Source organism: Dromiciops gliroides, chromosome 5 (assembly GCF_019393635.1).
Source record: "Dromiciops gliroides isolate mDroGli1 chromosome 5, mDroGli1.pri, whole genome shotgun sequence".
NCBI lineage: Eukaryota > Metazoa > Chordata > Mammalia > Microbiotheria > Microbiotheriidae > Dromiciops > Dromiciops gliroides.
Window position 1 is genome coordinate 60,398,203 of NC_057865.1, and position 144,179 is coordinate 60,542,381.

At 39.1% G+C, this 144,179-nt stretch overlaps 3 protein-coding genes across 3 annotated transcripts; all 3 read left to right on the forward strand.

The window, feature by feature from the left end:
* Positions 1-3,950: 3,950 nt before the first annotated feature.
* Positions 3,951-7,890, forward strand: COMMD3 (COMM domain containing 3). The gene is given in 9 exon segments (XM_043966662.1): positions 3,951-3,989; positions 3,991-4,105; positions 5,505-5,616; positions 5,708-5,771; positions 5,865-5,899; positions 6,203-6,263; positions 6,352-6,408; positions 6,504-6,563; positions 7,502-7,890. Coding segments are annotated over 9 exon segments (588 nt in total). The 5' UTR covers positions 3,951-3,965; the 3' UTR covers positions 7,562-7,890.
* A 1,659-nt stretch (positions 7,891-9,549) lies between these two features.
* BMI1 (BMI1 proto-oncogene, polycomb ring finger) lies at positions 9,550-18,337 on the forward strand. The gene is made up of 10 exons (XM_043966661.1): positions 9,550-9,777; positions 14,793-14,926; positions 15,293-15,389; positions 16,017-16,072; positions 16,303-16,353; positions 16,571-16,679; positions 16,777-16,822; positions 17,271-17,369; positions 17,808-17,888; positions 17,975-18,337. The coding sequence occupies exons 2-10, from the start codon at positions 14,815-14,817 to the stop codon at positions 18,302-18,304; spliced, it is 981 nt and encodes a 326-aa protein (XP_043822596.1). The 5' UTR covers positions 9,550-9,777; positions 14,793-14,814; the 3' UTR covers positions 18,305-18,337.
* A 20,101-nt stretch (positions 18,338-38,438) lies between these two features.
* Positions 38,439-119,643, forward strand: SPAG6 (sperm associated antigen 6). The gene is made up of 11 exons (XM_043967914.1): positions 38,439-38,572; positions 39,213-39,308; positions 70,025-70,191; positions 72,774-72,957; positions 92,443-92,648; positions 93,732-93,905; positions 95,014-95,166; positions 97,763-97,954; positions 104,144-104,260; positions 107,737-107,880; positions 119,098-119,643. The coding sequence occupies exons 1-10, from the start codon at positions 38,548-38,550 to the stop codon at positions 107,851-107,853; spliced, it is 1,431 nt and encodes a 476-aa protein (XP_043823849.1). The 5' UTR covers positions 38,439-38,547; the 3' UTR covers positions 107,854-107,880; positions 119,098-119,643.
* The last annotated feature ends 24,536 nt before the right edge of the window (positions 119,644-144,179 follow it).

The following is a 144,179-nucleotide window of genomic DNA, read 5'->3' on the forward strand; positions in this document are numbered from 1 at the left end:
TTTAACATTTCAAGGCTAAAGAGTTTTAAAATACATGATTTTACTTACTGTTTTCCTTGTTTGTTATGTTTAAGATTTTCATGTTTAAATTTGCCATGATAATTTGATTCTATGAAGGCTATGGTTTTAAAAATTACTACTAGAGAAATAATTCCTTGAGAGTATATTTTATTATGCAATCTCAATGGTTTAAGAAAAGGAATATTAACTTAAATGCCTTAAATATATTGCATTATAAATGAATTTTTTTGCATTTCAATAATTTTGAGTTCTATAGAAAAATCAATATACAGAAGTAATATGGCTCTGTGACAGTAAACAGAGTGTACATTTTAATCCTTTACTTGTACTAGTTTTAAAGCAATGACAATTAGAAAATTATTAGTACTTAGATTATATATATGAACTGTTCTTTAATATGTATCTATATCTTTTTAAACATGTACCTGGATACATATTTAGTTTCATTCAGATGTGTTTACTTCTCCTTTTTCATTTTTCCCTTGTTTTTTTTTTACAATATATGTTGACATTTCCAAATAAGGCACATTAAACATATAGTTAAAACTTTGCAAGGTCCTATTTTTTAAATGGTTATATCCCATCACAATAGATTTCATAAGAAAAAATGTTTTCCACTTCCAGTGTATGACCCACTTATTTTAAGAGTCTATGATCCAATAAAAGAAATGTATTATTGTCTTAGGTAGTTTTTCAATAGGATTTGATCTATTTTATCAAAAGTCAATGAATAAAGCAACTAACTATTCAACAAACTTCTCTCTTGGGGGTGGGGTGGAGGATTAAAATTAGTTTTACAACAGTGAATTGTGCTTATATACACAATAATATAGACTTCCAAATCCTTAAAAGCAGTGGAGGAAAAAGTAGAGAAAAGCAAATAGCATGGGAGGATGTTTCTTGGATTTAGACATATGCCAATTAGATCACTGATTTTAATGTAAAGAACAAAAAGCATTTTAAATTTCATTGAAAAAGATGTATGTAAATTTTTGAAGGTAGTTTGCTAACAGGTAATACATGTCCTTCTTTCTTATTTCATTCTAACTAGAAAAATAGGCCCAATGCTCATGAATAAGGATGAATTTATAAATTAATGCTAAACGGTATTAGTCATACTCACAAATGATTATTCACATAAGCAAAGGGTCACTTAAAAAGTTAACCTCTCACAAAATTTACAACTTCTATAGGTGCCATTGGGGACTTCGAAACAAGGCATATTTTTAATCAGAATTGTGAGAATGAAGCAAGAGATGAATTTAGAAAGACTAAACTAAAGCTTTAAAAAAGAGGGTTTTTTTCATGTTCATATACCAAAATAAGAAATGTAACAATGAGGCCTTTGGGAACACCTTTCCAAATAGATTACATTAAAGCATTGGCCAATTTCTTAGGCACATCAGCAGAAAGTAATGGGTTATTTTCTCAGAAATTCAAAAGTAACAGCTCAGAAGATACATTTAATGTTGTCATGTTTTAGAACATTGTTTAGAACATAGGAATCTTAAATACCTTGCAGATCTTTCAATAAGAAAACCAAATATTTATCAGCCTTGTCTACCTTAATGTTTTCTTTGCAAGTTCATGCATGTTATGATAAAAAGATAGCAACACTAATTCTTTTAGTAAGAAGGTATTTTTAAATCAGTAGGGCTATTTTAAGTCATTGAAGTAAAAAGTGGGCCTTTAGGCCAAAACTATTATTTTCACCATCAGCCTCAAAGCAATTTAAAAAAAATAAAATTCCCATTGCTATGATTTTCATTGAGAGCAAGTAAGAAAAAGCATTCCTTCCACCACCACCCCTTGAGAACTGCTTCATAGGTAGTTTTTCTTGAGAGTATATGAATAATGGGGATCCTGATGTAATGATACAGAAGAGTACTACCTATATCTGGTTAACTGCCCATTTTAATGAACCTATTTCTGCAGTGGTTGTTTGCCCCCCCAAAAAAACTTCCCTTATGTTTACATAATGTGTTATCTTCTCATGCTTCAAAGGAACATTGAACAAGAAGTCCCATATAGTAGAGAGAGGATGAGAAAACAACATTGTTAAAATTTGTGTGAGCCAATTCTGGAAATTCTAGTAGCACTTGGGCCTAAAACATGAATACACTTCTGTAGAAAAGGAAACATACCCAGTTGCAGAAAGTATTTACAAATGTGAAAGAGGTTAGCTATTATATAAGCTATCATTCTTGACTTTCATGCCTACAAACCCTCATTCATTTGATTTTTATTTATCTTTCACTCTTTATAAATATAACAATATATGACATAGATAAATGAACCTTTTATAAGACAACAAATTGAGAAATGTTTAAACCACCAGTTCAGATTCTAATAACAGTGCTGATAGGCAATGCTTCTGTTGGGAAAGAAAGTATGTTTCTCTAATATAAATAACCTGAGTTCTGTATTATTTTACATGTACATAGTCCTTGCCTCCAAAATATTTCTGATTTATTATGAGTTAATATTTAAGATCCTAACTTTTTCATTTTGAAATTCCATGTTAAAGTTTGTGATCTCTTATACATCATTTTTTCCTCACTGTGTTTGTACATGTAAGGTATAGGCAGATAGAAAGACAGGAAAAGATACAGAGAAACAGAAGCAGAAAGGAACCTAGAAAAATACAAGAGATAGAAACAGAGAAGCAGAGACTGAGACAGAGCCACATAGACTGAGAACTACAGACAAAGAAAGAGGAGACCGAGGAGAGTAGTGAGGCAGAATAAATTTGGGGTCAAGGTACCAATAATGGGGGGGGAGGAGGGAATGGAGAAGGTGACAATGGATATTTCCTAAAGAACTTGGGAAGAAATCTCCTAAATGCCTCACCAATGCTGGAGTCTTCTTGAGGTCAATGTCTACTTTTTTTTTATCAGATCCTGAATTATCCCTTTGAGTGTGGTTTATTACTTATTCAATTTGCAAGTCTGTCGTTGAAGTTCAACTGTACACTTTAGGGTTTTGTTTTGGTTTCTTTTAGTGTTTGATTCACTTTTTTTTAAATGTAATAGGCAAATGAAAAAAAAATACACGTAGCCAAGTATAACTTACTAGCAAGTCTATTTAAAATATTAATCATCTTTTCCCCCGCACCCACAATGTTACCTGAGATTCCTTTATTTAAATTCTTATTCAATAACCCTGATTGCCCGCCAAAACAAAACAAAACAAAATTATTATTCAAAATTCTTTAAACCGGATTACTTGACATTCTGATTTAAAAAATTACTTTTGGGTTCTGGGCCAAATAGAGAAAGCTTGACATGGAAAGCAGCTTTGCTTTGTAGAAGTTTGTCTAAAAGCAGCCGTGAGGCTCAGTCTGGTTCCCTGACGTTCCTCTCCTGACAGCCGTCCATATGACCCTGCCCGCGGGGCTGCCGGGGAGCAGCCTCAGAGTCGGGACAAGAGCGCAGAAGCTGGAAATCCGAGAGCCTGCTTTTCAGAGCTGCGTCCCGAGCCCAGGAAGACGCTCAGAGTCCCGGCGAGCGGTCATGAATAATGCATCCAGGCCGACCCTAAAGCGCTGCGTGAGCGCAGAAAGTCACAGACGCAGGAATCATCGGCTGCTTTGTTCGCACCGGGGCGGACCGGCGCGGGCCGAGCCCCTGGCCCGCGACTGCCCCAGGCCGGGCTGGCGTGGAGCGGCTCGGCGGCTGAGCCCGCGGGGGAGCTCGGGACCAGGGCCCTCGTGAAGGTTCGGGAGCCGTCAGCCCGCGCGGGGCGCCCCCACCCCGGCTCCCAAGGCCGGCACAGCCTCGGCGGCAGCAGCGAGAGTCACCCTCGCCGCCTCTGGGGCCGAGCGGCCGCCTCCTCCTCCCTCGGCCGCCGCCGCCGCCGCCGCTCGAGCGGCTCGTGGGCGGGATCAGCTGAGCCGCCGGCGCGTGTCACGTGGTGCGCGTGTCGAAGGTCACTCGGCGCTCACAATGGAGCTCTCCGAGTATGTGCAGGAGAGGCTGCCAGATGCTGGCCGATCCCGGCTGCTTCGACCTCGCTGCCTTCGCGCTCCTCCTGCGGGCGGCCTTCCGGAGCCTGCTGGAAGCCCGGGCCGATGAGGCCGTGCTAGGTAAGCCGCCGGCCTCCAAGCCGGCCCGGCCCGACGCCGGGGGGGCCGGAAAGGAGAGAGGGGAGAGCGAGAGCGCGGCGGCCAGGCAACGGGCGCCTGAGCCGGAGGCGCCGGCGCCGGGCGCTGCCATCCGCCCTCCCCGGGCCGACCCCGGCCCGGGCCCTCAAGCCCGAGCCGGCCCGAGCCCAGTTGGCACCTGCCCTCAACCAATGACTTTTGCGCCTGGCGCGGCTTCCCCTCCCGGACTCTTTGTTCCGGTGCAAAAAAAGACCCACCCCAAAACAAAAACAACCAAAACCCTCTGGGTCCAAGGGTCGTTTGTGGCCTAAAAGACCAGGATTTCAGCGCTGCTGGGGCTGTTTTGACAGTTGGGCTTCATCCGTTGCAGCCCCTGCTATTCACGGCCCCGGGGATGAGCTGGGCAAAGAAAGAGTTTGAAGAGGCGACCGGGGGAGGGAGAGTTTGTTTGCTACGCAGATAGACACACATTGGACCAGTTAGGATTGACCTGCCCGGGTGCAGTGCATCCTGCAGGCTTCTGCAAACAAGCCTGCACTGCTTCATTTCAGCATATTGCACATAATCTCAGCGCCGAGGAGCAACACGTATTTTACAGTGCTTTTTACAGCAATGGGGGCTCAGAAGGTGAACATTCTTCAGCAGCTCTATCAGTGCTCGCGGGAGTGTAGTACCTACCTGTACTGATTGGGGCTGGCGTGGAACAGGTGATTTTAGGCGATAGCATAAATGCAAAGGATGCTGGGGGAGGGAGACGCAGAAGGCTGTCTATTTTTGTACTCTTTCCCTGAACTTTTGAATTCATCGTCTAATTTTTGTTTTAAGTACGAAAGCTGAAGTTGAAAAAATAAATACGTTATCTATCTATGAGTTGTAAGTCTACAAATACACAGGCACCAAGACCTAACTATATTAATATGCGGGGGGGGGGGATTATTTTAAACTAAAGGCTTTTCTTATTCTCGTTTTTCAACTGATCATAAAATACAGCAGTAAATATTTTTAAAGGGAAAGCTCGGATTTTCTGATCACTTAACACATCTTAGTGTTTTCCTTTTTCCAGTGGCCACTGTAGAAACGAACTTTTCTCTATGTAACTTTTTTTGGTTCAATAAGGCGATTAAAACAAAAGAAAGCAAAAGATTATTTAATTGAAACTAATCGATAGCAATAATCATTAAGTTGTTTTTACTGCTTTGCAGTTGACCTTGTCTCCTCTCATTTCTCTGAATTTACCTCCCTAATTGTTGCATTATTTAAAATAAACCTATTGATGACAAAAGGTTATTTTTCTACCAAAATTGCTGCCTCTTAGAATATACCATTAGAGATTTCATATATATTATCATTATCCTATGTATCATTAATTAATTTATTTTAGATCATCCAGACTTGAAACATATTGATCCTATGGTATTAAAACACAGTCATGCAGCAGTTGCAACTTGCATACTGGAAGCAGGAAAGCAGAAAGCTGACAAGTCAACTCTGAGGTATAGTTTATTTTAGTTGCCATTTTCCTTTCAAGAAGTAGGTTGTGTCCATTTAAATTTCAGAACTAAACTGTGCTTTTTCTTTTCCCAGCACATGTCTAGAAGACTGTAAATTTGACAGAGAAAGAATAGAACTCTTTTGCACAGAATATCAGGTTATAGTAACATTCAACTTATTTTCATTACCAATTAATATTGTTTCTTCTTGTTAAGTTTGCAAAGATGTGTTTTCTTTTTTGTTTTAATAGAAAAACAAGAATTCTCTGGAAATCCTATTGGGAAGGTAGGTACTGAATATAATATCAAGCTGAGTTACTCTTCATTTGCTGGTGGGTGAAACAAACACAGGACCAAAGCAAAGCTAAGGGACAAGTGAAACAACTGAATTTAAGTTAATGTTTATTAAGATAAAGTTCATTAAACATTTTTGCCACAAGTTGCTCTATTCCTCAATTTTGTAACTTAATGGTGGAGTTTAAGTATTTGAAACATATTAAAATTGGAACAATGGATGAATATAATCCTTGTGTAAAGGAAAGGCAAGTTTTTCTGAAAATGTTATAAACAGTATCATTTTACTTTGCAGTATTGGCAGATGTCCTCTCCTTATAACTGATGTTTCTTGGAGTTTGGAATATCAGATTAAGGTAATGTTTGGCATATTTTAGGGAAATGGTTTTGTGGGAAGTTTCCCTAATTTTAATTGAGGGCTGATAAATGTGTTTCTTGTTTTAGACCAATCAGCTTCACAAACTGTATCGACCATCATATTTGGTGACCTTAAATGTTGAGGTATTGTTTGTAGTTATTACTTTTCCTATTTATGTAGACCAACGAAACTGAGAGGGTTTTTTTTTGTTTTAATCGCTATTTTTTCCCTTCCCCAGAATGAGAATTCTGGATCCCATCCAGATATTAGCTTTAATTGTACTATGGAGCAATTACAGGTATGGTATTTAAACTTATTGAGATAGTAGATTTGTAAAAAAAAAAAACACCCAACTATTTTTCAGCTATCAAAAATCAAATAAGAATTTGGTGAACAGGTGGGAGACCTTTTAAAAATATAATTTAAAAACTGACTTCCCTTTAATTGTAGGCCTGGAAACTGCCAGTTTGTTTTTTTTTTAAACTTTGCTACAAAAATGGTCTGTCTCTATATTGCTTACTCTACTGCCCTTTCCCCCCCCATTTGCTTTCTATTCATAACTGAGATTTGGGTGACAAAGGAAAGCAAAATAAAGTTGGATGCCTTATGCATTACTTCCAAAAATTCTTTTGCATCTGCATAAACTTATTTAAAACTTTTTGTTTGCTGAAGGGAAAAGGAATGACAATGTTTTCTTAAAAACCAAGTGAAAACTGGGAAATGCAAGAGACACATTTCCCTGGTAGATGTATTCAAAGTCATGACAGCTTTTTTTTTCCCTGTTACTACTTAAGAAAATAAGGTTCATTAGTTGAAAATTTGATGCAATTGACAGTTTTTCAAAGACTTCTCATACTGAATTGCTCTTCCTGTAGCCATTCATTAGACCTTTATCTTTGTGGAAGATGTATGCATGACCATTTGTTTAAAAAAAAAGATCCTTGAGAAATCTCAGCTCGATGTGCCCTACCATTCTATTAACTGTAAAAGATTCTTACTAAAAACTTGTATTTCACTCCAAAAGCAGATAACCAATTTGAAGATGAACTCTTAGGGTAAAATGAAGCTGCCTTTAAAATTATTTAACGGGTGGTAATTTGTTAAATGTTAAGAGTACCATGAATTTCGGACTTCATTAGAAAGTGCTTTTCCCAGTTGATTTTTCCACCCTCCCATCTCCAATCATAAGTCTTTATGTTTATATTCTAAAACTATCACATTATATACACGTTTTAGGACTTAGTGGGAAAACTTAAAGATGCCGCTAAAAGCCTGGAAAGAGCAACTCAAATGTGATGGAAGGACGTTCACAATCTGCTAGGGTCAAGAGGAAGACCAGCGTTCCCCGGTCCTTCGGGCAAGCCATCCATCCCCCTCTGCAAGTCGAATCCCTTCCCTTTTAGTAGAATTTGTGTTCATTCCACCTTTTGAACATGTGAACCGTATTAAACCTGACTTTTTTACACCATGACAATAGAAGCGAAGGCTTACATACGCTGTATGTTTTTGAAGTGTTCTATTAATTATCCTGTCTTCATGCCCCTCTCCCTTCCTCGTTCTGATCTCCTTACTTTCGTCAAGTTATGTGTTCTAATAAATCGAGATATTCATGTTCACAAACCGAAGGCGAAGTTGGGGTTTAGCTTTTTCTTGTTTAGGATGCCTCCCCTCCCTTTCCGATGAGGACACAGACGTTAATTAGTCCCTTTCTGCGGGGTTCAATGTTAAATAAAAGGGGAAGGACGGAAGCCCCAGCAGAGACTGTACGCCCGGCTGTGCCTACCCCCCCACCCCGAGGAGGACTGGGGCACCTCAGTGCGGCTGCCCCCGATACCCGGGGTCTCTCTCCTCACCTACGACCCTCAGGGAGGGTAAAAGCACTGCAGAAGTCCTCGGGGTGGGGGCTAGCTCCAGAGGACCCTTCTCTCCCCGGGCTCTGTCTGCCAGAAGCCGCCCCACCCCGAGGTGCCCCTAGAGGCTTGGGGGGAGCGGCACTTGGCATCCCCCCTCAGCTTCCAATGGACGGGATCCAGAGCGGGAGATTTGACCGCGCGCCTCGGACCCCGCCCCCTCTCCGACCCCCGCCCGCGCAAGGGCCCCCCGCGAGGGAGCCCAGGTCTCGAGGGGAACGGTCGTCCTGCGCGTGCGCATCGGGCCAGGGGAAAATCAAAGGACGCCCCCACCCCCAGTCCCCTCCCGGGTTCGGGAGTCTGATACCGGAGAGAAGGTGCTCTCGGGGCCGCTGGGTCCCCACGGGCCGGGCCGGGCCGCAGCCCGCGCCCCGGGAGGCGTGGCGGGGACCGGGCACTTTCCTTGGCGGGAGACAGTGTCTGCGGGCGCGCGGGGCCAAGACTACAGAGCAGCCCGCTAGTCGGGAAAGGACGCCCCGCGGCTCTCGGGGGAGGGGGGAGAAGGGGCCCGAGCGGGCTGCGCACCCCGCGCGGGTGGCGTGTGTGGCGCTGTGGAGAAATGTCTCCCGGCAGCAGCAGCCAGCGCCAGCCAGCGCCGCCGCCGCCGCGCACTGTGAGAGGGAGGGAGGGAGGAAGGGGGAGGAGGAGGGCGAGAGGTGCTGGAGAGGGGAAGGCGGGGGGAGGGGGAGGGGAGGAGGAGCGGGAGGGGGCGGCCGGGGGGGAGGCCGGCGGCGGCGGCGGCGGCGGCGGCCGCGGGGCCCCGACTACACCGACACTAATTCCCAGGCCGCCCTTAAGGAATGAGGGGAGCACGTGACCCGAGGGGGAGGGGGGGCCGCGGGGGAGGGGACGGGCGGACTCTGAGCCATTTTGGGGCCGGTGTCAGTTTCCACTCTCCCTTCAACGGTGCATTTTTTTTCCACCCTCCTCCCCTTGCCCCCTCCCCCCCAGTCTTCATCCTTCCTCCTCCCGCCCCCCCCCCCCGCCTGCTCGGCTCTACACACATACACACACACGCACACACACACGCACACACACACACACACACACACACACACCGCCCCCCAGCCCGCCCGCTCCTCGCTGCACACCTCCCTCCCCAACAACTATGAAATAATAATCATAATAATAAAGGGAGAGAAGGGGAGAGACAATGGGGATGTTGGAGCGGGAGCCCCGATCGGGATTAGAAACACCTCCCCACCCCGCAGAATAATCTAATCGTCCCCACTCCCATCCCTCCCTCCCTCCCCCGCTCCCCCCTCGGAGAGGAGCCGGAGCCCGAGCAGGAGCAGGAGGAGCAGAAGGAGGAGGAGGAGGAGGAGGAGGAGGAGGAGGAGGAGGAGGAGGAGGGAGGAGGAGGAGGAGGATCAGGGGGTTTGGGAACTAGCATGAGCTGAGCGAGCAGCGGCGGCGGCGGCGGCAGCAGCAGCAGCGGCAGCAGCAGCTCCTCTCTCCTCCGCTCGTTGCCCATTGACAGCAGCGTCTGCAGCTCGCTTCAAGATGGCCGCTTGGCTCACATTCATTTTCTGCTGAACGACTTTTAACTTTCATTGTCTTTTTCGGCCGCTCTGATCGTCCCTCGCCGGATCCTTTTCCCGGGTATGTATCCAGGGAGGCGCCTAGTGGACCGTGGGCGGGTGGCGGAGGGGGCTGCTCTGGGGTTTGGGGCCGGTTTGGGTGCCTGGAAGGGGAGCCGAGGTGCCCCCCCTTCTCTCTTTCTCGCTCTCGCTCCCTCTCGCTCCCTCTCTCGCTCCCTCTCTCCCTCTCCCTCTCCCTTCCCCAGCTCCGTATGGAGAAAGCTCTGACAGTCTGGGCTTCGACCACACATACACACACACGCACACCGAGACCCACACACATATACACACACATGCAGAAGCACACACCGCCCGACACACAGACTCACAACCCTCAACCACCACCAGCACCAGCCTCTCTACCTCAGTCGCCTCCACCTACTTCAGTTCAGAGACGCACGAAGATCCTCACATTTTAGTTCCTTTCTCCCCAGAGCTCCCCTCTAAAACCTCCCGATGCACATGGCCCCCGAGGAGAATATTTCTATTTCCAGCCTTTCCAGCTTCCCTGGACGCAGCGCCCTTTGTTGAGAGACAGATTTTGATTAAACGGGGACCGGTTCCTGAAATCGGGAGCTGCCTGGGTCAAGTGGTTTCCCTCCTCTCCCAAAGAAATGTATTTTGAGGTGTTTAAACATCCACAGAATGTCCCCATATTATAGGGATGAAGTATGTGGGGGGCAGCGATCCCGCCAAGGTGGGTGTTAAGCTGGAAAGAGTTCAAACAAAAATGTTATTAACTTAAGTTGGACAAACACTTGTATGAAATTGGATGGCTTGTTAAGATGGCGGTTCCCAGTTGTTTCCAATGTCTCTTGCATTTGTGCTTTAAAATGGGAAAGTTTTTGCAGTGGTACTACCTGGGGGTCAGTTTTCAAAGAAGTTCTCTTTAAAAATCAGTTGGATTGTAATCACCGAAAAATGGACAGTTTCAGATTTGGAGCTATTTTGGAGCGAAGATGGTGACTGGATGTTAGCATGTGTAGGGTTGGTGTTTTTTCCCCTCCCTCGAACTCCCCCCCAGCTACTTTTTCTTTCTAAACCTCAAAGTGGGGGTACATTTAGAACCACGTCTTGCTGAAGTCTAGTAGTGTTACAGTGTTTACTTGATACTTGTATAGGTCATAGGGTTATGTAGGATAGGAGCACTAGAAAGTTGATGGCAAATGTGTATGTAATCATTTGGCCTTGACAGCCTTATACTGAGATGCTTTCCCCAGCAATTTATGGTTAATAATTGGAAGAAAACCAGTTAAGAGAACCTGATCATTCTAATAGTCATAGAGAATTTTAGTGAGTTTAATGGTCATGGCTCAGCATTTGGAAACTAAGCACCTAACTCCACAAAGTTTGGAAAACTCTAAGGATATTTACACATCCAAGTGTGAACAGATCTTTTATAGGCTTTCAAGAGTGATTGTCTATATTGTAAATAGAGAACCCTTAAGACCAAAGAAGTTCTGCAAAGGTATGGCATTGTACTCTTCTTTACCAAGGTAGACTGTAGTTTTAATCACTTAAGGATCCCAGTATTTCCCCTATACTAGGTCATATAACGATGCACTAACAGTTGAGTTTATTTCAGATACAGTGACTGATTACTTTACCCAAGCACTTCATTTTATGAACATAATTATAAACTTTTGTATATTTGACTTCATTTTTCTCTTCTATTTTTACTGCAGTGTGATCATGCCGGGTCAGATTCTGCACTTATTAAAAGTTTACTTAAAGCTGAATAAAACATTCCATTGTCGAATGGAATTTACAAATTCAGTTGTACATGTTCAACTAATTATTGCATCCAGCTTCTTGGTTGTATGTTAAACAACCAACCTGACAAAACTGTCCTAGGACTTCAGTTAACCCCTACTTTACACATACGTATTTAGAGCTACAAACTCCAGTGATGGAGTTCATTTGCATCTCTTAGGCTGCAAATAGCCAAGCTGATTGTTAACATAAGAACTTGCTTCTGTTTTCCTTCATTTTGACATAACTGGTGTCAGGCCTCTAACAAAACTGACAGCCCTAGCTGAGTGTGTTATAATGGCAAGTTTTTACCATTGTGTATTTTTACCATTGTAATTGTGGTGCACTTTTACTTGCTTAATTGACAGTTTCTGTGTTAGAACTGAGTTATTCACATGTTATCAACTTCTCTAGGACAGAGAAGCTATTCCTCAAGTCATGTTTAAGTTGTAAAAGGACCATACTCAAAGTCTTCATTAGTTTTCCTGCATTTTCAAAGGGGAGAGTAGGAAAAAGGAACTGCATTTTTAGATGACTTACAATGTAATGTTTAGCAGTATGACAACTATTATCTGATTTGAACCCAATCTCTTGGCAGATCTAGAGAGATTGTATGAATTTAAAGCCTGATTTAGTATTTTTCCAAAGATTTTGGTCTAGAACTTTACACTTGTGATACTATTTAAGCCAATCAGCAGAAGATGTCCCTCCACAGCTGTTTGATTGTTCAGTTTATGAATATTTGGGATTTAAGAGGAGTTGGTTATTTGTGAGCTATCTGAGAACTGTAGCCAGCTTTTCCCATTGGAATTACTTCATAAACTTAATGATTGATGGAAGAATCACTGTGATATATACTTTTACAAGGTGAAGTGTAGCCTCCTGGGCTTTAACTTTCTGGAGAAGAACAAGGCAAATGTATAAAGGGAATTTCGATTTGGAGGTCACTAAGGTGATCTTTGTATTCAAAAGATAGTGAAATGTATACCTTGCTTTACCACATAATTCTTTGAGATATAACCTAAATGTATATTCAGTGTGTTCAGTATGTTAAAGGTTTTCCTTTATATGTCTCGGAAGGGTAGTTGTGTAGTGGTAAATGAAGCTTTCTTATTTGCCACTCATTGGAAATTGTGATCACTTGAACAAAAGCCGCTTTGGCCCTTTATTATTAGTAGGTTGGCCATTAGTCATTGACATTACTTCGAGGTGTGTTGCATTGTGTTTCTCTGTTATGTATCCAAATCTAAAAAAAAAAAAATACTGTTACATCATGTCGTGGGTTTCACAAATGCACAAGTTCCTATTCAAGGAAACTTTCAAAATATGTGTCAGAAAGGTCAGGATACTGAGCCTATGTGCTCCATTTGGGATCTGAAACAAAAAGGGGAATGGGGGGATAAGAAAGGTATTTTTGGAGGACATGCAGCAATCTGATTTACTGGATTGCCAGTTGGTGTTTCGTATCTAACAGCCCTTCTCTGTGATTTATCTATAATATATCTGTTGATAATGCCATTTCATCTTATAGAACTGGCTATGAACTGCAGGCTGAGAAAATGACATTTGTTTTTCCACTCCTGTCGCTACTCTATGTTGACAAGGTGTTGATTTAACGTTGGGAATGGGCTGGTCACATGGTCCTTTGCATATTGTCACAATCCTACTGTTTAAAGTCGTTTCTCTTGCTTTCATACTCGGTTTGTTCAAATAACCAAGCGGATTTCCCACCTCCACCCCCTCCCTCCCCCAAGCCGATTTCAGTTTTCAGTCTTTCCCAACTTTTTTACCGTTCATCCAAATCTTCAGGAGAATTTTTTAATTTTAGAGGAGGGAGCTTTAAGGAGATTCAGCTCAATAAACATCTCTGCAATTTGAGCTCAGAAGGTTTGGGGCTAAGTGCACAGTTGGCAATTCTTGGGGAAAAAAATCCCTTCGTGAAAATTTTGCCCTGGCGAATTGCTAACAGGAGAGACTGAGAGAGTGTAGATCTGAAACAAGCTTCTTGCATCTAGTCGACGTGGAAAGAGGCCCCCGAGAGTGTCCGAAATGGCCGGGAGTGGCAATGGCTTGCTTTTCCCTTGCCCGGACTCTGCCGCTCGCTCAGACGCTCCCCGAAGCTCCAGATAAACCCTCGTCAGCCTCCACCCCGAGCCCCAAACCCGGCACTGCCTCCCAGCACTAACTCGGAACCTTCCTCCCCCGCCCGCACTAGACTCCGCGCTCCGCACCCCCTCCCAACTCCCGTTGGGGCCCCTCCCCCCGGTCTTCGCGTCTCGCTCCCCTCCCCCCGCAGCCCAGCCCGGGCTTCCCCGCACACCCGGCTCTTCTCTGGGGCTTGGGCTGTGTGTTGCAGCGGTGGCCGGATGCCAAGTGTAAGTGTAAGTTGCTATGGAAACCCCGATAGAGGCTAGTTCCGAATCCGGAGCGAGACAGAGACAGAGGCGCCGGGATCCGCCTCTTCCACATCCCCTACCCCCTGTGTCTGCCTCGGGAGTAAAGGAGGACTTGGGGAAGGCTCCGCTCCCGGGCCCGCCCGAACTCAGGCCCCAGCCCAGGAGCTGGGCTCGAGGTGCGTCTCGAAGCCGGAGCAGCTAGGGAGGCGACCAGGCTCCGGAAATGCCAGTGATGCGGAGAGAGAGCCGGATTTGTTTTCCCTTTTGTGTGGATAGAAATGTGCAAGTTGTGGCTCTTCGAACTGACTAAATCAACAACCTTGGAGGAGTGGAGGAGGTGAAGGGAGCGGAACCGACGCCTCCGCCCCCCTCTTCACCCCACCCTACCCCACCCCATCCCCCCATCCCCCCGGAGGCAGACAGTTGACTTTGGGACCTGCTTCTCGCTCGGAAGTACCTACAATCAATTAGGGAATATCTTTCCCGCGTTTGGCCGGAAGGGTTGAAACAAAACCTTGAAGTAGAAAAACAGTGCGGGACCAATGCGGATCCAATGCGGGGTCTGCTAGTGGCCTTCCGCTGCAGATGGAAGAAAGCCCCTCCGCCCTGTTCAGTCTCTTCTTCGGACTCCCGGCATGACCTCGAAAGGCTAGAAGAAACTTTAGTTGGGTCTGGATTCATCACTGTAGTGGAACGGATTCGGGTTGTTGAGCAAAGTCCTTCTTTAGACAGTTATTACAGTTCACCTGATATGTTTTCAGATTTCTTTAACTGAAATGTTTGTCAGTGTTTGTGTGTGCGTGCGAGCGCTCTCGAAGCATTTTCATAGTGTAAGAATTTTGGAGACGACCCCTCTGTGAATTGTAGTCAATATTTTTGTATTTTTCAGGACCTCCTCTTATTAAGGAAAAATGCATCGAACAACTAGAATCAAAATCACAGAGCTAAATCCTCATTTAATGTGTGTGCTTTGTGGAGGATACTTCATTGATGCCACAACTATAATAGAATGTCTACATTCCTGTAAGTACACAGATTGAACCTATTGTTCCTTATGTTGTCTGTATTTCCCTTCTAAACCCCCCCTCCCGCAGCTGATTGTGTTAGAGGTAAAAGAAAGAATAATCCTTTCAAAGTTTGGTAAAAGGTGATCTGGTGTCTTTGGGGGTATCAAGAGCATTAATAGCTCTTTCTTACTACATTGAAATAAATAAGCAATATGCAAGTCTTCTGAAAATGTTAATTGATGCTAATTTAGGTCAATTAAATATTAACTTTGGCATTTAAGTTTATTTTAACCTATATCTGTGCTGTAGTTTTCATCTGGTTAGACTGTTTAATTTTCAAACTTATAAAACTAACCAAAAATCTTATGTTTCCTATTTCTAGTCTGTAAAACATGTATTGTACGTTACCTGGAGACCAGCAAGTATTGTCCTATTTGTGATGTCCAAGTTCACAAAACCAGGCCACTTCTGAATATAAGGTATGAGAAAGTTAAAATTCCTTGTAAATGTGCTTTATAGCAATTCACAATTGTTTGATCATCATATTTATATTTTCTCTTAATAGAAAACTTACTATTAAATAGTGAATAAAATGTCATTAATATTATTTGGTAGCTTCAGAATTAAGACAAACATATTCCTCTTTAAAGCAAAATATTAAAAAGACTAACTTTTCATAGTTTCTTTTTAACACTTAATTTTGATATATTGCAGTTTTGTTACAGCAAAAATGTAACATTGGAAGACAATATTAAATTGTAAAAATATGGTTGGTTCCACATTTTCTCTTTGTACTCTGTTCATTTACAGAATTATTCATAAGTTTTAGAGAATCTATTTTTTGTGTGCAAAATGCAGTAGAAACTAGAGGTCTTTTAGAAATATTTAGTCATATTATAAAGTAAAAGGTATCATACTCGTTTTAGAGTTCTATTATAGTGTCTTATGCATTTTTTCTGAGAATTATATTTTTCATATATTAACCTTGCTCTAAACAATAGCACAATACAGTAAAAACTTTAAATTGAAGGGAGAAGAAAATCATAATTTACCCTTATTACTAGATCTAATTAGTGGTTTACTTTTTACTTTTTTATTTTTTTCAGGTCAGATAAAACTCTTCAAGATATTGTATACAAATTAGTTCCAGGCCTTTTCAAAAGTGAGTAACAATAATTGCACATGTATAACCTATATGTGATTGTTGACCACCTCAGGGAATGGGGGGGAGGGGAGGAAGGAAGGAGGAATAGAATTTGGAACTCAAAACTTTAAATAAAAATGTTTGTTATTTTTAAAAGTGAGTAACAAAATGTAAAGATGAATTTAATAATCTTGTAATTTTTATGTACTATACCAGGTAAAATATAATATTTATGCTTTTCCTTTCAGATGAAATGAAAAGAAGAAGGGATTTTTATGCTGCTCATCCTTCTGCTGATGGCAAGTACTTCTAGCTTTTATATTTTTACAAACTGAGTTATGTGATTTTTAAAAAAACCTATTTCTAAGTATGTTTGCCTTTACTTACTAGATGTTAAAGACTTAAAAGCAAAACAAAAACAAAACCCACCCCAAATTGAAACCACATGACAACTTCCATTCTTTTTGTTGTATTTTGTGTATAATTTGTATTAAACTTATAAAAATTTTCATCTAGCTGCCAATGGCTCTAATGAAGACAGGGGAGAAGTTGCAGATGAAGATAAGAGAATTATCACTGATGATGAGATAATAAGCTTATCCATTGAATTCTTTGACCAGAACAGGTAAGTTTCTCTGGGGGGGAAAAAATCTATTTTTTTGCTAGTGTGTTTCTTATTAGCTATCTTATTTTAATTATCTTCATCTATTTCCTTTCCTTAGATTGGATCGTAAAGTAAACAAAGACAAAGAAAAATCTAGGGAGGAGGTATGATCTATATTAAATAAAAACTTGTACAGAAGAGAAATTGTGGATTTTTTTAGACTTCATATGATAGAGTCTGATCATTTTATCCTTTGGATGTTTTCAGTAGTATATAGTATCAAATAGACAGCAATTTTTTACTAATTGCTATTAATTAGTTGGGATTGATCATCAAGAATTATAATTGGTTTTATAGATAGTTTATGGCCTTACAAAATACTGTAACTCAATTGATATGTACATGATCAAATAACTGTAATTTGAGTTTCATGAACATTCTAAGTATTGAAAGTATTTCACACACGGTTACCAAAGAATTCTTAAAAGTTTTAATTATATAATACTAATTATTACTACCCTTTTCTGTCTATACACTCCAAATTAAACATTTTTGAACGTTTATAGTCTTGGAATTGAAAAAAAAAAGTAACTTTTCTAAATATGCTCTCAGGTGAATGATAAAAGATATTTACGCTGCCCAGCAGCAATGACAGTGATGCATCTAAGAAAGTTTCTCAGAAGTAAAATGGACATACCTAATACTTTCCAGGTACTGATTTTCTTTACAACCTTCATGTACTTCATTTTCTGGTAACTTAAGGTCTATTGCTGACTTTTTTTTTTTTTTGGCTTCTTGAATTCTGAACCAAGAGTAGAAACAGCTAACAATTCATAGTGCTTTGAATTTTTTTATCTTTGAGGTACTTTGTAATACAGAATCAAAGATGCCAACACTAGGTTTGTGACAAGCATGAAATCCTTAAGTTTGCATTTCTGTTTTATCTCATGAAAATGCTTAATGCTCCTTTTTAAAGAAGCATTTTCCCATGATATAAAGTTGGAAAAAAAATTCATGGTCCATTTTCAAAATAAATGTTCTTTGAACTGCCAGTATTACTTTGAGAATTTTTCTTGTGTGAAGAAAAAACTGTGTATTTTAATTTTGTTATTAGTTATTATAGAATTAACTGAATAATTTATATCTTAGATTGATGTAATGTATGAAGAGGAGCCTTTAAAGGATTATTATACACTAATGGATATTGCCTACATTTACACCTGGAGAAGGGTAAGTATCTAATCCAATAATAAGAGGTTGTGGTTGGCAATAATATTTAAAGGGTTTATGACTGACTTAATCTATTTACTTTGTAGAATGGACCTCTTCCTTTGAAATACAGAGTTCGCCCTACTTGTAAAAGAATGAAAATCAGCCACCAGAGAGATGGTTTAAATAATAGTGGAGAACTGGAAAGTGACTCTGGGAGTGATAAGGCCAACAGCCCAGCAGGAGGTATTCCCTCCACTTCTTCGTGTTTGCCTAGCCCCAGTACTCCAGTACAGTCTCCTCATCCTCAGTTTCCACATATCTCCAGTACTATGAACGGAACCAGCAGCAGTCCCAGCAGTAACCACCAATCTTCCTTTGCTAACAGACCTCGGAAAACATCAGTAAACGGCTCTTCAGCAACTTCATCTGGTTGAACCCTCAGACTGTCCAAAAAAAAAAAAATTAAACCTTGATTTATATAGATATCTTCATGCCATTACAGCTTTATAGATGCTAATACATGTGACTATCGTCCAATTTGCTTTCTTTTGTAGTGACATCGAATTTGGCTATAAAAGACGGACTAGATGTGACACTCATATGGACGTTAATTGCAATGAAAGATTGTTCCTGTAAAGAATTGATTTCTGAGGAGGCAGGCAAGATTTTTTTTTTATCTGTGTTAGGAAAGATGTAAAATGGTTTTTTTGCAGCCATTGTTGGCACTTGGGAATCTTCTGCATTGGATGTAAGGATTGAGACTTAGTTTGTTAATCTTAACTAACGCCTAAATCACATTTTCTTCCATTGTTCTTGTTATGCTGTTTTGTGAATCTGTAGAAAACAAGTGCTTTTCATCTTGAAAATCAACAAAACGGAAAGAATATGCATAGAATGACTCATTCTATGTAACCATGTCACTGTGAATAACAATTTCTTACATATTAGCCATTTTGATTCTTCTGTTTCATTTTTACTTCTCCATTGCTTTGCAGAACTGATCAAAGGAAAGTAAACTTCAGTTTTACAATCTGTATGCCTAAAGCGGGTACTGCCGTTTATTTTACTGACTTGTTTAAATGATTCGCTTTTGTAAGAATCAGGTGGCATTATGCTTGTTGTACAATGCCATATTGGTATAAGACATAACAGGAAACAGTATTGTATGATATATTTATAAATACTATAAAGAAAATATTGTGTTTCATGCACTCAAATATGGTTGTGAAATTCTCCAAACTGGTTCGACCCTTGCAGATATCCTATGTTTGAGCCTTATCAGCAAAAAACATTTTTAGTATGGATATCAAATTCCAAATTCAGCTATTTTGAAAGCAACTGGCAAACTATTATGATGTTTGTCTTTTTTCCAATAATATATCTTTTTATTTTTCAAATTGTGTTGCAGTGAAGGAAGAAGAACTCTGTAACCAAGGAATATGGAAGTGATTTGTTTGTTTTATTATTGGGTGTGATGGGAATTATCGTGTTTTTAAAGGCACCGTGAATCACTATAGATATAAAAGGTGGTAGAAATTTTAAGAAACTGACCAATTGATGGATGAAGGCATTATACCTAAATTCATTTTTAATATATGGTACAGTAGTAATTGCAAATTTAACAGGTACGTCATTTTTTCCAAACAAAGACAAATGCCTTCTCGTTAAATGTCTGTAAAGAGGAGCAACTTTTAAGCTCCTAAAGGTATTAATTTTAAGTAGAAAGAGCATGTTAAATTTAAAATATGAACTGCCCCAATTGTTTTCAGTTTGTGCTTTGCTTTGGTCGAACTTTGTGTGTGTTCTTCACCCATCAGTTATCCATTTGTGAGGGTGTTTATTCTATATGAATATTGTTTCATGTTTGTATGGGGAAAATTGTAGCTAAACATTTCATTGTCTCAAGTCTGCAAAAGAAGCACAATTCTATTGCTTTGTCTTGCTTATAGTCATTAAATCATTACTTTTGCATATAAGTATTTTTGCTGCCTTCTTTAAAGTTTCAGTGACTAAAGAACTTCCATGAAGTCACTAAATATATTGACTTTATTTTGACTTTACATTTCTGGTTGTAGAAATAGAAATAGCTTTCATTTATAACTAATTGGCAAAAAGAAGCCAATAAACAGATTATTCATTGAGAAACTAACAAAGTATTTTTGTAAATAATATGATATATAAAAAGAATAAACTGGTTGCCTTTCAGGAAACTTTGCAAGAGATGAGAAGTGATAGGAAACAAAATAGAATACATTTCTCTCTTGAAAAGTGATACATGCAAGTATGTATGTGTGTATATATAATTTGCATATATATTTAAAAATCAGTTTTTCTTTTTTACCTACTTCACACAAGGTATATGTCTATTCCACACATAATTCTTGAGTCAAAATTAACATTTTTCTCCGATTCTGAAAAGAGCAACTTTTTTTTCCTCCTCTCCCTCCGCTGTCCAAACTTTCGATGTTAACTATAACAGCTAAGGAAAGGAGACCAATTAATGTAGGTTTCAGTGATTTTTATGTTTGGGGTATTAATATTGTCAAAGAAACAAAAACAATCTTTCCCCCCCAAGAATCCAAATAGTACCAGTAAATTGCAGTCTTGGTATGACTTCATTTAGTATAGACAAATCTGAATTAATGTAAATGACACAGTGGAAACTAAAACTACAAATTACATATCAATGTATTAATTAAGATAGTTTAAGTAAGTCTGAAGTTAGTCTATAATTTCAAATCTAACTTTACCAATATTAATATTTACACCATATATGTGGATAAAAAGAATGATTGGGGGGGTCAACTTTTATTCCTCCCCCTCCAAAATACATGTTTAGTTGCCATATAATTGTGAAATTTGCAGACATTTCAAAGGGCTGTTTCAGCTAAACCCTCCACATTCTCAAAGTTACTTAATAAAATGAGGATAATATCCTGATGACTTGCCCTCCCCTAGAACCACTGGATTCTGGTTATGACTATTGTGATGTAAAACTTTTGATAAACTAGTTCAAACAAAACAAAAAAGCCCCGTGGAGATCCACATCAAAGATGATGCTAATTTCACATGGTGATCATAGCAGACATAATAGAAGGTCCCTGAAAAGTGAGCTGAAAGGCTTTGAGAGTTTTTCTTCTGAAAATATTCCAGTAATTCCATGCCATGAAACAAAATGTTGATTAAAATATTGAGTAGAAGAAGCCTGTTTATGTTTACAACACAGAAAAGGATTAAATGAAAGAAAGAAGTTGTTTTGTAAACAACCAGAGATCTAATCAGTTATACACTGCTGCAACACTTTATAACTATTATTATTTTTTAATATTGACTATCCTTTTACATACATTGAATTGTGTGGGGAAAAAAATCCGTCAATTTATCAGACCTCCCATTCTAATCTTTGGGTCCAAGTGGGTGCTCGAGATTTAAAAAAGAAACAAACAAAACCAAACCCAGAGCAAGAGGCAAATCTAGGTTCAATGAAGCATTGAACTTTACCAATGCTTGGAGTTTTGGTAAATCCACTACAACTTTCAATACACATCAATGTTTCCCATTTTTTGGTACAGGCCAAGAAAAGGCTTTTGATGTCTTCTAACCTTTCCTATATAAAAGTGTCCATGGAAGATGTCATTGGCATCCTGGGGATCTGAAAAAGCTTGATCTTTAAATTGGATTACCGTAACCATTTGAGAGAATGTGTTTTTTATTTTTAGAATCTGTCTCAATACCGTAGCCAGCCTTTGTATTATTGAAATTTTAAGATGGAGAAAAAATATTGGAGTTTATTAGAGGGCAAATTTCTTCATACATTTAAAGAATGAACTATCAAATAGTATATCTCTTTCCTTCCACTGAATCTGAAATGAGAGGTGAGGAGTTTTACTTTGGCTCATTAATTACAAGAAACTACGCTACATTGCTCCCTGGTTTTGGTCACCAAGGGTTGTTTGAGGGAAGGAAATATTATTAAAAGAGAATTTTCCTGTCAAAGACTTTGAAATTTCCTGAAACAACTGTTTTCTTAGGATCGTGATTTTCCAGCATAGGAGATGAATCGAGGTAAAGTAGAAAGAACATCTGCACTAAGAGCCTTGAGCCTGGATTCTAATTCAGACTTTCCCACTCAAACAAGACTTTTAAACCTCTCTCTGCCTCAGTTTCTCACCTGAGGAGCTTGGACGAGATGATCTCTACAATCCATACCAGTTCTAAAACTTATTTGAATTTTTCTGATAAAAATAAACTATTGCAGTTCCGAACTTTACCACTAAAAGTACCACTAAAATCCTGAGGTAGTTAGAAAGACGGGGTTCTTTACAAAGAATGTAAATCATCTCCATTTTCTCAGGGTGAATGACATCCTGGGAAGATGCAAAGGCACATTTTAAGCGGACAATGACTCGTGCTCCAAATAATAACATCGCACACTTTTGACGATGAAATTCTCAGAAAAGGTTCTCTCAGTTGAGTGTTTCCTGTTTCCGTTGCTAATATTTTAACGTTTTTTCTTCTACATTTGGTTCTTGAAACGGATTTCCTTTTATTTTACTTGTACCAAATTTCCTTTCTTTCGTGTGCATTTTCAAGAGTTTCCATACGAGCGACTTCCCTGTCATCTTCTGTCTTCCTCGTGTCTTCATCAGTCGCTGCAAGTCAAGTAAACCCAACAACCTCTGAATGGGGGGCAAAGAAGGACTTTGGAACTTTGATGCAGAAGTTGAAATACAATTGGAGAATTACCCCCCTCCCCGCTCCCTTCTCCAAGTACTCCCATCCGCCCTTCCCCTTTTTCTTAATTCCTCTTCTGGTTGCTTTATCCTCTGCTCCAGAGAAGAATGTATCAGCAATGAATACCCAAGCCTCAAGTGTCGTCTTGATTATATTGACTCCAGGATCTTTTGATAAAAGTTATTGCAAAGACAATCCAAACTCAGCTCTGGAAGGGAAAACGGTTCTGATATACTTTTCTTCCTTGTAAAGTTGGGCACCAGTTTGCCCGAAGAAGCTTTGAACCCCCAGCTTCGTGAAGAGCTTCAGAGAGATAGGAAATACCTGCTGAGGATCGAGCCTATGGTGCTTAGGGAACCAAACGCAAATTGAAACCAGGGTCTCTTTCTAAGGGATCTCCAAAGAAACAAGCCCGGGAGCGTAATTCAGACATGCAACCGCTTTCAAAGGTTGGAAAACACGTCAGCCCGACTCTGCAGGACAGAGATGGATTTAAGCAGTGTGGAGAAGGGAACTTCGCTACGCGAACGTGGAGAAGATGGCCAGTGTCTGCGTATAAGTGTCCAGATCCTGGGGGATGGGAAAAGCCCGGGGTACGGAGGAAAGGTTCCTATCTCCTGGGGGGTGGGGGCTGGGGGGGAAGTGGAGTGAGTGAGCGAGACAGGCAGGCGTGCACGTGGACAGAAGAAATCAGAAAAGCGGACGGAGTCCGGGCTCCTTGGCTAGTGAGGACCCTTTGGAGCGAAAGCAGTACCCTTTGCCCTTATCTCTCCTGCCTTCCCTTCCTTTTCTTTCCTTTTCAAACCAGAGATTATCTGCAGAAGTGGAGATGGAGACTCGCTCGGACTATGCGGGCGGCCGCCTTGGGTTTCCATTCGGGCTTCGCGGGGCTCTCCCTGCCCAGCGTTCAAGGCTGGGGGGGCTGAGCCTGCACAGAGCCGCGGAGGCGCAGGAGGAGAGGCCATTTTGCGCGTGCGCTGCTCTACTCCCTGTTAGCCTTCGGAACTTCCGATTCGGGTCCCGCCAAATTTGAAAGGGAATTTACAAGGCTGCATCTGCAGCTAGAAGGTGGGAAATCGAAGCCGCCTCGAAGAAGCGGGCCCTTGGGCCTGCCAGAGACGCGGGGGAAGGGGTTCTCTAAGCAGGAGGGCTTCGACGGGAAGCTCACCTCCACCCGGCCCGGGAGCGTCGGCGGAGTCGAGGGGGTTGACAAAGAAGAAAGAGACAAGAGCGCCCAGTACAAAACTCCTTTCCTTTGTCTGGTGCTGCTCCAGGCTTTGGGGTTTCCTTGCTGAAATTTGTTCACCGTGATGCCAAAAAAAAAAAAGAAGAAGAAGAAGCCCGGCACAGTGAGCCCAATGGGGCTAGCGGACCTCCGGAGGTTGGGGGCAGCTAGGGGACGGAAGGAAAAGAAAGATCTAGAGTTATCGATCTTGAAGAGTCCAAAATCCTGAGGGAAGGGAGGTTTGGACTGACCCCTGCGGTTCCTGTCCCCTACGCAGTTATCCACTGCCCAAATACATCAGGTCGGAGTTCTTCAGGAAAAGAATCTTGCCCCTTCTCTAAAAAGGAGGCTTTTCCTAGGTAAGAATTGAGAGGTTGGCGATTTTCTGGAGACGTGAAGCAATGTAGTTGATTAATCTGGATAATTGCCACAATTAATCCCCTCCCTGCCCCCTTCTAGCAGTTTTCCCAATTCCCATCACGCCAAGAACTAGCGCCAGTCCTGCGCTCGCTCGCTCTCTCTCTCTCTCTCTCTCTCTCTCTCTCTCTCTCTCTCTCTCTCTCTCTCTCTCTCTCTCTCTCTCTCTCTTCCCCTCAGTAGCTGGGCATTTGGACTCTAGGTTACTTTCCTGCATGTTGGTAGTATAAATGTGGGATAGTGTGTGTGTGTGTGTGTGTGTGTGTGTGTGTGTGTGTGTGTGTGTGTTTAATGCAACTACTTCACTTGCCCTTTTGCGGGACAGTCATCAGGGATGTTTGAAGAAACAACCTGCCTGCGGGCAGTTTTTATTTAGCTTGAGACTACCTCCCTGGAAACTAGCTCACTAGAAGGAAAACAAGAGGGGGATACAGAAGACGGATTCCCGTGGTGATGATGGATGCGGAGGGGGTGGGAGAGGGTGTATTTAAACAATCAGAATTTTAAATCTAGGGAAGACGTATCTTGGATCTGTGTAATGGGCAAATGCAAATCAGAATAGGACGATACTGGAATAGGATCTCTTTGCATGTCTCTACCTCCTATATTTTCCTTTTAATCTTCTATTTACCAGGGTAGGAATTCCACTGCACTACGAGTACCAGAAGCGCTGAATTTCCCTACGTCCCGGGATAGAGACGGAAATAGGGGACGAGCGAAGAGAGAAGGAGGGAGAGCCATCTCCAAAATTAACATCGTCAAGTTCACGTCCAGACTAGACGGACTAGACTAGATAACCAGATTCCCAAGAGCAGCAAGTCATCAACCCCACACTTGAAAGCACGAGAAGAAAGCCTGGAGAGACAGAGGACAAAGGGAGAGGGGAAGCAGCCCAGAGTCGGCAAATGCTCAGAGGCTGCATGTTTCTTTTCCTGTGGCGCAGGCTGCAGAAGCCGCCATTTGGTGGCTGATCGTTCGTCAATTCTGTATAGCTCTGCTGAATATAACACCTCACACACCGACACAGTTGTCTAGTTTTAAAAATACTGTTTGTTTTAAAATCAGACTTTTCTTTAAGTTCCCTTTTCTGCAAGCTCTGCTTCGTCATAATTAATATTCAGTCACCTGGGCGCTCCCTTTCCTTCCAGCCTTTCCTGTCCACCTTTGCCCACCTACTGACTCCGGGGTCGAAGGCAGTATTTCTCCTCTGCACTCTCAATAACCCTGAGAGTGAAACTAACGAACCAAACTGGAGTTCATCGGGTTGGTTTGGGGGGGGGGGGGGAGAGACGATCCCGCTCCTATCCCCCATTCACCAGGAGTAGATGGAAGTGTCAACTTTGGAACATAATTGGGATCACGTGCCACTAGGGAGCTGTGTTTTCTTTTTCTTTTCCTTTGCTGGGGGAGGGGGGGGCACCAGAACTTCCCTCTTTCCTGGTAGCTTCGACCACTTCGTTTCCTTAGGAGAGTCTATTGCTGCCTGTTATCTTTCCAAGAAATAGTTCCTTTTCTTTCTCTACTCACTACTCCCACTTTGACCCTCCCTTCTACCCTCCACCCCGCTCCAGTCACCCTTAAGCCTCCGCAACACAATTCTATCCCAGATTTGTGAAAAGAGCACTAGAGCCAATGAATCTCCAACGGCTGGGGGGTGGGGGGTGTGAAGAAGCAGATGGGGCGGGAGCTTGCTGATTTAAGGGCTTTCATTTCGGTCTTAGTGCAACCAAGATACGGGAGACCCGGATGGACCCCTTTCTGCACAGTCTTCTGCAGGGAGGTGATGGGGGGGGGGGGTGAGACGTGTCTATTCTCGGCTTCCTTGCCTTCCTTCTCTGAGAGCCCCCTTGGAGGTTTCCATCAAAATCCCTAAATGGCGAGAGTGGTGTGGGAGGCGGTGCAGAGCCCAGAGGCCAGGTCGGGATATAAGTGGGAAGAGCAAGTGTTTCAAAAAGGTCCCAAGCGTGGAGGGTGAGCGTGGTAAAGGCACAACACAGGGCTTGGAACAGCAAAACCGGGAGGACCCACCAGGTTGGTTGTTCTTTGGGCGGAGCAGTGGGAGTGAGGCCTGAGAATCAGGAGGCATCAAACCCCTCCCGCGGTGCACAGAGCGGCCATGTTGCAGAGGCCGCCAACACCCATTATTTGACGCCCGAGGGGCATCCCACACCCCAAAGCTTGGCCACCTTCTTGTCTTCGCAGCCCGAGGACCCTGTGGAAGACTTAGCCTGGGCTGGGGGAAGCGGCGGCCCCTTCCGGAGCCTGCAAAGTGGCGGAGGAGGCGGCAGTCGCCGAGGTGCAGATCGCTCGTGCTTCCTCTCCAGCTCTCGGCGCGGCCACCTTAGCGCTAGGTGCTGCAGGGTTGCAGGCTCTTCTGCCGATTTGTTGCCAATAGCAACCATGCGACGGCGATTTGTAGCCTGGGCGGCAGCCACTGCCGCCTCCTCTTGCAAAACCTCTAGGTCGAAGGCTCTGACCCTTTTGGTGATGGACATCTCCTCCTCTTCCTCTTCTGCCTCCAATCCATCCCCTTGCACCCTCAGCTCTGCGCAAACCCCAGCCCCACTGGCTTACGCAAAGCAAAAAGGCAGACAAAGGAGCCGGCGAGGAGCTGTTATAGCTGCGGAGCTGTATGCGCCAGGCGAAGGGGCTGCGAGGTCCGGGAGACCGCGCTAACTTAGTCCTCGTCACTCCCAGGGGTCTTTACCCTTGCTGCTCTACCAACCTAGTTTCCTTTTTAATTACCTACTATAGAGAGTGTTTGTTGCTCTGGATATTTGACATAAGGAGGATGGCGAGGAAATGAGTCAAGTCAAGACGCCAACTCCCTTTTCATGAAGCACAGACACAAAGGCATAGCGATATGACTTCGACTGCTCTGGGGACCTGGGGCTTTCTCTTGGTTTGGTGACACGGGGACTGCACTCACGTACTCTCTTTCTCACTAATGTGGCTTCTTCCTCCCTCCCTTTCTTCCTTCCCTCCCTCCCTCCTTCCCTCTCTCCCTTCCTTCCTTCCTTCCTTCCTTCCTTCCTTCCTTCCTTCCTTCCTTCCTTCCTTCCTACCTTCCTTCCTTCCTTCCTTCTTTCCTCCCTCCCTCGCTTCCTTCCTTCCTTCTTTCCTTCCTTCCTTCCTTCCTTCCTTCCTTCCTTCCTTCCTTCCTTCCTTCCTTCCTTCCTTCCTTCCTTCCTTCCTTCCTTCCTTCTTTCCTCCCTCCCTCGCTTCCTTCCTTCCTTCCTTCCTTCCTTCCTTCCTTCCTTCCCTTCTTTCCCCTTCCCTTCCTTTCCCTTCCCCCCTTTTTCTTTTTTCCTGTCTAAACCACACATTTTACCTAAAATCGAGAAGGGGAGCCGATTGTCAGCGTTATCAGCAAGTCCTTGTTTTTGTCCAGGGCAAGCTGATTTTGACTAATCTCATCCTTACTGAGTCCCATGAACCGAGTGATCGTGCCTTGAGTACAATAATTGACATTAACACTTGGGAGCCTTTTCTTATACCGTGTGATAGCTTGAGTCATTTAAAGGACAAAGGCTCCATCACGGTCCTTTTGTCAGATGGTCCTGGTGGTATTACCATTAATTTTAGAAAAAACTGGTTTAAGCTACAGTTATACCCCAATTCTGGGGGTTTTAGAAATTATTGATTACGACATTCATGACACCTGGAAATCAATGAAATTGATTGTTATCGGGGTGTCAGAGAAAGAACAACTGCATTGTTAGGTGACCTTCACTCTTAATGATTCCCATAGGGTTTAACAATCATTGTGAATGTGCTTCTTAAGAAATAATAGGGTATTCCATGAATGACACATACGCATGACTAATGCTTCTTATGGAACGTTTTCTACTCATTTCAAAGGAATGACCAATAATAATAGACATTCATGTAGAGATTGGAGACTTCTAAAGCAATTTACATGCATTATCTCATTTGTCCCTCAATCACTCAGAGGTAGGTAGAGGCTTATTATTATCCCCATTTTACAGAATGAAAATTTGAGGCTGACACAAGGCCCCATGGTAAATGCCAGTGGTAAGATTAGAACTCAGTTTGCCCCTCACTCCAAGCCCATCCTCCTTTTTAGGATGTCTGCAGATTCTACAAAATCAATTACTGCTATCTGATAAAATGATTTTAAATATCAAGCAATATGGTGCTTGGAGATCTACAAAGTTGGGTGTAACCTGTGCTAAATCAATTCTCCCTCGGTACCACCCCATCACAAGTATCTTCCTCCATACATAATTTCCATAAGTTTACATTTAAACTCAGTGTCTACATTCGGTGTAACTGAAGCATGTCTGACAGATGACAGATGCTTTCAGAATCTTAAGTAGAGAAATAAATGTTACAGAAAACCCAGAAACTTAGCAGAGTTACCCTGCCTTTCCACAAAATAAGTTAAAGAATTAATTTACCCTGGGCAGTGATTTGACATTCTAAGGTTATTTTTAGATTTCTATGAAACATAACTATGAAGCAAACTGACTTGAAGTTTAATTAATGGGGGGAGTGTAGTCCTTAGTGCAGGACATAGCAAATCCATCACATAGGAGTCTCATGATACACCTTAAACATATTTTTAAAAATGTAACGGATCTTTAAAACAGGTTGAGAATGACCACCATAACTCTATCCTTGGTGGTGATACCCCCAAATCAACAATGACTCTTTAAATGGTCCATTAGTATAAAGTCAAGTTCATGAAATAAGGCACAATTTACTTCAAAGAAGAAAGTTATTATTATTGGCTTTATGTTGGAGAGATATTAACACCTTTTTAATTGTATCTCCCATGGACACATATTACAAGCAAAGCTAAAGCAAAAAGTTTTTCCCCCTCTTTTTGGGAAAGAAAAAAGGGGGGAGAAAGAGACTAAGAAAGAGAAAAAAGTCTTCAACTATTTGCTTGTGATTGAATTTAAAGGATCATCTTTCAATGAATTGAGGAATAAGATCAAAATAAACTCACATTCATCTGAATTATTACCATTGACTTGAATAATGGTTGATTTCATTGTTTTATTTTAAACTCTACAGTTTTTGAATCTACAGCCCTTAAGGTTGTAGATTTCCTATTCTATTTTGAGGACTCAAAAGCAAAGGGACTAGGTCTGACAACTACTTCGTATCCATAGGCAAATTTTTATTCCCTCAATTTTTATAAGAATCAGTTACATTTCACTAGGTTCATACCATGATTTAAAAAAAATCTTCCCACCAAACCCCATCCCATCACACCCCCTCCCCCAAATAAAACCTACCCTAGATTTAGACAACAGACTTTCAAAATATACACAAATGAATTTTTCTAGTCAGGTTTGGTGACGTTGAGAAAGCATTTTGGCCATTAATGAGCCAGGCTAACTTATGTTTTGAGTAATTAGCTGATGAGGCATGTTTTTCTTTTAGCATGATTCATCACAGTGTGTTTTCCAAGGTAACTGAAGAACTTAGAGTAAGCTTGGGAAAATGTGTTTACCAGCTGTTACTAGGTGGTAACTAGCATCTTGACAATTTTCCCAAAATATTTTTCTTTAACAAAGATTCCCCTTCTCAATCTGGTTTGATTATTCCCATGGTTTTCTAAAGAGATGTCACCATCTTAAACATCTCCCCTCCCTGGTTTAGCATTCATTTAACTTTAAATAATTGACTTTTAGAGATGCTTAGCCTTTAATGGGATCTGTTTTAATACTGAGAGTATTACTGTAAGCACAAGTTAAACTGATGAAGAATAATTCAATTTAGGCAAACTTTGAAAATGACGAATGAAGAAATGCATTTAAATGAACTTTGAAGTTAGGTTAAGCTACTGACATTACATATTCACTGAAGTCTGAACTTTAATGGTATTCTATTCTAAATTGGATTTGTAGAATTATCCTCTAATAAGACCAAAGAACTTACTCTTACTTGCAATAGACTGGTGCTATCTTTCCTGAGCTGCCTTGCCATACATTCATATTATGCTTAGTAATTATTAAATCAAATGAATATGAGGTTCCTTGAACTGAAAAAGGGTCCATTTTGCATACTGCCATTATGTATCTTTAGTATCTGTGTTATACTCCTTAAGCACAAGAATGTATTTACTAGTCAATTTGTTTAGGGTTAATAGCAAAAAGAAATAGTTCTTGCTGTTAAGAAAATGCATTTCAGGGACTTCAATATTAAAAACATATCTTAAGATCTTTAACCTTGGTTTCTCATTTTAAGCTGCTATCTAACCAGAGCAACGCATTTCTTTGGTAAATAACAATTTCTAGACCTATAGTTCTTTCCTTCCACAAAATCAAGCCAAAATCTGTGAAGTCAGTCATCCCATTGACCTCTGAAAACTCTTGTGCCATATAGTTACCAATCTTTTCTTATATATATCATCCCCAAAGAGAGAATATACGTCTTCACTCTTTAATGCCAGTGTGAGTTGGCTTTGGAATGAAGTAACATTTTAAAAACTGAATTCTAGTTCTAGGGCTGGAGAGGTGGGGGAGCAGTAATCAATCCAAACATCATTTCTTCAACCATTTTGCCTATAGTAGCTGGAAATGAGAATAGTGGAGGAAGGAGTTAATGTTTTGGAGATATTACAGTTAACCCAACACTTAGGTAGAAGCATTAATTCTACAAATAAAATAAAATAAAATTAGGAAGAGACACAGGTTTTCTAGTAGACCTTGGTTTACCTTTAGAAACACTTGAACCCTGACTATTTCGCTGAAGAAGGAGTGAGGAAGCGGCTGGCGGGGATGTGGGGAGAGGGGAAGAGTCATTGGTACCTGATGTTCTTTTGACATTTTTGAGGATAGAGTTAAGTAGAAAGCCCAGAAGCTTTCCCTTTGCACATTGGACATAAGTTCACCAGGAGGCAGAGGAGGTAATCAATTATTCTTCAAAGAGTAATAAATCAGCCACAGAACGTTTTCACTTGGGGCTCAACGTAGCAACACACGTCCAAAAAAAAAATTAAATATTTAAGATCCGCACATGCGCACTGAAAAGCATTAGAATGCTCTTCTCTTTCTTTTTCTTTACAAGCTGGATCCTGAGCTCACCTCCCTCCCTCCCTCTCTCGGCCGCAAGCTCGAAGCTGTGGGCTATGTCCCTTGGAAAGGGACTATGTGACTCCTCTAAAAGAACGGGCTGTAAACAAGTGCACCTCTTGGTTCCCGAAGAGCAAGCGATTCCGCAGCAACCCCTTCTCCACCCCCCTTCCCCCGCCCCCGGGCCCCAAAACACGGTTTCTCCAGCTTTTGGGACAAGGTGCTTGGGGGAGACGGAAGGGGAGGGGTAGGAGTTGGGTGAAGGCGGACGGGGCAGCAGGAGGGGCCGCTCCCGCTGGCAACTCGGCCAGCCTCAGGGGCAGCAACAAGCGGCGGCTTCTCCTGGGCCGGCTCCCCGGGACCTAGGCTTCCGCTCGGCCAAACGCTTCGGGAACACCCATCGGTGTCTGACTCGGAGTTTCCCGAGCCCGCGGAGGCACCTGCCCCTGGGGAGCCTCCACCCCCTCCCCTTTCCCCCCCGAGCGGCCTGGGGCTTTCCGGCGGCCGCCTTCGGAAGTGCCACGCTTAAGGTCTTTCTCCGCCCCAGGAGGGCGGCCTGAGCCCGAGCCGGAGGCCCGGGGTCGGGGAGCCGGGCCCTGGGCAGAGCTGTTTTCTCGGCCCCAATTCCCGTCCCTGTCCCCCAGGTTCGAAATAAAAGAAAGCACATCCGGAGGGAAGGGGACCCCAAAGACCCTCATCTCCCTGGACGGATGCCCCGTAGCTCTTGTGCGTCTCTTTCGTCCTCGGCCCGGTCCCCTTCCCAGCCACCACCAACCCCAGTTCCGTGGGCCCCGCTAGACCTGCAGAGTTGGGAGGAAGGAGGAAAGCGCATTTCCTCCCCAGCACGAACCCCCAAACCTGGGGAAGCTGCTGCTGCCGCTCGGAGCCCGGAGGCCGCCCAGATGACAGCGGCCGGGGCGAACCAAGCGGGAGCTGGCACCCACTGCCTGGCTGCCTGGCCGCCCCGGCAGGGGCCCCAGCCAGGTTGGCTTTTCCCCACGCCATCTAATCCACGCGCTTTTCCCCTAGTTTGACCGCAAGCTTCAGGGAGAGAAATCCCAGAGCTGGGGAGCGGAGCCCCACCCCCTACCTGGGCCGCACTTTGCTGCCCTTCCAGAAGGAGCCAAAGTCGGTTTCCAACAACGTAATCCTGGTCCTTCCTGCCCTCGTCCCCCTCCCTCCGCTCTGTCTTCTCTCTTCCTAGTCCCCGAAAAAACTTTCGACTTAAGGGGAAAGTTAAGGTGCAGAGCGAAAATAAGGTGTCCCTCCGCTTCCCCCGTTAATCCAAGAGACCAAGGACCCCGGAATGTAGTGTGAGGGAAAAGCCGGGCTGGGAAGCTGCCCCTGACAAAGGCAATAGGAGCTGCCCCAGCTAGCTGCCCCTGATTACGCTGCGCCGCCATCGTGCAAGGCTCCCCGCCTACCCACTTCTGCCCAGACGCGCACGCATTCCCTTAGGTGCCCCCCCCCCTTCTCTGCTGCGGGAAGTCCCCACCCCCAGTTGCCAATGCACCCGCCCCAGGACACAACTGGTTCAGCAGTGACCGGTCCTGGCTTCCAGCTAGGCATACAGCTAACTGAAGCCTGGAGCCTGGGGGCTGGAAAGAGGCCGGGGTGTGGAGTGGGAAATTCTTGTATAACTCTAGGCATAGACCGAGGCGCTCAGGGCCGGACTTGGAGAAGGGGAAAGAGGCCCGCACAGTGATTTTCACTACTTGTAGGGAACTTGTTAGGGACTTGAGAACAATGGGAACTTGATGGGATAGAGTTATCTCAATTGCCCCGAGATATTTTCTGATCTGATAATCTCCCGCCTGGTACTGATAAACAGGTGGAAAAGGAAAGTGCCTACCAGGGAAGAGATATTGTAACTTTTTGGAAACTTTTCCAACGGTCCCTAGGGTTTAAAGATAGTCTCTCCTCTCCTCTCCTCTCCTCTCCTCTCCTCTCCTCTCCTCTCCTCTCCTCTCCTCTCCTCTCCTCTCCTCTCCTCTCCTCTCCTCTCCTCTCCTCTCCTCTCCTCTCCTCTCCTCTCCTCTCCTCTCCTCTCCTCTCCTCTCCTCTCCTCTCCTCTCCTCTCCTCTCCTCTCCTCTCCTCTCCTCTCCTCTCCTCTCCTCTCCTCTCCTCTCCTCTCCTCTCCTCTCCTCTCCTCTCCTCTCCTCTCCTCTCCTCTCCTCTCCTCTCCTCTCCTCTCCTCTCCTCTCCTCTCCTCTCCTCTCCTCTCCTCTCCTCTCCTCTCCTCTCCTCTCCTCTCCTCTCCTCTCCTCTCCTCTCCTCTCCTCTCCTCTCCTCTCCTCCACACACCCTATCTCTGCCTGTTTGTGGTGTGTATCTTCTTCGAGGAAAAACACTGGAGTCCTAGCAGTACTGAGTTGGGGCGGGATGGAGTGGTGGACAAGTGACCTCTTTTGGAAGACGTTTCAGATGACTTCCATGTTTTCCAACCTGGTGATGCAAGGTTTGGGTTTAAGCTTTAACAGGACGTTAAAACACTTTCTTTTTTAAAAACAAACAAACAAACAAACAAACAAAAGAACGACATTCACATAAAAACCCATTCGCATTTCGAGACTGACTTTGGAAAAAATGAAACACGTGTGCGTTTTAGCAGTGTTTGCCTTTGAAAAGGGCAGAGCAATAGTTTCTGTTCCCCTTAGGTATCCTCACGTTTCATGTCGTCATCTATGAATACATACTACACTTCAAGTACATTTCCACCAGTGCTTAGTGCAAGAGGATGGCTTTTGGAAGTGAAATTATTCAGATTGGAGATCAACATCAACAAAGAACTTTTGGAGGTTGAAAAGAATGACTTGAATCCCGAGTGCCTGGAAAGAAAAACCTGTACAGGTACATTCCTCTATCTGTTCATCCTTAGCCACATTTGTCCCCATCTAATACACTGTTAACTGGGATTATTACACCTAACAAAACAAAATAAGCTTTACATTTTAAGTTTCTGCTTCTTTGTAAGGACTTTTGAACGTCAAAGGAAGGGACAGCTTTAAAAAAAAAAGTCTTCAGCAAACCCACAGTTGGGTGCTTGGAATCTTCTTAGATGAAATGTCTGAGCACCTTGATGTATTAACGTGCTGCCAAAGTTCTGTTACATCCAGTTTGGGTACTGTTTAAATCACGTTTCATTCATCACTCATTGTGTCTTCACCAGAGATATATTTTGGGACCACTAATTTGGCTGGTAAATATGTCTATTCTCAATTTATGTTGATAAACTCTTCTATTACTTACATGGGTCTTTTCCAGAATTTTTTGCCCTTTTGGGGGGGGGCGCAAATTAAATATTTTACTACCATGACTTTAAATATTTGCACAGAACTATCAATTGCATATCATTCTAAAGGCTAATATATTGTTTTATTTAGCTTTACTTATTTAAAAATTTAACCTGTGGATGAGAATTTTCACAGGCTCGATTTCAATTCAGTTGATTTTTCCTATTTGGATAAATCTTTTGATCTGCTTTTGAGAAATGTCACTCAAACAATATACACTATTTAAAATGCAATTTAAGATATGCACAGAGCAATATCCAAAAGTTGAAACTTTCAGTGTATCAAGGTCCTAGGCAATAATCTTTCCTGTTAATTCTGAAAAAAAACAAATCCTCTTAATGCAAAAGCTACTACAATTTGGACTGGGTATATGCATAAGGCAATAGACTTTTTTTTTAACTCATGATCCTTTTGTTTGAGAGTAAGAGAGAAATGATTTATAATACTTTCTTGCTAATTAGGTGAATATGATTCAATGCTTTTATTTCCATTCTCTTCTTCTTTTGTAAATAAAGGCAAATTAATTAAATGGAATTAAAAAAAAACACACATGGCTAACATTTTACAAAAAGACCAGAATCCTCCAAATTCAGGTTTTCATGAAAATACTCCTTTTGGGAGGAAATTGGTTATTTAGTGTATGTCATTCAGTACTTATTCAATTTACATTGTACATATGTAAAACCAGTTGAATTTTACTCCACATGTGGTACATACCTATGAAACTCCACATGTAGAATAAAACTCCACTGACATAACAAGAATCGACTAATCAACATACAATTTATTCAGCACCAATTCTGTACTAGGGACAGTCTTAGGTGCTCTGCAGCAGTTTTCCCTAAATATCTTGCACGTGATAAAATTTTATTGCCAAAACTTTTTTCTTTTGGTATTAAACTATTCCTCTTTCCCTTCATTATTGACTAAACTGTCAGGTGACATGTGTATATAAGGATATGCACGATATGTTTTTTACACACTTAAGTGTAGTGGAAAGTAGTCAATTGAAAAGAAAAGAGGGTATATAACTTTTAGCAGTTAACTGGCTGTTGAATGTACAGTGTTTCCAGACCATAGACATTCTATATGTAAAATGTATTTGTTTTACATTTGCATTTGCCAACATTTTAATTTCAAACACATGGAGACCAATACATATAGTAAAGTTCTTGTATTTAATTTCATATTCTTTTTTAAGGGTCGGAATAAACACAAAAATGTGTTTCTGTATTTCAAAGTACATAGCCCATTAACACTATAATGCAATTTCTCTAGGGAAATAGTTTAATATACTGATATTTTTCAGTGTCATGCTTATAGTTTATAGTAGAAATTTTAAAATACTAACAAGCTTTACTCTCTTGAACTCGAAGTTTCACCTTTATAGAACTTTTCTACTTAATGAAGCCTATTTATTTTAGGTATGATTGAGAAAGGATGCATTTTCATACTTCGAGTTTTAAATAATCTCAGGGTTTTTGTTTTTTTTAAGTAGAAGGTGGATGTTTTCCCAAACAAGTATTCAAAGCAAAATGATGGACTGATCTAGCATAGCATTTGTTAAAGTCTGAAACCAAATATGGAAAGTTTTACCTTGAAAGAGGATTTTTTTCTCTCTTTCAGAATTAAAAATGGAACTGAAAATAGAATTAAAATGATGGTTGTTTTTGCAACCTCAATTGTTATATTCATTGCTGTGTTTATTCCCTACCTACATCTCTATATGGAACAGGGAGTAATTTGATTTTTTTAGGGGCCTGTTCCTTTAGGGATGTTAAGAGGTTCATTGTGAAACATAAGCCTAGGAGCTGTATAAACTAGTTATGCAGTGTACTACTACTCTATTCTGAACTGGGGAAGCTAAAGAGGAGAGGAGTGCACCTGCTCTGAGGGTGGCAGGTGCACAGCTGAACACATTTACCCCCTTCCCTGTTTTCTATTGCCAGTCCACTTACTATACTCCCTTGAGGGCTGCATGCAATCTCAGTGTTTCTCCAGGTCAGAGAAGAGATATCAAAGATCTTCAAGATAGACTTAACCCAAATATAAAGGATGAAAAGAAAAAGGGAGGGAGGGAGAGAGAGAGGGAGAGGGGGGCGGGGGTGGGGTGGGGTGGGGGAGGAAACTCCTTTTCTATAGCAGGAGAAATATCAAGAGACTTCCTATACCCTATTACTTAAAGACAGCTGAGGCTACAGACAGACTTAACAGCAAGTAGAATTATCATTGGAGAGAATATAGTAACTACAAAGACTATTTGCTTTAATAATTCACTTTTTTCTGCATTAGTCATATTGTGAAAGAAGAATCAGAACAAAAGGGGAAAACCTCAAAAAAGAAAAAAAAAAGTAGAAACACTATTATTCCATCTGCATCCAGATTCCACAGTTCTTTTTTCTGGATGTGGAGAGCATTTTCCATCATGAGTCCTTTGGAATTATCTTGGATCATTGTATTGCTGAGAAGATTTAAGTCTATCACAGTTGATCATCACACAGTGTAATAATTTACCTTTTCAATAACATAACTGCTATATTGTTTTGGGGGTCAAGGAAATTTACAAGTGGTTGGATCAAGACCTTTTACTTGTTTAAATAAAATTGGAGTTAAGAGTTGAGGTTATTTGAACTAAAGAAGTCTTACACAAGAATAACTTGGCAAAAAAAATTATTGAAGACTTAATCTAAAAAAAAAAAGGATTTAGACCTTTTTCTTCCTTCCCATCCTCTTGTATTTTTTCTTTTACAAAAAGGCAGGATTTAAAAGAAATAGTAAAAATGAGTAAATAGTAAATTTAAAGGTTAGGAGCAAGTAATGGAAGTCCAGATATTTATTGAACTCCAACATTTAAAAAAATACCTTTCACAGTTTATTTAAGAATATAGACTGATTACTTTGACCTTCAAGGAATCCTGTAACAGGGCTTATAAAAGTTGCTATTTTGAAATGCATCCTGAACATTAAATTAGCAATACTAAGTCGTTAGGAGAGAGAGCTTGGCTTAAGAATTTGACCTCGGAATCTTGATGCCCTGGTTTCAAGTCCTAACTGACATATTGACTGTATGATCTGGGGCAAGTCACTTAAATTCTCAGCGCCCCCAGCCAACTCTCTAGGAGTATAAATCGCAGAATGGATGCCAACCTGCATTGGTAGATGGAATTCCAAATTCTTAAAAGGAAATTGTCAAAGAGCTTAGTGGCACATGTGAGAATCCCCTTGGTTTATACTGGAAGGACTATCGTTCTTGCTCTAACTCTCCCATTGAGCATAGTTGCAGTAGTTCACTCGTCACCTGCCTTCATGTGTGTTTTCGAAGGCACGAGGGGGCTTTCCCCCACAGGTTGATTTAACTTGGATGCAACAGTCAGGAAATCACCGCTAAGTTTGCTTCTATTTTGCAGGAAGCCCTCAGTTCGCAAACGTCGGTGTATCCACGCCCTTTTCTCAGTGCAGGAAGGGACACCTCTCAGTGACTGATTTCCTTCGGTCCCTCTTTTGCCTAACTCATTCTAGACGATTTGGGGGAAATCCTTGTCCTTTCAGTAGTGACTTCCTATGTAAAGGGTAGTGAGTGGACTTCCCCCTTGAATGAAGTTGATTTTCTTCCTAGCTCCCAGGGCGGGGTGAGCGTAAGCTTCTAAGATACTCAAATGGGCGGAAGCTTCACTCCGAAAGTGGGTGAGCGAGCTCCCCACCTGTGACTTACGAAGGGCGTGGGGGGGGGGAACCAAGTAAGTTCTCCTCTACTCTATGACGTCAGTGACCACGCTGGCCTCGAATTGCCCTAAGACCCAACTCGTTCCGTTTCCGGCCGGTTGCCCCGGAGACTGGGGTACACAAACTTGCCCACACAGTCCGGAGCCGAGTGGGCAAAGCCTGAAGTCCCTGAGAAAGGGAGCCGAGCAGTCATTGAGTCCGAGGTTCCAGTCGACGAAGAGAAGCAAGAGGCACCATGAGCCAGAGGCAGGTCCTCCAAGGTATGCCTCATCCTGGGAGGCTGCTATCTGAGGGAGAGGACAGAAGTGGGGAGCAACAAGAGCAGGATCGGGCACTGAGCATCTAGGGGTGTTTCTTTATATTGATGGCCTGTGCAACGCGTGCAGGGAAGTAGGGTTAAAGGAGGAATGAGAGAATCAGGGTGAAGAGGGGTACGGGAGGAGGGTAGGAAAAAGTCTGTGGTTTGGTTTTTGTTGTTGTTTGTTTGTTTGTTTGTTTTTCTTTCTGGGGAGAGACAGCGAGAAGAAAAAAAGTGAAAGGAGGGACCCTACGGGAGTAGACATGGCAATAGGAAAAAGATGAAGGGGAGTGGGTGGAATTGGGACAGGGATAGTAAAAATCGAGGGGACGGGCTGGAGATAGGGAAAAAGTTGGGGAGGGGTTGGGACATCAATAGGAAAAAGTTGGGGGGAAGAGTCCATGAGCGATTGAAGAAAAAAAAAAACCTGAAAGGGCCTAGAGAGGGATGGAGGAAAGTAGCGGAGGGGGCGGGGGAGAGGGCATCGGGCAAGAAAAAGTTGGCAAAGAGGGAAAAGAGAGGGAAAGGCATTCCCGTATTCTGGTACCCGCGTGCCCTTACCTCTCCAGCACCTCAGTCTCTCTTCTCTTGCTCTCTTGCAGTGTTCGAACAGTACCAGAAAGCTCGGACTCAGTTCGTGCAGATGGTGGCAGAGTTGGCGACCAGACCTCAAAACATCGAGACGCTGCAAAATGCGGGTAAATTGACAGCTACTACATCATCGCAGTCCTCAATCCTTCTCCCCTGATTACTATCTTGAGACTGGATCGGGGCCCATCTACCTGCCTTTCTTGCTATCTCCATTTAGTAACACGGAATTTACTTTCTCTCTCTCTCCTCCCCCCCCCCCCCCCCGCCCCTCTCCTCGTCCCCTTCTCTTCTGAACTGTGAGGGTGGGAAGTACCTTCTAAAATTCCCAAATTCTTCTGCCTTACTAGGCTTAGGGAACCCCTAGTTCAAAAATTTGCACACACAGAGAGACATTTGAGATTTTTAAAATCGCTATGTTGGGTAAAGGTGGGGAGGTGGAATTCTCAGTCAGACTTGAAAAGATGCTTATTTTCGTCCTCGGCGAGGTAGGGAACTCTGCAGGTTGAGTCAAGTTCATAAGAACTGGCTGCAAGTCAATTTCAAGGAATCACTGCTATTCAGACTACATGCATAGAGAGTATTTGGACTTTGACCATCTTTGGCTTTTCACATAAAAGATATTTCAACGTTTTTGACCTCTTATTGATTTTACTATTTTATAGAAAAGGGTCACAGGCAAGGACATTCACTCCAAAAGATTCCAAATATATATATTTTTCAAAAGAGTAAATCTAGTGAGATTCTGACATGTTTCCATCTCCCTTTCCCTTTCTCATATCCCCATTTTGTAACCCAAGTGCCCTCAATACTATAGACTATACTACAGAACCTACAGACTTCTTTTAAAATGTTTGGTTATTGGGTGTTGAAATTATGTGAGAATATAGTGACAAAGAAACTTTCATCTCATTGCCATCACCAAGTTTTTCCAAAGTGATGAGTCTTCTGGTGTAAAAAAAGATGTGTATTTCTTTTAGGGATGTTTCTAGTTAAAACTCTTTCTGAAAAAAAGTTGAAGCAAAAAAAATGATAGTGTGGAAAATGTTGGAAGTTTAATGTTCATTGTGTGTTTTTTTAGGGGGGTGGTGGTGGTGGTGTAAATTACCATCCCTTCTATTCCCACTTAGATAACTTCCTTCTATTCTTCGGACTTTTTCTTTTGTACTTAACTGAGATACCTGAAGGCAAGACTTGGAGAGTCCTGCATTAAAATCTTTTGTTCTCTGTCTAGTGTGTTAGCTTTGTTTCTTCATCCTGACGGTAAGCTTCGGTGGGGGCCGAGGGTTGGGGGTTGAGGTCTTGGGGAGGGGGAGGGAGAAACTTCTATTGCTTTTGTATCCCTCACTGTGCCAGGCTGAAGAAGGTCTGCACAATAAATGCTTGTTGACCCGATGGATTTAAATTTTTACAGGCATTTATTGGCTTATTCGAATGTAATTTAGTTTTCCAGTCATTTTATTCAGTGTTACCCCCAAAGCCTTTGGTTATGACCACTTACTAATGTAAACTAATTTAGGAAGATGTAATATTCACTTACCTTAGTATAATCTTATTTTGTAAACAACAAGGTGGTATTTGGTGGTTGAAGAAGGAAGTGATTGAACATTATGATTTTAAATAAGATTGGTAGTAATAAACACATAAACACCACTTAAGGTATGTTATAACTGCCTTTAAATGCCTCTTCTGTAGGAGAGGTAGATTGCCTTTGGCTATTATAGGCTCAGAAACCTGTAGGGTAGGCTGTCTAATAGGTTATTACAGAGTTTAATGATTCCAAATGGTCAGGCCAAAGAATTTATAGTGTATATGTGACAAATATGACACCAGATAATTAAGTCAGTTATTACTTATTGAGGATATTTACTCATTGAGGATTTACTTATATTGGTAAAGAAAAGGAAAAATTAATTTTAAAATTATTGTTTAGAAATGAAATGCCATTGACTTGTGTTTCTTGTATTCTTGGAATGTACTCAGGTTTTTCTGAAGTGCTTGTCCATAGATGGTCCTCAAGTGCTAAATTTAATATATTGAATTAAAAGTTAGTGAAGAAAGTATTCCATTTTTATTTGTTTAATTGGTCTTTAAAAAAAATCTAAGCCCTTGTTATGGAAACTTTTATCATGATTAGATGGCAACATTACTGAATTTATTACAATCTTTTTATATAAATTGTATGGATTTAAACAGTTTTTAAGTGTCACTTGAGTCTTGGATTTGGTACCCACAGTTATGGTGCCTCACCAATATAATTTTTTTTTAAGATACTAATACAATTCATTTAAAACTAATTGAATGCTTTTAATTTCCTTGACGAAATAGATCCACAAATTTGTTGAGGTTTTGAAATAAAAACAACCCAATTTATAGCTAAAATCTAAACAATTCTTTACAGATTTCTACTTAGGTGTTATGACAGGACATTCCCCCTCTCCTTTTGAAATTTTTCAATGTTACAGCTCTGATTGGAAATGCACAAAGAACATTGAACTTTCTGTAAGAGGTAATAGGTTGTAAAAGAGTGTCTGTTATTAGGCCAACTCTAAAAATGACTAAATTATGACCCTGGGGAACTTATTTCTCTTCTTTAAGAAGGGGATAATGTTTTCATGATCTCCCTCATTGGGCTGCTGTGTTAAATTATTTATTATAGCTCAAATTACTATATAAGTATAAGTTGCTATATATTTAATTGAGAAGCACAGTGGCATATAAGAAAGAGTGGGTATAAGGATGGATATAAGGATGACCTAGGTTCAGAGTTCTACTGCTTGTGCTCATTGGCTGTTTGACCCTGGAAAAGTCACTTGAGCTGTCATAGTTGCAGAGAAGGTACTGATCTACATTAAGTAGAGGAAATTTCCTCATCTGGGCATTCCCTCTATCAGTGAAATCACAGCTGCAGTCCCTATCCCTATAATTTAATTGAAATTCTTCATTTGATGACAATTAAATTAGAATTGTGTGTATGTGGCTTGGCTTTGTGGATGTAATTAATCTCCCAATAAGTCTGGAAGCCCTGACAATATGTATTCAATAATATTTGAACAAAAATAACTCCAGTGTCACTACTTAAAAGAGTTTCTAAAGCTTTATTCCCTTATCATGTGAACATAAACCTACTTTCTTAATTTTACATGTCTGTGAAGTATGAGTCCCTATTGTTTCTTTCACTAACTTTCTTTGAATTTTTTTTCATTTTCACGTATTCCCAATATGACTCCTCTCTAAATAATTAGTAACAGATGGCCACTACAGGAGAGATAACTGTATTGTGATGTGCACTAGTTGTGAAAGTTCTAAAACTGGGAGTAGCTAGCTGTTACAAAAAATGAGACAAGGCACATGTTTTCAGCATGTTGGCATACAAAGCAATGGTCATGAATGGTTTTTTTTTTGGTGGTCCTAAATTTAAACTAATAAAAACTCCAGGAGAATTCTTTTAAAACCACTTATTAATATCGAGTAAATTTTTGTGCACTTATTATGGTCTTGTTAGAGGGAAAGCAGGAATACCTTTAAAAAGGAGACTATACATTTTATGCATCAAACTTAACATAATAAAATAATAAAAATGCATTGAAAACCAGATATATATATATACACATTTTGTATAGGAGGATGGGAATAAGGAAATATCATTATGACTTTTAAAGCCTGTGTCTACCTAAAGGTAACATGGAACATTGATGTAATTACTTGGGTAATTCTGCAAAATAAATAAAGGAAAATAAAGCTTGCTTTTAGGACAAAGTAACCTCACACCCCACCCCCAACACCTAATTTATATGGATTGACTGTCTAGACTGTCCAAATAAATAAAACCAAATTAACAAATATTTATTCAAAGTCTATTTTGTATTTTAAGTAGTGTGGGGTAGCAATAAAGAAATATCACAACTATTCGTTGCTCTTAGCATAATAATTGCTAAACAGCTGACATTTATAGAGTGCTTTTTCTCATAATAGTCTGGTGATGTGGAGTATACAAGGGCTAATACCCTCATTTTATAGATGAAAAAAAACCTGAATCTTAGAGAGGACAAGGGGATCGTCTGGTTACAAAGATAATAAGCAACACCACAGTCAGGATCTGAACCCCAAATTCTGACTCCAAATAACTCAAGAGCTAAAGAATTATATTAGGATGTTAAAACCAAGTACTTTATTTGAAGTTACTTTATTTAAAGTAATGATCATTGGGAATTAGACATCATTCCTGTCTGTCCCTTGACTTTAAAGTGATTACTTTTGATTAAAAATGATTAAAAAATAATGTGATTGAGAATATTTTGGTAAAAGAACCTTTTCCCAACCATCTTCTTTCACATTTGTCCCCCTTCCCCACTTCATTCAATAAGCATTTGTAGAGCGTTTTTCAGATATATTGGCATCTGTCTTAATGGTAATAGCTGCCCCCAAAGACACTGAAACTTTAAAAAAATTAATAAAGCAAATCCAATAAAATCTAACCAATGTCATTTAATTTTGATATTTATACTGATGAGTTCTGCAACTTGAAAATAAATGAAACACTTTTTATACTAAGTAGTAGAGTTTTCAAACCTGTAGTATCTTGGAAAAAAGCCAAAGGGAAGATACTCACATTTTGTGAAAATATGAAATATAATACATTCCAGGTTGGATTGTGCAACTTTTATCTTACTTTTCTGGGCCAAATTCACTTAACTTGGAGGGATTTCACTTTGTTTGTCTCTAAAGTATTTATTGGTTCCAGGAAGATGTTGTTTGCTTTGTCAAAGATAATGCAGTTTGATAGTCATCCAGATTTCCCATGGACTCTACAAAGCTATACAAATGCAGAGACTTATTTTTCTTTATCTAAATCAGGATTATTCATGGCAACAACCAGCACTTTAATTTTTGAAGTTCATGTCTCCAGTTTAGCATTCTATTCTTAGTGATGTTAGAAACATCACAAAAGCTTCTGACTTTTACTCTCACATTTATTTGATCTTCTCTGTTTCACAAGTTTTTAAAGGTTTGTTTTAATCAGACTTGTCTTGCCTTGGGTTTAAGTTAAACTTGACATACACCTAGAGTTCATTTGATTTTGTAACTTCAAACATTGAAATGGTTCTTGAAAAAAATATTCTCTCTCTCTTTCTCACACACACAGACACACAGCATTGTCCAAGACTGTTTATTTAACAACCTATCATTCTCTTACCCAGCAGGTTTATTATTTTTGTACAATAATTTTTCCTATTTTGGAGGAAGTTTTAAAAATATTTTAAATCTTTTACACAAGTAATGGAAATAATCTTGTTTAATCAAGTTATAGTCTATAAAACCACAGAATAGAGGGAAAAAAACCCAACTAGACAGAGTTATAAGTTGATAAAATTTTGTAAGTAGATTAGGAAAGACAGAAATTTGTAAATTGTAGTTTCAAGGTTCAACCTTAATGCTTTTGGTTTTACTAAATAATTTCAAGGAAATTGCATGACATATTGGATTGAATTTAATTGTATAAAGAATAAAGGTTTATAACAATGTATTAAATACCTCAAACATTAAATATTTCATATTAAAAATCTTAAAAATCTGGAGATGGGATAAAAAAAAGATGATTGATATTTATCTGTGTGATGAGGCTATACAACAGGGATTCATTGAAAAGTGTTCCAATATATGTAGACTTTAGATTTCAATGTAATTTTGTTGAGTATATATCATCTATTTTTAATATACACAATGTAAAACCAAAGGGTTTTATGGTTTTGAATTCCAAACTTAGGTTAGAGAGAGAAAAGATCTTTAAAGATTTCTAGCACAAATTTTTGTCCTTTAATACTGGTAGGACTACCACATTTAGATTCTAGTACCATAGGCCACTTATGAAATTTCATGAAGGAAAACAAAGATGGGAAGAACAGCTGCACTTAATCAATTATACATGGAGGCAACACAATTTTGAAGGTGTTGAGGCCCAGTTTTCATAATACCTGACAGTGGAGAAAATATCAAAGGTTTTGGGGGAAAAAATCACAGACCTCATAATTATGGAGAAAAGATTACTGAAAAATGCCAGTAACTACAAACCCATATGCTTACTTTCCCATCTCTAGAATTTTTTTTTTTACAAGAACTTGGTGAAAATATGAGAAGGGAACAAGTAGGCTTTCAAAAATGGTATTTTATAGCAGACCAAACAATCCATAGGGGCTGCTAGGTGGTGAAGTGGATAGAGAGATGGGCCTAGACTTAGGAAGACTTGTCTTCCTGAGTTCAAATCTGACCTCAGACATTTACTAGCTGTGTGACTCTGAGCAAGTGACCTAACCCTGTTTGCCTCAGTTTCCTTATTTGTAAAATGAGCTCAAGAAGGAAATGGCAAACCACTCCAGTATCTCTGCGAAGAAAATCTCAAATGAGGTCAGGAAAAGTCAGACACAACTGAACAATAACAATGAATAAATCCACATGCATTTATTAAGAGATTGTTATATGCTCAGGCTGGACATGCAAAGACAAAATGAAACAGTCCTTTCCCTCAAGGAACTCAAAGTCTATCATAGGAGATATGTATGGATATAGAATAAATATAAAAGTACATGTAAATACAAAATATTTGCACATTAAATACCAGATAGTTTTTTTTTTTAGTTGACTATCAAAAAGCAGTTGCTTCAGTAGAGCAAAATTGCACCTTGCATGCTCTTCTCAAATCTGGGATCTTCCTTAATCTGTCAAAATCATACAGTATTGGGACAACTAAGTGGCACAGTGGATAGAGCCCTGGAGTCAGGAGTACCTGAGTTCAAATCTGGCCTCAGACACTTAACACTTACTAGCTGTATGACCCTGGGCAAGTCACTTAACCCCCATTGCCTCACTAAAAAAAAATATCATGCAGTATTCCTTGAAAGATATGACAGAGGTAAGATTTTCACTGGCTCTATTATTTGTAATATCAAGTGAAGCACAAAACAGGAAAATATATGGGTCACCAAAGTTACCTGGAGGGAGCCCTGTGTAAGTGGAAAACAGAAGAGGGAATCCCAATACATAGGAAGGTCTTCCAAATGCTCTTGTTTTGGGATGATGGTGTGCTGATATCATGTGGGGTCCAAGATGTTCCTGTTTGTAGATCATAACAGATTATTTGCATCAAATCCAAAGATACTGCAGAATTTCCTAAAAAAGATCCATAATTACTCAAAAGAGTTTAGCCTAACCACATGGGAGAACCTTCCCCCCCCCTCCCCCCATCAAAAATAAATCCAAGCAAATAAAAAAGGCCCATTGTCTAGATTGAGATTCATAGTTGAATGGACAACTTATAGAGCTGGCCTTGTAAGTACATACATTCTCAGCATACATTGCAAATAGACCCTATCCTGGGGACCAGGATCATATAGGAGGAAAGAGTGGGGAGGATTGCTTTTGAGAAATTGTATAGGACTTTTAATGATCCGGAGCTCCTCCTCGAAAAACAAAGGACTATATTTTAAATAAAAATATTATATATTGATGTTATTATATATGGTTATCTACTGTGTGTATAATATTATATAGTGATGATCATTAATATAGTGGCTTACTATATATGATATTATATAGTGATTTACATGCACTATATATTATATAGTGATGGCTGTGAATAACTGAATGCTAATATCTCTGGAAGAATTAAAGTCGGACATCAACCAGGTCAATGGAGAGGCATAATACAGGCATGAACAAAGTAAATGACATTATCAATATAGAATTTCAAAGTAAGAGGACTGTAAAGTATTGCCACTATATAACAGCTATGAGATGTGAGTCTGTAGATTCAGAGATTGCAAGCTTGTGTGACTTGGGAAATAATTAGGTCATCTACAAAAATAGGGTAGTTAAGGGGAAGATCCAGTTTGTGGGGCAGAATGATGTTTAGTTTTAGATGTGTTAGATTGGAAGCAAAAGTTCCTGGCCAAACTACCTTAAAACCATCCCAGAGAGTTGTCTTTTTGATGAAAGATTTCCCTAACAGATCCTCCCTTGATGTGAACATTAGGGTGACTTGTCAATAAAAACATGCAGGAAGGATGATTTCATTGGTGTGCTTATCCTGGAGTACCTGAGGACCATTTCTGGAGTTTGGATCAGAACCACCTTGGTGGGATGGGAAGAAGTATTTTTAGTTTAGCTTCAGAAAACTAAACAGTCAGAACCTTTCTCCATGCATGTCTATATTCCTGACATTTGACTCATGGCATGGATCTAGACCTAACTGGGAATCCTCTAAAACTTATTCTGTATATTGGTATACCTGGGAAGATCTTGAAATATTCCTGTATTTCCAGGAATTTCTTGGATCTAAGGGCTGTCCAGTCCTAAAGAGTTCCCTGAAGGTATGATTGTCAGTTTTAGAAGGAAATCTGGCAGACTATTATGCAGCTCTGGGGCTGGAGGCCCCACAGCTGGCCTGCAGAGCCAAGACCTTGAGGCCTCTTTTGCTGATCTGTGCTGTGGCTAAGAGCCTCCTGCTGGCTTGCCTGCACACTGGCTGCACTGGGCTATGCCCCTCTTTTACCCAAGTGAGACAGACCTTTCCCTGAAGTCCTTCTAAGTTATCTCGGGCTAGAAAATTATCTCACCTTGTCTTTTTGTGTGTTCTGTGGCGCCAAAATGTATTTAGAGGCTTGACTTAAAGTTCTTTCGAGGGAAATTGGGGAGAGCTCAAGCGATTTCCTGGCTTTTCTCCATCATCTTGGCCCTTAGAGTCATTTTTTAGAGTCACAGTGTCAAGTTCCTCTTTTCTATAAGGAGAATTGTGAACCCCTGGAGGGTAGGGTCTGTTATTGTTTTGTTTTGTTATCTCTAGAGCCTGGCACACTGCCTCCCTTTCACATTTGCTAAGTTTAATAAATGTGACTTGAGTTGAAGTTATTGGGTCAGTGAGATGTTAGGAGCTCTCTGGCACATGATTTATTGACTTTTCTTAATTTAGTTACAGAATATCTTGCATATAGAATCTGTTTGATGAATATTTCTAGGTTGATTCGATATGAACACATTTATGTGTCCCCTTTCTGTTTATTCCTTTTTGTGTTATTTAACCACATTTTAAAGAGCTTTTTTTTGAGCAGCCAGACTGTCAAAATATTTTTAGGCTATTCATGTGCTAGCATATTACTTGTAGAAATTCTCAAAATTCTTTAACCTCTTATTGTTTGCCCTATTATTATGAGCCACCCTAGTTCTAGCAAAAATTTCTACTTCCCCCTAAGCAATCCCATTCCACTGAGTGTGTTTGTTGCAAGCAAGTGTGTGTATATTAGCTTGTGTATGATCAGGGGATCTATAGATCAACTGAATTTTTGTACACTTCTTTGAACATTTGATGAAATTACAGGATGTAAGGGATCAAGTAATGAAGGTGCTAAGTTCTTAAAGGAAATGGGAAGCAGGGCTCATACTTCTTCAGGAAAAGTGACTTCAGTTCTTCAGCCAACTTCTTGATGTCATTATAGGATGGAATGCTTAGCTGAGGGATCAACCAAGGCCATGGGGACCTTTAAAAAGCAAGATGCTCTCTTAGGGAGTTAGTTAAAACAGGAAAAGCTCTGTCAGTGAAGAGAAAGAAGAGAGAAGAAAAGAGAGGGAGGGAGGGAGGGGAGAAAGAGAGAGAGAGAGAGAGAGAGCGAGAGCGAGAGCGAGCGAGCTCTGAGTTGACAGTAGTCTATGGAAGAAGCATTCAACTCCTGAGAAAGAATTGCTTTTCTACTTTTCCATTGCACCAACTCCAAGGCAAGAAGATGATTTCCTTCCCTTCAACTGCAATGGTGCCTTGTAATGGAGTAAATTGTTTATGGTGGGCCTGTCAGAATGCAGGACCAGAGAATCCATCTGAGACTTGAGCTGGGCTTGAGAGTTAGCTCCGGCAGTTCAAGGTTGTGCTGTGATGAGTAGTAGGCCCAGGGAGCCCATCAGAGAAATTTGTCCAGTGGAGATGATGCACTCAGGAGGAACTTCGAATGAGGATGTCATGAGAAGAGAAAGAACATCAGGGCCCAGAAGCACTGAAGGTATGATTTGGCTACCTCTGGTCCCCCAGGTGTCTACCTCACTGCTATACTAGGCACTCTATGTTATCCACTTTTTTCACTGATGTATGTTTTGGGGAGAAAAAGCCCTTAGTTTATGGGGAGAATATTTTGTTACTGCGGTTCATGCTATGCCCCCCCCTTTTTTAAACAATCTTTACTTTGAGTCAATTGTGTCAGCTAATTGACCATTGAAGGTAAATCCATTGGTAGGGACTTATGGGCCACAGTTTTTGGGTGTGGACCTACAGAGTATTGTAAACCTTAGGATAGTCATCCCCTATGGGACCTAACCCATGGGCTCCAATTATAGTCATAGGGCTCCTACATCAATACTAATGTTATTAATAATAACTAATATTTATATAATTCTTTCAAGTTTGCTAAGCAATTTACAAATATTTTCCCAGTTTATGCAATATTTAACTGAGCCTAAGCTGTTTCATAGCAGCTCTACAACATAGGGGCTATTATGACAATAATATCAAGAATAATAATGATAGCTATCATTTATATAGTTTTTTAAAGTTTGTAAAGTATTTTACATATGATAACTCATTTTGATCCCTACAACCCTGAGAGATAGGTGATATTATTATCTCTATCTTGCAGATGAGGAAATTAGGAAATATAAATTGAGTGACTTGTTCAGAGAGACACAGCTGCCTGAGGCAGGATTCAAATTCAGGTCTTCATGACTACAAGGCTCTGTATTTTGAATTTTTTTCTTTCTTTCTTTCTTTTTTTTTTTTTAGTGAGGCAATTGGGGTTAAGTGACTTGCCCAGGGTCACACAGCCAGTAATTATTAAGTGTCTGAGGTCGGATTTGAACTCAGGTCCTCCTGAGTCCAGGGCCGGTGCTCTAAGCACTTGCGCCACCTGGCTGCCCCTGTATTTTGAAGTTTTACATCCGACTGCCTCTTAGAGTGAGGAAAATGAGGTTTAGTAGGATTTTACCCCTTACCTCTAGTCCTATGGTAAGTATTTGAGTCAGGATTTGAAAAAAACCCAGGTCTTTTCAGACTCAAAGCCCCATCCTCTAACATACCATGTTGCCTCCTGAACTAGAGATGTGTGGGAGTTGTAGACAGCACCAGGGATTTGTAGAGAGAAAAAAAATAAGAAGTCAGTTGGGGCTAGGCATTGTCTCAAAAGCTTTAAAAATAAAATAGAGTATCACTTATTTGTGCCATTCAGTTGTGTTCTTGCCTATAGACAAAGAAAAGAACTAGATAATCTCTCTAACTTAATGATTCTAAGAAAATAACAAGAGGGCTATTATATGTCTTCTATCTCAGAAGAAAATCACTACAGGGGCAGAGAGGTGGTGCAGTGGATAGAGCACCAGCCCTGTAGTCAGGAGGACCTGAGTTCAAATCTGCCTTCAGACACTTAGCAGCTAGCTGTATGACCCTAGGCAAGTTGGTTAACCCCATTGCCTCCCAAAACAAACAAACAAACAACCCTCCAAAAAATCAAAACCCCCAAAGAAGAAAAAAACCCATTATCTATAGACATTCATCTTATCAACTAAAAACAGATTAAAAGGGAAAGGGCAAATTATTTACACGTTAATCTTTTAAATTTTGCTTTATTCAACTTAAAGAAACAAGACCATATGGAAATTATTTCCATTAAAACCTATTTTTATATTTTCCCATATAATAATTACAAATATAATTTGCAGCCAGTTCTGGAGTAAAGCATAACTTGAATGTCAAAGTATGTAACTACTTAGCAATGAAGTCTTATAACTACTGAAATATTTTATGCAGTTATGAAAGTTTGCCAGTCATAACGACCATGTGGTTGGACTGACCTGTTTAAGAGATGAAGATAGGAGTCAATTAAAAAAAATTTAATCCACCACAAAGAGAATTTAAAATAATGATATTGAATAACTATATTAATAGGTACAGTAATGTGTAACACAGTAGACTATAATAAATGCCAGAAACTTTTGGCACCAATGCTAAATATGTTGAAGCTAATTTTCATTGGCAAGCAGGCAGTTGGCTACCCTCATGCCTCTCTCTCTCCTGCTTGTTAGAACATTTGACCACTCTCTGCAAGAGTCAACATCACAATCCTGACCCATTCCCCAAGAAGAGTGAGTGAGTGGTTAGTGTATGCCAAATCTCTGCCTACCACCTGACACATTATAAAGATATCTACTAATAAATGACATTTGGAAAGCACCTCATCTACATTATTTCATTTGCTTCTCTAAGCAACTCTCTGAGGCAAGAAGTGGGAGTATGATCATTGCAATTTTATAGATGAGGAAATAGAGATGCTTAGAAATGAAGTGACTTTTCCAAGGTCATACGTCCAGGGGCAGAGTCAGGACCCAAGCTAGCCATCTAGCAGAACATCGAGGGCTGCTCCTACTCTTCCACACTTGCTTTTTGGACCCATTGGAAGGCAGGAAGATCAGACAATTGGTGCATCCATTTTGAAAGACTGCTGAGTTCTGGTCTATAGTACTATATCTCCTTGTCCTAAAACTAGTACAATACTCTATTGTCATTAATATGCATAATAGTACAGAGATTACTCACATTTATATAAAATCCTATATTTTACAAAGCTTAATTCTCTGATTATATTCAATAATACCTAACTTGCTGCTTCCTAGGGAAGTCCAGAACATGACCTGTATCCATAATAATTTTATAGACTGTTGTCATTGGGTTGGTCTTTGGCTGTCATGTTCATTGCTTTGTTATGATTCACTTTAAGGCATCTCCCAATTTGATCAGAATCCTGGGTGATCCTAGGAAGAACATAAACTTCTGGGGCCCTCTGAAATAGAGTCCTTATTAGGTTGGACTCTTGGAACACTGGAGAATTATAGGTCCATCGTTATCCCTATCCATGCTTATTCCATCCTTACTGTAATCCTAGGTGCCCTTAAACTGAGTTCTGGGGGGATGGGAACATCTTACAGTGTGGAGTGTTCCTGATTGGCTTGTATATTTGATATAGAAATGCACCCAGTTTCCTGGCAATACTGTTAGCTGACTGGATGAATATTTAGTGATAGTTTGATTGAATGATACATGACAGTGAAAATCACTGAACTGAACAGATGCCAAAGTAAGTGAAAATATACATTATTAAGGAATCTACTTTTTTAATTTAATTTTTTTTTTTGGTGAGGCAGTTGGGGTTAAGTGACTTGCCCAGGGTCACACAGCTAGTAAGTGTTAAGTGTCTGAGACTGGATTTGAACTCAGGTACTCCTGACTCCAGGGCCGGTGCTCTATCCACTGCGCCACCTAGCTGCCCCAGGAATCTACTTTTTAGGACAGGATTAAGTAAATAACAAAAATAATAGTGTTGTCCATACATGCTTGCAGTATCAACAACGAAATATTTTTCATATGCTATATGTAAAATGCCTTTCCTAAGTATTTATTAAAATGGTTAGCATGCTATCCCCAAATAGATCCTAACAGCCTACTTATCATTTTAAAAAAACCTTTTTTTTTTTTTTTTTTTGGGTGAGGCAATTGGGGTTAAGTGACTTGCCCAGGGTCACACAGCTAGTAAGTGTCAAGTGTCTGAGGCCAGATTTGAACTCAGGTCCTCCTGAATCCAGGGCTGGTACTCTATCCACTGTGCCACCTAGCTGCTCCCTTATCATTTTTACCAGAAATTTATTAATTCCCATTTATCAGCATCTTAATACTTAGAATTCTTTCTTTAGAGTCATGCTATGAGCTTGGGTACTGTTAAGTGATATTATATATCCATTTTACAGATGAGGTTAACTATTTTGTGTGTGTGTGTGTGTGTGTGTGTGTGTGTGTATGAGGCAATTGGGGTCAAGTGACTTGCCCAGGGTCACACAGCTAGTAAGTGTCAAGTGTCTGAGGCTGCATTTGAACTCAGGTCCTCCTGAATCCAGGGCTGGTGCTTTATCTACTACGCCACCTAGCTGCCCCTAAGGTTATCTATTATAAATTGTGACAAAAAAATGAAGTAATTCTCACCTAAACAAAACTCAAGAATACATATTACATCAAATCAAGAAGAACAAAACTAATGGTTTACTAAATTGGACTCAGATGGAACTCTTGTGTAGGAAGCAAGTGACCTGAAATTCTTTTCAGCTTTGATTTCAGATAAAGTATAAGAAGACTCTCATAAATATACATGGATGATATGTAGTATTCTCCTATATAGAAACCATATGCAGCACTCTTAACAACATGTGAGCGATTCATGTTGTAATTAGCACGTCTGTGAGGAGAAATGGTTCCCTTTGAAAAAGGGAAAAAATAACCAAAATGCAATGCTGGAAATTCTGATAGGGTGAGCAAATGCAGCAGTTGTGGTCAAATAATATCATTCCTGGGGGCTGAAGAAGGTCTACCTGTGTACTAGAAGCTTTCCACATCTGATCTGGAAAAAAAAATCAAGAGAAGATATACAGTTTTGTAAAATGTGTCATCTTTTCCCTTTTAAAAGAGCAAAAATGGCTTATAAGGACACAAAGCTAAAGTCTATCACTGTTTTTTGTTTTGTTTTGTTTTTTGCGGGGCATTGGGGGTTAAGTGACTTGCCCAGGGTCACACAGCTAGTAAGTGTCAAGTGTCTGAGGTCGGATTTGAACTCAGGTCCTCCTAAATCTAGGGCCGGTGCTTTATCCACTACACCACCTAGCCACCCCCTCTATCACTGTTAAAAACCAGTTTCCATGCAATATACTACATATGCCATACAAACACAGACACAATGTATTAGCTTTGTCAGTATCTTCTCAAATGAATGGCTTGGCTTGGAATGGTGGGTTGTTTTGTGACTGTAATGCACCCACACATCTATAATGCTGAGTTATGTTAATTAAATTTGAGGTAGAATATATTTCCTTAGAGCATTTACATAAGTGCCTAGTGTGTGTGTTCAACATTGGGCTAAGTTCTGTGGAGGACAGAAAGAGCATGGAATGTGATTAAAGGTCTTTAGGACAATATAATCATATATGATGGCTTCCTACTAACTTTTATTTTCTTTTACTCAGCCCCTTAGGAGGAGTAGGGAAGTGGAGGGAGACCATCCTTCTAGCATGAGAATTTTTCAGTCTTCAAGACTATTTCAAGAATCCATCACTGTCATTTCATCTGTGTGGTCCTTCCCTCTCCCTTTGCAGACTACAATTGTCTAAAGTTAGTTGATGAACAATCATAGACTTTAATCTCAGTATTTTTGTTAAGTTGTTTCAGTTGTTTTTGTGACCCCATTTTGGGGTTTTATTGGTGGAGATTCTGGGGTGCTTTGCCATTTCCTTCTCCAGCTTATTTTTATTTTTATTTATTTTTAATGTTTTTTTTTGTTGGGCAATGAAGGTTAAGTGACTTGCCCAGGGTCACACAGCTAGTAAGTGTCAAGTGTCTGAGGCCAGATTTGAACTCAGGTCCTCCTGACTCCAGGGCTGGTACTCTATCCACTGCACCACCTAGCTGCCCCTCCAGCTTATTTTTACAGATGAGAAAAATTGAGGCAAACAGGGTAAATGACTTGCTGGGGGTCACACAGCTAGAAAGTGTCTGAGGCCAAATTCAAACTCAGGGAAGATGAGTCCTCTTCATTCCAAGCCCAGTGCTCTATCCACTGTGTCACCTAGCTGCCCCTCAGTATTTTATGGGACTTCATCTAGAGGTCCTGTAGATCAACTCCTACCTGAATAGGAATTCTCTTAAGAAAAAAACTAGCAAGTGGTTATTCAGCCTCTGTTGGAAGACTTGCAGTCACAGGAAATTTACTATCTCCCAAGGTAGTATATTCCACTTTGGGACAGTTCTATAAGGAAGTTTTTCCTTACACTTCGCTAACAGCTGCCTCCCTACTCCTTGCACCCAGTATTCCTGGTTCTTCTCTTTGGGACAACATAGGTGATGTCTAATCCCTCTTTAAGGACCAGTCCTTCAAATCCTTGAAGACAGCTGTGGTGTCTTTTACCTAAGACTTCTATTCTCATGTATATTCTTTGTTTGTTTGTTTTTTTGTGAGGCAATTGGGGTTAAATGACTTGCCCAGGGTCACACAGCTAGTAAGTGTTAAGTGTCTAAGGTAGGATTTGAACTCAGGTCCTCCTGAATCCAAGGCCAGTGCTTTATCCACTGCGCCACCTAGCTGCCCCAGACTTCTATTCTCAAAATTAAACACCCCAGGTTCCTTCAGTGAAATAAAAAGCGTTTATTAAACAGCTTTGATGTACCAGACTCTGTGCTAGATGCTGGGGCACAAAGATGCTAAAAACAAACAGTTTCTGCTCTTAAGGACCTTGTTTATATTCTTTCATGTTCATATAGCATACTTTCTAGCCTTCCATTATCCTAGTGGGTCAGAGTGGGGAAAATGCAGTATTCGAAGTCAGCAGATTTCTGTGTCTATTTTGTCACTACCATTCTTTACTTTCCGTGAGACCATGGGTCAGCCAATCAAGCACTCTGGGTTTTGGTTTCCTCAGCTTTCTGATGGATACAATAACACTTGCAGTGCCCGCTTCAATGGGTGATAGTGGGAGAAGTCCTTGATGAGCCCCAAAGTACCATACCCCTTCTTTGTACTTCATCAGTTTGTCAATGTCCTGAAAACAAGGTGCCTGTAACTAATGTGCTGATGCCCCTAAGGTGGATGGTATTTAGTCACTGAGGCAGAGTTCTGCAGATTTAATGATATGTAATAATCAGAAAATAAATAAACCTTGAAAATTAAAAAAAAATTAAAAAACAAAACATCTCAGGAACAAAACCCTGGAAAGAATAGCTGAAGGAAGCCCTTATCAGCTAACACATTATTAGTAAACAACACCTTGGCAGTCCTTATCAGCAAACATGCTATTAGCAAACAACACCTTGGAGGAGATTAATAGATAGCCTGCTGAGAGAAAGAAAACAGAGGCTAGCAGATGCCTGGGGAGTGGGGTAAGGAGAACCTGCAAGGGGAATGGGGGAGGTATTATGAGGAAGGAAAAAAAGAGCAGGGTGTTGATCAGGGAGGGGGGAAAAGTATGAAAGACAAATTTTCCCCTATTTTATAATTTTGTATGAAGCGGTGAACCTTACATATCAAAGATCGATGGACCCATAGCACATCGAAATGGAGTGACACAGATTAGAAATACTGTAGGAATTCAAAGAAGGAAATGGGTTTAAGCAGATAAGAGAATGGAGGAGGTTTCCACCAGCTGGATCTTGAAGGCTAGGGTTGGAATTCAGATATAAGAGCGGATAAAGACAGAGATTCCAGTCTGAGGAAATAGGCATACAAATACTAACACCGAGGTGTCTAGGAATTCTTTGTAACGAGAAAGAAATAAGGAGTCAAGCTTTCAAGATTGAGTGAATAGGGGGCAGCTAGGTGGCACAGTGGATAAAGCACTGGCCCTGGATTCAGGAGGACCTGAGTTCAAATCCGACCTCAGACACTTGACACTAGCTGTGTGACCCTGGGCAAGTCACTTAACCCCCATTGCCCTGCCCCCCCCCCCAAAAAAAAGATTGAGTGAATAGGAAAATTGTGATGCCATTGAAATGAACAGAAAGAAGAAGAATGACTTGGGGGTGGTGTCCAGGACTTGGAGTCAGGAAGGCCTGGCTTCAAATGTCACTTCAAACACTATTTGACTCCCTTCCCTCCCACGAGTCAATGTTTCTATACGTCTGTTTCTTTATCTGTAAAATGAAGGGATTGAACTCAGGGGTCTCCACTTTCCTCTAAAGTCAGTTTTAGAAACATTGAACAGAACACAATGTCTCACAATAGAATGACTAAGTAGAGAATTAGAGTTTAGATAAATCCTCAGTCATAAAAAAAATAGAAAATCGTCTGTACAAAAGTAATTAATTAAGTGGATGAGCTCATTTGGGATAAGGCTGTTTATAGAGGGAAAACTACAGGTTTAAAGACAAGCCCCAAATTAAGGGGTCAAGAGAGGAACTATAAAAGGAAAGGGAAGGGAGATTAAGAGTTTCAAGGAAGTGATATGGGGGAGAAACCGATAGGAGAAAGCACGTGGGTCCTTAGGATTCCTCTGTAAAGAATTACACTCTTGCACAAGACCTAATTAGGAATAAGAGAACAGGTTCATTGGGGTACAAGAGAAACCGGCCGGGAGGAAGGTTTTGCCAGAACAAAACGCTTTTCTCCCCGGCTAACTTGTGGGGTGCCATTTTATAGGGTTTAGATGGGGTGGGTAAGAGTCTCTTATTGGGTGAGGGGCTGGTGGTCTTCCCGAGTTGCGCTGGGGTAGGAAGAATCCCTCGTGAGAGATCTGGTGGTGGGTGTCAACTTTGTCCTGATGGGTCTAAGCAGTCTGCTGATGGGCGGTTCCAGGTGGTCTTCTCCTGGATTACCTCATCCAGATGCTTAAGATGACTGGAATGTAGGGTGATGGTCCTGGAGCATGCTCAGTTTGATCTGTGACAATTATATCCGTTAGGGGTGTGTGTGTGTGTGTGTGTGTGTGTGTGTGTGTGTGTGTGTGTGTGTGTGTGTGTGTCCGACCTTGATTGTGTTCAAGGAAAGGCCTACTTGATTTCAAGGGAAAACCCCTGAGGTTTCAAGGAAAAAGTTCCTTGAACCCCCCAGAGAATTGTTGGGGTGACCGGGGCCCATAATCCTCCCATGACAGAAGAGAGTAACCAGTAGTATAAAATGTCAAAGAAAAGTAAATAACAAGAGGACTAATAGGCTCTGGGAGTACTTGAGTCATTAGTGACCTTAAACAGGTGGTTTTACGGTAGTACTGGAGGCAAAAGCATAATATTTTGCATTAGGTTAAGAAGAATATAGAGAGAAGAGGGAGAAGGAGCAGGAAGAAGATATTATGGAAGTGTCATGGTTAAGGAGTTTGAGATTGAAAACTGGGAGGTAAGTAGGAAGGTAGCTAAATAGAAATAGAGCATTGTGCTAGGAATCAGAATGACTCATCTTTCTGAGTTCAAATCCAGCTTCAGAGACTTACTAGCTGTATGATTCTGGGCAAGTCACTTAACCCTATTTGCCTCAGTTTTCCCATCTTTAAAATGAGCTGGGGGCAGCTAGGTGGCGCAGTGGATAGAGCACCGGCCCTGGAGTCAGGAGTACCTGGGTTCAAATCCGGCCTCAGACACTTAACACTTACTAGCTGTGTGGCTCTGGGCAAGTCACTTAACCGAAATTGCCTCACTAAAAAAAAAAAAAAAAAAGAATTAAAAAAAAAAAACGAGCTGGACAATGAAATGGCAAACCACTCCAGTATTTTTGCCAAAAAAAAAAAAACCATCAAAAAAACCAAAACACCCCAACCCAAAATGGGATCATGGAATGTTGGCAACAAATAGGACAATAAGGTTAATGAAAGGCTTATTATTTTTGAAGGGCGATAATCATATTTAAAAGCAATGGGGGGGGCAGGTAGGTGGTGCAGTGGATAGAGCACCAGCCCTGGATTCAGGAGGACCTGAGTTCAAATCTGACCTCAGACACTTGGCACTAGCTGTGTGACCCTAGGCATGTCACTTAACCCTCATTACCCCAACAAAAAAAAACACAAAAGCAAAACAAACAAACAAAAAATAAAAGCAATAGGGAAAGAGAAATTGAAGACATTAAAGAGGGGGATAATGGTGAAGGGGGTGGTATTTTTGGATGTAATGGGGTGTGGTAGTAGTTTCAAAACAAAGGAGACAAACATCTAAATTACCTTGGTGTGGTCATTGCATTTCCCTGTAATGAGAATTTAGGAATAAAAAAAGAAAACCTTTCATTTTTGAAGTAGATTTATGTCTAACTTAAGAGTAATGGATGCAACTATGGGAAGCAGTGTAAGATAGTGGAAGGAATATTATATCTGGATCTCACCTCTAATACTTAATATCTGTTTGATTATATGCAGTCTACTTAATCTCTTTAACCTTCAGTTTCCTGATCTGTCTGATGGGTGTAACCTGAAGTTACCTACCTCATAGATTTGTTATGACAACCATGTAAGAGCATATATATAAATCCCAAAGTGCTTCGTAAAGGTCAGCTATTATTATTTATTACCAAGGCTCTTTGTTATTATTCTTCTGAAATGTGATCAATTATTCTTCTTGTGATAATATGATCAATATGCATAAATAGGGGCATTTTCTTTCTTTCTTTCTTTTTTTTTAAAAATAGGGGCAGCTAGGTGGCACAGTGGATAGAGAACCGGCCCTGGATTCAGGAGTACCTGAGTTCAAATCCAGCCTCAGACACTTAACACTTACTAGCTGTGTGACCCTGGGCAAGTCACTTAATCCCAATTGCCTCACTAAAAAAAATATAGGGGCATTTTCAATAATATTTGACTATGATCAAATCTATTCATCGCCAGTAAAACATTTATTATCATTTGTTGAGTACAGGATAAATGTTCACATAATTATTTTTGCCTGATAGAATTATTTTTATTCTTATATCTTCATTAAGATATCAAAAGAGTAGACGGAATTCTTGCCCTTAGGCAGGTTACAATATTTTCCAATGAAAAAAGAATGAGAAAAAGTAGCTAATTGATCAAAAGGGAAATAAATGGAAGGAATTTTCTATTGTTGAATTGTCCTTGTGTCTTCAACTTTTCCTTTTTGTTCTCTTCTCTAGTGTACCACATTCTTATTCACTGTGGGAAGCAGGCAGCTGTGAAATGGTAGGAGAGCTAAAACCTCAGGCTGCTTGTGTTGATTAATCAGAGAAAAGACGAATACTGTCTTCCTCCTGTATAGTACTTTCAGTTTACAACGCACTTTCACATGCGTCATTTCATTTGATCTTCACAATGACACCATGGGCTAGGCAATGCCGGGATTATTATTATGGTTTTATGATAATAGTGTCTGGAGTGGGAAGCCTCCAAAAGAGGTGAAGCTGGAAAGGAAAGCTAAGGATGACAGTTTTCTTGAACTGTTGCAGAAAAAAGGAGAATCAAAAAAAAAATGGATAGGATCACTACCTGGTGAATAGGAAAATTATAATTGCCATCACAAGATTGAGATGCTCAGGGGGCTACAGCAATACAATTTACATAGATTTTAACTGAGCATTTGATAAAGTCTCTCCTCTTCTTGTCAAAAGGATGGTTAGAGGTAGACAAAATGAGAGTCAAGATAGCTAGATTTAGAGTTAGTTGAGCCATTGGATTCAATGAGTCCATTAATTGTTAATTGTTCATCATTAATTGTTCATGGCCAACTTGGAAGAAAGTCTACAGGGGCAGCTAGGTGGTGCAGTGGATAAGCACCAGCCCTGGAGTCAGGAGGACCTGAGTTCAAATCTGCCCTCAGACACTTGGCACTTACTACCTGTCTGACCCTGGGCAGGTCATTTAACCCTCATTGCCCTGCAAAAAAAAAAAATCCAATCCCTCCCCAAAAAAGAGCAATAGGAAGAAAGTCTACAATGAAATACCCCAAGAATTTGTGCTTGACCCTGCTGGTGAGGCAGCATGGTGGGAGGCAGCAGTGGAAAAAGGACTGAATTTGGCATCAAAATCTCTGAATCTGAATCCTTTTTCTGTTATTTTACCTGTGTAACCTTTGGCAAGTTATTTAATGTCTTCAGGACTCAATTACTCATCCGTAAAATGAGAGCATTGGACTAGATGACCTCTGAGGTTCCTTCCAACACTAGAGCTATGATATGATCCCATAGAATCAAGATCCAAAAAAGACCTTGGCAATTCATATCCAACATTGGGCTAAGCTGAATAAGATGAAACTCAGATGGGAAAAACATTAAAAATCTTCCATGAAAAAACCCAACAAACCCTAACTTTGTGAATTTAAAATGAGGAAGGCGTGGCTAGATGCCATAAGTTCATCTAAAAAAAAAAGAAAAGCTCTGAGGTTTTTATTTTTTATTTTTAAAGGTATATTGCCAACTCAATATGAGTCAACAGTGTAACATGGCAGAAAATAATTATTCCTTCCACATTGCAACTTTCAGCATAAGAGAGCATAAGAAATTAAGTGGTAATTTAGGGGGAGTTTTGAAGAACAGCAGGCAGATGACACATGAAGGTCGGCAAATGACAGAAAAAGTTTAGAAATTCAGAAATGCATAATATAGGTATAGAATTGTATAATACCAACACAGTATATTTTACCTTTTAATATAATAATTCAGACTTCTCTGTTACAAAGGGAGGGCCAAAACATTTTACGTGGATTTTCCACAGTTTTTTTGGGGGGCACCATGCCCTTAACCCTGTCCCCCCAAGTAGAAGAGATACCTGTAATTCTACCCCAGGCTAAATGTTAAAAGGCATAGCAACCAGGAACAAGAAGATGAGCATCCTGTTGTCCTCTGCCCTTGTCAGACCGTCTCTGGAGTATTGTATTCAGTTTGAAGCACCACCTTTTAGGAAGGAAATCAAGTCAGAGCATGCCCAGAAAATGGTAACCGGGATGGGCAAAGGCCTCCTGTTACATGAGGATCACTTGAAGGAACTAGAGATTTTGAGCCTGGAGAATAGCTATTTGATAATGGTGATAGTGGTAGGGGTGGGGATAATTGCTTTCTTCTAGTATTTGAAGGGCTATTGCCTAGAAGAAAAATTAGAGTTCTTTTTGGACCCAGAGAGCAGAACTAGGAGCAATGAGTGGAAATTTCATTGACACAAGCTTAGCCTTTCTGTATGGAAACATCTCCTAACAATTAGGGTTCTCCCAAAGTGGAATGGACTCTCTCATGAGGTAACAGATTTCCCTTTATTAGAGGTCTTTGAGAAAAGTCTAGATGACCATTTGTTAGATGTGTTGGAGAGGGAATTAATTTTGTGAGAATAGATGTCCATTGAGATCCATAGTAACTCTGAAATGCTATAAATCTAGTCCCCATTTAAGAGATAAGGAAACTGAGGCTTTTAAAAAATGACTTCCCAGGGACAGCTAGGTGGTGCAGTGGATAGAGTACCGACCCTGGAATCAGGAGGACCTGAGTTCAAATCCAGCCTCAGACACTTAACACTTACTAGCTGTGTGACCCTGGGCAAGTCACTTAACCCCAATTGCCTCACCAAAAGAAATAAAATTAAATTAAATTAAAATTAAAAAGTGACTTCCCTATGTTACATAAGTAGTGAGTGGCCAACCAGGATTAGAATTGAGGTCTACTGACTCCTCATTTCATGACCTTTCTAGGGTTTTGGAATAGTAGAGGCTACATTGTTGGATTGGAAAAGGTAAGATATTGTAACTTTGTGGGATGGCTTATGGAAAGGCCCAGAGATGAGATCTATGAACAGAGTCTGCCGCTGATGCAAAGGATTTCTTGGCTATAGAAATACACAAAGAAATATGTAATAACAAAATTTACTTCTCATTTTAAGATCTTTAAATTTCTTTTGTTAAAAGTCATTTTATTGATGCTTCCCCCCCAAATAATTGTCATTCACCCCCATTACCCCCATACCCATTGAACCCTCCTCTATGACAAGGAAAAACAATTAAACAAAAATACGTAGTACAAAAATGTTTCTGACAACATACACAGTATTCTGTCCCAGTGGTCCCCCACTTCTCCACTGTGAGGAAAGAAGTATGTCTCTTTATCTCTTCTCCAGGACTTTATTGGTTTTTCCATTATTTGGAATTCAGCTTTTTTAAGGTGGTATTCCAATTCAGATAAATTTTTTATCCTTCATTTGATTATTATAAAGTATTAGATGGAAAAGTCTGGAAGTTATGCTTATTGAAATAGAGACTAGTCTTCTAGTTATTAAAAGAAGAGATCTGATCCTCTGCATAAGAAGTTATTAAATGTCATATGATTCCAAATGATTTTTTAAAGTATCTTTGGAATAAAAAATAGGAAAAAAAGGACATATTCAGTTGACATTCAGAGACTTTATATATAGATATTTCTATAATTCTTATTCCCTCCAGTGTCCACTTCTGATTTTCTGGACTATGCCTCAGGTGCAATCCTGTTTTGTTTTTCTTTTTGTGGGGCAATGAGGGTTAAGTGACTTGCCCAGGGTCACACAAGTAGTAAGTGTCAAGTGTCTGAGGCCAGATTTGAACTTAGGTCCTCCTGACTCCAGGGCTGGTGCTTTATCCACTGTGCCACCTAGCTGCCCCCTCAGATACAGTCAACTTTGATTTTCCCTTAACACCTGGGGCTTCTTCACCCTGGAACTCCACTATGACAACCCCTTATCCTATTGGTGAGTTCTTCCTGGAGTCTCCATTTTGTAGAGGGGCCCAGAGCAGATAACTTAATTCCCTTCATGGGTCTGCTTCTGACTTTTTTGGGCCGTGGCATCATGTTTCCACAGGTGGACCTTCTCTCCTACCTCCCATTTTTCTGCTCTCTTTTGTATGTTATCTTTTACCATTAGAATGTAAGCTCCTTGAGGGCAGGTACAGTCTTTTTGTTTGTATTTGTATCCCCAGTGCTTAGCACTAGCAGTGCCTGCAGTGCCTGTCACTATTAAGTGCTTAATAGTTTGCTTGTTTGGTTGGTTTTTGGGTGGGGGGGGTGCCGAAGCAATGAGGGTTAAGTTACTTGCTCAGGGTCACACAGCTAGTAAGTGTCAAGTGTCTCAAGCTGGATTTGAACTCAGGTCCTCCTGAATCCAGGGCCAGTGCTTTATCTACTGTGCTACCCAGCTGCCCCATTAAGTGCTTAATAAATACTATTGCCTTGCAAATACTTGTTTCCTTGCCTTTATTCCTCATTTTAATTTACATCCAGTGCAATAGTATTCTACTATATTCATGAATTGAAGTTGGTCCAGCCATTTATGAATTGAGGAGCATCCACTTTGTTTACATTTTTTTTGCTACCACAAAATGTCCCACTGTTCTTTATTTAATCATACAAAAACTCATCAAATGTAAATGCATACTTTGTATAAGGATCTGGGCTAGGTTTGGGGGATAAAAAGACTAAGAAATGCATTTTTCCTTCAAAGAGCTTGCAATCTAATAGGAGGGTTCAGATATACAGAAATAACCATACAAAGCAGAATGTGGCAAATGTAAGGGAGAAGGAGAGGTAAAATATTATGAGAATAATAACAATAAGGATATTATGAGGGAAAGATCATTTTCAGCAGAGGGAATAAGAGGAGGAAGGTTTCATGGGGAAGATGACTCTGAAGAAAGAAAAGAGAAAGGGTTCTGAAAGACAAAATAGTATAAAAATATAGACAGAAAGAGGCATGTAAAATGGGACATCAGAGAAGAGTCAAATCTCAGTGTATTTTGGGAAGTAGTGTAAAATAAAGCTGTACAAATTGGAGCTTTTGCTTTGGCAGTACATAATTTAAAATTGAAACAATGAAGAGAAGTTAGCATGGTTTCTAAGCAAAGGTGTCACAAGTTTTTAAAGCATTTCACATTTTTCTCTACAGAAATATAGAAGGAAATAGTCAGTAATTATGGTTGGGCTCTGCCAATATAAAAGAGATGATAGTACCTTTTGAATTAATTTACATATTCAGTGCTATACCAATCAAACTATCAAGGAGTTTTCTATATGGAATTAGACAAAAAATAAGAAAACTGATTTTAAGGTAAAAAGGTCTATAATATCTAAGGAAATAATGAAAAATAAGGTGAGGGATATAAAATTAGCATTTTCAGACCTCAAATTATAAAACAGTCATCATTGAATCTATTTAACTAAAAAAAAGGAAAAGGAAAAGTAGACCAGTGAACAGAATAGATAAGATATAATTTAAATCAGTAACAGCAGTGTTCAATAAATCCAAAATAGTCAACTATTGGCAAAAAGCATTCCTTATTTTATAATAATTGGAGCTTTTTTTTTTTTTTGCAAAAAAACAAAATAAAACAAACCAAAAAAACCAAGGTTAGACCAGCATATTATACCATTTACCACAATAAGTTACAAGTGGAAGAACAATGTAAATAAGAAAGATCATATTATAAAAACAATTAGAGGAGCTTAAGGAGAATGGTTCATGTATTCTTAGCCAAATAATAGATAGAGGTGACAATAAAAGAGAAAATAGAAAGTACAAAATTAAGAAGTCTTTGCATGAACAAAGTTAATGCAGCAAGTATAAAAGGGGAAATTTTCTATTGAGAAAAATATTTCATTGAATAGTTCTGATAAAAGTCTAGTATCCAAAATGTATAGTGCATTAGCACAAATATAGAGTGTTCCAAATGTCTTACTGCATTTTAAAGATTATTTTGGGGAATATTTGCATTTGTAAGGGTAGAGATGAAAGCCCTTATGATTCAGAGGGACAAGACTTCTTGATTGATTCAATCGATTAAAGGTTTAAATAAAATAGGAGTTTGTGCTTGATCATTGAACAAAATCAGATGATGTAACGCAAAAGATGTGGGACTTCCTTGAGAAAAAACCGAGATGCACCTCTGGGCCGTTGTGTATTCCCGTATTCCTCCAGGACTTGAATTGAGTGGTAGTGAAGAGAACTGCTCTAGAAAAAAAGATGATTGTGTTCTCTTTCTCCTTGGCCCCCTTCCTCCCAAAGGACAATCTCATGCATTTAGAAGGAAGGTCAGAAGATTTGAACTTCATATTGACCATCGGAGACCAGTAGAGAGCTACATATAAGAAAAAAAAATGAGGGTTCCACAAGGGGAGAAAAGGATTTCTAATAGGAGCTGAGAGTTGCTTGTTAGTCATTTTGTTGTTGGTCAGTCCCATTTGGGACTTTTTGGGTAAAACTACTGGAGCCCCTTTTATGGATGAGGAAATAAGGCAAACAGGGTTAAGTGACTTGCCCTAGCATAACTTGGCAAATAAGTGTCTTGGACCAGATTTGAACTGACGATGATCTCCTGACTCCTGTCCTAGCATTCTATCCACTGCACCATCTAGCTGCCCCATTTGGGCATAGGTGCTCTCTAAGCTTCAGTCCACTTCTTTGCCTGTATGTAATTGTTAGAGTGCCCCAGATCTTTGAGGAGATTGTTTTGTGCCAACTTTTTTTTATTACACCACTTTAATAAACCAGTTTCTAGAAGCTAATTAACTCTGATTGGCTAATTGATAATGATTGAGGAGCATACCAGATGGAAATGAATGGTAGTATTAAAAATTTTATCAGGGTTACCCCATAGAACTCTAAGGGGAAAAATAGTTGACCTTTCCCAACCTTAGTAGGAGTTCCCTGTATCAATTAGGACAAAGGTTCTGTCAGTCTTATATCCCTCTCTATCCCTCTTTCTCTCCCTCTCCTTTCCCTTTCCTTCTCTTCACCCTCCCATTCTTCAGTGGAGAAATCATTAAAGATAGTCTCCCTGAGGGCATAAACTGCTTTACTATGCATGCCTGAATCTCTGATGCTTGGTCCAGGTGCTTTATAAATATTTGTTGAGATTAAATTGGGAGGATGGTGGTGTTATCCATGGAAATAGAGAAAGTAAGGGGAAAGTCAAGTTTCAGGAAGAAAACGGCATTTGAACACGTTGAGCAAGATGATGGCAGCATTCTTAATAACCATGAGGATAATAATAGAATCACAGAACTTTTAGACCTGGAAGGCAATTTATTAGTAGTCTGGTCATGTTACTAGTGAGGAGATTGAAACTCACAGAGGTAAAGTGATTTGTTTGAGTCCTATAGCTACAGGAACTGGAACTCATGCTGACTCCAAAGGACCGTGCTTTCCCACAATGCTCTGTTGTCTCCTTCCATACTCTAATAGCTTATCAATTTTTGTAGTAAAGCCACTTGCTTCTATCAGAACTCCTTAGTGTCTACCACAAGTCTTTTTTGAACTGTATAGCTAACTGAACTTTAGTCAAAAGTGAATGTTGATTCTGTTTGTTTGTTTGTTTGTTTGTTTTTTGTGAGGCAATTGGCAATTGCCCCAAAAGTGAATGTTGATTCTAAAGTACATATATGTCTTTTAGATTTTCAGATCCTCTATCTATTCCAACATATACTTACATAGAGAGATGTATACTTTTGGACTATATGCATGTATATTTATTTATAGAAATAAATCTTGGGAACAGTTAGGTGGTGCAGTGAATAAAGCACCAGCCCTGGATTCAGGAGTACCTGAGTTCAAATCCAACCTCAGACACTTGACACTTACTAGCTGTGTGACCCTGACCAAGTCACTTAACCTCCATTGCCCCGCAAAAAAACCAAAACAAAACCAAAACAAAAAAAAACAAAACAAAGAAAAAAAATAAATAAATCTTAATTGCTATTGGTTTCCAATTGTAGTGTTAGTACACTCAGGGAACTATCATAAGAATTAGGATTTATTTCATTACTTTTTCTCATAAGAGCTCTCTAGTTTTCTTAGTCTGATGGGCAATAACTAGTTGTTATTTGTGGTGTGTTAAAAATCAAATGTCCTAAAAAGCTGATGTTATTTTAATTTTTTGGGTTAGATTTCATGAACTTTGGAATCCTGTGTTGAAACTTTTATGGGCTGCTAGGTAATACAGTGGATAGTAGGACAATCCAAGTTCAAATTAGGCCTCAGATACTTTTTGACTGTGTGACCCTGAGCAAGTCACTTAACCTCAGTTTCCTCATTTGTAAAATGGGGATATTAATAGCATCTACCTCCTAATGATGTTCTGAATGTAAAATGAAATAGGTATTTGGCACAATATATAACATATATAAGTGGTATATAAATGTTAGCTACTTTTGTTAACTAGTTGCCATTTATGATGTATTTTTAAAAAATCAAATAGCCTACACAGTTAGTATAATTTGTATTTTTTGGATTAGATTTCATGGACTTTGGAATCCCATATTGAGGTTTTTATGATTATGTAAATTTGTATTTTTATTAACATGTAATCTAATTATAATTGTCTATGTGCTATATGACAATAAATGTAATGCTCTTTTGGTAGTCTTAACTTCACATTTCTCAAATTTAGTAAGTTTAAATTTATAAGTTGGAATAAGGCAGCTATATGATGGTGGAGGTGGCCTTGAACTTATAATCGGTTTTGCATTTCAACTCTGCTATTAGCTTTTCATCATAGGCATGTCATTTCCTTTCTCTGGGCCTTAGTTTCCCAATTTGTAAAATGAGGGAGATTGGCTTCTAAAGTTTATTCTTATGCTGCTATGACAACTTCATATAATATGCAGACCCAGAGATCTAAAGTTATTTTTAATTTTGTAATAAATGTGCAATCCCTCATAGATAAAAATGAAACCGTATGTGTTTTGAGCTGATATTCTAGAAGTGGTGATAGATTTACTTCAAACCATTGACATCCTTTTCCTTTGATCTCCTTGCGACTGTGGAGACAGTCTGTGACATCAGAACAGCCTGTGAGGGGTCATTCTGAAAATGGTGGCCACATTCATTCCAGGATCTAAGTAACTGAGAGAACAAGATATAAAAATCACATGTTGAGGATTAATTTCATGAAGTAGTGAAATAAATAGAAATCGTGAGAATAGTAGGCATGTATTCATCACGTACAAACAAGAATGTGAAACATAGCTTTCTTTTCTGCTTGGATGGTCCCACATATGTAGAATAGTCCCCTCTTGTTAAAACTTCTCCCTCCCTTAAGACCCAACTGAAGAGTCATTTTCTCCACAAAACTTTTTCTGATCTCTTTAGGTGGCAGTGACCTCTTTTCAAATTTTTCATAGCCTTTTGATTGGACATTGTCTTGAACTTCTCACATATGCACTATGATTATTCTGAATGTGCTTAATCCTTATCTCATACCTAAATATGCTATAAACTTCTTGAGGGAAGAATTTATGTCATATTTCATTTTTATATCTTAGGACCTAGGATAGGGCTTTGCATACAGTAGGCTTCACATATAATAGTTGAATAAGAGCGGAATGAATTTGTTAAGTTGAGAGGATGATGGTATAATCAATGGAAATAGAATTCTTTATGAACAGAGATAATAGCAACCTACTTTGAAAACAGGTTGAGAAGATAAGCTAATCTATGTAGCTGAAAAATGCTGTAATGATAAAATGTTAATTAATAATTTCCCAGGTTCCTTTCCTTCCCCAAAGCAACATAGATTGTTTTACATCAATCAATTAAATATTTATTAAATACTTAGTATGTGCCCAGCATTATCCTAGGTGCTATGTGGAATATAAAATAAGTTAAGACCTGTTTCCCCCCCCCCCAGAAGAATATTAAAATCTGTTAGACAAAAAACAACACTAACATACAAGACAATTAGTGTACAATATGAGTAAACATGTAATTAGGATCTAATTGTGTAGTACAGACCATAAATGTTATAAAAAAAAATTGAAGAAGATACTGAGCAGTGTGGACCAGAGTATTGACTTCCATTTCTATAGTTACTTAATGTTTACAAAGCATTTCTCTCATAAGCAGCACATGAAGTAAGTTGAACAAATCCAGTTTCACTATTTTACAGTTAAGGAAACTGAGACTCAGGGAGAAAGTGATTTGCCCATGATCATACAGGTAGGATTAGTTCTAGTATAGTGGATAAAGTTTGTTCTGGAGTGGGGAGGAGCAGTGAGGTTGAATTAGACCTGGGCTTTTTTGAAAGACAGATGGGACTTGGAAAGGGTGGGCTGGCCAGAAGGCGGTTTGGTCAGTTTCTAATTCTAAGAGGATATAATTTTACTAAGACATAGCCAGTTAGAAGTTTGAAATTAGCCATTAGTTTTCTGTGGATACTTGTGAATTCCCACAGATTTTTTTCCTTTAAACACAAGGTGTCTCTTCATATTCTGGGATTACATATAAAGATTACCTTTTGCTGATGTTGTGAACTTTCATTCCCTCCTTTCCCATTGTAACTCAGGTGTAATGTCTTTGCTGAGGCCGCTTCTCTTGGATGTTGTCCCAACTATTCAGCAGACCGCTGCCCTGGCTCTCGGGAGACTGGCTAATTATAACGATGACCTGGCAGAGGCTGTCGTAAAGGGAGACATTCTTCCACAGCTCGTTTATTCATTGGCCGAACAGAACGTAAGGACTGTTCCTTTTGAAATAAGCAATGTATACCTATGTTAAGGCCACCAGGTATTTTGATTATTCAGGTCCTGTTTACAGAGGGTCCAAGTGCATATGGAAAATGAGTTGATGGAAGTTGGAGGGTATTCGAATCATTAGGTCACCACCACTTAGCCTTCTCTTCTCTGGACTGTTAGTAATTGTCTTTAAGTATATGAAGGGTCATCATCTGGAGGATGGGGTGTCATTTTTCTCTATTACTATTGAGTGTTGTTAGGAAATGGTTTTAAATTGCTGTAGGAAGTTAGTGAAGTAGAACTTCCTGAGAGTGAGCAGTGAAAAAATGACTGACTCTTTTGAGGGTATTGGAAGGCTTGGAGCAATCACGTGATATGCCCCGGGGAACATATAGTCTGGTTAAAGTGGCCATCAGGGTCATTGAGGTAGGGGAAACAGGCAACCAGCAGGGAGAAGATATCAAAGAATGGCAGCGGCCATGTAGAAGGGGTGAAGGGGCAACCTCCTTCCCGTCTATCCCTCCTTAGTAACAATGGCAGGTTTACTTGCTGATGGTGTAGAAGAGAATCCCAGTCCTACAATAGAGAATTAGATAATAGTACCCCATCTTTATCCTATCTTCCCCCATGTGTCTCTGGATCACTGTGAGTCTCCTGGTCTCTATAACAGTGGAGGGCTTTCCCAAGCACAAGGCTCTGATTTGTTGTAGTCTTAAGCATGATTTATGGAGGCTAAGGAATCGTTTTCTCCAGATACCTTTAAGAGTAGATTCCCCCTTTAAAATGGATTTGATGAAACATGCCTTCTAAATACTGATGAAAAGTCTCTGAAGGGAGTTTTACCTCTCTTAATTTCCCCATGGTTGAGAGAAGAAGGGATAAAGAGGTTTTATTTACTATGCTCATTCTCATTGTATCCCCCAAATTTGCCAAGCTAAAAGTAAGGGGAGAAAGAACAGAAAGAATTAAAAATCAGAAAAACAATATCATCTATCACCTTCTTCTATTTTGTACAAACCCTGTGACATTTGTTAAGTGGCAGAGGACTGTATTTCTGAGGTCCCGTGTCTCTCAGTTCTATTTCAGAGGGAAATTCTGTGTAAAAAAAGGCCAAAAAGAAAATTGGAAAAGGAAAGGAAATGAAGAGGGGGGATCATGTAGAATAGTCATGTGGGTATTTTGGTGTAATTGTGTGCTTCTCTGTTCTGAAAACTGTCAACTGCAGGATATAAACACTGAAACCAAATGAACCAGTTCTCATGCTATGAATTGTATCTTCAAACCTCACTTTCCAAGTTGTTAGAAACTAAATAATAATCTTCTATTTAAAGCTTCCTTTAAAATGTCTTAAATATCGATTCTACTAAGGAATCAGTAAGAATTCTTCACTTAGAGAAAGAACTGATGGCACCAGAATAGAGATGGAAGTATATTTTGTTGTTTTTGTTGTTAGTTCCCTTTTCTAAAGTTTTTTTGTCTGCTATGTTTTGCATGACTGCACATGTATAACTTATATTGAATTGCTTGAGTTCTTAAGGGGCGGAATAGGGAGGAAGGATGAGAATTTGGAGCACAAAGTTTTAAAAATCAATGGGTTAAGAGACTTGCCAAGGGTCACACAGCTAGTAAATGTCAAGTGTCTTAGGCCAGATTTGAACTCAGGTCCTCCTGAATCCAGGGCTAGTGCTTTATCCACTGCACCACCTAGCTACCCTAAAGCAGAACTATTTTAAACAAGTATTGTTTTAAGCCATTTGGATATCTTTTTCTTTCTTTGTAAAAACCCATTATTAGCAAAGGAAAATAATAGTTTTATCTTGTTCTTTAAGCAACTTAATAGTAGAAGGTATAAAATGGGATTGAATGGATTAAAATAGGGTTGTAAATTTCAGAGGATTATTGATTTAAAGCTGTGAGGGAACTTAGAGGTCATGGAGCCAAACCCCCTTATTTTACAGATGAGGAAACTAAGACTCAAAGAACTTAAGTGACTTGCCCAAGGTCACACAGGTAGTAAATAACAGAGCCAAGATTGATCTTAGGTTCTCTGACTCCAAGTCCAATGTTGTTTCACTGTACTGCACTATGTTTTGTCATGTTTATTTGGTTGTATGTGTTGACAGTTCACCTGAAAGATGATGGTTTTTTTTTCAGATCATGTGGGAACACCAGAAAGATTAGTGTGGTACCAATAAAAGGCTTATCATACTTTGAGAGACTGAGGGCAAGCAAAGTGAACTTAATAACATCAGTTAACATAGTTTATCTGCGCATGCAAGCCAGTCTGTTAGTTTCTTGTTATATCTTCAGATAAATATAATCTTGTTATCTCATTGAAATGTTGGAAATACATTTTATGTTACAACCCATTTGCAAAGAGTAAAACACAAACTTAAAAGGTAATAAGAAAAACATTTTTTCTTAGTTTAGTATTGGCTGAGGCTAGCTTTAGTTGGAAAAACTATAGCATTGAAATTATTTTGCATACTACTATTGCAGAATTGAAAAGTAAATTCACTGTCTTATTTTTATGTGTGCTAAAAGGAAATTCTAAAAAAAAATTTATTTATATTCCCTTAGCGTTTCTACAAGAAAGCAGCTGCCTTTGTGTTAAGAGCAGTTGGCAAACATTCTCCTCAGTTAGCTCAAGCAATAGTTGATTGTGGAGCACTGGATACATTGGTCATATGCTTGGAAGATTTTGACCCCGGAGTAAAGGAAGCAGCAGCATGGGCACTTGGGTACATTGCAAGACATAATGGAGGTAATGAAAATACTTAAAAAAAAAAAAGGTTTGTTGTGTAACTAGAATTGGTTTGTCTATTGTTGAGTCAACCAGTGGTAAGAGTAATGCTATTTTATTATTTATTCATACATAATAAGGGTAATCACGTGGGGGGCAGTAAAGTGGCACAATAGATAGAATGCCAGGACTGGAATCAGAAAGACTCATCGTCTTGAATTCAAATCTGGTCAGATACTTAGTAGCTATGTGAATCTGGGTTATTCGCTTAACCCCATTTGCCTCAGTTTCCTCATCTGTAAAAAACCAGGAAAAGGAAATGACAAACCTCTCCAGTATCTTTGCCAAGAAAACCCCAAAGATGGGATGTCACTGAAAATACTGAACAACAGTAAGGTATCATACCACTCCAGTCTTTAATGTCAGCAAGGTGAATTTTGGGAAAAGGGTACATGCAGAGAATGTGGAAGAAATAGGGGGTGATATTCAAAAGTTATTGATTCGTAGGATGACTTACAATGAGTATTTTATCTGTTTGTCACGTCACAAGGGGCACCGAATTCTCAGTCACACTTATCATTTGTCTGGCAGCTGTAGAGAAGCATTCATTAGTCTTGATTGGTGGTTCTGAAAAAATCTAGAGGTTTAGGTTATAGATATGGTGATTCCTATAGTATGTCTAGCATACAGTAGGAAAAGTGGCCCACTGTGAGCCAGAATGGTTTGTGGTGGTGTGTTTTTACAAACAATTCATGCCAGTATCAACTTCATTTCTTTATTTCTTTGACAAGGTTATTATTAGGAAAATGCTGTGGGAATAATATATTTGGATTTTATCTCTATAGTTGAAAATTGAGTCTAAATTATGACCATGATTAGAGAGATGTAGATTTAGAAATGGATGACTAATGCCAGCTACTTGGATCAAGGGATCTAATGGTATACAACAATGGTTTGTTCTTTAGACCTGTTATATTCAGTATTTTTGATGTGGGTGCCTGTCACATTTTCTTTTTCTTTTTTTATAAATTTTTTATTCTTTTTTTTTTTTTGGCGAGGCAATGGGGGTTATTGACTTGCCCAGGGTCACCAGCTAGTGCCAGTATCTGAGGTTGGATTGAACTCAGGTCCTCCTGAATCCAGGACTGGGTGCTCTTCCGCTGTGTCTGCCTGTCACATTTCCAAGGGCAATTAAATTAATTTACTTAAACTACAATTATTAGGTGACTGTGTCAGTCACCATGTTAAGTTATGGAGATATAAAAACAAAAATGAAATGGCCTGCCCTCAAGGAGTTCACATTGTGTTTGGGAACAATACAATATTTGCACTAGAAAGCAAATACAAAGTATGTGAAAGATCATTTTTGTGGGGAGACAGTGCTAATACCTGGCAGTGGGGGTGGGATGATTCAGGAAGCCTCTTCATGGGGGTAGTGCCTGAACTGAAACTCCAGATTCTAAGGAATGAAAGTGAAGAGGGAATGCATTCTAAACACAAGGATCACTTCTACATGGAGGCTAAATATGGAATTTTGCAAAATGGGAAATACTTATCAGGCTAGTTTTGACTTTATGTAAGGAAATAATGTTAAAGAATACTGGAAAAGTAGGGGGGCAAATGGTGAAAGCTTTAAATGTCAGGTAAAGTCATTCTATTTTATTCTATAGGCAAATGAGAATCTTTGGAGATTTTTTTAGTAGAAGGTGGGGTCACTTGGTTAGTTTTAAGAATTTCACTTTGGGAGCAATGTGGAAGTTAGGTTGCAGAGTGATGAGCCTGGAAGCCAGGGGAACAATTAGGAAGCTATCAAAGAAGTCCAGGTAAGGATGTGTGAATGGAGAACATTTCTCGAATTAGAGACTTAGAGACACTGTGGAGGTAGAATTGATTTGAATGTAAGGGGGGAAGGATAGAAGAGAATCAAGTATGACAGTAAGTTGCAAACCTGAGTGAATGAAAGATGGTGGAACCATCAATAGAAGTAGAAATCTTCTGATCAGGGATTATGCCTTTAGGGAAAAATATGAGTTCTGCTTTGGTATGTTTGGAGTAAGTGGGAGCAGTGTTGGAGATAGACTGTTTTCTCACTGTCAACCTAAAGCATGATCTGGGCTAGGGAATGAAGGTCATTCATTCCCTATACATTTGACTATCCTACCATTTAAGGGGTGAAGAGGTATCTCCTCCCTCATCTCCCCATAGAGGACAGCCATTGTCCACTCTTCCCCATAATACCCAATCCCTTACCTATCTTGCTATTGGAATTGGAGGGAGAAAGTTGTGGGGCTAGAACTTGACAAATGTTGGGTAGAGGGTAAGGAGATGGGAAGGATATACTGAAAGATATAATATACTGAATGACAATCTGGAATGACAATCAGAAGGATTTTGATGGCCAGAACAATAGGGCTATATCCAATTGGGGAAGTGTAAAGTCCTGTATTTGTATATAGTAAACCAAATGTGCAAGTACAAGATGAGGGAGATGTGGCTAAATTTGTGTGAAAAAAATCTAGGAGTCTTAGTGGACTAAAAGCTCAAACTGAACCAGCAATTGGATATGGCAGCCCAAAGAGCAATGATGATCTTAAACTGTTTTAGTCAATAGTCAATAATCACTTATTAAGAACTCACTTTGTGCCAGGCACAGTGCTCAGCCCTGGGCATACAAAAAGAATCAAAACACGGTCCTTGGCCTTAAAGAACCCACAGTCTAATGTATTAGTAGAATCATAGATCCAGAAAGAGGGGTTGAGGTCAGAATACAGTCTAGGAGTCTTAGTGGGCTGTAAGCTCAAAATGAGCCAGGAATTTGATATGGTAGCTAGCCTCACCTCCCCCACCAAAAAGGGGGCAAATTTGGGTATAGGCAGGATTAGCAGAAGAATGGGTGCAGAAAGGAGGTAACAGTCCCATTGTACTCTGACATGGTCATATTCTACCCAGGATATTTTATCTAGTTCTTGGTGCCACATTTAGAAGGAAATTGGCGAGGTTCAGAAGAAGGTGACGGAGAAAAATGGGATGAAAAAGTGGCCACATGAAGATTGTTTTAAGGAACTGGAGATAATTTAGTTAGAGAAAAGATTTGGGGGGTGGGGTGGGGGAATAAAAGATGTTTCAAAAATAGGTTTTGCCCTTGACAAGTACTTTGGCTTGTTCACTTTGACCCCAGAAGGCAGACCTAAGGCTGATGGGTGGAAGGTATTAAGGAGATTAATTTTTGCCCAATACACAGTGAAGCACCCTAACAACTAGGCTTTCCAAAAAATGGAATGTTGCCTCTGTAGAGAGTGAATTTCTCATCACTGAATGGTTTCAAGCAGAGTTTACATGACCACTTGTTGCTTATTTAGAACAAATAAATTGAGCGATCACAACAGGGGTTGTGCGATGTCAGTTTGGAAAACATGGAAGATTCTATGGTTGTTTTTGTATTTGTATGTCTGGATTTTTATCTCAAGCAGAGAGTAGCATTAAGTGTTTTAAAGTGTGTCCAGAGAGCTTTGAGGGAAGTCAATCTCCCTAGTGCATAGTCCAAACACACAGATGCACCTGCAGGCAGGCACCCAATGGATAGAACCCTTCCATTTCTCCCTCTGTTTGAGGGTCTGGGGCTAAATGATTACAGCTTATAAATAGGCCTCTGTCTTAGAGATCCATTCCAATTTCCTGCTATAATCTGGCGCCCACATGGAATTCCCACTGTAATTTCAATATTTCACAGTAGTTTAGGGGTCTGGGACCCAGAAGCTCCCAGAAGAGATTACTGCATAGATTTTTCAGAAGGAAAGGAAATTGTTATTCAGTAAGATAAAAAAGAGAACATCATTCACATTCACCCCGGCATGGATAGAGGATTTGCCTCCAAATAATCTGATTTCCTCTTAATGGCTTCTCAAAAAGCAGGGTATGTGTGTGTAATGTTGGTCTATGATGGGATGGTTTATATAGCCCTTTCCACTTACTCATTAATAATGGCAAGATGATGTTTAGATCCACAGCTGTAAATACCACAGATATGGAAGGAGAGTGCTGACCAAATAAAGCTCGTACCTACAGAAAATAAAGAATTAATGTTTATTGAATTGAATTGAGTGAAAAGGCATAGGAAATAATAACAGAATAGGCAGACACTAAGCAGGGAAATGGAATAAGTATTATCTAAAGGCCTTTCCTTGATGTTTGAAAAATAAATATTTTTACAGTGACTTCTTTTTGTAGGTTTCAAAGCACTTTGCAAATAATGAAAGGTAACCAGAAATTCCACATTTGATTTTTAGCATTGTATGATGTGTGCAAGTCATTAAATTTCTAGGATTGAGTCATCAACTGTGGATGACATAATAATATAGGCTTTGAGGGGGCAGCCAGGTGGCGCAGTTGGATAAAGCACTGGCCTTGGATTCAGGAGGACCCGAGTTCAAAGCCGGCCTCAGACACTTAACACTTACTGGTTGTGTGACCCTGGCAAGTCACTTAATCCTAATTGCCTCTCAACCCCCCCCCCAAAAAAAAAACAAAAAAAATAACATAGGCTTTGTAAAAAGTATTCTGAAGATTAACAAGCCATTCTTTTTAAGCTTACATCAACTTCCTGGGGAGAAGATACAAAGGGGTAATAAGTATCTCCACAGAGTGGGTGCTTCTGTTGCCCATGTGCTACTATCTCTCATGATCCAATAGTTTTTCCACTCTCCTTTTAATCTCCAATCAATGTCCAAACTCCTTCTGATTTCTTATCAGTTCTCCTGCTTTGGGGGGAAAATGGCAGACCGTTGGTCAGAAATGGACATGGGATAAAGGGAACTGGAAGAAATAAACTCTAGCTTTATAATTCTGGTTATGCTGCTCCAGCCATTTGGGGGATGGAGCCCCAGAGGGACCATGTTATGAAACTCCTTGGGCTTCTCTGGTGCTTCTGTCTTGGCAACATCTCCAATATCTGGGTACTATTTATAGGCACAGCAGATTTGGAGGGAGGGAAATTACAGGGACACTTCATATGTTCCTCTGTAGACTCTGGCAGTGGCTAGAGATGGAATTAGAAACAGGGGTAGAAGACTAGCTTGGTCAGAAGTGGTGGTGTGTGAAAAGATGTAGGAGAACCAAAAGAGATGTCCATATAAATGTTTTCCCACCTTTTGCCTTGAAAGATGCCTTGAATATTTATATCAAAGGGTTGTCTGAAAACTCTTGAGGCCAAAGACTAAGGATCTACAGATCCTGATCCACAGGAGGAAGGCTGGAGTTGTGGTGGTTGTCCCATGGGTTATATTTATATAACATGTATATATTCTGGGGCTGATTTTGCTAATGGATGTCACTGTCATATTATAGAGGACAAAACTGAAAGAAATTGATGTGTTCTGGGTCACACGACAACTTAGAAGGAAACTCTTTGGCAGGTTTTCAAGCCAAGAGACTCTGTTTCCTTTCTAGTGTGAAAAGGAATGTCTGTAGTATATGCTATTCTCTCTGTCTCTCTCTCTCTCTCTGTCTCTCTCTGTCTCTCTGTCTCTCTCCATTCTAAGTATCTATAAATCCTGCTGAGGCAATGCTGTTTTTAATTCCTGATGGTTGGTTTCCACATGTGGAGAACACTCCTTACCCTACAGACAGATTTCAAAACATGCTAAATCCCATGAGTTATTAGAGATTAAATAGAAAATTACCATGTCAGCCAAATAGGAGTTAATAAAATTGGAAGATAACATTGGTATTTTCTGAGCATGGAGAGGAATGTTTTGAATATTTCTCGTTGAATATATTCTGTGCTCTTGGAATGGGGAAAGAAAAGGGAGAAACTACTTCTGTCTCATGGCTACATGGAAGAAACCAACATGGTGTAATTGAATGTATTGACTTTGGCATCATGGGACATAGGTTTAAATACTAGCTCTGTTACTTGCTACCTAAGTGACCTTGGGCAATTCACATTGCCCTTTCTGAACATTGTGCTCTTTGTCTGTGAAATGTTGGGTTAGATTATCTATAAGGATTTTTATAGCTCTGAAAATCCTATAACCCAGAAGATCAAGTACAGCATAATAGCTTTATAAAGGAAGAAGTCACTTGAATCTTTCACTATCTCCTAGAATTATACACATAGAATGGTAGTACTCAAGTGACTTGCCCAGTGTCACACAGCTAGTAAGTGTCAAGTGTCTGAGGCTGGATTTGAATTCAGGTCCTCCTGAATCCAGGGCCAGTGCTTTATCCACTGCAACCATTCTAGCTGCCCCATCTCCTTCGTTTCAAAGAGGAACAATGGCATCACAGGGTGCCCTTGACTCATGCGTGAATCGGATTTAAGTGAGGCAGGGTTGTACAAAGTTATTAGTCTCTCTCTTCCAGAGTCACCGAAGTCCAGTGTTAAGACCAAAATCACAGGATGAGGTGGAATGTTCTTGGCATTCTCAATGTCTGACCAAGCTCTAAGTGCTCCCCGGCGCCTGCTTCAGTAGCTTTCATGACATCTACCCATCCCACCAGGAGAAGTCTTCACATGTTTGGGCCCCTCCTCAAGGGGGTTTGAGGCCTATTGGTTCCTCTAACTGATAGAATTGGAACAGTTTCAGGTGATGGTGGGGTCTAAGATATGACCGTGGGGTCATGGTGTTTGAGGCCAGATCTGAGCCCTGGTCTTTCTGATTCCAGACCCAGTGTTCTATCCACTGAATCTGGAAATGATGATCTTAATTGATACAAGGAAGTATATTGTGGCTTTCCTTTACCTTTAAGTACATAAAATATGATTTTTCTTTTTCTTCCATCTTCGGGCACATATAAATGTAAATGGCCATGTGCATGTATATATATATATGTACATATACATATGTATATATGATTATACATAGCACTATATTAAAATTTTTTAAACCAACCAAACCTAACCCTTGACATCGTTCATCTCTTTATTGCTTTAATTTAGTTAAGCTATTTTTCTTCCTTCTAGTCTAGGTATTGATGATGAAGGATAAGTAAAATGGGAAGAAATTTTTCCTCCTATCCACCTTTTGGCACTAAGAATTTACTGAGCTGAGGTTTAAATTTGATAGTAATTGTAGCTTTTGATGATACACAATGACATTGCCTTAGGTGATTTTCAGCCTTGTAATGTCCATATAATGGGTTGTTGTGAATTTTTGGCATTTGCTGGAGACAGAGACACAAACAGAGAAAGACAGAGGCAGAGAGAGACAGAGACAGAGAGAGACAGAGAAAGTGCACTGGCTAGAATTCAATTTTCTAGTCCCCTTAAATATTATTAATCTAGGGCAGGGCTTCTTAAACTTTTTCCACTCACAACCCCTTTTTGCCCAAGAAATTTTTATACGACCCCAGGTATATAGGTATATAAAATAGGGATACATAACCCTTTACTGTTGCCAAATTTTTGACAACCCCCATATTCAGTTATGTGACCCCATATGGGGTCACGACCCACAGTTAAGAAGCTAGGATCTGGGGCAGCTAGATGGCGCAGTGGATAGAGCACTGGCCTTGGAGTCAGGAGTACCTGAGTTCAAATCCGGCCTCAGACACTTAACACTTACTAGCTGTGTGAACCTGGGCAAAGTCACTTAACCCCAACTGCCTCACTAAAAAAAAAAAGAAAAAAGAAGCTAGGATCTAAGGAATGTATTTTTCAGATTCAAGTGAAACTTCTGATTACTGTTTATTTATTGAGGAAAGGGAGGGACCTTTAGCTTTACCAAGACTTTACTCCCTTTCTACAAAATATTAGTTCCACAATGAACACATATAGGTAATTAGCAGAGAAATCCATTTATTCAAGTTGATAGTAAAACAGAAATCAGAGGAAACATACAGAGGAAAAATACACCAGTTAATACAGAATGAAGGAGCTCTCTCATTTGGAGCCAGGTAACTCAGATCAACCAAGAGGCAGTCCTCTCCTGCAATGTAGGGCCCTGATCTCCACTAATGAGGAAAGAGTCCTATACCAATGCTTTTTGTTACATTACATATTCATATCAATAAGGAATCAGAGTAATGCAGTGATCTCCAAGATTCCTTCCATCTCTGGGAAACCTATCACTCTATGAAAACCATTAGGGTACTATTATTCATTATAGCACATAAATATAGTTATAATAATTATAATACCATCTTTGGTAGAAATAGAAAATTTAACATGAGAATTCAGAGTAATACTCAATAACAGAGAAGTAAACTTTTATAATTAACACTTGATTAAATATTGTGGAGAAATCTTTTTGTTTTGTTTTGTTGAGAAATATTTTTTAAAATAGGTTAAGCTTTCAATTTCAGGGCTCTATCTGATCACCAAACTTGGTGATAGCATTTACTCCTTCCAAAATGAAAGAGGTTTCATGATGATAGTGGAAAGACTATTGGATTTAGAGTTTGAAACTTGGCCCTGCTACAGGCTTATCTTTGTGACTTGGATTTAACATCTATGTTGCTTAATTTTCCACTTCTGTAAGATCAAGAGTTGGACTTGAAGACCTATAAGGTCCTTTCTAAGCTCAATTATGTCCAAAAGAGAATCCATTTATTATCCTTCAAACCCAACCCCTCTCTAACCTTCCCTATTTTATTGAGGTCATCACCATTTTTTTTTGGTGAGGCAATTGGGGTTAAGTGACTTGCCCAGGATCAAACAGCTAGTAAGTGTCAAGGGTCTGAGGCTGGATCTGAACTCAGATCCTCCTGAATCTAGGGCCAGTGCTCTATCCACTGTGCCACCTAGCTGTCCCCATCACCATTCTTTTAGGTTTAAAAACCCGGAACTATCTTCTTTCACTCATGCCCCAATGAACTATTATCTCCCACATATTTTTGATCCTACATCTTCTCAATAGCTCATACCCATCCTCCTTTCTCCACTCATGTGATTACTACTGTAGTTTCAGAATCTCCACCTCTAACCACCCTCCTGATGAGGTTGCCAGCTTCCAGTCTCTCCCTTCTCTAATTTTCTACATGGCTGCCAAAATGATCTTCCTAAAGCACAAGTCTGATCATATCTTTGCCCTCTACAAGAATGTAAAGTGGCCCCCTGTGGCTTCCAGAATGAAGTACAAACTGCTTAGCTTCTGAAGCCTCAGCCTTTTGCAGTCTCACTCCAGCTCTTCTCTTTTGTATACCATATTTTAGCCAAATTGACCTAACACCTTGCTATTCCTTAAACTTGTCATTCTAGCTCCTGCTTTCATGCCTTAGCACAAGATGTCCCTCTTTCCTGGAATACATCCCCTCCCTTCCTTGACTCTTTGGATTCCTAGTCTCATTCAAATCTTCCAATCACATGCCACCTACTATGGGAAGCCCTGTCATGATTCCCCTGGTTGTTGATACTCTCTTGGATGAACTGGTGTGTTGCTTTTTAGGATTTACTTGTTTGCCTATTGTATTCTTCCAGTGGAATGTAAGCTTCCTGAGGGCAGGGGTTGTTATTTGTCTTTAATTAGTAGCTACTTGACACAAGGCTTCTTGAATTTTTTACTCAGTCATTTCCTTTTCAGTGTTAATTCCATTCTGTTCTAGTCATTAATAAATAGTAAAAGATTAACGAGCATGCATATGATACATGAGTTTTCTAGACAGCAGCATTACTGTTACATTGCCTTTTAAGAATTTGGGGAACAGTATGTACAGTGTTTATGAAAGAAACTGAAATATAAAATGTAAGGGAGATAAAAGGCACATGATGGCAAATTGATCTTTCTAATTCATGGGCCTGACCTTGCTAACCTCCTATCATTAATACCAGTGTTTCCCAATTACCTCCAGGATCAAATATAAAATTCTTTGTCTGGTATTCAATCTACTCCTACCTTTCTGTCCCCCATCCATTGTTATGGTGTGAAAATGGGGTATGGTTGGGGTAGGGGATGGGGTTTCTTAGGAATTCCTCTTTAAAAGAAATTACAACCCTCTGGCACACAAAACGTAGTTAGAATAAAGTGATAGTTTATTTAGGAGCAAGGGAAGGGAAGGGTGGGGGGAAAGGAAACATGAAAAGAAATCCTTGGACTTTTCATGGGGATATTTGGCACAAAGCACATGGCTCAGAGGTACCAAGAGACTGGAAGTACTTTTCTAGAGGACTGATGGGGGTGGCCATCTGCCCGTGAAAAGTTCCTTTAGTGAGAGAGGACCGTCCCCCCGGGTGGTAGCTGGGGGAATTGGGTGAGGGGTGGCTACTGTATCCCCCTTCAGAACACAATGGCCGAAAGCCACACCCCAAATTTATCTCCCCAGGGTAAGGGAGACCAGAATGAAGGGTAGGAATCCGAAGCTAGCTCAGTCCGGTTTGGTTCAGCTTATCTCTCTAGGCGTTATCTTCCTCTGGTTAGTTTCTCAAGAGAAGATTCCTTGGTGTGCCCCAGAGAACTTCTGGGGTGCTCTGCACCCATGACACCATGTAGTTTGCAATCCAGTGTCACTGGTGCTAACACTAGAATAAGACACTCCATCTCCTGACATTTTGCATTTCACTGGCTAAACCCCATGCTTGGAATTTTCTTCTTTCTTATCTCTGTTTCCAGGTCTCCTTCCCTTTAAGTACCAGCTAAAATTCCACCTTCTGTAAGAAGATTTCCTTTGTTTTCCCTTATTAATAACCTAGTGCCTTCCCTCTACTGATTATACATCAGTGTTAGACTGTGAACTTCTTGAAGGCAGGAACTGTTTTTGCCTTTTTTTTTTTTGGTAAGCCCCTGCTTAGCACAATACCTGGCAGATAGTAGGCACTTAATAAATCTTTTGACTTGAGAATAGTGCTTTGCTAAACCTGGAATTACCTGATCGACCATATCAAGTGATTGGTCTAATAAGCCAAATTTTCAGTAAGGTGATCACTTTCAACCTCTATCTGATGGTGAACCTCAGCAGATGAAGTGCATTGTTCACAGATGACAGACTATGAAATAAGCAGATTTTTGGTTCGTGCTTGCTTTCAGTTATCACTTTTTCCTTTGGGCAGCCCCCTGCACAGCTTTGGGAAACTCCCGTGTTTTCTGTTTTACACTCTATTTCATTCTCAACTACCCAGAATTATCTGATAGTTATGGAACCATATTCTTCACAGTTATTGAAAAGGCACATTTAGCAATGAATAGAATTAAATCAAATACAGATCTTGAGTAGGTGTTTAGTCTAGGATAAGAAATCCTTCACTCCATAGGAAATATATAATACTTGAATTGATTATTTCCATACATACAGAGGCTATGTGAAGACTATTCTCAATTTTTTTGTTTGTTTCAGGTTGAGCACATTTGGCCAATGCCCAACTATCTTTATCTACTCAGGATGAACAGGAAAAAAAAAGATCCAGTGGCCCAAGAAGTTCCACTATGGGCCCCAGTTGGGACAATTCCATAGAGAATTATACCTAGAGGAAAATGCTTTTTTGGGTCAAGTAAAGATTTTCTATCTAATTAAAATAAAACTGTAATGAGACACCTTTTTACATCATTTATACAGGCAGATTAGGTATGTCTGTGGCATTCCTGATTACAATAGTAAGTATTCACTTTCTATTTCTTACATAAATTATCTTTGCTTTGATCAGCACCAGAGGGTTGAGGTTTAGGGGCATTTAATTTGTGTCAGTTTATTTGGAGCTGTGTTAAAGTGGAGTCTAATGCTAAATACCAAATTAGCATTTCTTGTTATTTGCTTTTAAATTCTCCTACCCTAGGAACCGGATTAGGCATGAGTTCTCCCATCTCTGCGCTCTTTAAGCAATTCCAGGCTGATTTTATGAAGGCGAAGAGGGGTTGGGGGTGGGGGTGGCAGGGAAGAAATGAATGGTTTTGTAATGTTGTTGCATTTGCCCCAAGTGATCCTAATTTCTCACTCGGCCGTCATTTATCCAAGTGAATGTGATAGCATTTACCAATCATTTTTAAAGGAACTGGGGCATTTTGCCATCAAACCAAGCTTCTTAAACAAAGGTAAATCCCTGAAAAAAGGTTAAACAAATACAAAGCAAATTTCTTCATAATCTCAACTGTGGTCTAAATTAACAAACAAGGGGCTGGTAGTTTCAAGCTACAGAGAATTAGGTAAATTTTGAGTTAGTTATCACTCTGCATTATTAAATTGCAATATGATTTCTTTGATTGGAAGCGATGGAAAACAATTAGATTAGGTTTTTTTTTTTTAAGAATTAGTCATTTCTGGGGTGGCTAGGGGTGGCGCAGTGGATAAAGCACCGGCCATGATTCAGGAGTACCTGAGTTCAAATCCGCCTCTGACACTTGACACTTACTAGTTGTGTGACCCTGGGCAAGTCACTTAACCCCCATTGCCTCGCAAAAAAAAAATATATAATTTCTGGACTATACCTTTTTTAAAAAAATTAAATACATTTTGCCCATCACAGAAGCAGCAGCAGAAAAACACTGACTTAAATTTCCTGTTCTATGTGGTGACCAGATTTTTAGATGTCTATACATGTTAAGGCCCATATGCAAAAACTGGCCCATCTTTTAATTGGCAGATGGAAGCTAACTAAGTACAAAGAAAAGCTTGACTCATAAATGGAAAAACACCAAAATTAAACATAACTTTGGTAGGATTTAGAAACAGGGAGGTTTTGTTTTTTTAAGGGAGTTTTTTTTTTTAAGCAAACCAATTACATTTTGAGCTAACAATAAAAAGTAATGAAAACAATAAAAGTTAAAAAAAATCTGTCAGTAACCATTATTTTAAAACTACATGCAGTTATTATTGTGATACAATACATAATTTTCTCATTTTTATGTAAGCTTATAGATTCCTAAATTAGAACTTTTATCTTGAGAATGAATCCTTTCCATGAATCCTTGCGTTGGATCACTTATCTTTCCCTAGCTCTTTTCTTATCGTTCCATAGGTACAAGATTTAAGCAAATTAAGACTTTTCCTCCTTTCTCAGGCCAATTTTTAGGTTTCCATCTTTTACTTGCTATCCTCCCATTCACACATCTTGCTCTTGTTTGCTGGGGGACTTTATGCTGTAGAAACATCACTCCAAGCACTAGAGGGGAAGCAGAGGACTCCAGACCAAATCACAGCAACCAGGATTGAAGTGGAAGGTTAAGGACATTATGAGGAGAGTTAAGGCAAAACAACCTCTTTTTATTTTTTTGGCCAGAATTGCCTTGTTCCCTCAATTATACCCAATGGAGGCATTCCTTCTTCCTTTTCATTCAACATAGGGTCAATCCCTTTCCTATGACCCTACCATGCAATTTGTTAGAATATATGGTTGCTGGTTAGTGTTCTTACCTCCAATCATTACAAAAGTCATTTTTCCATCTCTAGTTGGTGTGTCATCCTCAATCTTCCCTTCCCTTTAACTATCTAGCTGCACTCATTTTTATCCTGAGGATACTGGGAATCAATTTTCTGCTAGTAAAGACATATTTGGAACCCGAACCTGAGCCAAAACAGTTTCTCTTTACCTCTTTAATTTATATTTTAAATCACGGCCAACTAAATAATAATTTCAACACATTCTACTGGATTCTGGAGGAGGATGGTGGATACAAAAGACAAAAATGAATTGAATTGTCCTTAATAAGTCTATATTCTATTGAGCTTTTGAACGTAAAAAAAAGTTAATACATGGAGTGCCAACAAGCTCCCCCCAAATTATAGGAGATCAATAAAGCATTTATTGTGTTAAGGAAAACAATTCTAAACAGCAGCTATATTAGAGCCCAGGGAGAAGGAAATACTCAAGACATAACTTTTCTCCTATTATACCTGTTCCAAAAGCCATATCTGTGTAAGTTTCATTTTCTGGAGGAATTATAGATGTTATCAGAGGGCTTAAAAAAAAGGTGAGGGAAACAAAAGAGGAGTGTGATTAGCTGATCTTTGTTTCTGATGTCACAGTCCCACAGAAGAGACTGGCTCAGTTTCACTGCTCAACAATGAGCCATTCATGGGGCAGAAAGGCACCAGTTATTTCTTTACTGACATGGTCTAGTATCAAATCTAAACACTGTACATTTACTTGATTGCAAGCGTGCAATGAGCAGCTTTCATATTTCCTATCCTTTCTGGGTAAATGAGATGCCATTCAAAGAACTTGCTTTTATTACTGATAATGTACAATTATTAAAATAACCAATTAAATTTTTTCTGTTTTGCTTGTTTTGGTTTTGTTTTGGTTTTGCAGGGCAATGAGGGTTAAGTAGCCTGCCCAGGATTACACAGCTAGTAAGCAAGTGTCTGAGGTCAGATTTGAACTCAGGTCCTCCTGAATCCAGGGCTGGTGCTTTATCCACTGTGCCACCTAGCTGCCCTCTAATTTTTTATTTTTTAGGATAATGACCTCAAAGGTAGCTTTTTAAAAATCACGGTAATACAGTAAGGACATTATTTAAGGGAATGAGGGAAAGGATGAAAAATTAAAGAGAAAGACTACTTCTGCTTTATCAAGTAATAGATTAGTTGAAAATAACTAATTATGCCTTCTCTATGCTTTGTTCACACAGGAGATGTTGTTTAAAAAAACCCCAAATGTCAATGATCTCCTAGCCTATAAAAATGTTTCTTTTTCTTGATATAATAAATCTTTACATTTTACTCCTTTTCTTGTTTATTGCTGGAATTATCTTCAGGGCTATCACAACACCACCTTACATTTATGGAATTCTTGGTGATTTACTAAGTGCTTCATGTATATTACCTTATTTGAACCTTGAAGCAACCACTTAAATGAAGGATGAATATTCTTATAGCTCCTTCAAATAAAAAGTAACTAAAGTTTAAAGTTTAAGTTGGTTCCCTAAATTAATTGAACCCCTAAGTGCCTAAAGTGACAGGACAGAGGTGATTCCTGGTGCTCTGCTGACAAGTCCAGGACTCTTTCCACTTCATCTTTCTGCTACTCATTTTTTTTTTTTTTTGCGGGGCAATGGGGGTTAAGTGACTTGCCCAGAGTCACAGAGCTAGTATGTGTCAAGTGTCTGAGGCTGGATTTGAACTCAGGTACTCCTAAATCCAGGGCCAGTGCTTTATCCACTGTGCCACCTAACTGCCCCTCTGCTACTCATTTTGAAGAACAAAAGCTATATTTTGAAAGGAAATAATTTGGTGGTTTGTTGATAAGTTAAAATAACAAATGTCTAATATCTTTACCAATATTATTCATGAGTTCACCATTCACCACTTTTTTGCCCAAGGCATCCAAGCTAGAACATGCTTGAACGCCAAGGATTACTATTTTCTCTTAAAAGTCTGAGTCAGATAAGGAAGCTGATGAAATATTATGTGGCTGTCTAGCCTCCACTTGATCACCTACCATAAGGAGACCTTCTTACCTCACAAGGCAACCACTTTTGGACTACTCTAAGTGTTAGCAATAATGACCATCACGTTTATATAACATTTTGTTTACAAAGTAATTTCCTTATAGCCATATGAAATAGATCAAGAATTATTATCAACACTTTAAAAGTAGGGAAACTGAGGCTTGAGCGGTAAATTAATCGACTTGTCCGTGGATGTGTAACCATGTAAGTGTCAGAGCTCAGACTTGAAATCAGATGATCTTGACTCAGGATTCAACACTCTTCCTGCTAGGATCCAGTGATATGTAATACAATACAGAAGAATACGTGCTTTTTTGATTCAAATCTATGATTTTACCATTTTAAGGAATTCCTAATTGGAAAAATCTTTCCTGTTATATGTGGACAGGCAACTTCTCTATAACCTACAGTTTTAGAGAGTTGCCTGGGGAACTAATTTGCTTGTGGTCAACCAATTAACAAACATTTAATAAGCAACTACTAGGTGCCAGGCATTGTGCTAGAGATACAAAAGTTAAATAGTCCCTGCCCTTGAAGCTAGCTGGCAGAGATGCCATGTGTGTATATATACATGTATATGTGTGTGACATATATAGTATGTATGTATGTATATGTGTGTATATGTATACACATACACAATAGAGATAATTTTGGGAAGAATGCACTGGCAGCTCAAGAGCAGGAAAGATTTCATGTAGAAAGTAATTTTTCAGCTGTCTTACTGGAGTCTAAGGATGATGATGTGAGAGCCATGGAGATAGTAATGACAAGATTTGGCAACTGATTGGACACTGGAGGTGAATGAAAGTGAGGCTGGCTCAGAAAGTCAAGACACTGGTAATTGTCTACTATGTAACACGGCCAACGATTTGGACCTGGGCCTTCCTGAGTCCAAGGCTAGCCTTCTTTCTATGACTTCACACTGCCTCTGCCATGAAATGATACACACACACACTCTTACACACACAAACAAGGAATAGAATGATACAGTGCAGAGATTTTCAAAGTGTGGTCCAGGAACCCCTAGGGATCTCTGAGACTCTATCAGGGTGTCAATAAGGTCAAAACTATTTACATGATAATATAATATGTTTTAATATTGATAGAGATAAACCACATAAACAAAAGCTCTTTTTGGGGGTGGGAACCTTAATAATTTTTAAAAGTATAAAAGGATCCTGAGATCAAAAAGTCTGAGAACTGCTAGAGGAGTGGATAGGGGATTAGCCAGCCTCAAGGGTCAAGAAGACTTGTGTAACGATTGGAATAACGCCACCTGCTGGATACTTACTGTAGAAGAGTTCTGCCCATGAAGGGAAGGTCTTTGAGGGCAAGACCAGGAGTCTTTTCTTCAGGAGTCAGGAAGTGACGCGGACTAGTGGGAGGAGGAAGGAAGAGACTGGCGCTCAGTCTCGCGCTCTTTCCTTTGGACTCTGGTGGAGAGCGGAGCTAGAAATGTGCTCTCCCTTTAATAGATAGGAATCTAGGCCTTTCTCTCTCTCTTTACCAAATTCTTCTTTTCCTTAATAAATTCCTAAAAGTCTAACTCTTGCTAAAGCTTATAATTTATTGGCGACCACTCATTAGATATTTTAGACAGACTAGCTAGAATTTTAGCCCTTAACACTTGGTATCCATTTCCACCTCTGACTCCCATTGGCTTTGTGACCAGACAAATCACTGAACCTTATAAGGTGTTTGGCATCTTCATCAGTGGAAGGATTTTTCCATGCCAAGAATTTTCCAATCAGTGAAATTCCCAACAATAAATAAGAAATCAATTGATAAAGGTTTGTTTAGATAAGTGCAATACCTTCTAATTCACACTATGTCCTTCTTGATAATAAATTAGAATTTTCTTCCTCCTGTCTACCTACCATTCCTAGTCTTGTCCTCTGTATTTCTACAGACTAAGGCTAATCCCTCTACTATAGGACAGCTCTTCAAATATTTAAAGACAACTCGAAGACTCTACCTCCCACATTTAGCCTCATTCTGTATTACTTATGCATGTCAAGTGTGCTCCAGAGAGTGACAGAGTGAATTGAGTGGTTAAAAACAACCAGAGGAATTCAAATTGATAACATTTATTAGTTACTTAATGTGCATTGGGAAGATAGGAAGGTAATACAAGACATGATCCCTGCCTTCATTGAACTTATAGTGATGTAACAGAGTTTGATTTGAGCTTTGTGGTATTTGGGGAGGCAATAGATATAAGCCTAATGATTTCACAACGGAAGAAAAAGTACATATGGGTATTGTGAAAATGGTCCATAAAGCTTAAATATAATCTAAAAGAAGAAATATGAGCTGATTAAAATAATTTGGCAACTCCTTTAAAGTAAATGGGTCCAGTTCATTGTACATGTATTTTGTTCAGTTTTAATATGATCTAGCTAAAAATAAAACCATATATGATAAATGATGATCGGACTCTAGAACAGCCTATATCATTTGAATTGTATATATAGTGGAAACATCAAATAACTCAGTTGATAGAGGATTAGAGACATAGTTCAGCTTATTATGTAGTTCCATTGCTCTCATTCTTTACAAAAGATATATATTGGGAAAAGATACAATGAGCTATCTTTCTTCCCCAGTGATAGTATTGCCTGTCCACCAGTCTTCACACACTTGTTGTAGCAGCTTTGAAGCTGTCTCAGAGGGATCTGTTTTATTGTTAAAGTTGTTATTCCAGTAGTCAGTTTTTGCCTTTGTCTTCTATCTTTATCTTTCCTTTACTTGCTTTTAATTTTGGAGAAAGTTACATGCTAACATCCCTTCATGTTCAGCAACCAGATGCATTTCTAAGTGAGGCAATTAAAAAACACACACACACTGTTGAGTTCTTCATTTGTTATGTAGGTAATGTATAATCCATAACTTAGTTCTTACAACCTATCTAAATTGTAAATATCACATGATCAGGTCTAAGTGTTTCTGTGCTTTTACAATAATTTAAAGAAAAACACAAAGTTGGGGCAAACAGTAGCTGCCTTTCCTAGCAGTGTTTTCAGTAATCCCTACATTTTTGAGAAAGTAAGATTTTACTAGAAGCCCATCCCTTTTTTTCAAATAAAAGAATTAAGCACATCTTAAATGAAAGACATTGATTGAAGATGGGGAATGAAAATCCAAGTCACCAAGATAGAATAGGTTTAAGTTGAAGAGGTACTATAAAATGAAGGAAATGTGAAAAGGTACTTTGGAAGGAAGGCTGTAACACGTTTTTTAAAGGACATTTAATTATTTTTTATTAAAGGACATTTAAAAATTTAGTTATGTATCAATGTAAACATGAACAATATCCTAATGACACTTTAACTCTGTGGTACTTTTCAAAGTCTTTTCACATGGATTATGTGGATCTTTCTCCAATTATTCAATATTTTAAAACATGATTTCTATAACTGGTGTTACTGAATACGTACATTAATTGGCATCTAATATGAATGTGAAAACATTCAAATTACTTAAAATATTGCCCTGATTCCTGATCTTCTATGTGGCAAAGATGAACTGATTAAACATTAACATTAATTAAATGTTTAACATCTAGATACATCATAGAACATGGTTTTTAACAGTAAATCATGTTTTAAAAGTTCCTAAGTACATAGTGTAACTAGACATTTGTATTGCATTATAAAGTAAAAATAATTTTTAATAAATGATCCAAAAGGAATGGAATTTAAAAAAAATCCTTTCTTACTGCATTGACACATGATCCATGTTAATGTTTGCTTACATAAGTAGGACAAATACTACCTAATTAGGATGGTTGGTCAAATTTTGGTACTTTAATTTTCTCTGTTATTGTAAACCATGCATAAAATGCTTGCCTATTGATAAACGCAAAATAGTCAGGGCTTAAACAGCTGACATCTGCTTACTCTCTCTCTCTCTCTCTCTCTCTTTTTTTAAAAAGCAGAATAACAAGCCATTTCAGCCTAATCTACCTCAAATGTGTGCATGTAAATGGAGGTCCATCGATTGACCTGTATTCTTTTCAGCTCAGGATTGGTCCACATGGTTTATGAAAACCAGGAGGGCTGATTTGAAATGCAGATGTCGAGACAGTGCAGTTCACCCTCCCCTTTTTTTCTTTGCTGTATCTGTCAGGGTGAAAAATGGCTTGCACAAGGGTCAGTCACCCATACTCACTTAATTACTTTTCTTGGACCCACAGAACTGTCGCAAGCTGTGGTGGATGCGGGAGCAGTTCCCCTTTTAGTACTCTGTATCCAGGAGCCAGAAATTGCTTTGAAAAGGATTGCTGCCTCAGCTCTCAGTGATATTTCAAAGCATTCTCCAGAGTTAGCCCAGACAGTAGTGGATGCAGGAGCTATTGCTCACTTAGCACAGATGATCCTGAACCTTGATGCTAAACTGAAGGTACTTTAAAAATGTTTGTTTTTTTTTTTAAAAACCCCAAAAGTATATGTTATTATTAGAAAACAAAAATGCCTATGAATTGAATTGTTAAAATAAAATTTCCAAAGATAGTCACTCAATTTTTATTGAGAACAGATGTTACTTTGCATAGGTCTTCTGATATTTAAAAATAATCTATTAAAATAATCCATTAAATACATTTTTAGAAATAGAATCACAATTAGGAAAATCACTTTGTGATATAATGAAATATTACAAGGAGCACAAATGCACTCATGTTTGTTAGTATTATTAATAAAAACTCTCACTAATACAAATTCCTGTTTTGTGTAGAACACTATAATGCCATATTAAAAGGGTTGCTTTTTGTTCTTAAATGTGATTTTTTGTTAATGTAGATATTATACTTTATGTGGTATCTCAAAACAACTTATTGCTAAAATCACACAAAGACCTTTGGAACATCTTGTATATATTATGCTTTTTGAATAATATTTTATTTTTCTCAATTACATGTAAAAACAATTTCAACAACCATTTCAAAAAATTTTGAGTTCCAAATTCTCTCCTTCCCTTCCTCCCCTCCCCCTTCCTGAGAGGATAAGCAGTTTTATATAGGTTATGTATGTGCAAGGAATGTTTAAAAATCCTAATATTTACATTAAAAGTAAAAGCAGAATTCTTTGAGATGGTATCAAAATGTTATAACAAAAGTAAAATCTTGGGCCTGTAAGGTCAGTTTTAGCAACAGTAACTTAAATATGGCATAAATTTCTATTTTGGATGCTGCATAACTATGGAATTTTGTTAAGGCGAAGGCAATTTTATTCGATCATTTGTTGTTGTATGAGACGAGTAGAGTAAATGGAAAAGAAACCTTTGCCTTTATAGACTAGTGAACATTCTTAGTTAAAACATGTAGATATGAAGTCATAAGGGCAACATGAATATATGCTTATGTTTTCCTTTATGCCCCAAACTGTGAGAATCTGCGTAGAAAAGTCTATAAGAGAGTCAAAGTCTGAAAAAAAATGTTTACAAATCCTTTCTAATAGAGTCTAAATAATTCTTCTCATTCAATAGCGTCAAGTGCTTTCTGCTCTTAGTCAGATAGCAAAACATTCGGTGGACCTGGCGGAAATGGTTGTTGAAGCAGAAATTTTTCCCGTGGTGCTTACGTGCCTAAAGGACAAAGATGAATACGTCAAGAAAAATGCTTCAACTCTAATTAGAGAAATAGCAAAACATACGCCTGAGGTAAAAAGTAAACCAAAAAAAACCCCAAAAACTCCACAAATCTCTTGTAAACAAAACCGCGCATTAGCTTCATTTTCGATATTTATAAGGCACAAGGATTATGGCATCCGTTGCATGCTTGGTTGATTAGATTGATGGACTTGGAGTCAGAAGTTCCAACTTCTTCCCTTCACCAATTCTCTAGTAAAATGAGTCTGGGCAAGTCATTGGAATTCTCTTGTCCTCAGTTTCTCCATTTCCAGAGTGAGAAGAATACTACTCATTACCACACTTTTGATCTTTTCTCAGGCAGGTATGCATTGTTTTTCAGAATCACTTGAGATCCTTGCATAATAGACACTGCATTCGTATAAAGGTTACACAGAGCAACACTATTTCCTGCCTGATGCCTTCTACATGAATAGAAAATAGGAAATAATAAGATGCAGACACTGAACAGACTGAAGTAGTTTCTAGTTTTCTTTATGTTTATTTTTAGCAATAGCCACACTGATTAATCACTCTTCATTCCTTTAAGGTTTATCTTTTCCATCTCACCAAACATCTTAACTTGACCTAGAGTCTTCATGATCAAAATAAAATCACTTAGAAATCGGTACTAGCAAAGGAAAGATAATTAGATTAGAATGTTTCCGATGTGACATTGTATTTTCCCCTCAATGATTAATCATCCTTATACCCACACATTATGATTGTTAGTTTCAATAGCTAGCTAGTTATGAGCTAGCCCTAGGCTCAGAATCTAGGTGAGGAATTTTGACACCCATTATAATAGGGATAAAAGTTGTGCCATCTATGCATGAAAAATTAAAACACAGAATAAGCCACCCAGTGTGTATATATTGATGCACCGAAGCGGCAGAAATACTGCGCTTAGGTATTTTTTTCAGTAAATGCATAGGAATTTTATGAAATGTTTTTCCATATATTGAATTTTTCTTTTTCCCCCAAAGTAAGCCATGATTATAAACTTTCATTTTGCTAAAGAACCCTACCCTTTTCGGTCCTAATTTTAAAAAAAATTGATTGGAGGTGCCATAAAAATGTATCTGGCAAAACTGACCATGCTGCTTTGTCTGAAGTTTCTAAATTGGTCCTTTTCTTGCAGCTTTCACAACTAATAGTTAATGCAGGAGGAGTTGCCGCTGTGATCGATTGTATTGGTTCCTGCAAAGGAAATATAAGGCTTCCTGGCATCATGATGCTTGGCTATGTAGCTGCACATTCTGAGAATCTAGCCATGGCAGTCATCATCTCCAAGGTTAGTTCTTCCTATTTTCCCTATGATCATTACACTGAGATTCCAAGAAGGATGTATAGACTAATATCGTTCCTCATAGCATAAAATATGTAAAATGATTTACTGGGTAAGTGGGTAACCAGAGTAAAAGAATGCTTGAACATACATCTTTTATTAGCTTTATATTGAGATAACTTTCTTAATGCAGTGGGCCAGCAAAAGGCTTCCATTTCAATGAGCTTAAATAAAGTGTTTCCTCAGCACTTAGTTAAAATAAAAATGTCCATTTGTTTGAACAATTTTTATTAATGGTAAATATCAAATATATTTGAAGCCCTTTCTTTTTGGCATTGTGTCTTATGTGCATTCACTATTAAGCTGCTGGCATGACCAGTGAGCTTTTTAGATGAGCTTTTAAAAATGAAATTAGTACATGTTTCTACATTAACAACTTATATGATCATATTCAAAACTAATGTCATTATTATCCTTCAAGCTTTGGAAATTCCTACCTTGGTCGGGAGTTGGGAAAAGGGATGGCAAAGAATTTCATTCAGGTAGCCTTCATTTGTCATCTCCTTCATCTTCCTCCAAAAATAAACTGACTTGCTAGAAGGAAGGCAGTAGGGAAAGTAAAGCATATAGACCTCTTTTTGTTCCTTCAGCTTTAGGTTTTTTGTGTTGTCTGGATTCACTATAGTCACTATTGACCTTCTAAAGGAAGAAAATGTTAGTCAAACAGTCATGGCGGCTATGAGGACCCCTAAGGTGTGGGCTTCTTATCAGTGTAGAAAACCTGCTTCTCTGCTTGAACAGAAATGTGGGTTTTTCAATCCCTTGCTAATCCTCAGAACATTCTATCCACCATCTATCCTCATCTGCTATCTAGTTCACAATTCCTTTTTGCTCCATTTCCCATTTTTTGCCCATTTCTTTCCTGTCTTTTTACTACTCATATTAATTACATTTAAACCCCCCCACATTTTGTCTTCCCATTGCATTTCCCAGAGATGGAACTTAAAGATGTCATGTGAAGTTGGGAAAGTTAGTTTAAGCCTCTAGTCATAGTGATGTCTCTGCTGATGGTGGTAGTGATGGTGGTGGGGATTATGTCTGGGCCAATAGGATTAATGTTTCATGGCTTTGCCAGTTTCCTAGGCAACCAGAAGGAATAAACCTAGGAAGAGTGGGAAAGGGGAGGATTGCCTTTGACCTGTATTTTTTCCTTCTCAGACTTACAAGGTGACCTTACCCTTTTCTAGTCTATGTCTAGGTTGGTCTTAGAGCAAGCCAACCACAGCCACAAAGACAATGCTATAGTTAGCACTGTGTCTCTCCTACAACCTCATCAGTACTATGAACTGATACCAGCAACACCTCACATTTTGGTCTTGTTCTTACAGTTTCCAAAGCACTTTTCAATTATATGATCTTGTTCAAAATTCACTACAATCCTGTAAGGTAGTCAGGGCAACAGAACCTACAAGATTTGGACTGGATTTCAAGAATTGCTGTCTTTCTTCCCCCTTCCTTCCTTATTCTAACACTCTCAACTAACCCCTGAAATGTGGACACCCTGGGAAGAGATCTCGCTCTGAGGACTAGTGTGACCTTTTATGGTGCCAGTCATATCCTTAATTTTTAGAAAAGAAACCAATTAAGTAGTTTGGCAGGTCTTTTTTCCCTCTTCGTAAATTCATCCCAGTGGGCGAGCTAAAGGGCTGGGGCCAAAAGGAATGGAAAATGATTTAACTTCCACTCCAGTAGCATGAGTGTACAGGAATGGGTTCCTGTGGTAATAAATTGAAGATAAGAATAATTACAGCTATGAAATGGCTTGAAAATAAGGTTCAAACAAATCTTGGCAGGACCATTTGTGTCTTCTTTAGGAATGTAAAATAATGAATATATTGAATCTTCCAGCTTTCTGCTATGAATATAAAGATTAATTGGAGGTTCAAAGTAAAACATTTAACCACACATCAGATGTATAGTAATTATTTATATTTTTAAAAGGTAACATGCCAGTTAAAATAGTGCAAGATTATATCGAAAAATGTATCCTATTCATGGAATAATTTGTGTTCATTGGAAAAAACCCAAACTTGTTGTGAACAACTTAGACTATTACCTTACAGGAGTCCAGCTAACATGGTTAGCTACATAATCAATCCAGAGTATAGCCACTGTCGAATTTATTTGATGAAAAAATGACAACCCATTGAAATTAAAGATAGTAAAGTGGTTATTTAAAAGAAAGGAAAGATAGATGTCTTGAAATCCTAAATATTTTCAGGCTTTGTCACCCTGAAAGCTTTTCATTTCATCCCCAGTCTGGTCTGTGGTGCCTGTTGTTTGATTAAATGAATGCTGATTTGAAGAATCTAGCAGAGTTATTCTCCATTTAGTTGGATTGTTACAGATAATTAAAGTAAATTAGTTCTAGTCATTTTATTGACTCCAAAAATGACAGCCCCTGTGATATGCTCATCTACTGAGCCGTTTAGTGGGAAAGGGATCAAGACTAAAATGATTTCTTCTAATGTTTCGGAGCCAAAGAAGGCTCTTTAATCCTGCTCGAGATTCATAACACTTGCTCTTTTGATCCACACGGCAGGGAGTGCCCCAGTTGGCAGTCTGCTTGTCAGAAGAATCAGAAGATCATATTAAGGCGGCTGCTGCTTGGGCCTTAGGACAGATTGGAAGACACACTCCTGAGCATGCACGTGCTGTGGCTATGACAAATGCCTTGCCGATTCTACTTACTCTCTACATGTCACAAGACAGTTCCGAGGATCTTCAAATAAAAGTAAGTATGGTCAATTCATCTAGTGGTTGCTAAACTATTTGTGATTGTGGTGGGGGGAGGATTTGTTACATTCAGTAGCTTAGAAATATGTGATTTAAAAATGTTGATATTTTTTACATGAATACCATGTATAGTTAATAATACCATCTGGTTTGCATAATTGGGTATTTCTAGTTTAAAATTAAAACTAAATTGATATGATTTTAGAAATATTATTAACTGATGAGGTAAAGACATTCTGAAGCTTGTCCAAGGAAGGAAAGGGACTGGCTATTTGTGCGCATTGCCAGGAAAGCAAAAATGATCCATGATGTTATATCAGCCTTTAAAATGATATGTAGTCTGGTCTTAGCCTACATTATTCCATGATTTTATATTTCAAAAAATACCAATGGGTGGAAAAAATCTAGTAAATTCATTAGAAATATAAAATATCAATAATGTTGTTAAAAACTGGGAATTCATTTCCTTGATACTGCTTGGTTTGCATTAAATTTTCTAATATAAACTAAGACCTTTTTCATCCTGTATTTATATGAAAGGTCTTTGACAGTACCTCCTCTTTGAAATTCAATAAACATGGTAAATATATGAACAATCATTACTCTTTCAACATTTCCTCACCTCCCAGATCACCACGCTAGACCTAATGTCTTAAAAAAATTTTTTTTTCTATCATTGTGGAACTAAAATATAAAGGAACCTTATGAATATACTATATAAAGATTGACAAAAAGAATAAAACTTCAGTCTATTCTACAGGCCAAAAGATTTGTGCTCTGTTGGACTAGTCAAAGAAGGTAAGCTTAGGGTTCCTTTACTGAAAATCCATTGCTTTCAGTATCTAAAAGTAAAAATAAGAAAAAAAAAGTGGGGGGAAAAAAGAAAAAAAAATGGGAAAATCCAATGCATGTAGAAATCAGTTTCCATGTTAGATACATTCCTGAAAAATCACCTGCAAAGTTTTATACTAAATATGTTCACACTAACTCGCATCATAAAATAAATGTATTCACCCAGAAAGTTTTTTCTACAAAATGTAATAAATCACAGTTAAAAATCCACTAAATATTGTACGTGTATAACCTATATCAGATTGCTTACCATCTCAGGGAGGGGGAAGGAAAAAAGGAAGGCAGAGGAAGGAGAGATAGAATTTGGAACTCAAGACTTAAAAAACCAAAAGTTACTAATTGTTTTTACATGTAATTGGTGGGGGGCAGGGAGGGGAATAAAATATTATTTTCAGAAAATACAGTAAACATGTAGATTATTTTAAAAGCAAATTGTAATATTCTACTAAAAAAAAAATCTGTCATCATGAGAATGAAAACCAGTAATGGTTGTTTTTGTATTTGCTTTAGCAGTTTAAAAGGTTGCTACTGAATAGACCATTTGCTCAATGTTCAATAAATATTTATTAAAAGTCTAATGTGTGTAAGCACCATTCTTAGCAATGAGACATTTTAAAAAATGACATGGGGTGTGGGGGGGGCAGCTAGGTGGTGCAGTGGATAGAGCACCAGCCTTGGATTCAGGAGACCTGAGTTCAAATCTGGCCTCAGACACTTGACACTTACTAGCAGTTATGACCCTGGGCAAGTCACTTAACCCTCATTGCCCCATGCCCCCCCCCCAAATAAAAAAATAAAATAAAAATGACATGGTTCAAGGGGCAGCTAGGTGGCGCAGTGGATGGAGCAGCGGCCCTGGATTCAGGAGGACCTGAGTTCAAATCTGGCCTCGAACACTTAACACTTACTAGCTGCTGTGACCCTAGGCAAGTCACTAACTCCAATTGCCTCACCAAAAAAAAAAAAATGACATGGTTCCTCCCTTTCAGGAACCCTAGATTCCATTAATAGGCATTGAATGATCTTGACCAGCTGTTGACTGAGTCTACCAGAATGGAATTTAATAGGGAAAAATGTAAAATCTTAGTATGGTTTCAAAAAATGAAAATTTTAAAGTATAAGACATGAATAGAAAGTCATTCTGAATAAATCTCTTGGTTTTAGTGGACTGCAAGTCCATGTCTAACAGTGAGGCATGGCAGCAAAATAAAACAAAAAATTAAAAACCTAATGTGGCCGAATGACATATTAAGAGAGAAAACGTTTAGGACTGGGGGAGCAACCACTCTACAGTTCTCTGCCTGCTCAGACCACACCTGGAATATTATATTTCTTTTGGGGCAATTCCATTTTTGTAAGGAGGTTGATAAGCTAGAGAACATTCAGAAGAAAGCAACGATAATGGAGAACGTTCTGAAACCATGATAGATGAATGATTATCCAGGAGAGGAGAAGCCAGAGGAGAAATTATAGTTACCTTTTGGGTACACTGAAGGATTGTTATATGCCTCATTTCTGCTTGGCCTCAGAGGGCAAAACTAGAGAGGTTGAGTGAAAGTCACCGAGTGGAAGATCTTGGTTTGATGGAGAGACAGACTTCATAACCATAAGTCCTACCCATAAGTGGCATGGTTCCCACTGGAAAGGGGAGACCCCTCATGGAAGTTTTCACATAAAAACCTCTGAAGTTTCCAACTCTGAGATTTTGTGAATCGACAAGATATTCTGATCCCTCTTATTCTACAGATGAGAGAATCAAGGCCTAGGGATGTTAAATGACTAGCCCATTTTCATACATCTAGTTAGCTCAAATTAGATTATCTCAAATTAGATTACATTAATTTACCTACATATGTATTGTAGGCTCCCAGCAGAATGTAAGCTCTTCGAGGGCAAAAGCTCTTTGCCAGACAGAGCACTCTGCTTTTGCTTTGTATTTCTAGCACCAAGCACAGCTCCTGGTACATACCGATCCTTAATTTTTTTTTTTTTTTTAGTGAGGCAATTGGGGTTAAGTGACTTGCCAGGGTCACACAGCTAGTAAGTGTCAGATGTCTGAAGCCTGATTTGAACTCAGGTCCTCCTGACTCCAGGGCCACTGTTCTATCCACTGCACCACCTAGCCTGCCCCACATACCAATCCTTAATAAATTGACTTAATCAACTAATCAATCGATAATCAACTGAGCAAACCAATTAATTAATTACTTGGCTTTCAGCAGTTTTTCCACTTATTCTGTTTCAGAAATCAAATTAGGACAAGTATGGGGAAGGGAAGGAAGGAGGATTAAGATAAAAATCATCTTTAGGAGATGACAGTAACTTTAGTTTATATATTTAAAAACCCTTGTATACAACTCACCCTATAGTGCTACACTGCACATTAAATTCCATCTAAAAGGGGCATCTTCATTAGTCATTCAACCTGTCAATAGTCTTCCTAAGGCAACAAACCCAGTCAAATAATTTTATTATATCGCTGACTTGATTTTTGTTTCTTTTTAATGGCCCTTGGGCTCTATCAGGAGTTGTTTTAAAGACCTCAAAATGCCCACTCAAGTCTGTTTGATTTGACATCAACTCAGCCTGGAAAATTGTTATCTAGGAGAGTTGTGAACTATCTAACCATGCTCCTCATTTGCTAATCTTTGGCAGGTATCAAATTAGAAAGGGCAAGCTGAGGTTTATTCTGTCCCCAAGGCATGTCAACTTCTGGAACCATTTCTAATTAATTCTGATCCTAGAAGAGTTATTAGACAGCATCTTAGAATTTGTGTATTTTCGAGCAGTCTTACTCTTGGCCTTGTGTCTATTTTATACCAAATAACTTAGATGCAAACTAAAGAATACTGTCTTTTAGCCATCAATTTCTTTTTTGTGACATAAGACATCTACATTGTTGGAATATACAGGTAGGTATGATTTTCTTTTGTTTCTAAATTTGGATTTTGAGCATCACAGTCATCCTGTTTGGCAGCATCAATTCTTTCAGGCTACCATTTCAGTTAATTCACTTCTGAGACAGTTTTGGCCTGTTATTACACTGTTGGCTTTAGGGATTTCCCCCCTCATTTTGGGGGGGCCAGAGTATTCTTTGCTTAGACTAGGTTGACCTCCGAGCAAATAGACACTTTCTGACTGCAACATTCCCCCCCACCACACACCCATACTTCAAGTATCTTATGGGGAAATTAATGAGAATGGCAATTAATAACTTTGTTATCCCCACCCTCCCCTGCGATGAAAAACAAAAATCTCACCACAGCCAAAAACATTTGAAGTGGTAACAAGTGCTAATTAAATTGTTGATAATTTAATGTTGATCATTCTCCTTGCTGAAGTTGTTAATTGGTGCTCTTATCAGGTAGGTGGTTATAAGTAAAAACAGGGCTTTCTAAATATATAGCTTCTGCTTATTCTAAGTTTTAACAGAAAAAGCCCAGTGTTCTTTTCACTACAGCAATTTGTGATTGCAACATAAGGTATCCCTCCATACATGTGTCAGAAGAAGTTTGTATAAAGGCTGAATCCATAACTCTGCTATGAACTTTCAAGCATTTTCTTTTACTTAGTGCTACTCATTGCCTCAAACAATGGAAAATACCTTATGTAAGTTCCATAAGTAATTCAATTTTATAATAGAATGGATTAAAATAATGAATTGATCATTTGATTTTTCTTTCTGATGCCCCACATTAAATAGGAGTCTTTTGGTAATGGTTGTTTTTGTGGAGATTTCTGTAAATATCTCTAGAGATATATGCCTAATATATTATCTTCCAAAAAGAAAGACAAAGAATTCTTTCCAAATGCCACCTGGATGTCTCACATCTTATAGATAAAATTTCTCTGTAATAGAACAGCATTTCCACAATGTCATCAATGTTCTTGTTGAGAGACCTTCTGTGTATTGGCATAGGCACTGAGGATGGATGGGGACACTGCTTGCATTTGGTCATGGACAGCAGCAAACTGAGCCACTGGCAGCATAGAGCCCCTGTGCAGATTATTCCTGCTGTGTATGGCTTTGGTTCCTTTAGTCTTGATTTCTTGGCTCTAGTTTTCCTTATTCTTATTCTTTGGATTCCCATATGTAGGGCATTCTGACTTAGCCCTTTACTTTTCCTTTGAATGTACTTCCAGGACTTCAGAAAGATATCATCCTAGCATTGATTGGCTTCTAGCTACCCAGATACTCAGGTCCATGGTTCTGCTCACACTAGTCCACAACACCTGGGCTGATTCCTTACAATACCACTAGCCTTACACTGTGAGAATTACAGCAAAGGATATAGGTCATGCTATAAGTGTGATCTTTGATTTAATATCAATAGATATAGTCGCAATTAGGTGGTGCAGTGGATCGAGCAGTGAGCCTGGAGTCAGGAAAAAATCTGAGTGGCAAATCTGGCCTCAGACACTTACTAGCTGTGTGCTTATGGACAAACCATTTAACATCTGCTCATCTCAGTTTTCTCATCTGTAAAATGGATGATCTAGGTGAATCTTGTGTTGGACTTGAGAGATCATCGAGGCCAACCCATATATTTTATAGATGTGCAAATTTTCACTTGCCTAAAGCTGTCAATCACTCAGTAGCGGGAGTGAGGAATACTATCTTCTGACTCCTCACCTTTTCTATCTCCTTGTCTATATACGCTGCTCCTCACTGCTCAGCATGGTTTCTTGTATGTTCAATAAATATTTGTTGAATTATTGAATTAAATTGGGCAGGTTCCTACATTTGATTCATAATACAAATGTATCTGCAAATTTACACTGTACGTCTATACAGTGGACTTCTGCCTAGTGTGTACAAGTAGGATCTTTAAATCCTTAAGCCTTCTAGAGAGAAAATGGCATGACTGCTAATATTCTTATTACTATGGAATTCCAAGTGGACTATTTTCTCATATCTCTTGCCTTGTCAGGATAGGGTTGATTACTTCCTATTGTATTTTTTTACGTAAAAAGACTGTCAATTTAGAAATATTTGCAGGGGAATGATAATTTGGGCAAACCACTTGAAATTCACAGGTTTCTTTCCTTGTTGATATCTTGAGCTCACTGTTCTACAGAGTTTTAAAATTTAACAAGAAAGAAATTCGTCAGATCATTTCATGTTACATTAATCCAATATAACTCGTCTTTCTCCCTGACAATCTGTTTTTAAAAAATGAAACACACACACACACACACACACACACAATGAAACATACTCCAGATTAGACCAGGAAATTGATCTCATTTTCAAATTCCAGGAATATAAGACATGAATTCTTGTCGAGATTTCATTGATTGTTTACTGTCTGTGTTTTGCTTTCTACCTCAACAGAGTAAAAAGGCTATTAAAAATATTCTCCAAAAATGCACGTATCTACCAGCTCTTGAACCATTCCTGTATGATGCTCCTCCAAACATTTTGAAACATGTGGTTGGACAGTTCAGTAAGGTAAGCAAAGTCTCTTCTTGCTTGCAGCTGAAAGTAGAAAAGGATTTAGTGTGTTCACTTGTTTCCTCACCTGGATTAATATTTACTTTCATAAACTGAGGGAGTTTAAAAATTAGTAACCTGTCAAATATATGTAACATGGATAAAAAAGTGAAACTGATATGTGTGTGTATATATATTAAATTAATTCTTATCCATCACTATACTTTTCACCAGAGTTGTAACATTTTTTAGGTCTCCCAGGGAATAGAGTACACATACAAATAATAAATCTACCTTCCATGTCCAGGCATTCTGCTCAGTGTTGGGATGCAGAGCCACAAATAAAAAACATTCCTGCCCTCGATGCCTTATATTCCTTTGGGGGCGGGGCAGGAGACAAGATGTACCTATTGAGACATATAAGAAGTAAGTAGTTTCATACAATACACACACACCTATAAATACAAGATATTTTAGCATCTCATGCCATTGGAACTGAGCTTTGAAAGAAAAGAGCAAACAGAGGGCAGCTAGGTGGCGCAGTAGATAAAGCACTCGCCCTGGATTCAGGAGGACCTGAGTTCAAATACGGCCTAAGACACTTGACACTTACTAGCTGTGTGACTGGGCAAGTCACTTAACCCCACTTGTCTCAAATAAATAAAAGAAAATGACTCTGAGACTTTGAACTTGTACAATATTGTATTGACAGAAAGAGAGAAATTTAAAAGAGGGGTGAATTTTGAGAACAAAAGAATAATGAGTTGTTTTTTTTTTTTTAAAGACATATTGAGTTGAAGCTGTCTAAAGGACATCTGGTTTGAAATAAGGAGTCCAATAAGGATTTGGTGATGCGGTGATGGTGCTGTCAGTATCATAGACATACTGAATTTCAGAACAGAAGCCAAGTTAATATGTGGATTGCTTATATGTGTGTGTGTGTGTGTGTGTGTGTGTGTGTGTGTGTGTGTGTGTGTGTGTGTGTAAACAGGATCATTTAATGACTTGGGGGAGAGAGACACACACAGATTAACAGAGACAAAGAGTTTTCAGAAGGCCCAGAATAGAGTCTTAGGGTCTATTTATAGCTGGGAGAGAAGGGACTTAGCTGATTATTCATCAAAAGAGACTGGAGGGGCAGCTAGGTGGCAGAGTGGATAGAGCACCGGCCCTGGATTCAGGAGGACCTGAGTTCAAATCCGGCCTCAGACACTTGACACTTACTAGCTGTGTGACCCTGGGCAAGTCACTTAACCCCATTGCCTCACCAAAAAAATAAAGAGACTGGAAAAGAACAATAAGACAGATAGCATGAGAACCAAGAGGTCACAAAAGATCCAGAATAGTCATGTATCCTGTTCTTGAAGACCTTCAGTGGTTAGGAACTCAGTTCCTCTCAAAGCAGCAAACTTGATTGGGTTTCCTCTCATTCCTACCCACTGCTTTCATTTCTGCCTTTTGAGATCAACCAGAATGAGTCCAATTGATCGTTTATTGTCCAATGATGGTTCTTCAAATATTCAGGGACAGTCAGTCCTAAGGTTTCTCTTTTTTCCTCAGGCTGAACATGCCAATTCCTTCTTTCTTTTTTTATATCATGTTATCTTGAGTTTCCCAATGATCTTGGTTAAGTAACTCTAGTATTCTTAAAATGTGGGTTCCCAGACCTGAATACAGTGCTCCAGATGTGATCTAACTGGGGCAGTGTAGTGCAACTGTTGTCTCCCTTGTTTTGGACACACTCCTTTCCTCATTTAGCCTTGATCTTGTTGGCTTCCACATGACAGCTGATGCTCATTGTTCCTGTGATTGTGATTCAGTCAAATCCACCCAATCCTTTGGACTTGACATACTTAAAATATATAGCTGATTTGTAAACGGGAAGTTGGGTCATCTCACTTAGGGAAAGTAAGACAAGAGAAAAGATAGAATAATGGATATTGATAGGGAAGCTGCTTGCAGTAGAAATCAAAGCAGTTCCCTAACCACTGTGGGTGGTGATATGGCCTATAGCTGTCTATCCAACTAGTTTTAAAGACTTTAAGCAATGTAAATTTAAAAAGCAGCCAAATGTATCAGTGGCATATACATGTACATGTAAAGGGCAGATCTGAGTCAAAAATTGACTTTGTGGTTTTTTGCTTGGTAGGGTTGTGGAAGGAAGATGGGTAGTGTTGCATGTTGAGTCCCTGATGAAGCATTCTGTTCGAGAGAACCCAGGGGAGAATGTGCGGGAGTGGATAAGATGTGGAAAATATTTAATGAAATAATATAATTTTTAAAAAAAGAAAAATTTTATTAGCAAGGCTAGTCTCATGCCCTGCCAGCACACCCATAGGAAGAGACATCATCCAGGACTAGATTTTTATTCAGTGAAAAGCAGATAACCAAGAATAGGTGGATTTATAAGAAACCTAGAAATAGACCAAAAATACTGTGTTTGATTCTTCCTACATAACTGGAGTTAAATGACTTGGTTTTTTTGTGGGCAGCAATTTTATTATACCTTTAGCAATATAATATTGGCTTGAAAAAGGCAGTGTTCCCCTCCTCCTTTTTTTTTAAAGGAGCAACTTCTTAATCTTTATTAGCAAGGCATGCCCATCATTGTATATGTTTTTGATTGGAATACTATTGTGCTATAAGAATAGTGAGCAGGATAATCTCAGAAAAACTTGGGAAAACTTACATGGACTGATGTAGAGTGAAATTAGCAGAACCAGGAGAACATCATACATAGTAAAAGCAATATTGTACAATGAGCAACTGTAAGTGACTTAGCTATTCTCAGCAATAATGATTCAAGACAATCCCAAAGGACTCATGATGAAAAATGCTATCCACCTCCAGAGAAAGAACCGATAGAATCTGAATGTAGATAGAAGCATAGTATTTTTCACTTTATTATTATTTTTGGTTTGAGTTTTCTTCTATAAAATGACTAATATGGAAATATGTTTTACATGATTACATATATATAACCTATATCAGATTGCTTACCATCTTAGGGAGGGGGAAGGGGAGAAAGGGAGGAAAAGAACTGGAACTCAGACTTTTTTTGGGGGGGTATTTTTTCAGACTTTTTAAAAAACAAAGAATGTTAAAATTGTTTTTAACATTAATTGGAAAACAATTTTTAAAAAAATCTCATCAGAAAAATATGGAAATATATTTTGTATGACTTCACACAAATAATCAGTATATTACTTGTCTTCTCAAGGGGTGGGGGAAAGGAGAGAAAGAATTTGAAACTCAAAACTTTTTTAAATGAATGTTTAAATTTTTTTGGTGTGGAAAATATTTAATGAAATAAATATAAATTTTTTAAAAAAGAACAATTTTATCAGCAAGGGTTAATCTCATTATACGTAAGAATATGGGCTCTAGTTCTATTTTTACCTCATTCTGAACAATGAGATAGTAAGGGCTTAATGGTGTTTAAAGGTCCTCTCAAAGGGGAGCTGGCATATTCATTTCATTTCTTCTTTTTCTAGGTGCTGCCCATGATAGCAAAGCACGGCGACTTTTTGTTACAAGTGGTGCCTCAAAAAGGTTCAAGAGATAAAAGCAGAACCTGGATCACTTCTTCAAGAATACATCAACAATATTAACAATTGTTACCCAGAAGAAATAGTGAGGTGGGAAAGATGGACTACTAGTTTATTCACAATTGCAACATTGTTATGCTCTTTTCAGATTTTATATTTTCTATTCACTGCTTTCCAACTGGGGAATTTGATATATTGCACGAGATCTGTGTATCAATCTCTTACTTTACCCACCCCTTCTTCTCTTTGTCAAAAACGGTTTCGTTAAAGATCGTCACAAGTCAATGTGGACATGTGTCTATTGAAATAGTCCATTGCTCATTTACGTGTGTTACATAAACAGTACCCAAAGTATCATGCAAATTAAATGAAATAAAGGTACATAGTAGGTTCAATTATAAACTGCCTTACATTGTGATTGTCTGGTTGCAAAAGGCCCACGATATTTTTAAATTCGTTTCCTCTTTTTCTGCATATCTCTTCTCTGCATAATGTTCATATTGACTTCAAAGGGAGCTTTGCAAGTGGAAAAGAGATGTTGAGTGTAGGAAAGAACAGACCCACTATTTAGGATAACAAGAAATTAAATAATGCTGTTGACTATATGTAGGATCCCTAGAGTAATGTAGCAGGAATTTTTTTTCTAGATTAATGTAAATGTAATTTAACATTATTCACACTTCCCATTTATTGTTATGATAATTATCTGCAATTAGCTCAGCTTAAGATAACATTGATTTTAATAGCACCAGAAATTATCTTCAATATTGTGATTTGATTTCTCTGCCATCGTATTTTGCCAGTCGTTCCCAAGAGAGAATTATGAATTTTGTAGGGTCGCATTGAGTAGAGGTCTGTAAAGTGTGTGAAGGAATGCTCTGAACTCAAAGGAGTAAATGAGCAATAAAAATAAATTACCTATTGGCAACAGGAAAATGAGGAAAAGGGTTGCTGAGAATTAAGCCTAAGCCTTAGCAGTGAATGGGTTTGTTTTGGTTTTTGTTTTTGGTCTTTCTGAAGCTGAAGAGGACTCAATGAATATGAAATAATAAGGACAAAGATATAGATTTGTGGATTTTATGGTCATGAAAAGTATTCTGTGACAAAACCTTTTTTCTTTTGCCCAAGCTTATAATTTAACCAGTGTAGGAACTTCTATGGAAACTCCCTCCAGATATACTGGCAATGCCTCTGCAATATATAGCCTCAGGGGTTGCCTGGGCCACTGGAAAACTAAGCTACCAATAGCAGAGGCAGGACTACCACGTCCCTGCCAGATTAGTAGACATTTAATAGACTATGGTTGATTGAGTGACTTAAAACCAGGTCTTTTTACTCCAAACTTTTCCTCCTACATTTTCTTTTACCAAAGTCCAAATAGAATAAAAACTTGCTAGAATTTTTTTTTTTTGGTCCAGACCTGTTATTTCATTGGTGTAGAGAACTCTTTGGTGATGAGACTCTTTTTACTACTGTATGTTGACATTTATTTTACAATTATGGTCCCAGAGTATTTGGAGCACTGAAAAATTAAATGACATCCAAGTCTACACAAGTCTGTATCAAAGGTGGAACTAATAATAACTGACATATCTGAGGCAGAGGGAGAGGCAGCATAACATATGGAAATGGACAGTGGCCTCAGATGTAGGAAGGCCTAGGCTCCAGTCTCTCTAAGACTTGTAATTTGCTGTTGCCATCACATTTTGTTAATGCAATTCCCAAAGAACATATTATGATTTTTTTTCTATTGAGTAGAGTCCGAGAAATTATGTGGCGTGTCTTAAGGTCTTTCAAAGTTGAAGAGCAGGTACCAATCTACTTGGCAGGGAGAAATTCCACATCAGCAATTCTCTAAACCAATGGAATCACAGGTCTGGTAAAAATCAATTCTCAATATCACAAACATGATCTTTTAAGATTATCACAGAGGGGCAGCTAGGTGGCACAGTGGATAATGCACTGGCCATGGAGTCAGGAGGACCTGAGTTCAAATCCAGCCTCAGACACTTAACACTTACTAGCTGTGTGACCCTGGGCAAGTTACTTAACCCCCATTTTCCCCGCAAAAAAAAAAAAAAGATTATTATAGGATCATAGACTGAGACCTGAAGGGCCCTTAGAAGCTATGTAGTTCTAGCTCCTTCTTTTTCTACTGAGGAAATAAGAATCGAGAGAGATTTAGTGATTCACACCAGATCATATGAGTAGTAAAATAGAGAGCCAGTCTATGAACCAAGGTTCTTTCCTCCTAAGACATTGTTCTTTGTGAGGGAGGCCATGATCTGCAAGGATCTTTCTTACTTTTTTTTTTAAGTGAGGCAATTGGGTTAAGTGACTTGCCAGGGTCACACAGCTAGTAAGTGTTAAGTGTCTGAGGCCAGATTTGAACTCAGGTACTCCTGACTCCAGGGCTGGTGCTCCATCCACTGTGCCACCTAGCTGCCCCTTTCTTACTCTTTAAGAACAAATGATGAACTTTGGGGGTTCTTCTGAGTACAAGCCTGTAAGAGTGAATTCAGTTAACTTAAATCATAGAAACAAGTAATAAAATGTGAAATATCTATTGAAGAGGAAAATTAAGAAATTGTTATCACTATCCTTAAGTATTTTTGATATTTATTTAACTTCCACACTTAGGAATCAGATATGAACTCTCATATGTTTCTATATGACATATTGTAGACAAAAGCAGTTTCCTAACTGTGATGAATTAAAATTATTTCCATCTCACACACGTCCTTCAAACAGACTAAAATGATGAACAGGACCATAACTAAGGCTCTGATAAGGGCTTATTCCCCTCTTTTTTTATATAACTTTATTTTTCTAAATGAACAAATACCTCACCAAAATCAACATTTTCTTATACAAATGAGAATATAGGAGGTAGATTTGTATATGAAATCATGATTCCCTAATCCATACAGCTTGTGTTTTTGAAAATGTAGACAATTCAATGTTACTTTCAAAAACCGTTCTGCTTGTCCTTTGCTTCCTTTAGAACTTCTATTTCTTTTGTATGTTTAAAACAAAATGTTTCAATAGCCTTCTTTTCATCCTTTTTACCCCTTTTGGAATCATGGTTGTTAACTCCTTCCCCTTTCCTGTCCTTCCCCCATTAAAAAAATAAAACAAACTAAAACTCGTGCAATGAACATACATAGTCAAGGCAAACAAATCTACATAGTGGCCATACCCAGAAAATGCATGTTTCATTTGGAATCTAGAACCCATTTCTTCTTTTATCAGGAGTTGGAGAGGATACTTTGTCATCATTCTTTGGTTGTGTTTGGCTATTGCTTTTATCAGAGTTCTTAAGTCTTTCAAAGTCTTTTTTTTTTTTTACTGAGGCAGTTAGGTGGATACAAATCTGGAGTCAGGAATTAAAATGCAGCCTCCAGGTATTTGCTAGTTGTGTGACACTGGCAAGTCACTTAACCATTGTCTGCCTCAGTTTCCTCATCTGTAAAATGAGATAACAATAATACTGACCTCACAGGTTTTTACATGATAAAATGAAACAACATTTGTCAAGTACTTTGTAAAACTTAGTGTTATATAAATGCTAGCTATTAAATTGTTCCATTTCTCTCAGTTTATTATGCATCTGTCTGTGCAAACCTTCTGAGGATTCTTTGAAATTATCCCTTTCATCATTTCTTAAGGTTTTGCAAAAGATAATGCAAAAGTGCTGGATTACATTCATATACCATAATTTGTTTAATCATTCCCCAATTGATGGCCAACTTCTAGTTTCTAGTTCTTTTGCTACAATAAAAAGTACTGCCAACGATTCACAACTAATTCACCAACAGGTTTGAGGCCTGTCAGTTACCTCAGCCTGGTTTAACTTGTCTGCCAGGATGGTTTACTGGGATGTGGCTGCTGCACATACTACATCTTCTTTTTTGTTTGTTTTGTTTTTTTTGGCGGGGCAAATGAGGGTTAAGTGACTTGCCCAGGGTCACAGAGCTAGTAAGTGTCAAGTGTCTGAGGCTGGATTTGAACTCAGGTCCTCCTGAATCCAGGGCCGGTGCTCTATCCACTGCGCCACCTAGCTGCCCCCATACTACATCTTCTTGTAGCCACAGGTGAGAGTTGGATGAATCAGGTGGACACCAAAGGTAGATAAGTAGCCCTGAAAAGGACTTGACAAGCCCTCACAACAAAGTTGCTGGACTTCCTGAATACCCATACATCCATATATACGGTTTATTATATCGGCAAATAGTGTCAATTTGCTTCCTCATTGGCCTATTTTTATTCCTTTATTTTATTTTTCTTGGCTTATGGCTATAGTTAGCATTTTAGTACAATATTGAGTAATAGTGGTGATAGTAGACTTCCTTGCTTCACTCCTGATTCTTTTGGAAAGGCTTAAAGTTTATCCCCAAACAAAACATATAACAAAATGGCTAAGTTTCAGTAGTGTCTAGCTCTTTGTGACTCTGTGTACCTCTGTCCATGGAATTTTCTTGGCAAGATCCTCGAGTTATTTGCTATTACCTTCTTCAGTGACAAATAGAAGTCAAGTGACTTGCCTAGTAGAAAGTTTCTGGGGATTTGATCTCAGGTCTTCTTGATTCCAAGCCCAGGGCTCTATCCACTGTACCACTTAACTGATAGCTAGAGACTACTTATCATTTTAAGAAAGGTTCCATTGATTCATATGCTTTCTAGTGTTGTTGTTGTTGTTTGTTGTTTTTTTTTTGGCAGGGCAATGGGGGTTAAGTGACTTGCCCAGGGTCACCCAGCTAGTAAGTGTTAAGTGTCTGAGGCTGGATTTGAACTCAGGTCCTCCTGAATCCAGGGCCGGTGCTTTACCACTGCGCCATCTAGCCGCCCCCGTGTTGTTGTTTTTTTAAAAAAAAGGATGGGTATTTTATTTTGTTAAAGGCTTTTTCTACAACTATTGATATAATCATATGATTTTTGTTGTCATTGATATTGATATGGTAAATTATTCTGATAGTTTTTCTAATAATTGAACCAGCCCTGAATTCCTGTTACAAATCTCACATGGTCATAATATATGATCTTTGTGATATATTCCTGTAATGTCCTTGTTATGGTTTCATTTAAAATTTTCACATTGATATTCATTAAGGAAATTGGTTCATAGTTTTCTTTCTCTGTTTTTTCTTCTCCCTGGTTTAGATATGAAAACTATATTTGTGTCATAAGAGGAATTTGGTAGAACTCCTTCTTTACCTATTTTTTTTTTTGGTGAGGCAATTGAGGTTCAGTGACTTGCCCAGGGTCACACAGCTAGTAAGTTTTGTGTCTGAGGCCAGATTTGAACTCAGGTCCTCCTGAATCCAGGGCCGGTGCTCTATCCACTGCGCCACCTAACTGCCCCTCTTTACCTATTTTTAAAAATAGTTTATATACTATTTGGATTGTTCTTAAATGTGTGGTAGAATTCACTTGTGGATACAACTGGCCCTGGAGATTTTTTCCTAGGGAGCTCATTTAGGGCTTGTTTTCTTTTTCTAAGATAGGGTTACTTAAGAGTTCTATTTCCTCTTCTGTTAATCTGGGCAGTTTATGTCTTTATAAATATTTATAAATTTTACTTAGATTGTCAGTTTCACTGGCATATAATTGGACAAAATAACTCCCAATACTTAAATTCATCTTCATTGGTGGTGCATTCACTCTTTTCATTTTTGATACTATTAATTTGGTTTTCTTTTTTTAAAAAATCAAAGTAATCAAAGGTTTATCTATTTTATTAGGTTTTAAAAAATAAAACCAGCTCTTAGATTTGTTTATTAGTTCAATGCCTTTTTTCTTTAAATTTTATTAATCTTTCTTTTGATTTTCAGGATTTCCATTTTGGTGTTTAAAATTGGGGATATCTAATTTTTTCTATTTTTTCTTTTAGTTGCATGCCCAATTCATTAATCTGCTCTTTCTCTTTCTTATTAATGTATGCATCAAGAGATATAAATTTTGCCTTAAATACTTCTTTGGTTGTATCCCACAAATTTTATGTTGTCTCACAGTTGTTGTTCTCTTTAATGGAATTATTGATTGTCTCTATGATTTGTTCTTTGATACACATTCTTATGATTAGATTATTTAGTTTCCAACTACCTTTTAATCTATTCTTCCATGGCACTTTATTAAATGCATTTTTTATTGCATTGTGGCCTGAAAAGGGTGCATTTAATATGTCTGCTTTTCTGCATTTGGTTGTGAGGTTTTTGTGCCCTAGTACATGGTCATTTTTTCTGTGAAGGTGCCATGTACAACTGAGAAAAGGGTATATTCCTTTCTATTCCCATTCAGTTTTTCTCCAGAGATCTATTATATGTAACTTTTATAATATTCTATTTATCCCCTTGATTTCTTTCTTATTTTATTGTCAGATTCATCTAACTTTGGGAGGGGAAAGTTGAGTTACCCACTAGTATAGTTTTGCTTTCTATTTCCACCTGTAATTCATTTAACTTTTCCTTTAAGAATTTGGACGCTATGCCATTTGATATATTTATATTTATATTACTTTATTGTCTATAGCACATTTTTACCAAGATATAATTTCCCTGCTTTTAAAATTAGGTCTATTTTTGGTTTTGTTTTGTTTGTGATCGTGATTGCTACCCCCCTGCCTTTTTCTTTTAACTTCAGTTGAAATATAATAGATTCTGTACTAGCCCCTTATTTTAATTTTGCATGTGTTGCTTTGTTTCAAGTGTGTTTCTTATAAATAACATTCTTAGATTAGAAATCCATTCTTCTGTCCATTTCTGTTTTATGGGTGAGTTCATCCCACTCATATTCACAGTTATGATCACTAATTCTGCATTTACCTCTTTCTTATTTTCTTCCCTTTATTCCCCCCCCCTTTTCATGTCCCTCCTCTAAAGTCTGTTTTGCTTCTGATCACAGATCTTTTATCTGCCCTCCCTTTTATCACTTTCCCTTTCTTTTATCTGCTTTGCCTCCTACTTCTCTATTGGGTAAGAGATTTCTCTTATCAATTAAGTATGTATCTATGTGTATATATTTGAATAGCTATCTGGCTAGCTAGATGAATGGATGGATGGATGGATGTGGGTGTATATTCTATCTTTAAACCAACTTATATATGAGTGAGGTTCAACAGCCCAGAACCTTGAATCCAAGAGCCTTGGAAATAGCAGTGTCTCCCAAACAACCAAACCTAGTTCCAGCCCATACTTGAAGGCATTTTTGAGGGGAGAAATTATTGTGGAGAAGGGTCCCACCAGCAATAAGTGCTATCAAACTGCCACCAATAGGAAGATAGGCAAAAATATGTCACAGGAGTGGCAGCAGCTCCAGACCATGATTTCTCCTCCTAGCTCAGCCTTCATAGCCATTGTCTGGGGAGGGAGTTCTTGTGAAGAAGACAACAGTCATTCTCAGCATGTGCCAATGAACTGCCAGGCACAGGACAGGCAAACCTGTCCAGCTGAATCAGTGAGTGAGAGAGAGAGAGAGAGAGAGAGAGAGAGAGAGAGAGAGAGAGAGAGAGAGAGAGAGAGATCACTGCCCCTATCTTTTTTTTTTTTAATTTTAGTGAGGCAGTTGGGGTTAAATGACTTGCCCAGAGTCACACAGCTAGTAAGTGTTAAATGTCTGAGGCCGGATTTGAACTCAGGTACTCCTGACTCCAGGGCTGGTGCTCTATCCACTGCGCCACCTAGCTGCCCCTCACTGCCATTATCTTGACCCCCATCTACCATCATACCGTGATGGAGATTGCCCAGGACTCTGAAACTGAAGAGCCTTAGGTGCTTTGAAATAGTAATGCTTCCAGCCTACGGTGTCCAAATGGTTTAACACCAGCAACTTCTATGATTGTATTAGTGAAAATGACATTTAAAGAAGAAGTATTCCCATCTGTTTAGCTGTTGTACCCTAAGGATCATGGGACCTTTCCATCTGACTTGCAGCTGAAACCTTCCATATGTGTTGTCCCCCTTATTAGAATGTGAATTCCTTGAGAGCGTGGAATGCCTTACTATTCTATCTGTATCTCTGGCACTTAACACAGTCCTTTGTATGTAGTAAGTAATTAACAAATTCTTCATTCACTCATACCAATTTTTCTGACATTTTAAAAGGACAAATCTGGCTTGGGAGTGATAGAGGCAGTAAGTGATAGAGGAAAAAAATTTGGCAAATCCTACCAAGCCAGAAAGGTTTGGATGAAAGGATCAGTAAAGGACTTCATGTCTGTTACTGACTAGGCCCAGCCTAGTGAAATGCAGAGAAGCTCATTACCTCCAGGTTGTTCACTTAGGGAATGATGGAATTTATGAAGATCAATTCCTTGAGGTGGTGAGGGGTTAATTCCCAATCTGGTTGACGCTACCCAGGGATGAAATATTTTTTTTTAAAGCATTAACAGGGGCAGCTAGGTGGCATAGTGGATAGATCATTGGCCTTGGATTCAGGAGAACCTGAGTTTAAGTCTGGCCTCAGACACTTGACACTTACTAGCTGTGTGACCCTGGGCAAGTCACTTAACCCCACTTGCCTCACCAAAAAACAAAAAACAAAACAAAACAAAAAAACCAAAAAGAATGAACACATATATGTGAATATAAAATCTGAAGGCCTCTTTATAACTATGGAATAGTCAAACAGGATCACTTGAATGTTTGTAATATTCCCATTGGTTTTATTTTTAGGATAAAAATCTCTCAGATGTTTAATATATACTTCTTTATATAAATACAAATCTTTTTCTAAAAACTTCATGAAAAATGGCTTTGTTAGTTTGGGATTGTTTTTAAGCTTTCAAAGCAGAGGTCTCCTATCTTCTCCTGGTGGGCTACTTTTGATTTCCTCAAAGTTCTGGATGTGATGGTTTGGAGTTTGAAGTAGTGTTGATATTATAGATTGCCCATAGCTACCAACCACACTCTTCTCCCTAGTAGAGATTCTTGAGACTCACTGGGGCATGTGAACAGTGAATGGCAGGCAGCTTGGGGATATGGAAGGCAAGGCTTCAAAATTGACCAATAGATTGTAGTTTCATAGTGGGAATTCTAGTTTTTGGTTTTTGGTGGGTTTTTTTGTTTGTTTTGGTTTTTGGCAGGGCAATGAGTGTTAAGTGACTTGCCCAGGGTCACACAACTAGTAAGTGTTAAGTGATTGAGGGTGGATTTGAACTCAGGTCCTCCTGAATTCAGGGCCTGTGCTTTATCCACTGCCACCTAGCTGCCCTCGAACTCTAGTTTTAAAGAAACCTTTTCCCCCTACCATCTCCTCCTCTCCTCATTAAAAACGAACAAACAAACCCCGAAAACATTTGGAATTCTTCCACTGATCTTAGTCCTGACAGACAGATGGGGTCCAGGAGGTGGGAGTATATTTTAAATGCCCAGTATAAGGAGAGAAGAGTAGTCAGATAGAGCTATAAATTTCTCAGTGTAAATACTTCAAAGGGACCTACTGCTGAAGGAAATTTTTTCAAGGATAGGAAGATTTTAAGGATACATTCCCTGAGGGAGACCTTTTTACAATGGATGCTTCTAGGCATTCTGTTGCAAAAATATAGTGATGTTTTTGTTAACTTTATCTTGAAAAATTGTAAAAAAAAAAAAGTCAAATGTAAATTATGTGACTTTTTTATGGGGTCAAACATCTGAGGACAGAGAAAGGTAAAACAGAGCAAAATATGTCCACTATACTTAGGTTTCCTCTAAGGAGAATAATTTAGTAAGACTTGCCTTTCTTGGATTGCTAAGATTTGAGGAGATATTGAAGAGCTAGCCTTTTTTTTTTTTTTTTTTTTTTTTTTTGCAACCTCTCACTCTCCATGTTCCTCTAAGTTCCCCATATCTTGGATAAGACAGTGAAATGGAGCAGTGGACAGAGCATGGTGGCCAGGAAGACTTGAGTTCAAATTCAACACTCGACACTCACTAGCTATGTAACCCTGAGCAAGTTACTATCTTCCTCAATTTCTTCACTCTCAGATACAGTCAGGTTCAGAAGTTAATAGAGTTCAGGATTGGGAGCCAAGAAGACCTGAGTTTGAATCCTACCTCAGATACTTACTAGCTGTGTGATCCTGGGCAAGTCATTTGATTTTTGTCTGCCTCAGTTTCCTCATGTGCAATATGGGGATTATAATAGCACCTAACTAGAAGGGTTGTTTTGAGGACCAAGTGAAATAATATCTATAAAGCACTTAGCATAATGTTTGGCATATAATGGTACTTAATAAATGCCTGTTTAAAAAAAATACATGGGGCAGCTAGACGGCGCAGTGGATAAAGCACTGGACCTGGATTCAGGAGTACCTGAGTTCAAATCCGACCTCAGACACTTAACACTTACTAGCTGTGTGACCTTGGGCAAGTCACTTAACCCCAATTGCCTCACCAAAAAAAAATTAAATAAAAATTAAAAAATACATACCTATCATAGATTTATCTTATGGTTAGTTTGCAAAGTTTTATTTGCCACTCTTTTCTGTGCTTATATTTTTTCATATCATATGAAGCCACTTTATCAAAAATAAAGTAAATAAAATAGGCTGCTCCCTGATATATTAATTTTTTTAAAAATCATGTTGATATAAGATTAGCTCTCCATAAAAGCATTAATTCATAGTTTCCCTAGAGGTTCAGAGATGATGCATTTTGTAGGATTTATGAATAATTTGCAAACTAGTTATTTATTATAGTCCTTTTATCTCAGAACTTTTGAAAATAGTGATTATTTATTAAAGAAAATTGTAAAAAAAAAATGAGTTTGGCTATTCTAAAGCACCTTTTTAGAAGCAAAGTATACTCCCAGAAATATTTGAGTGTTAGGGGCAAGCTGCTCTCCGATTCACTAAAGTATGGATTGGGAATCTTTTCTAGGCCATTAAGAATGGCCAAGTTGGTAAGCTATGGTACAATGGGTTGTCTCGATTATGAAAAGAAAGCCATTAGCTAAAATGATTAAAATCACATCAGTCATTTGGTATAAGAGAAATAAGGTTGCTATAATAAAATATTGTCACTGGATAGAAAGTCTTTCGCTTTGAAAATAAATATCTCCTCCTTGCTGTGACATTTATTTCTTTAAATATTTTGCCACTTATCTGGTGGGAGTCGACCATTATTCTGAGACAGTATTCTGTTCATTGATATTCTCTTAAGTTATGCATAAAGCATTACCAGAGAATAATTATGCAGAATTCTCGAGGGTATATTTGAGGTTTGACTCAAGGAATCATTTCAGATAAATATGCCTGATATGGATGAATCTTTTTCTACCTCGCATATTAGATGCATTCATAAGAATCTAATAGGAAATTTTCTTTTTCAGGTATTATTCCCCTGGATATTCAGAGACACTTCTGCAGAGAGTGGACAGCTATCAGCCTCTTATATAAGCAGCATCATATTGCTAAAACTTACACTTACAGGAGAACTTTTATGGATTATAAATGTTAACGCTCTTGTTAAATGCTTCAAATAAGTACATGCTCAATTTATTCATTTGAAATCGTAGTCACTAGGATTAATTTTTTCTTGTTTTTCTAGAGTCATAGAATACTTCTAAAAATGGAATTACTATGTGATACACAATTCAGTCATTTATATGTACTTGATTTGCCTCTAAAAGAAAATAAAAAGGCATTAGAAGATCTCAGTGCTTCCACTAATATCTCAATGAAAATAAAACCATCAGGCTGTTTGGTTGGCAATGGGTTTATATTAGGATTCAGAACCTGTGGACAGAGTTTTAGAGATTGCCCCACAAGATTTCTGGAGTGACCTGGACTGAGGTTAATAATCCTGGAGATGGAGCTGGGGGTAGTGGTGGGGGATGGTTACATAAAATAGCTAACCCTGGGAAGAGAAGGGAACAAGCATTTATATAGTGCCTGCTATGTAATAGGCACATTTTACAAATATTATCTCATTTGATCTTCACAATAACCCTATGAGGCATATGCTATTATTTTCCTCATTTTATAGTTGAAGAAAGTGAGACAAACAGAGCTTAACTGATTTACCCAGGGATTTGAACTCATGTCTTCCTGACTCCAGGCCCAGCACTCTATCCACTAAGCCACCCCTGGAAACCTCAAATTCCTTATCTGTATAATAAAGAGTTGAAACTAGATCATGGGTTTTTTTTTTATTTTGGCATACAGTATTTTTCCCCCATTACATGTAAAGATAGTTTTCAACATTCTTTTTTTTTCAGGGCAATGAGAGTTAAGTGACTTGCCCAGGGTCACACAGCTAGTAAGTAAGTATCAAGTGTCTGAGGCCAGATTTGAACTCAGGTCCTCCTGAATCCAAAACCAGTGCTCTATCCATTGTGCCACCTAGCTGCCCCCCAACTTTCATTTTTTAATAAGATTTTGAGTTTCAAATTTTTTCTCCCTCCTACCCATCCTCTGTCCCACACATCCCTCTCCCTAAGACAGCTAGCAATCTGATATAGGTTATACATGTGCAATCATGTAAACATATTTCCACATTAGTCATGTTGTGAAAGAAGAAACAGAACAAAAAAAGAAAAGCCACAAAACAAAAACAAAAACAAACCAAAAAATAAAAATGGTATGCTTTGATCTGCATTTGGATTCCATAGTTCTTTCCATCATGAGTCTTTTGGAATACTGAGAAGAGCTAAGTCAATCATAGTTGGACAACATGAGTTCTTAACCTTTTGTGTGTCATGGACACCTGTGGAAACAGTCTGGATAAAGAATATGGATGAAAGGGGCAGCTAGATGGTGCAGTGATAAAGCACTGGTCCTGGATTCAGGAGGACCTGAGTTCAAATCTGGCCTCAGACACTTGATATTTACTAGCTGTGTGACCCTGGGCAAGTCACTTAGCCCTCATTGCCCTGAAAATGAGGATCCCTTCTCGGAATAATGTTTTTGAATGTATAAATAGGATTACAAAGGTAACCAATCATTTTGAAATACAGCTATAAAAAAATTTGAAATAAGATCACAAATACCTCAATCACAGATATCACAAATCATTGATATTGTTTATGGACCTTCAGAAATCTATTCCTAAAGCCCTGGGGTGGTATACTGGTCAGTGGTGATTTATTTGAGAATCACACTTGAAAGTGAACTCTGTTGTCAGCTTCATAAAAATGCAGCTGACTAAGAAATGATACACATATCTTCAAGTACAATCTCCTCTGCCCTATTTGTCTCTCCCTTCTCTAGTCAGTCAACTAACATTTATTAAGCAATTGCTATGTGTTTAGCTACCGGTCCTGCTCCTTTGAAAGAGGGTTGGGGTAGGAGAATTCAGGATTGGAAATTGGGTTAGTGACCAGAGATTTTCTATTATTTCTTCTCTATTTGCCTTGGTTATTGAGCATGTAGACAAGTGCACACACTTCTTTTAGGACTACAGAATCTCATACTGGAAGGGGCCTTAGGAAAGACATCCTGTAAAAGAGGAAATTGTTTTGTTTTGTTTTGTTTTGTTTTGGCGGGGCAATGAGGGTTAAGTGATTTGCCCAGGGTCATGTGAAGAGGGGATTTTAGCTGCTTCTTCAGTAGCCTCAGTTCCTTCAGCTCATTCTGAGATAGTATGGTATGGAATTCTTTACCATCCTGCTCACCTTAGGATCCATCCCTGTTTATCAAAGCTTCTCTTAAAATGAGGTTTCTACACTTCAGCAGTTTGACTCTAGATAAGATCTAAGAGTCACAAGGGTGGGGTCTGTGTCATTCCTAAACTTTATACTCTTCCAGTGACTAGGACGGTGGGTGTCCTACAAGAAGCACAGTGTGAACCTGAATGTTAAATTGGCCAGCATCTGGAGTCTTATACTAGGAGCATAGCACAGTGAGAGGTATGGCAAAGAGGCAGTGGTAACTGGCAGCAGGTGGAAGAGACAGGAAATGACTAATTTTAAATATATCTGCTGATCATGACAACTGAAACTAGTTGTTGAAAATTTTAGTGAGCAGTTTCTATTTTCTTAAACTATAGAAATTTAAGTTACCAAGGATTTGGGGATTGAATTAAAAAACAACAACAACACAGATTATGTTGGAAGGTAGACAAATGAAAATGGAGAGGGATCAGAGTTCATCCACAATGGTTTTTTTTTTTTCCTATGGGGACAATGTGACATACCCAGCATATTTTATTTACAAAATAACTGAAGAGATGCCACATTATGTGGCAAGATCTATCTTTCGGGAAAAGCCTCCAGTTGACAAGAAAAGAAGCCATATTGTTGGTGGTTGTTATTTATTATTATTTTTTTCAATTTTTATTTTTTTTTAGTGAGCCAATTGGGGTTAAGCCCAGGGTCACACAGCTAGTAAGTGTTATGTGTCTGAGGCCAGATTTGAACTCGGGTACTCCTGACTCCAGGGCCGGTGCTCTATCCACTGCACCACCTAGCTGCTCCTGTTGTTATTTATTATTATTGGTGGTGGTAGTAGTTATAAAATAATAGTAGTAATAATATTTTCCCCAAAATCACCATAGTCTTCTAGGAATTTAATCCCTTTATTGAAAAATCCATTTCCTATCTTTTTCCTTTCCCTACATCCCTAACGGTGTAAAGGAGAAGAGTGGTATTGATGTATTGATGTGTGTGTGTGTGTATGGGGTTTCAAAACATTTTCATAAAATCTCAAAAAGCTGGAATTTCCTGGTTAAAAAAAAGTCAGCTGACAAAGTAAATTAGGAAAGAGAATTCATGACCATGAGGGTTAAAGAAGAGCAGATGCATTTATTGAGTCATTCACTTATAAGAAGGTGGTGGTGGTGGGTGACCAATATATATCAATGTGAGTCCTATGGGCATGAAAGAGATTATTTTACAGGAAAGACTTTTGGTAAAAGTATTCAATACAACCACAGGACTAGAATTGTCATTCCCTCCCCTTCTCCCTTTAGCCCCTCCACAGCACCCCCTCAAACACACAGTGATGAGGGCACTACCATTCGACACGTCCCTGACACCGGAGAACGTGGGTGGGCTGGGAGTTTTTCAACCTATGTGAAAGACTAGATTGGATGGTGTGTTTCTTTGTGTATTGATGTGGTTCTGTGGGCAGTGTGCATGTATATGGATGTCTCACTTTGTATTTGGGGGTGACACTAACAACTGTGATCTCTGTCAGCTGTGACTGAAAAAAATGGCGTGGTGACTCAGTCTCCCTTCCAAGGGAGTCCAAGGATAGCACGGTGTCCTCAGCTTCCATATGCCAGGCACGACACCAATTCCAGCTCTGACTCTTAGACACTGGGATTCTCTTCATTTTCTACCTGGTCTTGCTGTGCTCGCCATCAGCCATTCTTTGTTTCTTGGTAGTGGTTTCCTTTCCCGCTTCTTTTGAAACTGGGCCTCGGGGTAGCTTCTGAGCTGTCTCTTTTGCTCTCTTGTGGTTACCTCTACTTCCTTTCCCCAGACAGCAAATATGTAATTTAAATTGTTCATCTCTTTCTTGAACCTGCTTTGACATCTTGCAGGAAGCAACCTTCCATTCTCTGACCCGCGGCTTAGGGAAGAATCTGGTTAACTAGGACAGGAAAGGGTGGCTGTCTGTCCTTCATCTTTGGACTGTAGGCAAGCAAGCTCTAAAATAAAGGAGGAAAACTAGGCTCTGCCTGAATGTTTCATCAGTTTGGCCCAGAACTATTTGATTTTTTAAATAAAGGCAACGATTTGTATGAATAACTCACATTTCTGTGGTGCTTGACAGTTGACAAGTGTTTCCTTCACTACCATCATTGGAGATAGGTAATTCAAATAGTTGTGATCTGTATTTCCACAGCAGGAGTCTGAGGTTTGGGAAAGAGTTCAGTGACTTGTCTATCCTGCCAAGGTAAGGGGCAGAGTTGAGACTCCAGGCCAGGTCTCCTGGTTCAAATCTCTTCACTCCCAATCTATTTTGATAAACTCATTTTCTGTTGGAGATTTGGCTTGGTCATGATGCAATAAATATATTTAAGTTCTTAGAGGTAAGGAGGAGATTTGTTTTGATCCAGACCTATGATTTCATTGGCATGGAAACTCCTGCTACCAATGCAGATTGCCACTTCTGCGACTTAGTCTTAATAACCCAAGGACGTAGAGTCAGTCCATAATTAATTATTAAGCACCTACAATGTACCAGAACTGTGCTAAATGCTGAGGATACAAAAGGCAAAAAAACCAGACCCTGCTCTCAATGACTTCATGGTCTAATGGAGACAAAATGCAAATTATGTACAAGATATTTACAGACTAGCTCACAGGTAATTAGCAAGGGGAGGGCACTAGCATTAAGGGGGTGTCAGGGAAGGTTTCTTATACAGGGTGGCATTTTAGTTGGGACTTGAATGAAACCAAGAGGCAGAGATAAAAAGGGAGTGGATTCTTGGCATGGAATTGCAGGGAGTCAGGATATGAAAGCAGATTTAGTGAGAAATAGTCAAAAGATCAGTGTCACTGGATTGTAGAGTACATGGAGGGGAAAAAGGTGCAAAAAGTTTGGGAAAGTATGTGTGTGTGTGTGTGGGGGTAGGTTATGTAGGGCTTTGAATGGTAGGGGATTTTATATTTGATCGTGAAGGTAATAGGGAGCCACTGAGTTTATTGAGCTAGGAGGTGATACCTTTCTTTTCTTGATCACATTGGCAGCTGAGTTAAGGATGGATTTGAGTGAGGAGAGGCTTGTGGTAGGAAAGCCAAGCTAATCCAAGCTAAAATTAATTCAAGACACAAAATGATGAGACTGCCACCAAGCTGGTAGCAGTGACTTGCCAGGCTGATGGCAGAGGTTTACCAGCTTGCCTGAGGAGATACAAGCAGAGGTGTCAGAGGTGGAGCTCAAACTCAAGTCTTCCTCACTTTGTGACCAGTTCTCTATTATACCAGGCTGCCCTGCTAAGAAGGAAGATTAGTAAAGAAAAAGACAACCCACTTTATAAACAGTGGAGACGGGCAGGTTAATTAGCTCATTTCCCATTCTATATTGCCTGTCCTGACTCCTTGTGTTTACAAAATTTTTCATATCACACGCCATTCTTTCATCCAATAACAATAAATTAATTTTTATGCAGGAGTGTTTCTGGAAGTAATGAATTATTCCCTGGTGTCTGGAGGGTGGTTGTTATGTTGAGAATCTGTGATTTGGAAAATATATGCACAGAAGCTCCCTACTTGATATGAAATACTTAGTGAAATGAAATTTATTTTACGTTTTAAAAACCTAACAAATAAAATTAAAGAAGAAAATCTGCTCAATTTGTCCGGCAGCAAGACAATATTTCTACATGGTGGTAAACAATATAAAGGAAATATTTTCTGATCTATCTTTACTTAATGGCTTCAGAGAAGCAATATGGGATTGTGGATAGTGAGACAGCCTCGAAATCAGGACAGCCTTGGATGGTGTCCCGCTTGACACATACTGGTTGTGTGGTCAATTAACCACTCTTCTCTAGGCAGCTCTTTAAGATTAATTGTATCAAAGATGCCAACATGCATTTGTAGAGGGTTTTTCCTCACCCGGGCGTTCCCAAACCAATAAAATAACAGGTTCAGATCCTATCCCTGACGGCTTGAGTTATGTCATTTCCCTTGGGCACCCCCCTTCCACCTTTGTTCATATGAGATTCACAAATATTGATGGGACTTAAAAATTAATTCAAGTAAAAGTGGATTTATTTTAAAAGTAAGTCAGTTTAGGATTGGAATTAGTTGAATGGAACAGAATTCAGGCCAAAAGAATGCAGTGAATACATTTCAAATGGGTTAACTACTGTTCATCTGCAAATTTTACTGATATTGGTAATATGACACCTAAAACTGAATGTCTATGGACATTAACATGGACTATGAATTTGATTAAGTTATTTTAATTAAATACGCACATAACAGTGTGTTATGTACTTTGGGGGTATAGAAAAAAGTATATGATTCAGTTCCTACCTTCAATGCAATCTAGATAGGGAAAAAAATCATTCATATATGCCATATTTAAATAGCAATAGAGCCCATACCAGCTCCTCCAAGAGCTTGCCCCTTCAGTCAATTTTCAGTCTTTCTCTCCATTTTTCAATCTTTCAATCTTCTCTTCAATTCTCTTTTTCCTCTGGCTTTTCCCTACTGTTTAGAAACAGGCTACAGTCTTCATCTTTAAAAACTTAACTAATGCATTCCCTCAAGCTACCATCCTGCCTTTCTCTATACTCATTGCCTGTATTTTCTCATCTCTTGCTCCTTTCAGATGTTAATAAGCACTTATTAAGCATCTACTGTGTACACTGTGGGCATCTTCTGTAAAGCTTGTCCCATGAGCATTTCCAACTCAATATGTTCAAAACAGAACTTCTTGTCTTCCCCCAATTCCCTACACCAATTGCTTCTATTTCTATTGAAGACACTATTATCCTTCAAGTCTCCCACATTTGTGACCTCAGAGTCTTCAGGTAAAAAACCTTCAGTGACTGAGTATTCAGCTAATACCTTGGCTTGCCCTGTACAATATGACTTCAGCCTACTTATTTTCTTTTGGAGGCAATGGGGTTAAGTGTGACACAAGGTCAAACAGCAAGTGTGCATCTGAGGCCAGATTTGAACTCAGGTCTTCCTGACTCCAGGGCTATTCGCTGCAGCACCTAACTGCCCCTCCAGTCTACTTTTCCAGGTATATCCTCTTGCTTTCTTGACCATGTGATATACTTATCATTTTCTCTCTTGTAAAATAGGGCAAATAATGCTTGAATAACATTAGCTCTATCTCAGCACTATTTCACAGAGAAGTTGTAAAGAAAGGGCTTTATAAATTGTTAGGTAGCAAATAAATAGGAGCCATTATTAAAGGAAAAGATGTAGCCAGTTTGTAAATATCTAGTAGGTAGAGTAGATAGAAAGATACATAGAGGCAGAACATTTATTAATCAATAGTATAAGTTGGTCTTTAGAGATACACATATAATAAAACAATAGGAGAATAAAACATGCTCATAGGAATATATATATTTTTTTGCGGGGAAATGAGGGTTAAGTGACCTGTCCAAGGTCACATAGCTAGTAAGTGTCAAGTGTCTTAGGTTGGATTTGAACTCACGTCCTCCTGAATCCAGGGCCACTGCTTTATCCACTGTGCCACCTAGCTGCCCCTATAGGAATATTCTAATGGCAGAGTAGGTGAGAAGATGTCTTAAGCTGATGAAACACAAGTATCTCTCCTGATCCTTGATACTGGAAATCCTTCTCTTCAATTTTTTCTTTCATTCCCTTACTCCTTCCAGATCTCAGCTTGACCATCAGTTGAGAGCAATCAGGAGGAACGTCCATGCCTTTTGCATGAAGACCCCAAGAGTGGCAATTCCCTCCTTGCCATTTCAGCTCTTGGACTCTGTCCAAATCTCTCTCGTCTCTTCTCATAGCTACTTATTCCATGTCTCTTTTTCATTTCCTTCCCTCAACCCTTTTCATACTCTTCAAATTACCCTGTCTGTGACAATTACCATATGTTAATAGACCCTATAGGTCACAAGTTTAGTTAGAAGGGGCTTTAGAAATCATCAAATCCTCATTTTACCCATGAGGAAACTGAGGTTCAGAGAAGTTAAATAACCTACCGAGTATCATACAGCCCCAACATGTCTGAATCAGAATTAGAACTCATGTCTTCCTATCCACTGTACCACCCAGCTAGATTTATAAGGCTAACCCTAAAAGAATGACTGCCTCCTCTGTGATCATGTCTGTAAATCAAGTAGCTACCACCAGGTGAATGTGGACATGTTGAGTTATGATCGCCCGGGCCAGTTGTTTTAGTCTTTCCTTAATTGTGAATAATTGAAAAAATGTTATTGTTCAGTGGTATCTGACTTTGTGACCCCATCTGGGCAAAGATACTGGAGTGATTTGCCATTTCCTTCTCCAGCTTATTTTGTATATGAAGAAACTGAGGCAAATGGGGGTTAAGTGACTTGCCCAGGGTCATACAGCTAGTAAGTGTCTGAAGCCAGATTTGAACTCATGAAGATGATAATTACTGATTTTAAGCCCACTGCTCTATCTACTGTACCACCTAGCTGTTTCAAAAAAAAAATAGGAACTTCCAATCTAATGTAACAAGTATGTATTATAACAAGCTCTAGCCAATTCTTTTCCTCTTTAAGATAGTTTAAATAGGGGCAGCTAGATGGCACAGTGGTTAAAGTGCAGGCCCTGGATTCAGGAGTACCTGAGTTCAAATCCAGCTTCAGACACTTAACACTTACTAGCTGTGTGACCCTGGGCAAGTCACTTAACCCCCATTGCCCCGCAAAAAAAAAAAAAGATAGCTTAAATACTTAGCTATGAGGGGCTAAATCAAAGTGGATAAAGCTCATTATAGAGAGAGAACTGGTCTCCAAGTCAGAGAAATCTGGCTTCTTGTCCTTCCACACATAAGATCATAGAGTTAGAGCTAGAAGCAACCTTAGACCCAGTGAGTCTACCCCTTGTTCCATTTTACAAATGGGGAAACAGTAACAGAGCAGTTAAGTGACTTAGCCAGGGTCACATAGCTAGTTGGTATTCCTGATTCCAAGTCTAACACTAGATTTACTATACCACGTTATTTCTCATTGCTTTGGTATTCTAGGCCCTAGCTTCTTAAACTGTGGGGTGTGACCCTATATGGGGTCGAGTAACTGAATGTGAGGGTTTTGAGAAATGTGGTAATAGCAAGAGGTTATGTATACCTATTTTATATACCTCTATACCCAGGGTCGCCTAAAAAATTTCTGCAGTGAAAAGGGGTCACTAATGGAAAAAGTTTAAGAAGTCCTGCTCTGGGCAACTCTCTAAGATTTAACTTGTAGAGATGGGGCTGACCTGTTTTTGTCCGAGTTTCCTTTTCTGGGAATTCCCCATACCAGCAAAAGCACAGATCCAGTAACTATTGCTATCCTTCCCTATCCCTAAATATTTAGCCATTTGTGATAAGAAATATTTAAGATATAGCTATATCAGATTAAGATTTTTATACAAATATATTTATATAAATGTATTAATTTTTAATTAAATATTAATTTTATATAAATATAGACATCTACTAAATCTTAATTGTGTTATTTTATGTGTTTAACTAAAATATTGTCTTCTTCAATTTTTCTACAAGGGAAACTTTAGATTTTTTTTCTCACTTATGCTCTTTTAGATAAAAAAATAACCCAAACCAAAAACAACCTAGGTCTTATTTAGGGGTTTGCTGCTGTAGTGTTTCATCTGCTTAATTGGCTTCAAGGAAGAGTTATTAGCAGGTGGATTAAGAATCATCATCTTAGTCAATTTCTGATCTATGATCCATCGCTTCTAGGTTTATATTGGATTGGATGTAATGAAGGGAGGTTCTTAGCCACACATGATGGGGTCATATTGGATCACTTTGCAGAACATATAGGGAAGACTACTGGGTGTATAACTAAAGTAGTCAAAGCTAGAAAGGTGTTGTATACATGCATATGCTCATAGCAGCTCTTTTAGGGGTAGTGTAAAAAACTGGAAACAAAGTAACCCATGGATTGCGAGAACAGTTGAACATACCCATAAGAAATGATGAATGTTGGCAATTCAGAGGCACATGGCAAGACCCGTAGAAACAGATGGGGACTGAAATAAGTTGAAGGAGAAGAATAATATATACATTGATTACAGTAATGTAAGGAAGCTCTACTAAAAGGAAGCCAAATTTGAATAACTTGGAATGATTAATCTTGGTCCTAAAGAATAGATGAGGAAAAAGCTGAGGACTATGGGTATAGAATGTTGCATACGTTATCAGAGGTATTTGTTTTGTTAGTTGGAGTGTTATGGAGACACACACAAGGAAATGACTACGAAGTAATAGAAGATATCAAGTCTGATATTTGGGGGTGGTGGTGAGACAATTGGGGTTAAGTGACTTGCCCAGGGTCATATAGCTAGTAAGTGTCAAGTGTCTGAGGCTGGATTTGAAATCAGGTCCTCCTGACTCCAGAGCCAGTCCTCTATCCACTGCGCCACCTAGCTACCAATAGAAGATAATCAATATTTTTTTAAAAAAAGAGTTTAGGGAGGCAAATAGGAAATCAATTTCAGAGAAAAAAACCTGCAGCTGCTTGTGCTAAGGTACAACTCCATCAATATGGGACTAGGTGAACCACAAGACTAAGTTACAAATCATGGATTCATTTTGTGTTACCTGGGGCTATAAAAGCTAAGTCATTTAAGTAAGGTTAAGGTTAACAATACCGAAAACTTTAGATGGGAAAAAGAAAGTCTTCTATCTCTTCTTTATGTCAGTTGAGTGTGCTATGTGCATGCTCCACCGTGTTGTCTACCTCTTCCCTTTTAAAAAAAAAGGACAAGAAGGAAAGGAATTAAACTTAAAAAGAAAAAAAAGAATAGTTTTGATGTTTTGCCTGATTGCTCTGACCTTAAATTCCTAAGTGAAGCTATCTCCAATCTCAGATGTCAAGTTTAGAGTCTAACCTTGAAAGAATGAAGTATTTTTCTGTTATTTTCAACTGGTCAATAATGATTAAGATAAGTCTGGGCAAAAGTTGGGGCTTAAGGGCTATAGATTATACTGCCTTTATAGGTCACCATATCTTATTTGGAAAAATATTTATTCCTGGCTTGTCTCTGCTGTTGTCCTGTTTAAATCAAGTTAAATGAGAATCATAACTATATACAACTGGTGATGTAACTAATAAGTCAAAGGAAATACTGCAAATTCAAAATTAGAATTGGTATTCTAGCAATATGTATATTTGAAATATTCAGGCTTTTTTGAAATATTCAGTTTTTTAATTGTCAAAGGATACATACATGATTAGAGATGTTTTAAGATTTAATTTGAAGTCTATTTACCAGCTAGTCAGTTCCTTTATGATGGATAATAGTGTTTTCCAGTGGTGGATTTTGCTCTTTTAAATAGTGAGGAGATATTTGCTTGTCAGAGTCTTGTCTGGAGAATTCAATATTTCAGGTTGATGTAGAAGCTCATTTTGTCATCTTGTCATTACTTTCTCCCCAGAATTTCTCATGTGTGTCCCCTTTCTCCACTACCACATCTGCTACTCTAGAGCATGTCTTTATCTCCTCTCACTGGGACTATTGCAATAAATTGATCCCTTGCTATTCTAATCCATCCTACTCAGCTTTCAAAGGCAATTTTGTTTTTCCCCCTTTTAAATAGTATTTTTTTCAATTGTATGTAAAGACAATTTGACCATTTTAAACATTAATTTCTTAAATAAAATTATGAATGCCAAATTCTCTCCCTCCCTGACCTCCCTGAGATGGTAAGCAATTTCATATAGGTTATATATGTGTAATCATGTAAAACATATTCCCATACTGGTCACGTTGTGAAAGAAGAAAGAGAACACAAGGAAAAAAATACTACCAGAAAAAGAAAAGGTGAAAATAGTATGCCTCAATGTTCATTCAGACTCCACAGTTCTCACTCTGGGTGTGGAGAGCATTTTCCATCATGAGCCCTTTGGAATTGCCTGGGATCATTGGATTGCTGAGAAGAGCTAAGTCAATCATAGTTGATCATCAAACAATGTTGCATTACTGTGTACAATGTTCTCCTGGTTCTTCTCACTTCACTTTGCATCAGTTCATGTAAGTCAAAGGGAATTTTCTAAAGTTCAAGTCTGACCATACTCAAGTCTGAGCATAATCAATAAATCTCAGTGCCTACCTGTTACCTCCAGGATCAAATATAAAATTTTCTGTTTGGCTTTTAAAGCCTATCAACCTGGCCTCTTCTTATTTCTCCCCACCATGCCCTCTACAATTCAGCAACGCTGGTTTTCTTGCTATTCCTTGGACATGATACTCCATCTCTGGAAGAAATGTCTTTTTACTGCATGTGCTCCCTAAACCTAGAATGTTCTTCCTCATTTCTGCCTCATGACTTCACTGGCCTCATTCAACACTAGGTTCAAGTGTTCTCTTCTCTATACCCATCCTTGATTCCTGGTGCCTTTCTTCTGAGATTACTTTCCATTTACAATGTTTATATTTTGAATATACCTAGTTTTTTATGTTGTCTCTCCATTAGAAGGGGAACTCTCTTTGAACCCTTTGCTCTTAGTACAGTGCCTGACATAAAGTAAATACTTATTAACTGACTGATTGACTCATAGATTTAGATCAAGAAGGGATCTCAGAGATGATTTGAGTTCAACCCCCTCATTTTATAAATGAGAAATATGGGGCTCCTGAGATGTAAAGTGATTGGCCAGAGGTGAAAAAGGCAGAGTTGGGATTTAAACCCAGGACTTCTTTAAGGAGTCATTTCATAAAAACAAAGTAGCCATAATCTTGTTTCGAAGAAATCCTTGTTGCATTTTTGTGCTTCTGCCTAAAAACCTTCCTAGTCTTAGTGGCTATTTCTTCTTCCTCTTTGCCAAGGATGTTCATCTAGAATCAAACCTACATAGATAGGGGTTATAATCCACACTCACCATGCTATTACTAATGTGTCTGGATACACAGAATCAACAAGCATTTATTAAGCACCTACTGTGTGTACTAGATGTTATAAATATGAAGATAAAAATAATACCAAATATTAAGTCAATTAGAAAATATTTTTAAGTGCCTACCATGTGCCAGGTACTAAGGATACAAAAAGAGGCAAAAGATAGTCCCTGCCCTCACTATCCAATAGGAGACACAACATGCAAAGAAATATATACTGAGTGGGGGCAGCTAGGAGGCGCAGTGGATAAATCACCGGCCCTGGATTCAGGAGGACCTGAGTTCAAATCTGGCCTCAGACACTTGACACTTACTAGCTGTGTGACCCTGGGCAAGTCACTTAATCCCCATTGCCCCACAAAAAAAGAAAGAAAGAAAGAAAGAAAGAAAGAAAGAAAGAAAGAAAGAAAGAAAGAAAGAAAGAAAGAAAGAAAGGAAGGAAGGAAGGAAGAAAGAAAGAAAGAAAGAAAGAAAGAAAGAAAGAAAGAAAGAAAGAAAGAAAGAAAGAAAGAAAGAAAGAAAGAAAGAAAGAAAGAAAGAAAGAAAGGATGGTGTGAGAAGAGAGGAAATGTAGGTTGAAGGAGAGGAAGACAGCAACCTATTGCACCCAGAAGGAATATACATCCCTAGATGTATTTTCCTATTGACCTCTGGCTGTGTTGATTTGGCTTTTTCAGTCCCTAGGGGCATAAACTATCCCACCCATTACTGAATCAGGTCCCAGTATGTCTGAATTGGACAAGAGTCACCACACTGAGACCTGCCTGATTAATTTCCATATGGAGATGAAGGAGGCCAGGTCTCTAGACCATCCTTATTTCATATTCTTGCTCAGTAAATACCCTCCTGTTAACTGTTACAATGACCTAAAGGTGCCTCATTTCATCCCAATATCAAAACTGAACTAACAAGGTACTGGAGGCAGGCTTGCCTCTCATTTTTCTCCACCCAATAAAGTCCAGTGGCTTCTTATCAAGAATCAAATCTTTTGTGAGACTTTTAAAGTCCTTCATAATCTGGTTCCTCTCCACTTTTCTAGTCTTTTACTCCCATATCCCTCCTTCCTCATTCTCCAGAATCTAGTGACATTTGCCTTCTTGCGGTTGTGTTTTCCATAGGATACTTCAACTCCCAACTTCCTCCACTTTCAGTAGTTGTCCCCTATGTCTTGAGTTCTCTCCCTCCTCATCTCTGCCTCCTGGTTTCCTTTCAAGTCTCAGCTAAGATCTCACTTTCTGCAAGAAACCTTTCCAGTCCATCTTAATCATCTTAATGCTAGCACCCACCCTCTAAGAGCACTCTCTCTCTCTCTCTCTCTCTCTCTCTCTCTCTCTCTCTCTTTTGTTTGTACATTATTGTTTACATGTGGTTTACTCCACTATTTGTACCCAAACTTGTGGCTGAGCTTGTATTGATCTCTGCATCCACAGTCAGACACACTGTAACTTGACCCCAACATAGTGATGTCATTTTGGTCCTCTTCAAGAACAAAGGACAACAAGCAACCCCATTCAAGTGAGAGTTGCTTGACCACAGAGGCTGTTTTTGCCTTTCTTTGTATCTCTAGCTCTTGGTACAGTGTCTGGTATATAACAGACACTTAATAAATTAGCTGATTCATATTAGCATCCCTTTCCTCTTTCTTTGATCTCTTCGGAGATACAGACCTGGTATTAGTATCACTGGGTCATTGACATGTACAGTTTCATAACTCTGGGGCTCAGTTCCAAATTGTAGAACAAAGGTTCTTAACCTAGGGTTGATGACTTGGTTTTTTAAAATGTTTTGATGATTGTATTTCAATATAACCCGTGGTTTCATTGTTCTTCAATATAACTTCATTGTATTTCAATATAATTCATGGTTTCCTTTGTAATGCTATATCCATGCATTTAAAAACATGATGCTGAGAAAGAATTGATAAGTTTCACCAGATTGATTCCCCAAAGGGTCCATGACACACTAAGAAGTTAAGAACTCATCTTCAGCTCCCTTCGCTATAGTTTCTGCCAGAGCAGCAAAGGTCTCCTGGTCTCCAATTTTTCCAACTAATATATGTAAAATGACTTTGATTTCCACAGAGTTCTCTGCCAGGACCATATGTTTTATTTTTTAAATATTGGTTTGGAGATGTTGGCTACTAATGCATGAGATATTTGGAAAACAATTCTATATAAGCCTTAAAGTGCTATAGAAATGTTAGCCATCACTATAATTGATAGTATTAAGTTCTATTATTTAATTAGTTTCACTAAATGGCAGGCTGGCCTATCTATTAACCAGGATTTGCTGGTATGTTGTTTTTTTGTGTGTGAGGCAATTGGGGTTAAGTGACTTGCCCAGGGTCACACAGCTAGTAAGTGTTAAGTGTCTGGATTTGAACTCAGGTCCTCCTCAATCCAGGGCTGGTGCTCTATCTACTGTGCCACCTAGCTTCCCCCTAGTATGTTTTTTTTTTTAAGCACTATCAACCAACCTCTCTGTCTCCATCTCTTTCTCCCTCCTCCCCCCCTCTCTTTGTTTCTGTCTTTCTTTGTCCTGTCTCTGTCTCTATATCTCAGCCTTTATTTCTCTTTTTCTTTCTGTCTCTGTCCGTCTGTCTCTCTCTGTTTATCTCTTTGTCTCTTTGTGTTCTTTATCTAGCTGTGTATGTAGCCCTAGGCCACCCCATCCTAACTCTTAAAGTTGCTCCTTTAGGTCTTCCTAGACACAGCCATCTGCTCCAACATCACAGGGTGAGACAGATTTTCCCTGAAAGCATATGTGATCGCCATAGCAGCCCTACTCTTTCCTGCTGGGATTGTGCCAACCAGTAACACTGTGGATGAGCTGCCAAGTTACTTATGGGTTCCCAGAGTTCTCTTACCTTTACCTGTAGTGCTACAATTCTATTGCCTGATGCAGTAAAATGATAGTTTAGAATCTCATTTACTTATTCATTGAGTCATTTATGCATAGATTTAGTGCCTACTATATGACCTTGTGGTAAAGGGCACAAAGAATAGGACTTGATTCCTTTCCCCACTGAGTTTAAGCTTATTATTAATCTCTCACAATGAGAGGCAGCACAGCCTAGTAGATAAAGGAAATGGAATCAGTAAACCTGGGCTTGAGTCCCACCTTTGACATACCAGCTGTGTCACCCTGGACAAATTTCTCAGTAGCCTCCAGCAATTCTTTATGACAGTAATAATAGCTGGTATTTATGTAGCACTTTGATAGTACAAATGTTATCTCATTTGATCCTTTTAATAATTCTATGTATGAAATAGGAAAAAAGGAAGGAAATAAGTCTTTATTAAGGGTCTTTCTCCTTCCCTCCTTCCTTCCTTCCTCCCTCCCTCCCTCCTTCCTTCCCACCTTCCTTCCTCCCTCCCTCCCTCCTTTCCTTCCTTCCTTCCTTCCTTCCTTCCTTCCTTCCTTCCTTCCTTCCTTCCTTCCTTCCTTCCTTCCTTCCTTCCTTCCTTCCTTCCTTCCTTTCTATGTGTCAGACACTGTGCCAAATGCTTTACAAATATTATTTCCTTTGATCTTCACAACAACCCTGGGAGTTAGGTGTTCTTATCACCCTCATTTTACAGATGAGGAAATTGAAGCAAACAAGTTAAGTGACTTGACAAGAGTCACAGATTCCAGTGTCTGAGGCCGGATTCTATCTCAGGCCTTCCTACTCCAAGTCCAGCACTAAAGTGCAGAATACTTGCAGTTATTAGATAGGGAACTTATAGTTCTTAATAGCAATACAATTGTTGGTCTTGTTGGTGTTTGTCCTTCATTCTTGAAGAGGACCATAACATTGGAAAGGTGATGTCATGACTTGCAGCAATTTGGATTTAAGTGAGGGAGAACTGTGCAAGATCACCAACCTCACTCTCTCCTCCAGAGCCATTTGGGTCCAGTTGCAAGATATACTTCAAGATGACTGGAGATGGCCCCAGATGTTTAAGGCAATTGGGGTTAAATGACTTGCCCAGGGTCACACAGCTAGTAGGTGTCTGAGATGAGATTTGAACTTAGGTCCTCCTGACTCCAGGGCCAGTGCTCTACTTAGCTGTACCACTTAGCTGTCCCTATAGGGCCTAACTATAAATCAACAACAGCTATGACAATTATCCTGATTCTTCTTTTTTACCTCCCCAAGGCAAACTCAACATATGCTCTAAACCAGAAAGAAGAGAAAAGAAAATCCTTTACTGACACACTACTAGGTCAAGGGGCTCTCTATTTTCCCATACCCTTTGGTGCCTCAGTCTTGGCTTGTTACCTGGTTTGGGGGAAGCAAGTCCAGTATTATTAGACCCTGTTGCCCAATGTCAACCTAGAAAAGCTGGGGGAGTTGGCTATGGGGCTCTCCCATCACACACAACACCCTCTCACTGAGGCAACTTCAATTTGCCCCTGAACCACTTCTATTTGGGCTGAAGGGAAAAGACCTGGGACAGGATAAAGAGGGAGGCAGAGGGCCAACAGCAACAAGATGGCACAGCTTTGTGAAGCTATAACACACAGAAATGCCAAAGAAATTCCATTAACCACAGCTGGCTCTGTTTTCCTGTCCAGTCCTGCCCGATGCTTTTGTTCACCTGTTTTTCCTTTTGTAACTCTACTTGGGGGTTGCATTTGGCATTTCTTTCCCATATCTCCTCTTGGTGCATATTTTAGCCTTTGATGGCTACATTATACTAATAGTTGCCCTTAGTGCAGCATTTAAAAGTAAATCCTGTGTCAAATGAGATATTTGTAAAGCACTTATCACAATGCCTGGCATATAATAGGTGCTTTAAAAATACTTGTTTCCTTTCTTCTCTTTCTCCCTTGTTTCCTTCTTCCTTCCTTTTCTCCCTCCCTCCCTCCCTCCCTTCCTTCCTTCCTTCCTTCCTTCCTTCCTTCCTTCCTTCCTTCCTTCCTTCCTTCCTTCCTTCCTTCCTTCCTTCCTTCCTTCCTTCCTTCCTTCCTTCCTTCCTTCCTTCCTTCCTTCCTTCCTTCCTTCCTTCCTTCCTTCCTTCCTTCCTTCCTTCCTTCCTCTGGGTCATAGACCCCTGTAACAGTCAGGTGAAGCCTATGGGCCTCTTGTCAGAATAATATTTTTAAATGCGTAAAATAAAATGTTAAAAATGTTAAAAAGGAAGGCATACACACATAGACATATGCATACCCATACACTCATATGCATAAACACATGCATATATGCACACACGTGTGAATACACATACATACGTGTACATACACATGTACATGCATACACACGTGATTACACATACACACATGTATACACACATACACACATAAATGAACTTATATAGTCATTCTCTTCTCTCCTCCCCCATCTAATATGCAGTGAATGACCTCTGAATATGTATTCCCTTAGGTGATGGTGGGGAGGCAGGGTGGCTGCTCTTCATGCCGAGCTTGCTTTGAAGGGAAGATTGAACTGGTTACACAAACATGTCCATACTTTCACCTGTGGCCTTCTCTCCCCTCACCCCCAGGCTTACTGGGTGCATATGTTCTGTGATTTGGACGAAGTGGAAAATGTCGCTGATTCAGATCATTGGATTGGTTAACCTCAGTGGACGTGTTCATGGTTGACTCATTCACCTAAAATGTCACAATTCTCCAGTCATTTCCTGTTCATCTGTTTACAGATCAAAGAGAATAAAAACATCTATAAATCCTCAGTTCGGCCTCCGTCAGGCTGAAGAAAGAAGAAAAGTTTCAGCTTAACAGAGTCAAAGGAGGGAAATCTGTCAAGTGGTTTCTGTTTCACTGGCAAGCCCGAAGGGCTGTGGGGCAGGAGCTTCCCTGAATGCAGTGGGGCACCCCTGGCTCCCTAGGTTTTAATTCTAAAGCATAACAAGATATCCTCCTGTCTGGTCAGAGGAAGCATCCCTGCCTTCTCTTTGAGCTGCTGTTCGGTCCTTTGTCCATAGCCTCTCCAACTGTGATCTTGCCCTTCACTGAGCTCAGCCTCCTCCTGGCTTGATGTGGTTCAACCTCCTCCTGACTTTTTGTGTTTCTTTTGACCCCATCCCTCCACCTTTGATTATGTGAATTATTTTTGTCAGCCACTAACTCCTACTCAATTTAAATTACATTTCATTCCTTCAGATCATGCTTTAAAAACTTTTGTGATCCAATTGTTTCCAATTTCTTTCCTTCCTTACCCCTCCTCCACACAGCTACCAACCTAATTTTCCGAAAACATAGTTCTGGCCATGCTACTCCCCTCCTCAAAATTCTTCCATGGCTCTCCGTTGACTTGGGATAAAATGCACGCTCCTCAGCCTGGCATTTGAAGCCCCCAGGATCTGGCTCTCACTGACTTTTCCAGATTTATTTTACATGACCTATTCATGCTGTCTACATTCCAGCTGATCTGGCCTTCTAGTCACTCTCTGACCATGACATTCCATTGTCCATCTCTATGTTTTCATGCCGGCTAAGTCCTACGCTTGCGATTCACTTCCTCTTCCTTTATTTCCTTTTAGAATATCCTTTAGAATACTGAGTTTCCTTCCAAATTCTGCTTAGATACCACCTCCAATAGGAAGTCCTTCTTAATACCCTCACCCCACCCCAGTTGTTTATTCTCTCTCCCTCCTTGAATTTTATTTACAATAATACCATACCATACCATTGCAGGGCAATGAGGGTTAAGTGACTTGCCCAGGGTCACATGGCTAGTAAGTGTCAAATGTCTGAGGCTGGATTTGAACTCAGGTCCTCCTGAATCCAGGGCCAGTGCCTTATCCAGAAAGATATTTTAATAATAATACTAAGATACTTTAATTTCTAATATGGAAAAGACAAATATATAATAATGTTCAGTACAATTAATGTGTAATATATTTAATGGCATGATAAATGCTTTATATTAAAGTATTATACCATGTGATAGTATATGATATATGCTATCTGTAATACATATTATATATATATACCATAATATATAATCATATTATACAATAGATAATATATTTATATATAAATCCCATAAAAAAGTTCTTGGTGGGGGTGTCTTCAGTAATTTTTAAGAGTATAAAAGTGGGGACAGCTAGGTGGTACAGTGGATAAAGCACTGGCCCTGGCCCTGGATTCAGGAGGACCTGAGTTCAAATCCAGCCTCAGACACTTGACACTTACTAGCTGTATGACCCTGGGCAGGTCACTTAACCCTCATTGCCCCACCATAAATAAATAAATAAATAGATAAATAGATAAATGAATGAATGAGTGGATGAATGAACAAATAAATGCATGAATGAATAAATGAATGAACAAATAGATGAATGAATAAATAAATAGATAGATTAATTAATTAATTAATTTTTAAAAGAGTATGAAACTGTTCTGATACCAACACATTTGAAAGCTTCTGCACTGGTTCAGTAACTCTGGAAGGAAATGGAAATGATGTTAATATTGCCTCGCCTGTCTTTTGATGAAGACATGCTGGCTCAGAGTGATCAGGGCTCCCTCTGAGGCAGCTATGCGGGTGTATTAAAATGAACATAGGACCTGGAATTGGCAAAACTGAAGTTCAAACCTGGTCTCAGAAACACACAAACCAAGCAAGTGCTTCACAAACCTTAAACCGCTATGCAAATACTCCTTCTTACTGTTATTGTCCCTTCTAAGTGATTCCCAACAATGCCTTTAACATTAGTTCACTGGCCAATGGTCTGTAGACTCCACGATCTTCCTTCTTTGCAATCGACAATGTGACTTTTACATATTTGTAATCAGCAGAGTTGCCTGATAAAAATGGAGACCCTGGATGGGAAAGCCAGTTAGGAGTTTCCTGAGGCTGTCTAGGGAAAGTTTGAATTAGGATAGAGGCATTGTAAATGGAAAGAGTGAAACCAATTATTTTTCTCCTTTTTAATTTGTGATATATAATTAAATTGTATACATATATCAAACATGGATATAATATATACATACACACATATATGACATATATAATGTCAATTTTCTTGCTCTTCTTTTAAAATTTCTTTTCTTTTCTGTACACAAACACTAAAGAAGCCAAGCATCTCCGTACACAAAGTGGAGCAGAAGAATTGTGTATGAAGCTCTGAAGCTTTATTACTTACAGCGTGCTTTTCTTTTCCAGGATATAATAAACTCAACATGTTATTTTTTTTCCCTTTTTTTCCCAGGGCAATGAGGGTTAAGTGACTTACCCAGGGTCACATAGCTAGTGAGCATCAAGTGTCTTGAGGTAAAATTTGAACTCATGTCCTCCTGAATCCAGGGCTGGCGCCACCTAGCTGCCCCTTCAACATGTTATTTTCAAAGCTGACCTGCCTGTCTGTTTCCTACTGACTTTCCTTCTGTGCATTTTATTTTATTCCTGATTTAATATAGTATTTTATTATTTTCTAGTTACATGTAGAGATAGTTTTCAACATTTGTTTCTATAAGATTTCTAGTTTCAAATCTTTCTCCCTCCCTCCCTCCTCCCCAAGACAGCAAGCAATCTGATATAGGTTATATATGTACAATCACATTAAACATATTTCTGCATTAGTCATGCTATGAAAGAAGAATCAGAGCAAAAGGGAAAAACCTCATAAAAGGAAAACAAAAAATGTAGAAATAGTATTGTGCAATCTGCACCTAGATGCCACAGTTCTTTTTTTTCTGGATGTGGAGAGCATTTTCCATCACAAGTCCTTTGAAACGATCTTGGACTATTGTGTTGCTGAGAAGAGTCAAGTCTATTATGGTTGATCAACACACGATGTTGTTGATACTGTGTACAATGTTCTCCTGGTTCTGCTCATCTCACTCAGCATCAATTCATGTAAGTCCTTCCAGGTTTCTGTGAAATCCACCTGATCATCCATTCTTTACATTGATTTATTTAAAACTTTGTGTTCTAAATTTTCTCCCTCCTGCCCTCCTCAATGCCCCCCCCCCACCATGGAATCAAGCAATTCATCAGAATTGGCTCAAAGAGGGAATAACATAAACACTTGAGTAGGTATAGTAATATATTTTGCCCTGAGAGAAAGTGGGAGGGGAAGGGGGAAAGGTGGGGAGAGACATTTTTGAGGAGAGATAGGGTGAAAGAAGATAGAAAATAGAATAAATTTCAAGGGGATGGAATAGGATGAAGGGTAATACAGTTAGCAATAGTAACTGTGAAAGAAATGATGAGCATGATGCTATCAGAAGGATATATGAAAAATGCAAACCATCAACAGAGGAAGAACTGATGGTATTTGAATAAAGATTGAAGTATAATTTCATTTGTTAATTCCTCATGTTAAAGTTATTCTACTTTCTTTCACAACTTGAGTAAAGTGAAGAAGCTTGGCATAATTGCACATGTATAATGACTTATATTGAATTCCTTCTGTGCATGTTAACTGCTTCAATAACCCTCCTTTCTTGCTTTTCTTCTTTTGTTTTTCATTTTAGTAATCTTATCAAAAAACCCACCCCAACTCCTGCCTCTCCTCACAAAATATGGAAAGAAAAAACCTTCTTGTTTCAAATATGTATATTAAAAACCATTGACAGGGGCAGCTAGGTGGCACAGTGGATAAAGCACCGACCATGGATTCAGGAGGACTTGAGTTCAAATCCAGCCTCAGACACTTAATACTAGCTGCGTGACCTTGGGCAAGTCACTTAACCCTCATTGCCCTACAAAAATATCAAAATGAAACAAAAAACAACAATAAAATTGACACACTAGCCATATCTACAAATGTATATCTTATTCTGCATCTTGACTCCATCCCAGCTCTCTGCCAGGAGGTAGGTAATATGCTTCAAGTAGGTGGCACAGTGGATAGAGCACTGGGCCTAGAGTCAGGAAGACCTGAGTTCAAATCCAATAGCACTTACCGGGTGTATGACTCTGGGCGAGCCACAACCCTGTTTGCCTCAGTTTCCTCATATATCAAATGAGCTGGAGAAGGAAATGACAAATCACTCCAGTATCTGCCAAGAAAACCGCAAATGGGGTCATGAAGAGTTGAAAACGACTGAATAGAAACAACAATATGCTTCATCACTGACCCTAGGGAACTGTGGTTGGTTATTATGTTGATAAGAGTTCTTTTGTCTTTTTTTAAAGTTGTTTTTTTCTAAACAATGTTATTATCGACATTGCTCTCAGGCTTCTGCTCATTTTACTTTTTATCATTTCATACAAATGGAAGGGACCAATTTAAGAAATAATGTGGAAGTAAAATGAATCAAACTTGCAACTCACTGGATGTGGGCAGGATAAGCACAGGAGGGAGTCAGATAACTCTTGAGGTGAGGGTGTCGTGAACAGAAGAAAAAGGAACCCAGAAGGAGGTTACTTTTGAGGGGGAGGGGAAGATGATGAATACTACTCTACACAGGTTGAGTTGATGACATTGGCAGGACATCCTGGCAGAGATGTCCACTGGAGCAGTAAACTAATTCCATTCTGTTCCAGAAACATTTTTAAGCACTTAATGATATATAAGGTACTGTGTTCAGCACTGGAGATCCAAAGATTAAAGAAGACACTGTTTCTGTCCTCAAGAATTTAATAGCTGAGCAGGGGAATGAGAGGCAAGCACAGAAATGAAAGTCTACCATTGGGTGCCTAGAAGACAAATGTGGCATAAGAGATGGGAAGAGAGAGAGGACACTTCCAACTGGGAGCATCAGAGGAAGATTCCTGGAAAGATGGCTACTTAACAGAATCTAGAATGAAGAGGATTTCATCTGGTGCAGATGTGGAGAGAGTGCAATCTAGGCACAGGGGATAGTACACACAGATAGTAAGTAGCCCAATTTATCAGAAACAGAATGCTTGCAGAGGAATAGGTGAAAGAAGATTGGAAAGAGAAGTTAAAGCCATATTATGCAAACCCTGGAATGGTGTGATAGCAATTTGTATTTCATTTCATATGGATTGACATTCGAAGACTTACATATTAGAAATGACTACTTTGGCATTAGTGAGAAGGGTGGATGAAAAAAGAGATAGAATGGAAGCAAGGAGACCGGTTGTGAAGCATCACAAGGAATCAAAGGATCATAGATTTAGAGATCAGGGCTTCTTAAACTTTTTACACTCATGACCCCCTTTTGCCTGAGAAATTTTTATGTGACCCGGGGTACATAGGTATATAAAACAGGTATATGTAACCTTTTACTGTTGTGAAATTTTTGTGACCCCCACATTCAGTTATGAGATGACCCAGAGTTTGAGAAGCTTTATTATAAATGAGGAAACTGAAGCTCAAAGACATTGTTACTTGCCTAAGGTCACATAGGTAGTGAGTATTGTTTCATCAAGGAAACACCCTGTGTTTCTTGACAAAAGAAAGGGGGGGGATTAAAGAATTAATCATGATCTAGAAGCCCCAGTGCCCACCCTGGCCAGGGCTCAGGCGCTGAGCCTCCACACTGGCACAGTGCTCCACCCACCTCACGCCGACGCCTATGTGGGCCTGGCCAAATTATAATTATGGGAAACCAGGTGAGGGCAGTCAGGTGACCTTCATCGTGTGGAAGCTGGGAGGCTGGCCATTCTACAACCATCTGTTAATTCTGTCAATCAGGGCTGCCAGCCAATTAGCTTCGGGCTGTGTGTGTGTGTCCACCCTGTTTCCTGGGAGAGAGGGGGTTGCTGGTAAGGAGAAGGGAGAAGATTCGCCATTCTGGTGTTTGAGCTGGAGAGAGACGGGACACAGCTGTGTACTCTGCTGAGCCCCTGGTGGTGGTATGATCGCAGGTCATAGAATTTTCCTTTCCCCATTCCCTTTTCCCCTTGTCCTTAATTCTATTAATCTTACTTGTGTTTTTAAGTTTGTTCTTCTTAATAAACCCTGTTCTGTTTTTGAAAGAGGCTGTTAATCTCCTTCCTTGCCCCAATATTGAGGCAAGCCACCTAACTAACACTCCTCTATTAAAATTTGGCCCCTACATTATCA

What these genes read in the sequence shown, in the direction of transcription:
- SPAG6 (XM_043967914.1), top strand. Translation starts at nt 38,548, where the DNA reads ATGAGCCAGAGGCAGGTCCTCCAAG. An exon ending in CATTGCAAGACATAATGGAG is followed by an intron (nt 72,958 to 92,442) that starts GTAATGAAAATA and finishes TTGGACCCACAG; the next exon opens with AACTGTCGCAAGCTGTGGTG. An exon ending in CCGAGGATCTTCAAATAAAA is followed by an intron (nt 97,955 to 104,143) that starts GTAAGTATGGTC and finishes CTACCTCAACAG; the next exon opens with AGTAAAAAGGCTATTAAAAA.
- BMI1 (XM_043966661.1), top strand. Translation starts at nt 14,815, where the DNA reads ATGCATCGAACAACTAGAATCAAAATCACAGAGCTAAATCCTCATTTA. An exon ending in AATAGAATGTCTACATTCCT is followed by an intron (nt 14,927 to 15,292) that starts GTAAGTACACAG and finishes TCCTATTTCTAG; the next exon opens with TCTGTAAAACATGTATTGTA. An exon ending in TGCTCATCCTTCTGCTGATG is followed by an intron (nt 16,354 to 16,570) that starts GCAAGTACTTCT and finishes ATTTTCATCTAG; the next exon opens with CTGCCAATGGCTCTAATGAA.